The following is a 144,179-nucleotide window of genomic DNA, read 5'->3' on the forward strand; positions in this document are numbered from 1 at the left end:
GAAAGGAAAGTAACAATTTCTCAACACTTCCTAACTGGTAAGTACGGCGACACACTTTTGTATATCTGTAACTAAATTGGCCCTCTACTTGGCCTGTGAACTTGTAGCTCTTGCCAAGTGTGTCATCTGAGATGAGCACTTTAATTGTTCCAACAGGCACGTATCAATCTTACTTGGAAGAAAAAGGTGCCAGTAAAATCCCAAAGAGCATTGCTAACTGACAATTGTCCTGCAGGTTAGAGTATACACAGTGCTTTCCAATAATACATCTGTCATTTGACCTGACAACATTCGGGGAGGCGGTTTATTACGAAGTGACTGCGCTTTTGCACTCGAGGAACCACGTCCGCCCAGCGACTCGCTGGAGGACACCGGGCTGGTGGGCGCAGAGGGCTGGGCGGGAGTCGGGAGATGAGGATGTGGGGAGAGGCGAGACCCAGGCCAGGGCTTGGGGGCAGAACTCCAGGCTGGGGTAGGGGTTCAGACCCGGGGTTCAGCCTCCAGGTACGGCACTCCGCAGGAGTCAAAACTGTTCTGGACGCTTCCTTCCTCTCCCCGTCCTCCTGCAAACAATTAACCTGACACTCAAAGGGCATCTTGGCTTAAACATAACTCAAACAAGTTCACAAGTAACCGTGGGAATGCCTGGCTCCTGACTTCCGCGGAGAGCCGAGCGAGTTCTCCAGTTTGTGGTGGGGGCGGCGCACGGGGAGGGAGTGCAGGGTCAAGAGCTGCAGAGCTCACCCTCCCCTGCCAGGTAGGGCAGGTGAGTGGGCGAGGCCCGGGTCCGTGTCGCGGTGGCGCAGTGCGGCGGAGGGGTCCGCGCGGGAAGCCAGATGGCACTGGACGCTGTCTCTGCGGCCACGGCTCAGCCAGTGGAGGGCCTTGTCACTGTATCCGGTTTTATCCAAAGGGGCGGCGTGCGCGACGCAGGTCGACTTGCTGCTTAAATTCAAGGACAAGGAGGGACAGTCATTCGGTGAAAGCCCTCCCACCGCGCGAAAACGAAACTTCCAAGGATGCCAGACTTCCGTTGCGACCGCGCCGCCCCTCTCCCGGGCCTCCGGGCCCTGAACGCCGCCTCTTCCAGCGCGCAGCTGGGGCGCAGCCAAGCCCCGCCCCCAGGTGAGAGCCGCGCCCGGCTCCTCCCCGCCGCCAGGCCCCACCCGGCGCCAGGCCCCGCTCCGCTCTGTTCGGCGGCCAGGTGAGTTGTGCCAGACCAAGGCCTGCTCTGCCACCAGGCCCCGCCCCACCTCCAGGCCCTCCCCCACTCAGTCCCGCCCCACCACCAGGTGAGCAGTCTCAAGCCAAGTCCGCCGGGCCCCGCCCTCCGCCCTCTAGGCCCCGCCCACCGACTGCAGCGCCTGCGTAGTACGGCCCGTCGGGCCGGGGCCGGGCCGCTCGGCCGGTGCAGTCGGCGGGCGCAGTGCGCGTGCGCCGTGCGGCCGGGGGCGGGCGGCGGCGGCCGCGGAGCGGGGGCGGGGCGGCGCCGTCTGGCTCGGTTGGGCCGGGGCGGGAGCGCGGCGCGGGACGGCAGGGCCCGCGGGCTGCCGACGGCGGCCTAGGTGGCCGGCAGGTGAGGTCCGTGCGCCGTGGGGAAGCGGGCGCCGCAACGGGGTCGCGGGCGGGGCGCGCTGAGGGACGGTGGCGCCCGGGGAGCAGTGGGCCGAGGCGCATTGTCCGGGCGGCGGGTGGCGCCTGCACAGCGCCCCCTGCCGGCCGGGCCGCGGGCGGGGGCCTCGGGCTCTGACCGCGCGCCTTTGTTCGCCGCCCCCGCCAACATGGCCGCCGCCCCCGGCCAGGCCGGTCGGCCCGCGCGCTTTGTTCCGGAGGCCTCGGCACACAGTGGGCGGGGGGCGCGGGGCGGCGGGGGCGCTGCGGCGGGCCCTGGCGGGGGGCGGGGCGGGGTGAGTGTTGCATAACCCGGGCTGGGCGGGGAGGAAGGAATGGGACCCTCGGGTCTTGAGGGGGAGGGGTTCGAGTCCCCTGGGGCGGGGGTGGGGACTGTATCCCTGGTTGGGTGGGAGGGGATGTAAAGGGGGGAGGGGAACGGGCCCTCGGGGCGTGGGGAGGGGCTGGGGTGGAGGGTGGGAAGGCGGTGGGGGAGGGAATGGCGACTGCCCCCCGGAGCGTGAGAGAGAGAGGGGCTCTGCACCGAGACCTCAGAAAGGGGAGGGGGTTCTCCGGGTTCTGGACCCCCCTGAGGCCTGGCGCTGGTCTCCCACCCAGGGCTGTGTACCTACGACGGCGTAGCCTCCCCGGCGGCTGCCCTGGGTCCTGCAGCAGTAGGCTTCGTGGAGAAGGTGGTTTTTCGGGGCTCCCCGTAACACCCCCCTCCTAATTTCCACCGCCCCCTTGGCTGCCTGTCCGCGCGCCCTGGTCAGCTCTGCGCGGGACTGGCGGACGGCGGGGTTTCTGCACACCCACACTCACACAGTTTTCTTTTTCATCACGAGTGACCTTGAACGCATTCCGCAAGCATTTGCTCAGATTAATTGCACGGCTCGGAAACTGCGCAGTGCCTTCGGTTTGGCTCTGTTCATCTTTCCAACTGCGGATGCGTCCTCGACTCTACCGGGTTAGATTTTAGTGATGGTTTCAGCAATAAATGCCACGAAATAGGCACCCCAAATCTGTTTACGCATTTGCTTTACGGTTATTTGCTATTTATGATTTGTGGATTGAGATTCCTGGTTTTGGAGAGGGTTTTCCATGCATGTTGAAGTAGCAAATATGGATTTTGCTGTACGTTAAAAAGCAACACCAAATACATTTAAGTGTTAACGGATTACACTGTATAACGTGACTTGTGCCAGAGACGACATACCTACCAAAATGCGAATTCCTATATAACTTCTGTTGGAATTTTCTGGAAGGAGCTCCGCGGTCTGAAAGCATTGATGGAGAGTACAGTAATTGCTTTCTACACAGCTTTTGTTAGGAAGTGAAAACTAAACCTACACTTGAGGATGTATAGCAGGACAGATTGAGTTTGTGAACATTCTTAAAGGTTGTGAACTTTCAGAGGCTGTGAAATTTCGGATGGGGGTAGAGTGAGTGAAATGAGGAGGCTTCTCCCCCATCCCCCCAACCTTGGTTAATGGGCAAATACCAAAAAGTTGTAGTAGCTACTGGATTACAGAACCTTTATTATCAGACTTGATAATTAAATGTAAGAGTTGCTAAATATGTTTGTCAAAATTATGGGTAGTAGATGTGTGTTTCTTGTGAGAAATAAAATAGAATTTCTTTATTTTGACTCTTGAGTAGCAAAATGGTTACTTTATTTTTTTTAGTATTTATTTATTTGTTTATTTTGACTGTGCCGGGTCTTAGTTGCCACACACAGGATCTTTACTTGTGGCATGCGAACTCTTAGTTGCGGCATGCGTGTAGGATCTAGTTCCCCACCCAGGGATCGAACCCGAGCCCCCTGCATTGGGAATGCGGAGTCTTACCCACTGGACCACCAGAAGTCCCACAAAATGCAAAATGGTTATTTTCAAATGCCGTGAAATGGGTAAGGAAAAGAGGCCCTCAGTCATCTCTATGATTAACTTAGCATTCTTTTTGTTTTTTGTGATACGCGGGCCTCTCACTGCTGTGGCCTCTCTCGTTGTGGAGCACAGGCTCCAGCTGCGCAGGCTCAGCGGCCATGGCTCATGGGACCAGCCGCTCCGTGGCACGTGGGATCCTCCTGGCCCGGGACACGAACCCGTGTCCCCTGCATCGGCAGGCGGACTCTCAACCACTGTGCCACCAGGGAAACCCCTAGCATTCTTTTTTTTAAGGTTTTCTGTTGGCCCCAGAATTTTGATAGTACTGTTTCTGACAGTACCTTTATTTACCAATTCAGACCACAGTAACAGTATTTACTTAGTTTTGGAATATATATCTGAAGCAGTGTTTAAGGTGGTATTCTTGGTAATACTAGTGCTAAGAAATGCTACAGGAAAAACAAAACGGTTCTTGGTTACCTTAGTTTGGGAAACGTTGCTTTGTCCTTTTCCTTCTCCCCAAGGGTCACAATTCACATTATCAGGTTAAGGGCTCTGAGAAATAGTACCAGCACTGTTTTCCGTATTTGGCCCCAGATCCCTTCTTGTTTTGTTTTTCGTGTAATATCTAGTAACACTCTTGAAATCCAGGTAATGGTGAAACGTTGGTCATTGGTGTCCTTACCGGTAATGGTACCACTCCTGTAAATTGTGGACTGGGAGGTTGATGTGATTTGTGTGTGCCTGTGCATTCTATGGGAAAGAGTACCTCAGATTTGGCTCTTATCACACTGATAGTGTATAATTATGAGTTATTAATTTGAGGTCTTAACTAGAAGAAATTTAATTATGTAGTGTTCTCACTTCCCAATGACTTACCTGATTGCATACAGTTAAACTCCACTGGCTGCACTCCTTAATTGTTAGCATTTTTTCTGCCGGTATGTTGGAAACACATAAAAAGGGTACTGTTGTTCCTGAAGAATTATTGTGGATTATTTTAGAGATTAAAAATAATGCTGTTGGGTATTTCTTTTGAATTAGCTATTAGCAGGATTCTAATTTGCTGAGAAAGAACAGTTAACATATATCATGTAAATACTTTCTTATATTTATTAGATGCTTAATTGTGTTTTCTTTCTCTTTTCCTTGAATGAAAAGAAATTGGAAGCAGGGAATCAATTGTGCAAAGGATAAGAGCTCTGGAGTTGGACATGGAGATGGCCTTCAGCTCAGAAGAGTCTGGGTTGAAATCCAGCCACACTCCTTACTGGTTCAAAGCTACATACATGATTCATCACATAGCCTTTTTAAGCTTTCTTAAAAAGCTTAAACCTGTGATGAAAGCTAGATTTCATCCTATAGGATGAAACCTATCATATAAAGCTATTATGAGAATTAAATGCAATGGATTTGTAGAGTTCCCAATACAGTTCCTGAAGTTCAGCAGCTGGTGCCAGTCATTGTTGATTTCCTTCTCCATCCTGCTTTTGAACTTTGCTATAGTTATTAGCATTTTTTTTCAGCATCAGGTTGCTTAGTTGTGCTTGTCTTCAATTAAATTTTTTTATACATTTATTTATTTATTGGCTGCGTTGGGTCTTCGTTGCTGCACGCGGGCTTTCTCTGGTTGCGGCGAGGAGGGGCTACTCTTCGTTGCGGTGCACGGGCTTCTCATTGCAGTGGCTTCTTTTGTTGCGGAGCACGGGCTCTAGGTGCGCAGGCTTCAGTAGTTGTGGCTCACAGGCTCTAGAGCGCAGGTTCAGTAGATGTGGCACATGGGCGTACTTGCTCCGCGGCACATGGGATCTTCCCAGACCAGGGCTCAAACCCGTGTCCCCTGCATTGGCAGGCGGATTCTTAACCAGTGCGCCACCAGGGAAGTCCCAATTAAATTTTTAATTAAATCTCTACTGGGTGCTTATTATATGGCCTTAAAATTGCCATAAGTCGTGTATGGACATAATACATAAAGATGTGCCCTCAGAGACCTTACGGCTTGGTAGGGAAGATACCCATACATAAGATGAGGAAATTCTATGCTTTTGATATCTGGGAAGAGAAGGTGATGTTCCAGCAGGGTTAAGAATATAGATTAGGAGAGGAAAAAAGTCTAGATGAAGGGACAGCAGGAGCAGAGTCCTGAAGAGAGTGTTCGAGACCATTCTGGATTTGAATTACAACCAAAAGTTTGCCCTGTATTATCGGTTACTCCTGTGTGACTGATTCCTAGGGTCCCTGGACATCATAAGTTCTCTGTGGGTATTGATCATACCACTGCTGACACCACTTATAATTTGGCATGGCCAGTCTGTCTAGGGATGAATTTGGGGCCAGATTTTAAATAATTGTACATATCTCATCAAGGTGGTTGGTGTTTATCCTAAAGGTGAGGGGAGCCATTGAAAGGCATTAAACCGTATGAAAGGAGCATTGGAGGAAATCTGCCAGTGTAGGAGCTCTAGTTTAAAGAGTGTAACCTGTTCAAGAAGGCAGATGAAGTCATTTGAAGCAGGGGCAATTTGTCTGGAGTCCCTAGAATGTTAAGTGTGTTGACTTTTTGGGGGGTGGGTAGAGGGAGGAAGGATCCATTCATCATGGATATTGTTTTATCCAAATGTTGATAGAGTAAATGAAGAGGTTAATAAAGCATTTTCATACCATTTTAGATGTTTCTAGATTGTAGTAATAAAGCATGACAACTTTTTAAACTTAGATTATATTTGTTTGTTTATATTTGTTGTTCAGCTTGCTTATAGTTATATCCTTATAACCTAGGTTTAATTTTTGGACCTGTCTGCAAATGATCCACGTATTTATCTATAGATGATCTATATACTTACACGTATGTATGACCTGTATATCTACCTGTATATTAACTAATCATATATCTAAGTTAATATTCCTAGTGTGAGTTTTAGGTCCTGACACAGGATAAGAATGTTCTTTTTCCTATGTACAGGGTTGATTTGTTGTTGTTTCTTTTTGCTTTCTCTCTTTCAGGATCACTGTGGACCCAAGGAATTTTATGTATTTGGTGTGTTTTAAACAAGTAGTCATCATTCTTTTCCCTCAGCTTGTTCTAATTTGGGCATGGCTTGGTCCTTTCAAACTAGTACTCTTCCCTTGGATGCGACCCCATTAATCTTTGAACTGTTTCTTGCTCATGTTACAAGATGTCTTAGATTCACTTTGTGCTTTTCCTGCCCAATATCTATCAGCCAGTTGTTTTAGCTCTTTTTATCAGGCAGTGGAATTTAGATAACAAAATCTGGTGCTGTGTGTCCTTACTGCTACTGAGATGCCCTTGCTTTCATTGGATAGGCTTGGGAAATAATAAATTTTGATTTTGTGTTGATATTTCCAATTCACATTTAACTTTATAGGGTTTTTACTTTGACTTTATCCTTTCTTCTCTAATGTTAAAAATTTGCATTCTTAGCAACAGTAGTTACTTTCCTTTATCCTACAGTATAAATATAGTAGTTTGAAAACGTTAATAACAGTAGAGTGATTGTAGGTTTGTATTTTATTCTCCTTGTTTTAAAAATGTATCCATGCAAGGATGTACAGTTGACAATCTGAATTATAAAATCATTTGAAAACATTTTCCCTCTGATTTTGTAACCAATTTGATCATTAGTTTGGTTTATTTGAATGAAATCTTTAACTTTTAAGGATTTCTTTAATGTTTTAATGTATTTTTTCAGTGTGTAAAACATTTATATAGTTCCAGAATCAAAGCTGCATTACTAAGGTATGTTCACATTCTCCCTTTTCTTCCTATCCCTGCACTGTAACCCTCCTGCCCCACTTTTATTAGTTTCTGGTTTATTTTTCCACTGTTTTTGCAAATTTAATCACAAGTATGTTTTTTACCTGCCTTTCTTAAAAAGAAGTTTGTGTACACTTTTGTTTCTTCCTTTTTACTTAATACATTCTAGAGATCACTTCGTATACACTCTTTTTTATTCTTTTGTGCTTGTAGTTCATTTCCTAATTATAAACACTTGGGTTGTTTATATTCCATTGCTGTGAATAACCTTGTGGATGTATTGTTTTGTATTTGTGCAGGTATAGTTTCAAGATAGTGAGATTGTTGGGTAAAAGGTAAATGTGTTTGTAATTTGTTAGTGTCAGAAATCACCTTTTAAAAAGGCAGATCTGATTATGTCACCTTTTACGTAAAACCCTCAGTGGCTTCCCATTGCTTTAAGGACAGAACTTCAAAACGTGGCCTTAAGGGTGTGCATATTTCTTAAACTTTGGGGCCTTGACCTCACCAATACCACATCTCCCTTTGCTTTCCTTGCTCCAGCCATGCAGGTCCTTCTCACATCTCCCGTGCCCATCATCATCTCCGCCACCAGGGAGTGTGGCATTTGTTCTTTCCCTCTTCCTGGAATGCTTTTCCGTCCGGGTTTCAGTTATTCCTAGTTTCATTTAGAGCTTGTCTCAGGCATCACTTTTTTATGAAATTCGTTTTGTGCGAGTTTGCACATTTTATAATAAAGGTAGAATAGGGAACTTCGATATATCCACCACTTGCTACAGTAACTAGCAGTTTTCTTGACTTTACTGAAGTCAAGTTCTTCTATTAGGGACATTGTTGTCCTTCCTGGTGCTTATCAAAATTACAGGGTTACATTTGTTCACATGATTTAATGGATTTTTGTTTTCTCAAAAAGGCTGAGCTTCATTAAAGTAGAGATTCTTCTTGTTTTGTCCGTAATTACTTTTCTAGTCCTTAGTTCAGTACTTGGGTTGTGAGTGCTCAAATTCCCTGGGCAGTAACTAGAATTGTCCAAGGGCAGGTTGAGGCTGTGTGGTTAAATGTGTGGTCTGTTGCACAGGGGTCTGTCAGACAGTCTTATTCAGGGATCTCAGTTAACACAGTGTAGGAGCTGATGATGCAACTCGTTGATAAGACTGTTGTCTGTGTGCCTGATGCTGGAGTTTGCAGTCCATAGGACAGGCATTTGAGAAGGGAAGGTGGATGTAATGTGGGGGAGAACCCAGACTGGAAGCCACAGCAAGACAGATGGAAAGCTGTGTCAGTTCTGTTGCCTCTGACCTTGGTTGTGTGGATATCCTGAAAGAACTGGCCCTTTGTCATGGAGGTAACCACACACACTTGGCCCAGGAGGCAGAGACTCTCAGGGAGCCTGGGGGAAGGTAGAGTAGTTGTTGCAGCCTCGCATCATTGAAGCAAATGGGGAGTTCAGTGGGTGCAGACTGCAGATGTCCTACCAGATGTTTGCCCCTTCACTTGCTTCCTCCGCGTGCTGCACAGTAGTCTCTCTTCTGGCCCGCCCAATCTGGAAACAAATGGGAGTGGAAATCTTGGGGAATGCGATTTAGCCTAGCCAAGTGAAAACGTTGCAAAGCAAAACGATGAGTTCAGGGTTTTAAATTACCAGGTCAGGTTCCACATAAGGGACCTGAAAGTTTCTACAACTGCCCTAAAACTGCAAATTGAATTCCCCGTTTGTAAGTGAAAACATTGGTTGGTAAGGAATGGGATCCTGAAAATTGGATTAGCGGCATATGGTCAGATTCTGATTTAACTGGAGACCTTGAACACCTAAATTCTGCTGGGCTACCTTTCCCAGTAGAAGCAACCTTTCCATCCCTTCCCTTAACTTAATCTCCCTTTGCCTGAAAAACCTGCATTTGGCTTCCCCTAGGATCATCCCAGGAGGTCCCAAAGGGTGAGTTGCAAATTGTGACCCATGAAGAGGTAGGCCTACCCAAAAGATTGTCTAGTTTGCCATGAGCGAAATAGGAACCTGGGGAATATTTATGGGAATGGATGTTAAGGGTGTGAGTTGAAGGTGAAGGGAATGTAAAGTTGGGTTAGGCCAAATTTATTGATGTGGACCCATAAGGAGAGATTCTGGATTCAGTGTTACAGCTTGAGGGCTTAGAAAGGGCTCTGCTTGGTTGATTGCCTGAAACAAACCGAAGGGTGACCTGTACTAAGTGGAGTTGAGATGCCAGAACTACCTTGGTATACTGTAGAGGAAGGTATCCAAAGGCTTAGGGAGATTGGAGTATTGGAGTGGATTTGTCATGAAAGACTTACCCTTCCTGGGAAGGTTCACAACTCAGGCCTTATCCCACAGCCATAAGACACCTGCAAGACATCTGAACATTTGGTACGATAAGCCCCAGTATCCTTGAGAACTCTGGTCACTCTTCTCTGTAGATCAGAAATCACAGTGGGATCTGCTGGCACTGAACTGGGATCTGTAAATGCTGTGGTGACAGTTGGATCCTGGGTTGTCAGGTCTATTAAATGGTCTTTTTTATTTAGAATCAATCTCTGGGTTGTAACTACTGGTAATTTTTTGGTTACTCTGGTATTTTTGTGTAACCCTCTGAAATTTTTCCTTAAATTGACTCAGTGAAAGATAAAAGCAATTTTATGTACTTTCCGTTCATAATTACTCTTCACCACAAGCTTTAGTCCATAAAGTAGGGTTCATCTAAAATACATTAGCCTTTAAATATATAGTTTATATGACTTGTGGGACTATAATTTGGTGGACTCTTTTTGGAAGGTGGCGTCATTGAAACAATATAAAATGCCTGTACTCTGTTCGGCCTAGCAATTCCACTGCTAGGAATTTATGGTATAGATGTATTTGCACAAAGGTACAAACCTGTATGTGTAAGATTTTTCATTATAGTGGTGTTTGTGGTAGTGAAAAATGAGAAACATCTGTCTAATATTGAAGTTAACAGTAAAGTAAGTGATCTTTATGTCCATACTCTGGAATGTTCTGTCACTATTAAAAATAAGAGGGAAATAAAAATAAGAGGAAAAAATTTCCTATACTGCATGGAAAATGTAATGTTTAGTAAGAGAAGCAAGTTGTAGAACTTTGTGTGTGCATGTATGTGTTTTAAGATGTTTGTATATCTATACTTACTATGCTTTAAGAATTTGCATATGTCATTAGATTCACAGCAGTCTTTTAACAGTGGTTACCTCTGAGGGATGTGAGAATGATGAAGGAAGGGGGAGGAGGGCTCCATGTAAACAGTCTGGCTGCATACAGCTTCTTTTTTTTTTTTAGTTTATTTTTTTTGAATTTTATTTTTATATAGTAGGTTCTTATTAGTTATCTATTTTATACATATTAGTGCATATGGGTCGCTTCTTAATCTGAGTTAATAGTAAGTAGCAAATTCCCCTTTGGTTTAAGGATAGTTGACTTTTCAGAGTCTTGCCTTTTTGATTTTTCTTTTTTTCTTTTTTTTTTTTTGGTGAAATGTACTGAAAGTACAGAAGTAGTTACAGATCCATGGTTTGTGACATACCAACCGTGGAACTCTACACATTTTGTCATTAATTTCATTCACTCGGTCATGTATAGTTGTAGTTTGTTTATTAATGTAATGATTTATTCATGTATTATCCATGGTAGTAGTTCATTCTTCTGTTGATAAATATTGGGTTCCCAATTTGAGCCTGTTAAGGTCCCCCAAGGACAAGAAGACAACAAGTTGGGGTTAGATTTTGCTGTAGGAGAAATACTTGTGACAAAGCCAACAGCCCCTTGCAGGACTGATGTATGTAGAGGAGGAAGAGGTTGGAGGGAACGTTTGGTACGATAAGTCTTCGGACTTCAGTGCAGTTCTAAGAAAGTAAGGCCAGTGACATGTCCTCCAGCCAAAGTTGGGGTCAGAGGAGTTCCTTCTGCAGGAATGGACCTGCTTTAGCATCCTGCCTATGGCCAGTCATTGGCTAGAACAGCCTGTGGGAAGTTGGGCTGGGGGAATGGTAATGATGGATTCAGAACAGAGCAGCTCCCCATGTTAGGTGATCCAGCAGTCTCATTTCCATGACTGTCACGGGGCTCATGTGAGCAGACGTGCTGTGAACATTCAGGTGCATGTTTCTTGTATGCTTTTTTGTTGGGTAGACTTAGGAGTAGAATTGTTGGGTCGTATATTATGCCTATGTCTGGTATTAGTAGATAATGCCAAACTTCCAGTGTGGATATACCTATCAGTTTCTATTCCAGCTACAGCAGGGGTCCCCAACCCCCAGGCTGCGGACAGGTACCTGTCTGCGGCCTGTTAGGAACTTGGCTGCACAGCAGGAGGTGAGTGAGCGAAGCTTCATCTGCTGCTCCCCATCACTTGCATTACCGCCCGAGCCATCCCCCCGCCCCCCCGCCCCGTCCATGGAAAAATTGTCTTCCACGAAACTGGTCCCTGGTGCCAAAAAGGTTGGGGACCGCTGGTGTAGAGCAAACAGAGAGCAGAGGGTGGGGGAGAGGGCAAGGGTGGAGAAAAGAGGGGGAGGGAATGGGTGGGAGTGGGAATTTTCTTCATCTTAAGCAGCTAAGATTTCTAGGGTGGTTTGTAACCATAGCATACTCATTAACCTATCTTGTCAGATAAACTTTTTTTTTTGTTTTAAATACACTTTATTTTTAAGAGCAGCTTTAGGTTCACAGCAAAACAGTAGAAAGTACAGAGTTCCCCTGTACCCCCTGATCTCACACAAGCACAGCCTCCCCCATTAGCAGCATCCTGCACCAGATTGTACATTTGTTAGAATGGGTGAACCTACATTGACAAATCATTATCATCCAAAGTCCATAGTTCACATAGGGTTCACTCTTGGTGTTCTATATTCTGTGGGTTTTGACATTTATAATATGTATCTGACATTATAGTGTCATACAGAATAGTTTCACTGCTCTAAGAATCTTCTGTGCTGTATTTGTTTTTTTCTGATTTCTGTCTTCATTCCATTGTGGTCATAATACTATGTAATTAAAAGCTTATGAAATTTTTTGAAGCTTGGTTTATGGTCCAACATATGATCACTTTTTGTAAATGTCCTGTGTGTGCTTGGAAAGAATGTGCTTCTGTCTTTGTTAGATGCAGTGTTCTATGTTTGTTAGTTTAACTTGGTTAATTGTGTTAAATTCTTCTACATCCTTTTTTCCTTTTCGTTTGCTGGTTGTATTGGTTACCAAGAGAAATGTATTAATACTCATATTTTGCATTTGTCTGTTTCTCCTTACTTGCGATAATTTTTGCTTTATCTATTTTGTGGCTATGTTACTAGGTGCGTACAATGTTTAGCATTGTGTATTTTCTTTACCGATTGAGTCTTTTAAAATAATTGTCTTTCCTTAAGGCAAAAGTGTTATTAGAGGTAAAGGTTGATTAGCTTAATATTAATGTAGTTGCATTATCTTTTCTCTGATTAGCAGGTGCAGTGTGTATCTTTTTTTTTAACCTTGTACTTTCATTCTTTGTACTATGTTTTGGACGTTTCTGTTGTCAGCAGTATATAGGTGGGATTTTAAAAATCTAGTCAGACAATACTTCCCATAATTGGAGTGTTTAGTCTATTGATATTTAAATTTAACCCAACTGTTGACATAGTTGGGTTTGAGTATGTTGTCTTAATAAGTGCTTTCTGTTTATTGTACCTGTTTTATGTGTCTTTTACTCCTTTCTTGGCTTTCTTTGAAAGCCTTTTTTTTTTTTTTCCTCTGCTAACCTCAAGGTTACTTAAAACATGCATCTTTGACTTGTCAAAATCTAATATTTGGTTGTTTCCCCCTCTTCCTGGACACTTAAACTCCATTTATATTAGTTTCACTTACGTAGCACAGTTTGTGCTATTTTAATTCTGTGTATATTTTGTCTTAGGACACTATTAATTTGTACAGTAGTAGCCATTTAGATTTACCCTTTTCATTGCTCTTCGTTCCTTGTTATAATTCCAGTCCAATCCAATTCCAATTCCATTTTCCTTCTGCCTGAAGAACATTCTTTATTTCTCCCCTGTTGTGTGACTCCTAATAGTGAATTCTTTGAGTATGTGTTAGTCTAAAAATATCTCAAATTGATTTTCCCTTTTGAGGGATATTTTTGATTTGTATAGAGTTCTAACTTGTCAGTTTTCTTCTAAGGTGTTGAAAGAAGTTATTAGATTTTCAGCTTTCATTTTTTTTCTTAAGTAAACTGTCAGTTTAATATTTGCTGTCATGGATGGGATCTTTTTTACTTCAGGCTTTTATGGGTTTTTTTTTTTTTTTTTTTGGTCTTTGGTTTTCAACAGTTTTTATGATGTGTCTAGGTATATATTTCTTTTTATTTATATTTTGTGTTTATAGGTCTTACTGAATCTGTGGTAATGTTTTCTATTCTTTTGAGAAGTTTGCAGCCATTATCTTTTAAAGTATTTCTTCTGCCCTGTCCCCCCTACCCTCTACTCCATTTAAATGCATGTGAGGCGTTCCCAGTCTCTTACCCTTTGCATGCTTCGTCCTTGGTATTTCTTCTGATCTATCTTTGTTCACTAATTTTTTTTTTTTTTTTTTTTTTGCGGTACACGGGCCTCTCACCGCTGTGGCCTCTCCCGCCGCGGAGCACAGGCTCCGGACGCGCAGGCTCAGCTGCCATGGCTCACGGGCCCAGCCGCCCAGTGACACGCGGGATCCTCCGGGACCGGGGCACAAACCCGCGTCCCCTGCACCGGCAGGCGGACCCCCAACCACTGCGCCACCAGGGAAGCCCTTGTTCACTAATTTTTAACGAGGCCAGCCTATTGATAATCTATTCATTGAGTTTATTGTATTTTTTCACTTCTGGAAAATCTGGTTCTGTGATAGTTTTCTACCAAAGTTTTATATCTTATTTTTCTGTCTCTGAACATAATAGTCACAGCTATTTTATTTTTCATTTAATAATTTTATTTATTCCTGTAACCTTCCTGTAGCTTACTATAAAGTATGATTTTGTAACTGCAACACCTGGTAGCCCAGTGGGTCTGCTTTTTTTTGTTGTTTATCTGTCGTTTCTGCTAGTTTTTATTTTGTCTCTTTCTGGGCTAACTTGCATGGTTGCACATGTAGTAGATTACATTTTTTAAAGTGTTTGAGATAATTTGGGGTCAGGATGATATTCCTAGAGAGGATTTATGCTTGCTCTGCCAGACGTCTGAGGGAGCTGGCAGCTTGGGATCACCTCCGCTAAGTTTTAGGGTAAAGAGGAGTTGCGGCTGGACTTCTTACCATCCCCCCAGCTCCCAAGAGCAATTCAGGATTCCATGTCATAGAGACGTGGGTTCACCAGCCCCCTCCTTCCTTTGGTAGTCCCTGGGTTCTGGTCTTTGGCCCCTCACCTTGCAAAGTTATTAGCCTCTAGCTGCCCCTTAACACTTGGCAGTTACTCTCAGGGAGAAAAGTGGTTGCATATGTGGGGTTTACCTACCACTCTAGGTCCTGCCTCTGGAAGTACTGCTATCTTCAAGTTCTTTGATGCCTTCAAGCATATGGTTAGTGTATGTGTCACTGTGTGTGTTCATGTTTTTGTCACGGAAGTTTTCAGTCATATACAATCGTTCCTCGATATCTGCTGGCGATTGGTTCTAGTATCCCCAGAGGATACCAAAATCCATGGATACCAAAATCAAGTCCCTTACATAGAACGACGTAGTTTCTTGCATATAACCTGTGCACATCTTCCCATATACTTTGTCATTTCTAAATTATTTATAATATCTAATACAACATAAATATTGCATAAATGGTTGTAAATGCAATGTAAAAGCTGTGTAAATAGTTGCCAGTGCTTTCAGGAACTTTCTGGAATTTTTTTTCCCCTGAATATTTTTGATCTGAGGTAGGTTGAATCTGTTGACGTGGAACCCACAGATGTGGAGGGTGAACTGTACAATAGTCAAGAAAATAGTGTAAAAGATCCCCCTTTGTCTCTGTGACACCATTCCAGTGATCTTCCTGACCTTGATAGCTTCCTGGCTTCTGGTATGGCAAGATGTTCCAGGCTCTTCATATATTTCCTCCCGCTCACCTGGAATTAACCTTTTCTATAAGAAACCCTGCTTCCCAATAGTTTTTGTTAAGGGTGTTCTTTTAGATTTTATTTTGATATTCTAGCTTTCAGGAGAGTGGTCTAAATTACCAGTCCATCACTACCAGGATTGTCCATTCTTTACATTGATTCCTGCAGGTGGCCTTTAAAGACACATCAAAGATTCAGGGTTGCTTTTTGCCAGTGGTTTTAGGCAGGGGTTGTTGTGCCACGGACATTTTCTCAGTCTGGTGAAACCTGTGGATACCTTCTCAGAATGTTTCTGAATACAGTGAATAAAATACAAGGGAGCAAAGAAGAAATGTTATATTTAAATAGTTACTAAATATGAAAACAATGTTAATTTAGTAATATGGCTTTTTTGTTAGTATGTTAAGTGACAGATAAGACATACAGAAACAATTTCATATTTTAAGGTACTAAAGTGACAGCTCTTGATGTTTATCAAAAAGTAAATTGAGGTGGTCTTTTCTCTCCTTTCACATATTGATCAACAAATAATTGATGGTAGGGAATACAAGAGAGCATAGTAGATCTGTGTGTCACAGCACTGTAATCCTGACACACTAGCTACCCAGAGTGAGGTCAGACTTTATAGGCCGAACCACTGTCCTCCATAAAACTGCCCTCACTACAGACACCAACAATAAACTTGGTGGTCCACAGGCCACCCACGTTTCTGACCACCTGGCTACGAATTCAGGGGTCCTCGTGACCTCATGTTTGATAATTTACTAGAACAACTCACAGAACTCAGGAAAATGCTATACTTATGATACAGTTTCATTATAGCAGAAAAGGATCCAAATCCATGACCATCCAAAAGAAGCACACAGGACAAGGTCTGGAAGGGTTTGAATGGGAATCTTCTAGTTTTCTTCTGTGGAGTCAGGAGTATCACTGACCTGCACGTGGATATGTAATGGTGCATGGAGTTAGAGTATTGTTGACCAGGGAAGCTCTCTCCGGCTTCTATGTCCAGAGTGTTTATTGGGGTTTTGTTATGTGAGCATGGCTGATTGAATCATTGGCCATGAGGTTGAGCTCGGTCTTTAGCTTCCCTCCCTGAAAGTTGGGCTATCAGGGGATTCAAAGCTCCAATCCTCTAATCCCGTGGTTGGTCTTTTTGGTGTGGCCAGCCCCATCCTGAGTCATCTTGTTAGCACAAACTATCTAGGGACCCACCATAAATCACAAACACTCCTGTCATTTAGGACATTCCAACGATTTAGAAGGTACTTCCCAGGAACGGGGGGTGGGGAGGGGGCAAGTTCTAGGCAAACTCTTTGTTTTACAACAGTCACCAATTCTGTTGTCACAGTTTGATGACTAATGCCCTGATGGCTGACCTACTCCGGTCATGTCTTGTTCTGTGGCAGGCCTCATAACTTAATTTAGAAGTAGTTGATGAGGGCTTCCCTGGTGGCGCAGTGGTTAAGAATCCACCTCAGGGGACACGGGTTCAATCCCTGGTCTGGGAAGATCCCAAATACCGTGGAGCAGCTAAGCCTGTGCGCCATAACTACTGAGCCTGCGCTCTAGAGCCCACGAGCCACAACTACTGAAGCCCCCGCGCCTAGAGCCCATGCTCCACGATAAGAGAAGCCACCGCAATGAGAAACCTGCGCACCTCAAGGAAGAGTAGCCCTCGCTTGCCGCAACCAGAGAAAAGCCCGCACGCAGCCACAAAGACCCAATGCAGCCAAAAAAACAAAAAAACCCCGAAGTAATTGATGAGCTTAAAAGCTGTTTTGAGATCTGTAATAAATGCAGTGGGATGGAAAGATCTGTGATTTCTGTTGTTGAGAAAGTCAGGGATACTGGTAAAATAATGTGGTTTCATACGCTCATGATGGAAGGAAGTGCTTGCTGTATAATTCAGGTGAAAGTTAGGAAAATGAAGATAGAATTTTTCCCTCATCCAAATTCATGATACTTGTGAATTTTGTCCATCCTTAAGAGCTCCTTTGTTAGAACTTGGTGGTTGGATGTCTCGTAATTTAGGCTGTTTAATAATTTTGTTTATATTGATATGAGAATTTGTGGCCCTGAAGGCCTTCAGATATACACTTGGTATGTACTATAGCCAAACACTGGGTAATTAACAATGCTGTGTTCAAACAGCCCTTCATTTTAATCTTGAGGTTTTAGCCAAAGGGACAGCCTATGCTGGAGACCTCTAGAGCACTGTTTTTACATGCCATCCATTGAAACGTTTGTGACTGGGCTTTCTGGTAAATTCTTTTGGGTACTTAGGAAGGTTCTGAGTTGTAATACAATGTTTTTTCTTTCCAGATTTATAGAATCTAAAACTATTGACCCTTTTTCTCTCTTAACATTTTATTGTGAACATTTTCAAGCATACAGAAAAGTTGAAACGCAGTCGAACACCTGTATACTCACCATCCAGATTCAGGAATTGCAAATACTTTGCCACCTTTTTTTTATATATAATTTTTTAAAAAATTATTTTATTTATTTATTTTTGGTTGCATTAGGTCTTCGTTGCTGCGTGCGGGCTTTCTCTAGTTGTGGCGAGTGGGGGCTACTGTTGGTTGCGGTACGGGGGCTTCTCGTTGCACTGACTTCTCTTGTTGTGGAGCACAGGGTCTAGGTGTGCAGGCTTCAGTAGTTGTGGCACGTGGGCTCAGTAGTTGTGGCTCACGGGTTCCAGAGCACAGGCTCAGTAGTTGTGGCACATGGGCTTAGTTGCTCCGCAGCATGTGGGATCTTCCCAGACGAGGGCTTGACCCGTGTCCCCTGCATTGGCAGGCAGATTCTTAACCATTGCACCACCAGGGAAGCCCTACCACCTTTTCTTAATCTATTTTTAAAAATCACACCTTAGGAAATAAGCTACAGACTTTGGAGTACCTACAGTAAATCTGTGTTGTTGCCACCAATTCCAGATTTTGCTGTTCTTCTCTCTCTGCTGTTGTTTTCCCCAAACTTTTTATTTTATTTATTTATTTTTTTTGCGGTACACGGGCCTCTCACTGTTGTGGCCTCTCCCGTTGCGGAGCACAGGCTCCGGACGTGCAGGCTCAGCGGCCATGGCTCACGGGCCCAGCCGCTCCGCGGCATGTGGGATCTTCCCGGACCGGGGCACGAACCCGTGTCCCCTGCATCGGCAGGCGGACTCTCAACCACTGTGCCACCAGGGAAGCCCTCCCCAAACTTTTTTAATGAAACTTCCTATACACTGAAAAGTTAAACCTATAGCTGAGTTATACCTGTATGTTTTCCATTGAGATTCATTTGCTGACATTTTGTTATACTCAACATTTTTTGTTGTTAAGCCATTTGAAAGTTGCAGTAAATTGCAGACATCATGATACTTTTAAAAATAAGGATTTTTTTTGTAACTACAATATCATAATTAAGAAATTAAGAAAATTATTTCTTGTTTAATATTCAGGTCCTATTCAGATTTTAGCCATATGTCATTTTTCACATAAATATTTGTGATAGCATACATTCCTCCCCACACTTTGAACCCTTTGTGACGACAACTGTAAGACACTTGTTGGCAGCCCAGACTTCAGCTTAACACTTGGTGTGTTTAGCGGTTTGTACTTTTCCACTAGTGTTGAGATTTCTTTGGAACATGGCACTTTTGCTTAAGCAGTTTTAGAAATTTATTTTCTTTTTATAAATAGCACTGTTTGGTGATAGCAGCTGGCAGCAAATATTTTGATATGTAACTTTTTTTAAAAAAATATTTATTTATTTATTTATTTTGGCTGCTCCAGGTCTTAGTTGCAGCATGCATGTGGGATCTTAGTTCCCCTACCAGGGATCGAACCTGTGCCCCCTGCAGTGGAAGCACAGAGTTTTAACCACTGGACCACCAGGGAAGTCCCTGTGTTTATTTTTAAAATAAGAAATTTATCTCAGCTATGCTACTTGTAGTCTGTATGCCCACGTGCATTTTAATTTCGGTGCCGTAGGTTTTTATTATTTATTTTTTTAACATCTTTATTGGAGTATAATTGCTTCACAATGTTGTGTTAGTTTCTGCTGTATAACAAAGATGCTGTAGGGGTTTTTTAATATATGAATTTATTTATAGTTGGCTGCGTTGGGTCTTCATTGCTGCACACGGGCTTTCTCTAGTTGCAGTGAGCCGGGGCTACTGTTCATTGAGGTGCGCGGGCTTCTTGTGGTAGCTTCTCTTGTTATGGAGCACGGGCTCTAGGTGCGCAGGCTTCAGAAGTTGTGGTGTGCGGGCTCAGTAGTTGTGGCTCGCGGGCTCTAGAGTGCAGGCTCATTAGTTGTGGCTCACGGGCTTAGTTGCTCCACGGCATGTGGGATCTTCCCGGACCAGGGTTCGAACCCGTGTCCCCTTCATTGGCAGGCGGATTCTTAACCACTGCCCCACCAGGGAAGTCCCGGTGCCGTAGGGTTTTAATTTCCAAAATGGAACAAGTATAATGTGTGCCTTATGGTGGTTGTGTAGAGTCTGAGTTGATGCATATATAGCAGTGTGTGACACACAGCATGTGCTTGGGGACACTTGTTTGTGAAATTGTGAGAATCTTGTGTTCCCCTTTCAGCTGGTTACAGAAATATTTTGAGTTTCGAAACTAAATTCATGACATGTTTCAAAGATTGTTTAGCAAAATTGCATGCTTGGATAGTTAATTATATTTAATACAGATGGACTTATAGCAAAGGGAAATAAATCCAGGATCTTCTTTTCCCCAGCTTTCTTTACGAAAAATTTTAAATTGAAATAAAAGTTCAGAGAATAACATTAGTATGTTCTTTGTATAGATTCAAAAATTAATATTTTGTCATTTTCACTTTATTGTTTGTGTATGTATCACTTTCTTTCCATGAACTATTTGAAATTCACTTGCAGACATTAATTCAGCCTACCTGTAGAAATTTCAGCATGTATTTCCTAAGAATAAATATATTCTCATGTATAACTACAGTGTCATTATTGTGCTTTTAAAGGTTAATGATAATTCCATAATGTGTCATCTACTATATAGACCCTATTTAAATTTCCCCAGACTTCAATACTTCAATGTCTTCTATAGCTTTTTCCCCTCCAAACCATTCATTCAGGGTTTGCTTGCTGTCTGCTTTTAGTCTCTTTTAATCTAGAGCAGTATGTCTACCTTTTTTTCTTATGACATTGACCTTTTAAGGAGTGTATTCCATTTGTCTTGTAGAAACTTCTCACATTCTCTTGTATCACCTGTATTTCTTAAAAACTGGGAATTAGGTCTAGAGTCTCAAGTAGATTTAGATAAAGCATTTTTGTCAAGAATGTTTTATAATGATGTGATGTACCTTGCATCACATCACATCTGGAAGCCTCTAAAGTGTGGTTGGCTCACAGTTAGTGGTGTTGAATTGTTTGATCCCTCCATTGTCAAGAAGCATTTATAATCAACAGGTAATTTGGGGTGATTCTTTGGTACTGTGCAACATTATTTTTTAACAGCCTTTCACTGAATGGTGTTAGCAATCTGTTGGGTTTAGTCCTGAATACAGAGCTATCTTTTTTATTGGCTTCAATTTAAGCTCCATTTGACAACATTTTGTGTAATATTTGAAAAAAATTATGACTCCTGCTATCTTAGAAATGAGACTGTGCTGTCTCAGGATTTAAGATAAGATCAAGCAGTTGGAATAGAATTGCAACTCAAAAATGGGGAAGAACTTTTATCTGGAATTTTGTTTTCTTATATTATTCAAAAAGCTCCTATATCATTCCCTTCTGCAACTCTTTTTTTCAATCTGTGTCTTATACTTTTTAAAAAGTATTATAACAATTTCAACCTGAAAATTTTAATGAAGTGGTAAGCAGTAGAAAAATCATACCAAGATAAGCTTAAATCTGCTAGTGAGAAGGGTACATACTCTTTAGACCATCAGTAAGCTAAAATTTTCATGTTATAGAACCAAGTTGATTTATTAAGTTAAGAAACATTGATACTTGTGTAGATTAAAATATTCTTCAGTCTTTGAAGCAGCTTTGTAAAGAGTGTCAGAGAAAAGGAGCAGAGTCATGGGATGTTTTTAAAATTGGGAAATACTGCATTATTTATTGTATACCGATGAGAACAGAAATTGATAGAGAAGATAGAGATGGGATTGTTAAAACATATGAAAGGGTTGAATTTAAACACAGTTTATCTGTTATTATAGTAGCAGAGGCTACCAACCAGCTGGCGAATTTGTGGTGGGAAGATGAGTAGTTCTCTTCTGTTTGCTTCTGTCTAACTAGCAGATAGGAGGATGGGCTTGGTATTGTCAAATGCCCACTTGAGATAATGAGATTATAAATTGGGAAGTTTTTCAGCCCCATTTAATGGCTGAAATTGTGGGTGCAGTAGGAAAGGAGTTGGGTTAGGGTTTTGCCAGAAAGTGACAGGAAGAGAAAAGCAAGGGAGTCACTCTAGTGGTTGACCATCTGTGGAATCTAAGCTGAGTAATGAGGGAAGTTAGTCCCCAAGGAAGAAAAAGGTCAGGCTGTAGTTTGGAGGTAGTGGTTGCATCAAAGAATTGTTGGAGTGGAACTTCTGGTGTAGGAAAAGTGGAATGATCAGAGGTGGTTTTGAGTGTGAGATGCTTGAAACAAAGATTCCAGAGGTATTGTAGTCATTGGTGATGAGAAGGTTGAGGTTGTGGCTGTGGAGATAGTTGGTTGGAGTTGGGTAGGTAGTTTGAAATGAGGATGTCAGAGAACCAAGGGAGCACGTTGTTTAAGGATCATATGTTGCCAAGAATGTGATGGAAAACAAGTAAGATCTTCAAGAGTGTGTGCAGATGACTAGAGGATTAATAGGTGGATGACTGCAACGAAAAGGGGGGCCTGTTATTACTAGTGCTATGGCACGTGCCTCCACGTTGGGGTGTTGGGGTAGGAGAGATTGTGTAAGTAAGGTTGTTTGGGGAACACAAACAACCAGTTTGGAGAGAGCTGCTGGATGGAGGGGACCCTAGATAGACTTTTGCTACAGACAGACTGCCTTTCAGAAGGCAGCAGAAAGGTTTGGGCAGATGGGGGAAGAGGGCTGTAGGGTTCCAGTAGGGAAAGATACATCAGAGTGGGAAGAATTGAATGGGGAAGTGAGATTTCTGGTGCTGAAAGAGGTAGAATGATGCGAGGCTTACATGTCTGTTGGGTGGCCTTGGGAAAGACAAGTGTATGTCTTTGTTGTCATGACAGCCTAGACTTTGTTGTCATGACAGCCTAGACTTCATTTCCTTACCTCAGTGCGTGGGGAGGCAGGCTGGTTGTAGCTCCTAGGAAGAGCACATGAACCTTGCATGGGAAAAGTCGCCTTCAGAAAAGCTGCTGCTTCCATGTTTTTTCTATACAGGCATACCTTGTTTTATTGAAGGTTTGTGGCAACCTGGCATTCATTGGCAGATGATGGTTAGCATCTTTAGCAATAAAGTATTTCTAAATCAAGGTATGTACATAGTTTTCTTCAGGTATAATGCTATTGCAAACTTAATAGAGTACAGTATAATATGAACATAACTTTTATATGCATTGGAAACCAAAAAATTAGTGTGACTCACTTTATTGCAATATTTGCTTTATTGTGGTGGTCTGGAACTGAACCCTCAATATCTCTGAGGGATGCCTGTATAACTTATTGCCACTTGAAATACTGTCTCTTTTTCTTACTTATTTGTGTACTGTCTCTCCCCTTCTACCTAAGCTTCAAACAGTAGGCATTCTGAATATTCATTAAATGAATTATAAAAGCCATTTCTTTTTAAATTTCCCTTGAAGTTCTATATAGTTAAGCATTTTTACCAGTTGAAATGATTCCTCTCTCCCTTGTTATTTAGGCTTTTTAATTATTTTAACTATTTTGTTGAATTTTAGTCTCTAGAAAATTCATTCCCTTCAATTCTTAAACCTGTGAATGCATGGCTGTATGATGTAGACATGATGACTAACAACGAGAACTGAACGTAGTCATGTGGTTCGGTGAAATTTCTGGTGGATATTTTTGTGTTTTATGAGAATACATTTCCATATATGTTTTACTACGTGGACTGTAAACTGGACCCAAATTTCAATTAAATGATAAACTGACTTTTTTGCATGGGTATGGAAATTTCTTTGAGGCTCCTCCAGAGTTATTGGATCTTCCGCTCTGGTTTCCTGAAGCTTGGGAGCAGAAAGGGAACTGCGAAGTCTTATTGGCTGTAATCCCTTCTTTTGCCCAAGGCTGCTGGTTTACTGACCATACCTCTAGCTGTGGCTCAGACTTGAAGTAGCTTCCAGTGCTGCCTCACCCTCCAGCTGTTGTTCCACCATGCACCTGCCACACCTCTGTTGCCCACTCCAGTGCCTTGCTGGGTCTTTTTGTGTCCCATCAAGAATATGGGACCTGCCAGTCTAAATCTTTTCTGACATGCCAGTGTCTACCCTTTTCTGACTTTTGCCAGCAAAATGGATGGGCTGCCAGCAAAATGGGTTGGGATACAATGGGGGAAGCCGGAAGCCAGATGCTGTATTATGTTTAGTTGACCCGTGAGGAACTGCACTTTTCCTTGTTGAGGGGTCTAGTACCTCCTTTTCTCCTGCTTCTCTGTGTTGTCCTTGGCACTGAGGTCTGAGGAAATAAAGTTAATTACTTCCTGGCAAAGTGTATTTTAGCTGATGTTACGTTTAAAATTTGTCATGTTTGATGGCTTACTTGGAGTAGTTTGCTTTTGTGATGCTCTAGTAATGAACTATTATTTCACTGTCTTACAGAGTACTTAGGATTTCACGTATTTTTGCTGAACTTATTAAAAAAAAAGGCGCTTGGGATGATGGATTAACAAGAACATTGAAATTCTGTGAAAACTTTCAAATTGGAGCATACTGAATTTTCACCCTAGTCCAGCAGCTCTGCTGCTCACTTAAATACAGATGAATGAAGACCCCATTCGGGAAGACACCTGGCCAGCGGTCCAGAGCTGATGCAGGTAGGCAGTGCAGTTCTACACTTTAGTACAATAAATTTAAAACAGTTGTAAAAATGAGAAATGCTCTCATGTAATTCGTAGTGGTTTGCTATTCCTAAAGCTTTGTGATTTCCAGTATTTTAAACACATACACATGTGAAAGAAACAGGTTTAGGTTTTTGAAAGGTAGGGATCATATTAATTTTTTTTTCCTGTGGTCTCTTGCAGTAAGTTATAGATGTCCAGTAAATACAGCAAGTGAATTGTAAATACTTGTAGGATTATAGTAAACAAAGGATTTATCATTTGTTTTTGAAAGAAGATGTGAAAGTGAGATGACTAGCTGAGTATTAGATTTAGTGAGATTTAGGATATTTATAGGGAAAAAGGTAAGCTCAGTTTTTTGTGTATTTATTTGAAAGAACTTTACTGGAATGAAATGTATGGAAATGAATATTTAATAGAAATTAATTCTTATTTTTGTGGCACACAGCCGATACTAGAAGTTTAGACTTTGCATGATTTTTGTCCACCCTAAAAACAAAGGTTAAAAATCTTATAGGCTACAAAATAAAATAGGTAAGTAGTATTTTCTTTAAGATTTATGTTTTTCTCCATTCCAGAAATACATTTGAATATTGGAAAAAACCTGTCATAACATATTAAGGTTCTTTGATAAATGAATCAGAGAATTCTGCTAGGAAAATTACTATTAATCTTACAAGTGGTTGCTATGTGATTTAGAATTTATTATATTTATTAACTGTAGTGTTTGGAATTCCTTTGTAGAAGAGCCACAGGGATTAAGATTTTTAAGTTTCTCTTTTCTCTTTGATTTTAGTTCCTCTCGTAAAGATAATATTGATTTAACTGTTAAATATTTGTCAGTAAGATTAACTTGCAGTAGTGGTGACTGACTGAAGTATAAGTCACCTGAGAGGTTACTATTTAAATTCCAACAGGCTCATCAGCTCTGTCCTGCTCTTTTATTAGCTGTATAAACATTGGTGCATTTTGTATCTTCTTAAGCCTTGCTTTTTCTCATCTAAACAATGGGACTGTTATGGTATGTATCTATTGGGGTTATTATGAAGAATAAATGTGTTTATGTTGTCAGGTGCTTAGGTAGGTGCCTGGCACATTATAGCCGCTCTGCAAAAAGCATTTTTTTTTTTGTTGATCATACTGTTTGTAACGAAATGTTTATTCCATCTCATTAGTTGCAAAAATTGCTGTCAAGTTTTTGTTGATCAGTGAACGCCCCATGTTTCTGTCATTTGAAATAGTAATTCGTACCCTCAAGTTCTTTTTATGCACACCATTCTAAATTCAGCACTCCTATTTTCTTCACTGATTTAGTCATATTCTTAGGAGAGAGAATTGATTAAAGTGATGTGTAGTATGGTGTAAGTAATTGAAGGAGCTAAACCAAGAGATGTTACTGTTAAGGGAGAGATTGTCTAATCCTAGCCAGTTCTTTGATCTTATATTTTCTTACTCTTTGATATTTTTTAGAGCATATGGCCTAGTGCTAAAGACAAAGTAGGTACTCTGTAAATTCTAATCAGCCTATTGATGAATATTTTAACATATGAAACCCTGGGGTCATTTGTTGTTTTTCACTGTTGTGTATTATACTCTATTTTAGAGAGATACTGATCCCTTGATCAGTATTACTTATAAACTAGTCTTAATCATTTTCCCTGTTAACATAGACAAAGGCTTTGTTACTTTTAAATCCCTGTATCAGTAACAAATGTGCCCATTTACAAATAAAGAAAATTCACACACAAAGGGGGTTTCTTTTTCTCATGCAGCAAGAAGCCCAAATAGGCATTCCAGAGTTGATATGGTGGCTCAGCTATGCCCTTAGTCTGGTGCCATCTGAAAGGCTAAAGTGGGGGCCTTCAGTGGATAAGGCTCCTAGGATGTTTCTCTTCCTCTGTGGGCCATTGTGTAGCTGGAGTTACTACATGAAGGCTCCCAGAGCAAGTATCCCAAGAGAAACAGGCACAGTGGCATGGTCTCTTCTCTTGGAGCCTTGGAAGTCATACAGGTTCACTTCTGTTGCATTTTGTTCATTGAAGCAGTCTCAGAGGTCTGCCCAGGTTCAAGGGAGTGGGCATGTACTCTGCTCCATGGGAGAAGTGTCAGAGAATTGTGGTCATGTTTTAAAACCACCACAGTGGGCAACTCCTAATACCTGACAGTGCTTGACATTAGGGTGTGAGTGATCAATAAAAATTTGAAAATTGAGTTTTCTGCATTCTCTTTATGTACCTAGTTCAACATATTAGGGATTTCTTTTTTTTTAAATTAATTAATTATTTAATTTTTGCTGCGTTGGGTCTTTGTTGCTGCGCACGGGCTTTCTCTAGTTGCGGCGAGCGGGGGCTACTCTTCTTTGTGGTGTGCGGGCTTCTTATTGTGGTGGCTTCTCTTGTTGAGGAGCATGGGCTCTAGGTGCACAGGTTTCAGTAGTTGTGGCACGTGGGCTCAGTAGCTGTGGCTCATGGGCTCCTGTAGAGTGCAGGCTCAGTAGTTGTGGCACATGGGCTTAGTTGCTCTGCGGCGTGTGGGATTTTCCTGGACCAGGGCTCGAACCCATGTCCCCTGCATTGGCAGGCATATTCTTAACCACTGTGCCACCAGGGAAGTTCCAGGGATTTCTATTTTTAAAATAACTTAGGTTTATTTATATAAATATGTTGGAATTTACTTGGTTACTAAAGTGGTAGTTTATATATACCTAATGACGTTGGGCAGCAAGTCCTTTTTTACAGTAAAGCTTTTTTCATATTTTTTTTTTCCTGTAAAGTTAGCCTCCATTTTTACTAGTTTACCAAAGGTTGCAAATTTTCTCCTTTTATGACATTATACTGATAGGTACAGGGAATGGTAGTAATAGATATTCATGTGCCTAATACTCAGATTAACAACTATTTTTGCTATATTCAAATATTTTTAAAACCTTGATTTTACTTTTATCAAATCAATAAAAATTCATGGGTGAAATGTCAAGTAGTGCCGAAGACTTATATCAAAAAGTAGGCACTCCATTCATTTTGCTGTTTACCTTCAAAATTTGTAAATGAGTACACAAATTTCTCTTGATCTGAAAAATTTAGATATGTATTGAAACCTGTGGAGGATGACGGCTTTTTCACGTAACATCTTTTTTCTCCCGTTAACCTTTTTTTTTAAATAATGAAGTCAATATTTAATTTTTTTATTGAAGTAAAGTTAATTTACAATGTTGGGTTAGTTTCAGGTATACAACAAACAGATTCAGTTGTGTATGTATACATGTACATATGTATGTATTATTTTTCAGATTCTTTTCCATTATAGGCTATTAACAAGATATTGATTATATTGGGACTTCCCTGGTGGTCCAGTGGCTAAGTAAGACTCCACGCACCCAGTGCAGGAGGCCTGGGTTCGATCCCCGGTCAGGAAACTAGATCCCACATGCTGCAACTAAGAGTTTGCATGCCACAACTAAAAGATCCCGCCTGACACAACTAAGGATCCTGTGTGCTGCAACGAAGATCCCGACTGCCGCAACTAAGACCTGGCATAGACGGACAGACAGATAGACAGACAGACAGATAAATGAGATTTTTTTTAAAAAAAGATACTGAGTATCATTCTAACTGCTATACAATAGGTTCTTGTTGTTTACTTATTTTATATATAGTAGTGTGTATATGTTAAGCCCAAACTCCTGATTTATCCCCATCCCCCATTATGTCTCCTTTGGTAACCATAAGTTTGTCTTCTATGTCTGTGAGTCTATTTCTGTTTTGTAAATAAGTTCATTTGTGTCATTTTGTTAGATTCCACATATAAGTGATAGCATATGATACTTTTCTTTGCTTCAGTTAGTATGATAATCTCTAGGTCCATCCATGTAGCTGCAGATGGCATTATTTCATTTTTTTTATGGCTGAGTAATATTCCTTTGTATATACGTACCACATCTTCTTTATCCATTCATCTGTTGACAAATATTTAGGTTACTTCCAGGTCTTGGCTATTATAATTAGTGCTGCTACAAATATTGGGGTGCATGGGTTGCAGTATCATATGGTAGCTCTGTTTTTAGTTTTTTAAGGAACCTCTATACTGTTCTCCATAGTGGCTGTACCAGTTTACATTCCCACCAACAGTGTAGGGAGGGTTCCTTTTTCTCCTTTCTCCACACCGTCTCCAGCATTTATTATTTGTAGACTTTCTGATGATAGCCATTCTGACTGGTGTGAGGTGATACCTCATTGTACTTTTTGATTTGCAGTTCTCTAATTAATGCATGTTGAGCCTCTTTTAATGTGCCTGTTGCCCATCTGTATGTCATCTTTGGAGAAATGTCTGTTGAGGTCTTCTGTCCTTTTTTTTTTTAGATGTTGGGGGTAGGAGTTTATTAACTAATTTATTTATTTTTGCTGTGTTGGGTCTTCATTTCTGTGCGAGGGCTTTCTCTAGTTGTAGCAAGCAAGGACCACTCTTCATTGCAGTGCGCGGGCCTCTCTAGTACTATCGCGGCCTCTTGTTGCGGAGCACAGGCTCCAGACGCGCAGGCTCAATAGTTGTGGCTAACGGGCCTAGTTGCTCCGCGGCATGTGGGATCCTCCCAGACCAGGGCTCGAACCTGTGTCCCCTGCATTAGCAGGCAGATTCTCAACCACTGTGCCACCAGGGAAGCCCTGCCCATTTTTTGATTGGGTTGTTATTTTGATATTAAGCTGTATGAACTATTTGTATATTTTGAAAATTAATCCCTTGTCAGTAGCATCATTTGCAGCAATTTTCTCCCAGTCCGTAGATTGTCTTTTTTCATTTTGTTTATGGTTTCCTTTGCTATGCAAAAGCTTTTAAGTTTAATTAGGTCCCATTTGTTTATTTTTGCTTTTATTTCCATTACCGTAAGAGACAGATCCAAAAAAATATTGCTGTGATTTATGTCAAAGAGTGTTCTGCCTATGTTTTCCTCTAGGAGTTTTATAGTATCCAGTCTTACATTTAGGTCTTTAATCCAGTTGAGTTTATTTTTGTATATGGTGTTAGAGAATGTTCTAATTCCATTGTTTTACATTTAGCTGTCCAGTTTTCTCAGCACTACTTATTGAAGAGACTGTCTTTTTTCCACTGTATATTCTTGCCTCCTTTGTCGTAGATTAATTGACCATCAGTGCATGGGTTTATTTCTGGGCTTTTTATCATGTTCCATTGATCTCTATGTCGGTTTTTGTTTCAGTACCATACTGTTTTGATTACTGTAGCTTTGTAGTATAATCTGAAGTCAGGGAGCATGATTCCTCCAGCTCTGTTCTCCTTTCTCAAGACTGTTTGGGCTATTGGCAGTCTTCTGTGTTTCCATACAAATAAAATTTTTTGTTGCAGTTATGTGAAAAAGGCCATTGGTAATTTGATAGGCATTGCATTGAATCTGTAGATTGCCTTGGGTAGTATGGTCATTTTAACAATATTGATTCTTCCATTCCAAGAACACAGTATATCGTTTGTCTTCAGTTTCTTTCATCAGTGTCTTACAGTCTTTGGAGTACAGGTCTTTTGCCTCCTTAGGTGGGTTAATTTCTAGATACATTCTTTTTGATGCAGTGGTTAATGGGATTGTTTCCTTAATTTCTTTCTGATATTTTGTTTTTAGTGTATACAAATGCAAACGATTTCTGTATATTAATTTTGTATCCAGCAACTGTCAAATTCATTGATGAGTTCTACTAGTTTCCTGGTAGCATCTTTTAGGACTTTCTATATATAGCATCATGTCATCTGCAAACAGGGACAATTTTACTACTTCTTTAGCCTTCTAAGTTTTGGCTAAAATGGTACTTACTGTTTCTATCATGATTACTGCATAAGTACTGAACTTTTGAGCCAAGTAATGCAGTATGATTATTTTTTTTGCACATTTTTCCTGGAGTTTAGTGATTGCTTTAGTTTTTTTCTATTTGTTTAAGTTTCTTTGCAAGTTGAAGTCTCTTAAACCCTCCAACAGCTCTATAAAGCTCCTCTCAGTATAATTTCCTGCATGCCAAATCCATCTGTCCGTGTTTTTCTTAGAGGATTTTTTCCTAGTGCCTTCTGTCCTTTTCTCATCTGTTGATTATTCTCTCGACCTGCTGCAACATTGTCATCCTTGGAATTTCTTTTTCCTCTTTTGCATGTTAGATTCTCCTTTCCTCCTGGTTCCCATGCATTTTGTCTCTTAGTGTGTACTCTTGCCTGGGTAAAGCATGTACATCTTCAAAAGTTTCAAGAGTAGGCAGTGAATGAGTTGATTGTTAAAGCTGCAAGTGGAATGTATAGTGATTCATTCATATTCTTTACTTTCCACTTCTCAGATTTCCTGAAATTGTCTCTAATAAGAATTTTAAAAAATGCACATAGAAGATGGAAGTTTTTTTGGACCTTGTATCAACATTGTTGTTATTCTACTCTCATGCTTTATATTTGGCAGGGAAAAGATTCTAGGTTGGAAATAACTTTTTCTTTCAGAATTTTCCAGGCATTGCTCCATTCATTGTCTTTGAGATCCAGTGTTGCTATTTGGGGAAGCTGTATGCCATTTTCATTTCTGAACCTTTGTATGTGTCCAGTGGTTTTTTTCCCTCTTCTCTAGAAACTTATTTTTTTTTATTTTTTGTAATTTATTTATTTTTGGCTGCATTGGGTCTTTGTTGCTGCATGCGGGCTTTCTCTGGTTGCGGCGAGCAGCGGCTACTCTTCGTTGCGGTGTGTAGGCTTGTCATTGCAGTGGCTTCTCTTGTTGTGGAGCACAGGCTCTAGGTGCGTGGCCTTCACTAGTTGTGGCATGCGGGCACAGTAATTGTGGATCATAGGCTCTAGACCGCAGGCTCAGTAGTTGTGGCACATGGGCTTAGTTGCTCCACGACATGTGGGATCTTCCCAGACCAGGGCTCGAACCTGTGTCCCCTGCATTGGCAGGTGGATTCTTAACCACTGTGCCACCAGGGAAGCCCCTGTAAGTTGCATTTTTAAAAAGCCTTTCTTGAATTAGCTCTACCTCTTATGATTGTCTTAGTGTCTCTTTGCTTTTCGTCTCTATTTGTGAATGTTTTCTCTTGTGAATGTTTTCTTTAGAGATGGATTTTCAGATTTCCTGCTTGTATGATGAGAGTATTTAATACCTCTCAGATTTCCTGATTTCTCCCTTAAAGTTATAAAGTCATACTGTTTTTCTCTTTGTTGAAGTGGCACCCCCAGAGACGACTGCTGGTCATGTAAAACCAGACTAATTAAAATTGCTGATCAACAGGGAGCCTGTCACCTTGACAGCCTCCCAGGGAAATTTCACAAGAGGGAAAGGTGCTCACAGGGGAAGAATGAGTGAGTTAATAGGATTGGAGGCAATGAGTGTGGTGTGTAGGGGGATTGGTATTTTTAATCCAAATGAGTTGCTGGAACAGACATTGGTCTTTATCCTTGGAATCTGAGTCCATGCAAAGTTAAGTCAAAAGTTGATTATTTTGGAACATGTGTCTGAATGAGCTTGTTAAAACAGTTTGAGTATATATAGTTTTACTTGCCTGTCATGGTTTAGTACAGTTTAAGTAGTGGTTTGGTGAGTCATTAAACAGTTTATTTTGTAAATTAGGCTTTTTTTCTCATTTCAATCAACAAATAGATGTAGCTCCCTAATAAAGGGTCTTGTTCTGTTTTCCACTGGAAAATCTGTGATCCTCAGATGGGTGATATAACCCACCATTGACAACTAACTGACATTGGTGCCCAGTGAATATATACACACCTACCTACTCTTCTGTTATTTGCTTTTTCCACTTAACAGTATGTATAGGTGACCTCTTCTTAGCAGTATGTAGAGAAATTGCTCATGACTCTTTACAACTGAACAGTATTCCGTTGTGCAGATGTACCAAATTAGTTTGTTCAGTAGTCAGTTATTTGGACATTTAGGTTGTTTCTACTCTTCTGCTATTAGAAATAATAACTGCAATGAATAGCCTTGTCCATTTGTCTTGCCAGTGCCATTAGGATAGATTTCTAGAGGTAGAACTGAATCAGATCTTAAATGTATATGTAATTCTGTGAGATGTCACCAGATTCCCCTCAATGGGCTCTGTACCGTTTTGCATTCCTACCAGCAAGTAATATGTGTTTCTCACAGAGTCTCACCAGCGTTGTATGTTGTCAGCAGTGTAGATTTTTGTCCATCTGATGGGTGGGAATGGTATCTCTGTAGTTGTATGCGTGAGGCTGCATATCTTGTGTTACTTGTAAATGCCTCTTTGGCCTTTTTCTGTTCTTATCTCACCCATTTTTTCTTCTCTACTTTCAGAGGCTCTTTTAATGTCAGAGATATTAACTTTTGTCTGTGGTATGAGTAATTTATCTTATACTCTCTGTTGTGTGGAGTCAGCTTCTTGGAGAAAATCTTCCTTGAGTCCCTTGTCTCTTGCTCCCATCTGTATGGGTCTCTTAGCCTACTTCTCAGAAGCTGCGCTGAACTTCTAAGATGGTTTCTCAGATCCTCTGTGTTTACAGTGCTTTTCTCTCAATTTCTGGAGTATCTTCCAATAATGCTGAGAGAAGATTTGTTTAAGGTTTAAATTTTGAGCCCGTACATGACTGTAAATGCCAGTTGGTAATTTATCTGGTTACGAGTTCTGTATTCAAAATAATTTTACCTCAGTTTTGAAGGCATCACTTACCTCTTGTTGTCTAGCCCAGTGTTGATGGTCAAAGAATAAGTCTAGTACCTCTTTATTTTTTTTAAAGAATTAAAAAAAATAGACTTTTTGTAGAGCAGTTTTAAGTTATAGCAAAATTGAGCAGAGGGTACAGTGATTTCTCATATACCCCCCATCTCTCCCCAGAGTTCCCCAGTAGCAGCATCCCACACTCAATTATATATGTGTTAACAGTGAAGGTACTACATTGACACATCAGCATCATCCTAAGTCTGTAGTTTACCTTAGTGTTCACTCTTGGTGTTGTATGTTCTGTGGGTCTTGACAAATGCATAATGACACAAATCCACCATTATAGTATCATACAGAATGGGTTCACTGCCCTGAAAATCCTGTGTTCCAACTATTCATCCCTACCTCCCCCTTAACCCTTGGCAACCACTGACCTTTTATTGTCTCCATAGTTCTGCCTTTCCCAGAATATCATATAGTTGGAGTCATAAAATTCCTTCATGTCTTTTCATGGCTTGATAGCTTTTTTTTTCAGTACTGAATAATATTCTGTTGTCTGAATATAGTACCAATTATTTATCCATTCACCTACTGAAGGGCATCTTGTTGCTTGCTTCCAAGTTTTGGCAATTATGTATAAAGCTTCTATGAACATCCATGTGCAGGCTTTTATGTGGATGTAAGTTTTCACCTCCTTTGGATAAGTGCCAGGGAGGATAATTGCTGGATTATATGGTAAGAGTTTTGTGAGAAACTTCCAAATTTGGATTCCCACTGACAGTGAATGAGAATTCCAGTTGCTCCACATCCTCTCCAGCATTTGGTGTTATCAATACATATTTTGGATTTTCACCATTCTGATAGGTGTATTTAGTGGTATCTCATTGTTTTGAGTTTGTATTTCCCTGATGACTTATAATATAGACCATCTTTTTATACTTTTATTTGCCATCTCTGTATCTTTGGTGAGGTGTAAAGGTTTTTTGGTTCAATTTTTTTTTTTTTTTTTTGCGGTACGCGGGCCTCTCACTGTTGTGGCCTCTCCCGTTGCGGAGCAACAGGCTCCGGACGCGCAGGCTCAGCAGCCATGGCTCACGGGCGTAGCCGCTCCGCGGCATGTGGGATCTTCCCGGACCGGGGCACGAACCCGTGTCCCCTGCATCGGCAGGTGGACTCTCAACCACTGCGCCACCAGGGAAGCCCTTTTGGTTCAATTTTTAAAAGTTGTTTAATCAGTTTGTTTTCATTGCTGAATTTTAAAAGTTCTCTTTATGTTATGGATAACAGTACTTTATCAGATATGTCTTTCCCAAATATGTTCTTATCGTCTTGACAGTGTCTTTAACAGAGCAAAAGATTTAAATTTTAATTAAGTCCAACTTATCAATTATTTCTTTCATGGATTTTGCCTTTGGCATTGTATCTAAAAGGTTCTCAACATAACTGAGGTTATCTAGATTTTCTCCTATGTTACCTTTTAGGAGTTTTATAGTTGATAGTTTTTTGTTTTACATTTAGGCCTGTGATCTGTTTTGAGTTCATTTTTGTGGTGGATATAAGATCTGTGTCTAAATTCATTTTTCTACATGTGGATGTCCAGTTGTTCCAGCACCATTTGTTGAAAACACTGTCTTTTCTCCATTTTATTGCCTTTGCTCATTTGTCAAATGAGTTGACTGTATTTGTCAAATACAGTTGACTGTATTTATGGGTGACTATTTGTGGGCTCTTTATTCTGTTCCATTGATCTCTTTGTTCTTTCACCAATACCACACTGTCATGATTAGTGTAGTTATATAGCAAGTCTTGAAGTCAGGTAATGTCAGTCCTCCAATTTGTTTTTCTGCTTCAATATCCTGTTGGCTATTTGTGTCTTTTGCCTCTCCATATAAACTTTAGAGTCAGTTTGTTGATAACCACAAAATAACTTGCTAGGATTTTGATTGGGATTGCGTTTAATCTACATATCAAGTTGGGAAGAGCTGACATCTTGACAGTGTTGGTTTTTCCTATCCATGAACATGGAATATCTGTCCATTTATATGGTTCTTTAATTTTTTTAGTCTTTGAGACTAAAAAGTGAAGCGGTCATAAAGTGCAATTATGAAGTTTATTGTGGGGTGACTTATACACAGGCAGGATCAGCTGGACGACCATCCATAGGTGTTTGCAGCTGCACTCCATACCACCAAAAGGAGTATAGGGGGATTTAAAGGAGCCAAAGCTAAAAATGGAATCTGATTACTAAGGGAGAAGCACACCCACACAGATGGGACTGGGGTTTTTCCTCCCCCCCTCAGGGGTCTCATGTCCACTAACCATCTGCATAAGCAAAAGATACTCTCCCAGTTTTCATATCAGGTGAAGGCAAGGGTAAAAGTTGATAGGAAACTTACCTGCTTTGGGTGCATTTCTTGTGAGTAAGCTAAAGCTCAGTCATGCAGAAAGGGGAGACGGGGTGGGATGGAGATGACAAAGAAGAGTCAGTGTGGTTCAGCCACTCAGAGCCCTTGGCATGTTATTCATAGTTATTTTAAGTTCTCAGTTGGATAATTCCAGCATCACTGCCATATCTGAGTCTGATTCTGGTATTTGCTCTGTCTCTTCAAACTGTGCCTCACAGTTTTTGATGAAAGCCAGACATGATATTCTGGGTAAAAGGAGCTCTGGTAAATGAGCCTTAAGTGATATGGTGGTGTGGTGTGGGAGGGAGAGATACACTATGTAGTTCTGTGATGAGGTTTTAGTCTTCAGTGAGTCTGCCTCACCGGGCTGTGACCTTCACTTGTGCTCCTCAGTTTCCTCCCCTCTTGTGTCCTACAGGGTGGCTAGGGGGCTGAGCCTTGAAATACCTGTCACACCAGGGGACAGCTAGAGAGTTGGAGTTGGGTATTTCCCTTCCCTCTGGTCACTTAGGCCCTGATACAGTAAGGCTCCAATAAAATAGTTTCTCTCAAGGTCAGGCCTTGTTAAGAACATAATACTTTGGTGTATTTCAAAAAGGGTACTTCTCCCTTCCCTCTGCTGAAAGCATAAGGGGGTTTTTCTTTGCTCTTCACTGTGAGAACCTGATGGTGCTTCTGGAGGTAAAACTTAAAAAAATGTGGAGCCCCTTCCTTCCCATGACTAGGTCCCCTGGAGTTTTTATTTTTCAGACTTGTCCACATCAAGCCTCTAGCAGTTAGTCAATTGCCTTTCAGGTTTTCCTACCCAGGTACTGGTTCCTGCAGAGGATTCTGCTACCATGAATTGTGATTCTCTGTATCGGCTTGTCTGTGTCTCCAATTTTGGGGACAGTGATTCCTTGTAACCTCACTTCTCTCACCAATCTAAGAAGAGTTGTTGATTTTTCAGCTTGTTCAGCCCTTGTTAGGACAGAGTGATAACTTCCAAGCTCCTAACATGCCGGACTGGAAATGGAAAGTTCTCTCTCTTCATTTATTTTAATTTTCAAGAGCTCTTGTTGTCCCTTTTTATAGCCACTTGTTCCCATTTTATGACTATAGTATCTTCAGTTTTCCTGAGGATACCAGTTCTTTTATTTAATTTTCGTAGGTCTTGGAACTACAAACAGTGATGCTTATTTTTATCTTTCTCATACCACTGGGTTTTTTGTTTGTTTTTTTGTTTTGTTTGACTATTGATCATTGTCCATTCATACTTAAGAATTAAGGATTAATTACAAACGGCTTACCTTTTCTTGAGTGATCAGAAGATTGTTTTTGTCACGGTACTCATCTAAATGGGAAAGTCAGCTTTGTGGGGAGTGTGGCGATGTCTGGGGCCTGTTAAGTGTCTAGGATGCAGGGAGCCGCGTGGGTGTTAGACCGGGGGTGTACCAAATGCTAACGTCAGCTGCCCTTTCCTTGTATAGTTAGTGGTGAAGGGAAGGAGGGGATCCTGACACCAGGTACAATTCCAGTAGATCTTGATCGAATCCTGTATTTTCACGTCTACTTTTGCATTTTTTATATCGTTATACGCATCTATTGTAAGCCTAGGGATGTTCCAGGGATGCTCTGGATAGATTTGCTCTCTGTTCAGTCTGTATCTTATCTTTATGTATGAGCTGCCCACTTCATGCACTGTATATATATAAGCATGCTAGGTGAAAGTAGGGGAGAATGGCTCTCTAAGCAATCGGGGTAATGTCTCACTGTTTTTATCTATGAAGTAGAATGGACAATCTTACACAGACCAATTGACCATATATCTCCTTTTTCATTTAACTTCTTAGAATTGTAAATGTTATGTAAGTACAGAAATTTATGTCTAAAAATTGCATGTCTTAATGTAAGCCCAAGGAGAGAGAACTTTGCAGAAAACCCAGAAGCCTTCTTGCTCCACCCAGGTGGATCTTGTTACTTAGCATGAATTTTGATCAATATAGTAAGCATGCTTTTGCATCATTCCACAGATATTGATAGATTGTTTTCATTTTCATATTTTTATTCAAAATATTTGAATTTTCTTTGTGATTTTGTGTTTGAACCGTGAAGTTTTAGAAGATTGTTGTTTAATTTGCAAATACTGGGGTGTTTCCAAATACCTTGTTATTTATTTCTGACTTGATTCTGATATAGTTAGAGGACATACTTTGTATGATTTCACGTTATTTTAAGTGTATTGAGGGTTTGTATTCTGAGTAGCATATGGTGTATCTGGGTTAATGTCCCATGTGAACTTGGAAGAGATCTTTATTTTGACAGTATTGGATTGGCATTCTGTAAATGTCAACTAAGCCTAGTTGGCTGTTTGTGATGTTCAGGTCTTTTATATCCTTTCTGATATTCCTAGCCACTTGTTATATCAATTACTGAGAAGCGTTCATATTTTTAAATATAATTATGAGTATGTCACTTTTCCATGTGAATTCTGTCAGTTTTTGCTTTATATATTTCAGTGTTCTTTATTTTATTTATTTATTTTTGGCTGCGTTAGGTCTTCATTGCTGTGCGCAGGCTTTCTCTAGTTGCAGAGAGTGAGGGATACTCTTCGTTGTGGTACACGGGTTTCTCATGGTGGCTTCTCTTGTGGAGCACGGGCTCTAGGTGTACAGGCTTCAGTAGTTGCAGCACGTGGGCTCAAGAGTACAGGCTCAGTAGTTGTGGCACATGAGCTTAGTTGCTCTGCGGCATGTGGGATCTTCCCGGACCAGGGATCAAACCCGTGACCTCTGCATTGGCAGGCGGATTCTTAACCATTGCACCACCAGGAAAGTCCATATATTTCAGTATTCTATAATTAGGTTCATATACATTTAAGATTGTTATGGCTTCCCTTTTTTTGTTTTGGTTTTTTGGCCGCGCCCTCACAGCTTGTGGCGTCTTCGTTCTCCCACCAGCGGTTGAACCCAGACCCTCGGCAGTGAGATCTTGGAGTCCTAACCACTGGACCACCAGGGAACTCCCTGGTATGGCTTCTTGATTGATCCTTTCATCATTTTGGAATGTCCTTTTTGATCCCTGATAACTTTGTCCTGAAGTTACTTTGTCTGATGTTAATAATCGTCTCTTCCTTCTTTATATGGTCTCTTAATTGATTCATTTAGACTATGTTTAATGAAATTATCAATATTGTTGGGTTGGAAAGATTTTTGCTATCTATAGTATTCTGAATCCACAGGTAGGTTATTTTGTTTATCTTAGCAGCACCTTAAAGATTTATTCCACTGTTTTCTGGCTTACATTGTTTCTGACAACATATCTGGAGCTAGTATTTTCTGTTTCCCTAAATTTAAGGTGTCTTTATTCTTTGTCTGCTTAAAATATTTTATTTATCATTGGTTTTCAGAAATTTGATTAGGTTGTGCCTTGGTGTCATTTTTTCCTTTGTCTTTATCTTACTTTGGCTTCATTGAGTTTGTTGGCTCCACGGTTATATACTTACCACATCTGGAAAACTTTTTGTCATTATTTTTGTCAGACTTTTTCTTCCTTCACCCCTTGGTCCTCTCTTTCATGGAGTGCATTTCATTTATGTTGGGCTAGTTGATATTGTCCTACAAGTCACTGAGGCTGTTTGTTTCCCCCAGTTTTTTCCTTTGTGTTCCGTTTTAGATATGTTCTACTGCAATGTCTCACATTCACTGGTCTTTTTATCTGTGGGGTCTAATCTGCTATTAATCATATCCAGTGATTTTTTTTCTTTCATTTTGGATCATGTATTTATCACCAGTTTCATTTATTTATTCTCTTCTCCCCACCCCACCCCCATTTTTCTATTTTAAGTGTTTTTGTCTTCCTTTAGCTATTTGTGCATAGTTGTTAATAGTTCTTTTAACATCCTTGCCTGCTAATTACATCGTTTTGGTAATAACCCGCTTGGTTATGGGGTTACAGTCTGCCGCTTTTCCACAGGTCTAATAATTTTAGTTGGGGTGTTGGACATTTGAAGTGTGTTGTGGAGCACTGGGTTTTATTGATGTCCTTTAATGAATATTGGAGTTTGTTTTGGCAAGCAGGTGCTAGGATGGGTCTATAGCAGCTTTTATTCTTAGGGCTACTTCATCCTTCTGGTTAACGGATTATCTTTTTATGGTTTTTACTGACTGCCCTGTGTGTTCAAAGAGGTGGCTAGATGGACTTTGAAAAACCCTCATGCCTTTGCAGGTTAATATCTAGCCAGACTTAAGACCACCCCTCTCCTTCCAGATGTTTGGAGCTCCCTCTGAGATCTCTCTCCTTGCCAGCACTCAGATCCACAACTCCCAGCCACCTCTCCCTCCGCAACTCCCATCTGACTCTCAGTGTAGCAGAACCACAGTGTTCTTGGTTTTCCCTTCATGAACCGTCATCCACAAGTTGTTATGGGGATGCACTTGGTTGGTGTGGGGACCTCTGCTCCCTGGTTCCATAGTCCTCTGCTGCCTGTTGTCCTGATGTTTGGATCCAGATATGTCATATCTCTTGTCCCATTTTCTAGTTGTTTGTGGCAGGAAGACAAGTTCTGTACCTTTTAGTTCTTTATGACTAGGATTGTCATTTTTTGTTGTAGTTTTTGTCCGTGTGATTTTGGTTTTGTGTTTTATGGCTGATTTAGGGAGATAAACTGCTGTCTCTGTCATTTTATCTTCCCAGAATCCCTTATATCTCCTATTTAAAAGATAAGTAAACAAATGGTTTTGTTACATGTTGACTGTTTGTGGGTTTTTTTGGCCACGCCTTGTGGTTTGTGGGATCCTAGTTCCCCAAACAGGTATCAAACCTGGACCCTCGGCAGTGGAAACGCAGAGTCCTAACCATAAACCACCAGGGAATTCCCTTGTGGTTTATTTTAACTTCATACTTTATATAGCAGTTCTTCATAAGTTAACTTTTTCCTGAGTTTGAACTATTTTTTATTCAGTTTTCGTTGACTCATACTCACTTCTCTTTTAGGCCATGCTGGTGTATCTGCAAGCATGATGAAGAAACGGACATCCCACAAGTAAGCAATTCTGAAACTTGCCTTTTTAGATAGCAAATTGTGGCCTTTGGTTACATGAGATATGAGGTCATCTATGTGAGGCCCTCTCCCTGTATGAGCAGGTCTTGCCTCACAGCAGCCAGCATCACATATAGCCTTGCTGCATGCTGAGTAGTGGTGTGCTATCTAATCCCTGTGCATTGAGGACCTGGCTAGCACTCTGCCAGGCACACTCATTTCTTTATAAGATTTTCAAATGAATGAGGAGCTTGTAATTTAGAGAAAGCATAAGTATATTGAAAGATAATTTTAAGTGACAAATGTGTTATAAATCCTAAATTCTATAGGTACTAGAGAGTAGAAGCAACTTTTTTCCTCCCTGAAATCTTCTTTTGTGTGTAATGTAGTTATGTCCAAAAAGAAAATTGAGATACTATCTTAAATAACAATATCCACTGGTACTGTATTTTATTTAATAGATTTTACAAGTATCCACTACTGTGCAGTAGTGACGGCTACTGTACCATGGAACCCTCTCTAACAAATCAGTTATGATTGTATGAGTCTTAATCATGGATTGTTAAATATGGAAGACTCTCCTTGACCCTAGCACCTCCTAAGACTCCCCATAGCAATTATTTTCAAATTACTCATATTGAAATGCTTGCACCTCTTGGTCACCGCACTGTAGTGGTCAAAGAGTGTGAGTCCTCTGAGCTTTTGTGGAAGGTTTGGATGAATAAAGGTGCCTTAGAGTAATTGTTGGTGATTAAACTAAACATGTCTCTATTTAAATGAATACTTGTATATGTAATGTAAATATTTGTGATATTCAGTTTAAGAAATGACTTGGAAAGTAAAAATATGAAGATAAGGCAAGTCCTGAGGCTTGATAAAGCGTTTCTCAAATTTCATTTATTTGCCCATCACCTTCACATCTTCTGCCGTATCTAGTAATCTGATAATTTATGTAATATATCTCCACTAATTATCATATCATTACCATAAATGGTACACCACCTCTTGGCACAAATAGAAGGTAATGGAAAAAAACTTAAATACAGTGGGAAATGAAAGTAAATTACACATTAACTTTGCAAAACCGGAACTCTTCATCTTTTTTCCCCTAAAACACAAGGCTTAAATACCTACCTGTTCAATTTTTGAAGTTCATATGTGTACAGCTAAAAGGGTTTCTCATCCTGTATGTTGCATGATGCAGGGAACTTGATCTAGTGCTTTAATATGAGGTGTGCTTGTCTCACTTAAAGGGTAGACGTTTTGAACATATTAAAAGGGAGAAGTTGAAATGAAAGGAAAAGTTATCAGTCATTTTCCTATTTTTTCTAATCTCAGTGCAAATTTGAAGATGGGTGGGATGGGAAAAAACTGAAACAAAAGTTTCCACATTTCACAAGTGAAAGGTGTTAATAGGTGTCCTTGGAAGGGTGAGTGGGAATAATGGCTGTTGGAGAGGCTGGCCTTGGAGTGGGAAGCCCCATTGGCTTAGCTGTGGGCCTTACCAAGTTCCCTCATGTGCCTGGTGCTCTGCTTAACTCATGTAAAGTCATGGTGTTGGACTAGAACAACAAGGTTTTCAGCTTTTTATCATAGAATCCTTTCTACAGATGAAGTGTTTATAGCAAACAAATATAGGAAAGCAGAACTGGAGCCTCACTCTCCTTGCCTGCCCCCATTGTGGCTCTCCAGAAAGTAAGGCACTCGGGACTCCTCATGTGCAGCCACTGACCCGTGGTCATGCCTCCTCTCGCTTCCCGTGTTGGAACAGGGAGACTGAGCAATAATAACTCCATGTGCAGATGCCTCTGCTTGCTTGAGAGAGTCACAGGAACTCCCAGGAAACAAATGCTGGCAGAGCCACCGTCCTGAGAACGGCACCTACCGTCCCCATGGGTGCTAGGGGATTCGGGTAATCAGGTCTCCAGTGCTTGGAGCAGTACCTCTGCACCCAGAAACGTTGTGTAGCTGAGTCTTGTTCTCATTTTTTAAAGTAAATAGAAACAAACTTTTGTACTTCTTGCGGGCTAGAGTCCTTGGTGTGTTTGGGGGACAAGCTGGTGGACAAGCCTTTCCTGGCTTCCCAGGAGGTTATTTGGGAAATGTGCACTGAAGTTACATCTTGAAGGGAAGTGTAGTTGGGGACATGTACGGTGAATTTAGCTACAGTGATTCTTTGTTTTAGTTTTCAAATGTAAATCCGGCTCTTTTCTTCCTAGTTGGAATAGTGGATAGATTTACATTTCAGGGTACTGTTGGAAGGTATGACTGGGCTTTGGTGTATTTCCTACTAATGTACATTTAGAAAATGGATCAGGAGCTGTTATATGCTAAGTTGAGGATTTCCAGGGAATGTTTTCCTTTCATTTTATAAGATACCAATACTAGTCACCAACCAAAACTGTGACTGTGATCCTCCTCCTTGTGTCCCTGGTGTAGTCTCATTTAGTGTTCATGGCATCCCTGTCAGGTAGGGACCATGAATTCTTCGTGCACAGAGAGATTAAGTAACTTGTCTGAGGTCATACATACAAGAAGTGACTGAGCTAGGATTCAGAAATAGGACAGTCTGATTCTAAAGCCCATATTAACTACCACATTCTATTTCCTGAACTGTATGTTTTGTTGTCTCATATCTGAAAAATATATTATTTCTGTCCTAAACACACAGACTAGATAACAGTTGGAGCAAGCATCTAAATGATCCATGGTATTGACAATCTTAAATTGGTCAAATATGTAATACTTTTTAATCAATTTGCCAGTAACTGTTATTAACACCAGTGAAAGTGACTAGTGCTTTGGAAGACCCTTGAGGCATTTGGATGTTTGCCATGGACATCTCTGATATCCTCAGGGTGTACACTGTGTAGACAAAATAATGGAAAAACCATAGTGATTTGGATGGAAAACTTGACTTTCTCCATCTTGTTTTTATATTGCCAGTTTAAGCTGGGAATGACCGTATCAGCTGTAGAACTTTTATCAAGCAACAAGTACTAGAGAAGCAGTTTTTTCTCTCTCGACTTGCTGGTATGCATTTTGCAGAAAGATAATTATTTGCCTTAATAGTTTCTTTTGAAATCTGCTGGAACACGAAGTAAGGAAACTGCTTTTATCTCACAATACTAAATAGAATAAGGAAAGAGGTCAGTAATTAATTCATACACCAAAGTACATGGTGTGTGGCAGTCATTTACTGGTTCATAGTAGAATTGTAATGGTTGAAAATTTAACTTGAAGAAGTATGGTGCCTTTAAATATTGACTATAAAAGTAAGATATTTACTGATGAGAAACAGTAGTCAACTTAAGTCAATAAGGGAGTCTAGATAAAAGATGAAAGGTCTTAAAACAGATTTTTTTTAAATTGGGGTATAGTTGATTTATATTATGTGAGCTTTAGGTATACAACATAGTGATTCACAATTTTTAATGATTATACTCCATTTATAGTTATTATAAAATATTGGCTATATTCCCTGTGCTGTACAATATATCTTTGTAGTTTATTTATTTTATACATAGTAGTTTGTACCTCCTAATCTCCTATCCCTATTTTTCCCCTCCCACTTCCCTTTCCCTATTGGTAACCACTAGTTTGTTCTTTTCTTAATGACCAAATAATTGGAATGGTACATTGAGAACTTATTTAAAGTATTGAGCAAAGTACAGAAGTATTTTCTGCACTCTCAGTTTATCGTTTTTGGGCACATGGATGGATAGAAATTAGTGTTTTTTCTGGATCAGCTCTACTAACAAAGGTCTGGTGCCAGGAGCAGTAGCACTTGGAAGCTTGTTAGAAAGTCTTTGGTCCCTCTCCAGACCTGCGGAATGGAGCCCAGAGTCTCTGGGGCAGGGCTTGGGTATCTTTTTTCAAAAGCTCTCTAGGTGATTCAATGGATGCCAAAGTTTGAGAAGCACTGGCCTAGACCATTATCAGAGCTGATATCTTAAAGCACATTAGATAACTAAGTCAAGTTGTTTGGAAATGAGTACACAAAATTACAGCAATGAAGGATGATTGGATGCTGTGTACTTGGTCACCATTTTCTCCCATTGAAACTACAAGAAAAGCCATTTATAGCTTCTGGAGATAAGAAACAAGGAAGGTGATTATAGATGTTTAATTCTTGTTTCTCTGCTTTTATCCTTGAATTGTTTGGATCTTGACAGGATGCAGCTTTTTATTTGCCCTTGGCTATGTAATTCCATATGTCCTCAGTTGAATGAAGTGTCTTGGTATTTGTTTACAGTATTGCTGTTTATTTATTGACTACCTAGTAAATGATAGTTAAGAACATTTTAGACTTTTTTTCCAAAGAAAATACCAGAGACTAAGGCTGTTAAAAATAATGTATCCAGGGAGAACATAAAACAACATCACCATATTAAAGGAACTGTTATTTTAAATTTTAAAAGTTCATTGCTTTAAATCATTAATCTCACATCCTTATTTGTACTGCTCTTATTTATTTATTAAAAAAATTTTTTTTGTTGTTCATGCTGTGTGGCTTGTGGGATCTTAATTCTCCAACCAGGGATTGAACCCGGGCCCTCAGCAGTGGAAGCGAGGAGTCCTAACCACTGGACCACCAGGGAATTCCCTGTACTGTTCTTAGATTGAACTGTCTAGAGATGACACACGTGTGTTTGTGTTCTTTTTATATCTTCTTCCAGTAATCTGACATATTCTTATTGTTTGCTTTTATATATACTATTTCAACTCATGTAAGTAAGCTTTAATTTTTATTAAAGTTTTTTTTTTATATATATAATTAATTATTTATTTTTGGCCGCGTTGGGTCTTCGTTGCTGCGTGTGGGCTTTCTCTGAGTTGCAGCGAGTGGGGACTACTCTGTTGTGGTGTGCGGGCTTCTCATTGCGGTGGCTTCTCTTGTTGCAGAGCATGGGCTCTGGGTGCGCGGGCTTCAGTAGTCGTGGCTCACGGACTCTAGAGCACAGGCTCAGTAGTTGTGGTGCACGGGCTTAGTTGCTCCGCGGCATGTGGGATCTTTGCGGACCAGGGCTCGAACCCATGTCACCTGCATTGGCAGGTGGATTCTTAACCACTGCGTCACCAGGGAAGTCCCCCCTTAAAGTTTTTCTTACTGATTTTTGAATCTGAATTAGCAATTAGAAATTAAAGTAAAATGTTAGAGTTTGTTTAATATATAATTTTTAACTTTTCTAGTATGGAAAATTTCAAATACACACAAAAATAAAGTAGTATATAATAAATCCCGAATTCCTATCATCCAGCTTCAGCAATTATCAACATTTTGCCCAATATTAGATACTCTTAGTATATTTCTTGTAATTTAGGGAAGTTCTAAACCTTGTCTTCTAGTGGATGCTATAGTTGGAAGAGCTTAAATCAGTTTATCCAAAACTTATATATTTCTACACTCTTAATATTAAATAATATTTAATATTTTAACATATGTTTAAAAATATTTTTAAACATTCTTCTTTGTAAACTTCGGCTGCAAGGGTATTTGAACAGTTTAGGTATTCAAGGTGCAGTAATTGGAAAGCTTGACTGATGATTTTAAAAAGTAGTATATTATTCTAATTACTGTTTTTGTCTTTAGTATTCATTGAGGCATCCATTCTTTTTTTTTTTTTTTTGCCGCGCCACGCGGCATGTGAGATCCTAGTTCCCCCACCAGCGATCAAACCCGTTCCCCCTGCAGTGGAAGCACAGAGTCCCAACCACTGGACCAGCAGGGAAGTCCCATCCATTCATTCTTTTTTACCTCCTCCTTTCGATCAAATTAAGTTGTTTATTAAATAAATTGAGCAGAAATGGTATCTATATTAGATCTCCTTGAATTCTTCTTTTAGAACTAGTGAAATGATGTAAAAAAAAAAAGGCAACAGAAATAAAATTTGGAATTGATAACACTAATATGTATAAATCTGTTTTTATATATAGTTTATTGCAGAATTAGGACATCCATTGCATTAAGAGTAATTAAAAATTGTGTTTTATCTGCCTATGAAAATAAAATACTTAAGTCATAGAAAAATTTGAAAACACAGGTAAATTCAGAGGAAGACAACTTAATTATTTTTAATGCCATCATCCAGAGATTACACCTGTTAATAATTTAATGTATGTTTTAAAAAGTTTTTTTCTGCATATCTGTATGGATAATTGTGTGTCCTACTGTGTGCCCTGCCATGCACAGTACTAAGTGCTTTGGAAACATTATTTCATTTATTCCTTGCAACGACTCTGAAGGGATGTATGTACTGAGTTGAATAATGTCCTCCAAAATTCGTGTCCACCTGGAAACTGACTGTAATCTTATTTGGATATAGGGTCTTTGCAGATGTGATCAAGTTAGGATGAGGTCATACTGGATTACGGAGGTCCCCCAATTCAATGACTGGTGTCTTTATAAGAAGAAAATTTGGACACAGACTTATCGGGGAAAAGGCTATGTGAAGACAGAGATTGGAGTGATGTGTCTACAAGCCAAGGAATAAAATGTCATGTTTTTTCTGTGATTTTAATAGCTATGTAGTTATTTCATCATATAGATACACTGTTACTTATTAATTCAGTGAGCCCTATTGAACATTTTTTATTTCCAGTTTTCCCTGGTATGAACACTGCTCAGAACTTCACTGTAGTTGTAGCTTTGTGCTTGTCCACTGTTTTCTTTTGATAAATTCCTAGACCTGGAATTACTGGGACAGTGGATTGCCAGATTGTTCACTAGGAGGGTTGTATTCTGTAAGCAGTTAGAAAATAGTACTTCATTGTAATTTGCATTAAATTTGCAGTTTTTGTTATTGGTGTAGAAAGATCATCCTACCAGCAGACCAGAACACTGAGAAATCTCTGCAAGATATACAGCAGATGCGAATAGATTTATATAAAAACTCAGCTAAGCCAAGGAACTCCCAACCACTTTCAGCTGCAAAGGAAGACCTCCAAAAAGTTGAAAAAGTTAAATGTTCAAACTAGACCCCTAGAATCTGTTCAGGTCAGGGAGAGCAAAGGCTGGCTGCAGTCGTCTGAATCATTATGGGTGAGAAACCATTAAGCAGTAGATGCTCACCTTACCTCCCCTGACTTGAAGTTGCTACTCAGTCTCGGCTGCTTCACAATTCCCTGGGTCCTGGCTGCTTTATCAGAACCTGTACTTAATACTCAGACACCAGGGACCCTGACTTGGCCTGAAGAAATACATCTCAGCTACAGATACCACTTAATCTTTCCTTGCATCTGAAGTATGAACACCAAGAATCATCAGGCACCTGAGGAACACTGATAGTACCAAAGAAAGTCATACATGGAACAGGGCAGCTAACCAGGAATCTGCAAGTGTTAAGAAAGATGCCACTCAGACAGCAGCAGACTCAACAAAGACAAGGCTAAACCCAGAAGTTCATAAGGAATCAGGAAAAGTGAAAATTATCCTCAGATATCAGAAGTTGTGTTCATTAAAAAGAAAAATGATTCAAGATAAAGAAATAATCAGTTCATAGAAATTAAAAATATTATGTAAGGTATTCAATAGATAGACTGAAATTCAAGCCTGTTTTACCTAATTCAAGAGATTGACCAAGTGCTAGTGAGGGATAATTAGAAACATATGTCACAAGTCCTGGTAACATTTCAGAATCCAGTAACAAAATTCTAAAAGCAACTTGAAGAGGAAGATGGGTTACCCTCAAAGGAGCAAGGATCGGATTGGCATCTGGTATCTCTCAACTCTGGAAGGTAGAAGACAATGAAAATACCTTTTGCAATAAAGGTACTGAGGGGAAAAGGAATCTGAGCCTGCCTTGTATACCTAGGCAAGTCAAGGATGAGAACAAAATAATATTTTGAGGCTTGCAAGAATTTGGAGTTTGCATTTGTTAACCCTATCTGACTTACCAGAGGACATGTCTAGAAAGACCAAATATATTGGGTTGGCCAAAAAGTTCAGGTTTACAGGAAAACCAGAACGAACTCTCTGGCCAACCCAGTACGTGAGAAAAATATAAATGTTGCAGAAAGCAACAAAAATCCTCTTGTTTACTTCTAAATAAGGAAATGTTTTTTTTTAATTATTTTTAAGATAGTAGCAAGATAAATAACAGTTTGGAACAAAAGACTGAATTTCAGCAGTGTGGTGAAAGTGGCCAGGAAGGGGTTACTAGGTGCTAAGGTGTTTGTTTTTAAAATTCTTTCCTTCTTTTACTAAGAATTTTTTTGTTACTTTTAGTCTTGCTTGGACCGGTGAAGGAAAAGTATAGGTTTTGATTAATTGTAGATTTTAATAGAAAATTGTAAGTTTAAATAGGATTTTTTTTTTTTTTTTTTTGGCCGAGCCATGTGGCCTGTGGGAAGCTCCCCGACCAGGCATCGAACCCGCACCCTCAGCAGTGAAAGCATGGAGTCCTAACCACTGGACTGTCAGGGAATTTAAATAGGATATTTAGGAAGTTAGAAGTAATTGCTGTAAGTTCAGAAATAAGATCTATAGATTCCTGCAGCTTCCATTAGAAGCTTTATTTGGTGCAAAGAAATCTTGCTCATCCTAGCTGTATAAAGGAAGAAAGGGGTGAGGAAATGAGACAAAGCATTGCAAACAGAAACACAAAGCAAAATGTTAGAATAGACCAAGCATATTATTTACCACAACAAAAGTTAGTGATTAAGGGCTTCCCTGGTGGCGCAGTGGTTAAGAACCCACCTGCCAATGCAGGGGACATGGGTTTGAGCCCTGGTCTGGGAAGATCCCACATGCCGCGGAGCAACTAAGCCCGTGCGCCACAACTACTGAGCCTGCGTGCCACAACTACTGCAGCCCGTGAGCCTAGAGCCCATGCTCCGCAGCAAGAGAAGCCACCACAATGAGAGGCCCGCGCACCGCAACGAAGAGCAGCTCCCGCTCACCGCAAGTAGAGGAAGCCCGCTCACAACAACGAAGACCCAGTACAGCCAAAAATAAATAAATAATTTTAAAAGTTAATGATTAAAGTTCCCTTAAAGAAAGTGAGGAAATAAAATCCATGCAAAAAGGAGGAATTGTGTTTCTTCAGAATTAAAGGATATAGGAGCCACTTTGAATAGGGATGCTTGCTGGCTAGATTTGAGTCCCTTGTGTTGTTCAGAAGATGGAGGAGAGCCTTGTGTACTATACCACTGGAGGTGACCAGGATAAAAACTGCTTGTTCTGAAATGTGATTAGAAAGCATCAAGCATCTCCCTCTTCAGAAGCAATTGCGGTTCCAGAAGAATGCCACTAATGAGTATAGAAAGGATGAGTGACTGAACTAGAAAATCACTGCTCTGAGTCTTCCAGTTGCCCTTTCCTGCTATCAATGGCTAAGTTTATATTGGTTTTGTTGAGAATCATAGTAGTAGAAAATTTCATGCCTCTGAATCTAGGATGGAATCTTTTCTGTTTGTAGTCAGTGTTTTCCAGAGAAACAGCACCAATGGTGCGTGCATAGAGAGACTGGAGATCCAGGGAAGAGCTGATGTTGCCGCTTGAGTCTGAAGGTAGAATTGCCTCTTTGTGGGGGGCGAACACTCCTTCTTAATACCTTTAACTGATTGGATGGGGCCCAACTGTGTTATGGAAGGCAGTCTGTCTGTTGATTTACATTTTAGTTTCATGTAGAAAAATACCTTCATAGAAAACATCTAATGCTTGATTTAGATACCTGAATACTGTGGCCCAGCCAACCTGACACATTAAAATTAACCATCACACTGGTGAAGATGCTGAATTTGCTTATAATTTTGGTAGTAATAATGGAATGTCTGTGTGAATTACAAAATGGTGCATATGACTGAATTCTTTCTTCAGTGAGTTTTGGGAACCAACCTCTGCCTTTGCTGTGAAGAAAGCCTGATCCTGTACACAGGATGAAACACAAGGACTTTTGCCTAAAGATCAAAAGAAGATAGGTAATTGTCTACTTGAAGAAAAACATAATGCTAGCAAAGATTCTTGTATTCTAAAGGAGGAATGTAATCACCTTCACCAGCCATATCCCTACAGAGGGCCAGTTGGATGTAGTGGCACATTTTCAGGGATTATGAAAAGGTCTTGAGGTTCACTTTCTTTCGGGTTTGAGTATTAGTAGTAGTTACAAGTTACAGACTCGATAATATGTTATTAAGGTTTTTTCCTCTCCACTAAGTTTTATACTGAAGTCCTTTAAAATTAATCTTATTAATTCATTTAAGGTTATATAGATTGGTTCCTTACTATGAACAATATTGAATTTAGCTCTTGCTTTTCTCCTTTCTCTCTCCATTTAATACCAGGTACTTTGTTCCAAGTAATATTCTTTTGCTTGGTGAGCTTCTTATACTTTACGTATTCTTCTTTCATCCCCCTTTTCAGAGTAGTGTTAACTGTATTTTCAGAGCAGGTAATAGTTAAATACTACTCTATTTCTCTTGTTCCTGTGTTTGTTCTATAGTAAGAGATATTCATTGCTTACTATCAGCTCTGTGCTGAAACTCTTCTAAGTGTTCTTTCTTTTTTTCCCTCTTAATATTTATTTATTTGGCTGCAGCAGGTCTTAGTTGCGGCACGTGGGATCTTTAGGTGTGGCATGTGGGATCTAGTTCCCTGAGCAGGAATCGAACCCCGGCCTGCTGCATTGGAAGCACGGAGTTTTAGCCACTGGACCACCAGGGAAGTCCCCAGGCGTTCCTGATTATCTGAAACTCTGTCCTGTACAGTCGTCCCTTGGTGTCCGAGGGGGATTGGTTCCAGGACCCTTCACACCATACCAAAATCCATGGATGCTCAAGTCCTCTATATAAAATGGCATAGTATTTGCACATAACCCACATAAGTCCTCCCATATACTTCAGATCATCTCTAGATTACTCATAATACCTAATACAGTGTAAACACTATGTGGTTGTAAATACAATGTAAATGACAGGTAAATTGTTGCCTGCGTATGGCAATTTCAAGTTTTGCTTTTTGGAATTTTGGGATTTTTCTATCCATGTTTGGTTGAATCTGAGGATGTGGAACCCATGGATATGGATGGCCAACTGTTAACTTCTTCAGGAAGCATTTGTGAGAACAGTATTCCCCGCGTTCTTATGTGTTCACACAGTTTTATCTGTATACTTTTACTTGGAGGTCAGTATAGAATTCTTGGCTGCCTGTAAAACCCTCACCTCACATTTTCTTTCCTGAGAACCTTAAGTTTGTCACTCAGTTATCTGGTGGCACACGGTGTCACTGTGTGATTTTCTTTTCCTTACACATGTGATTATCCTTACACATGATGCAGTTCTTTTGCTTGGATGCCCTCGAGATGTTATTTTCTTTAAAGTTTGTTTGTTTCACTAGACTGTCTTAGTGTCAGTAGTTCTGGGTCAGTTTTCCCAGGGGCATGTGTGTACATTTAAGTCTTTTATTTCTGGATATTTTTCTTGAATTATTTTAGTATTCTTTCTGTTCCTCTGATTTTAGCTTTTGGGTGATTCTGTTACATGGAAGTTGGAATTTCATATCTGTTCCCATCTGTCTCTTTTTTATTATCTGTTTTCCTTAAATGCCCCATGGTGTCAATTTCTTCCATGTTCCTCTAGTTTAGCCTTCATTTCTGAAAAGTTTTCAAATTGCTGCTTGTTTGTTGACTGTGTCTGATTTTTCTCACATCTTCTCTTGTGTAGCTGTCTCTCATCTGGGCTCTTATGTTTTTGATGTAAGTTCCTCTTTCATGGCCTCTGTTATGTGCATAATGTTAGGTGGTAATTTCCATCTGCCTTGTGGGCATATTTTTGGGTTTGCCTCCGTTGCCCATTGGTGCCACCATGGTTCTCTCCCGAGACTTTTGTACATGAGAAGGGGTGAGAGTATTCCAGGACAGCTATCCTTGCTGCAGAGCTCTTCAGTATTCCCATGGCATACTCAAGTTTCTCTGTATAGTCTCCTATGTGATACCTGTTGAGGTCGGCCTCCTTTGGGCCCACCCTGTAAGCATCTGAACCTCATCTTTCCTTTACCCACGGGCCTCACCCTACTCAGGATGTTATTCTCAGTATGTGTCCTCAGTTCAGGCTCTGCCTTTCCTGGAAGGCCATTTGGCTGGGTGTTTGCAGAGACTTAAGGGCTGGGTTAGACACAGCGTTTTCTGGTCTCATGTCCTGCATATAACCTTTTGAACCCTTTTACAGTCCAACTGGAGAAGTTTTCCTTCTGAGGTGTTCCCCAAATGGTGTTCCCTATCTTGCTTAGGTAAAGGACTGTGTCAACTGATTCTAGGCCTCCTTGAGACAGCTTTAATATCTTGTTGTAACCTGTTTCTCTGTTTCACAAAACACTAAGTTTACCAAGCTGGTCTACTTAAAATATATACAACTGTAGTTTTAAATATTACAGGCTACAATAAATTACTTGTTTTTAAAAGTTTATTTGTATTTATGCCATTTGTTCACCACTTTTATTTGTGGTTTACCAGATGAGAGCTTTATGCCCACATAAGCTTTGGGTTCTTATGAGTGGGTTCTTTTCTGCTCCCTAAATTTTTTCATTCTTGGCATATAGCAGCATCCATGTGCCAGCATGGCTTTGGCCTTCAGCTTGCGTTCAAGCCAAGTCTTGTCCCTTGTCTCTGGATTTCTACATGAAATGAAGATTTTTTCCCTGATACTGAGAGCCAGGTGTATTACTTGTAAACATTGTATGTAGATTTTTCGATTGTTTGTAATTGAGAAAGAATGTAGTTTGGTGTTGCTTCAATAATTTTTAATACTACATTAAGTATTTGTTACAAATTTAAGTGTTGAAGGTTATGTTTTCTAGAGAAGTAATGATAGTATAAATGCATGGATAGAAGCCAGCCTGGACTCCAGTTTAAGAAAAAGTTAAATGTCTAGTTTATTCTTATTGTTTAAGCCAGTGAGGACAAAATTATGTGGGCATTAGAATGGGTGAAATTGAGTTTCTTTTTAATGAGAAATGGATTTCTATTTTATAAAGCCATATGCATGTGTGGTTATTTCATGTAGTCAGCCCTTGTCTTTCTTTGATTAATTTGGATAATTGTGAGTTGATTGAATTAAAGGAAACTCAGAAAGCTGAAAAACTGATACTTAATTTTAAGGCTAAGTTGCTATTGACTAGTTGTGTTTTTCTGTGTGTCCACAGTTAGGGTGCACAAGAAGCTTCTATTGCTAGAGACAGGCCCCACCTGTGAGCCACCACTGCACGGCTGTGGGACTGGGAGATGGCTGCCTGTAGCCACCTGAACCCTGAGTGTGGCAACATTAGCTAGCATAGGACCCGGATCATCTGTGATGGGAGCATGCTAGCTAGCAGTAGTTGTGTTGGTAGGAGTGCATACTTTTGAGATGATACCTTACGTGTGTATATGTGTGAATACAGAAAACATCGGAGCAGTGTGGGGCCGAGCAAACCTGTTTCCCAGCCCCGGCGGAACATCGTAGGCTGCAGGATTCAGCATGGGTGGAAAGAGGGGAATGGCCCCATCACCCAGTGGAAAGGAACCGTTCTGGACCAGGTGCCTGTAAATCCTTCTTTGTATCTTATAAAATACGATGGATTTGACTGTGTTTATGGACTAGAACTTAATAAAGATGAAAGAGTTTCTGCGCTTGAAGTCCTCCCTGATAGAGTTGGTAAGTTCTCTTTACTGTTTGTGCATTATATGCTTTAAAAATGATTATTGAAATGGATGCTTTTTGATTATTAGCATTACTGGTATTTTTTTTAATTGGAGCATAAGTACTTCTGATACACATTTAAATCAGTCACCTAAAACCACAAAAACTGCTCAGCAAATGTTCTAAAACCAAAGTTCAAGGAACTGTGAAGGATATAAAGACGTATAAAATTGTTCCCCAAGAAGTCGACAGTCTAATAATTTCTAATATGATTATTTCCCACATTTTGCTCAGTTTATCTGGACTCTGGTGAGTAAGAGTATTTCTCATTAGCTCAAATATTCAATGTGCTCATTTCATCAGATTATAATAGCTCAGAAAAATTTCATGTATTTATTTTAGGATCTTTATGTGAAGTGAATTTTTATCATTGTGTATTATTATATAAGTGATAATTGTACCTTCAGCCAAAATTTAAGCAACCAAAACATGTGAACTCTGTTACAACATTTTTGGGGTTCGTTTGTACAAGGTTTGTGGGAAATGAATGGCTTTTTTAATGTCATACAAATCAGTTTTGCCTTGCATACCTTAGGTTCCTTAAGGCATAAGGTGTCAGTTAAATAATAATGACTGGTTTTATTTTTAAGAATAAAATAAAATATGATTTTATTCTTAAGATCAACGGAATACACCCAAGTTGTTACTTTCTTCAGAGTATTTACTTTGAAATGTTTTCTTATTATTATTACAGTGATGCTGCTATTGCTTGAATCTGGTTTATGCTTTTGGAATTGTCCTTAGAAGCCTATATATGTACAAAATAGAGCCTCAGCAGATCTGCACTTGAAGGATAGAAATTTGGGATCAAATTGTCAAGGGAAGACGCTTACCTAGCCCCCCTTTCCCCCTTTGTTTTTGCCATTGTGTTCCTGGAACACATGCTTCCTCATCAAGTTAACTTTGCCAGAGCAGCAAGTTATTTTTTTAATCCTTGCTTTAGATAGCAAACACTGTCTTTATTCATCTTGTATAAATATAGTTCAGCTTTCACAGAAATCTTTCTTTAAATTTGTATTTTTAACCAAAGGTAACTAATTATGTAATAGTAAATCTTTGGCATTTTAGTCTAAGTTCAGCTGAACACATTCTTCCTTGTGAAGCACATCCTCTTTTCTCCTGATCTTGACATCAGTCCATTTTCCACATTAGAAATTAACATTGAAGAATCTTCCCTTCAGGGCTTAAAAAGTATTATCCACACCTTTATATCAATTATTTGTGCTCAGTAATTATCATACATTCTTTTTCTGACCCAGAATTTTAGTTTCTGACCCCTTCAAGGGCAAGGCTGCTAGCTTACTTGAAATTTACTGCATTCTGCCACATGACCTATGTTAGCTCTGTTGTCATCATAGGACAGAAGAAACCTTTTATCTTGATAAAAAAGTGATTTGACTAAACCAAAATATCTGAAGATATATGAGTATCTCTGGTGATGGGATTTAAGGGTTTCTTAATGTTTTTCTTTCTACTTCTGGGCCATCTCTGTTTCCAACAGTAGATATGGATTGCTTTTGTAAACAGAAAAGCAATTTAAAAAAGGAAATCCAAAGGCCTGTGTGCAAAGCAGCAATATGTTACATGCCTAATTTAATTAAGAGTTAACTATGGTATTCCCTATGATACTTTAGTCTGAAAATTTATTTGGACTTCATTTATGTTTCATGTAGGAAGAAAATGGTCTTTCCTAATTTGCTTAAGGCAGTACATTAAAGTTACAGTTTTGTTTTCCTTAAGCTAAAGGTGGAGAGAAAAGTCAGTCAGTCAACCCAAAAGCATGTGATGTCACAGAGTACCAGTTCCCAAAGTGTAGTCTGAGGACCCTTGAGGTTTCCAGAGGCCAATTCAGGAGGCTTATTAGGTCAAAATTAATTTTCATAAAAATCTTAAGATATAATTTGCCTTTTTCACTCTCATCCTTTCACAGTTATACACTGGAGTTTCCCACTATTTGGAAGATCTGCATAACTCAGTGAATACAATATTTTCTATATGAGCAATGCATGATGTTACCAAATCATATATTGGTGAAAGATCCATTCAAAGACCGACAGATTTTTTATGTTGTGGTAAAAACACAAAACATTAAATTTACTACCATAATTATTTTTAAGTATACAGTTCAGAGGCATTAAGTATATTCACATTGTTATGGAATAGGTTTCCAGAAATTTTTCATTTTGCAAGTCTGTAATTCTTTCCCCATTAAAACAACAGCTACTCTTTTCTGCCTCCCACTGGCCCCTGGCACCCACCATCCTGTTTCTATGAATTTGATTACTTTAGATACATCATAAGTAGAATCATGTAGTATTTGTCTTTTTGTGACTAGATTCTTTCCCTTAGCAGAATGTCCTCAAAATTCATCCATGTTGTAGCATGTGATAGGATTTCCTTTCTTTCTAAGGCTGAATAATATTCCATTGCATGTGTATACCACATTTTTTTCCCCATTCATCCATGATTGGACACTTGGGTTCCTTCTGCCTTTTGGCTATTGTGAATACTGCTGCTGTGAACATGGGTATACAAATATCTCTTTGAGCCCTTCTTTCAGTTCTTTTGAGTATTTAACCAGGAATTCTGAATCATATGGTAATTTTGTGTTTAATTATCTGAGGAGCCTACATACGTAATATTTTCCATAGTGTTTGTTAACATTTTACAGTCCCACCAACAGTGCCCGAGGGTTCCAATTTCTCCGCATCCTCACCAATATTTGTTATTTTCTGTTGGTTTTGATTTGCATTTCTTTGATGATTAGTGATGTTAAGAATCTTTCATATGCTTTTTGCCCGTTCGTATGTCATTTTTGCAGAAATGTCTGTTCAAGTCCTTTGCCCACTTTTTTGATCAGGTCACTTGATTTTTTTGTTTTGTTTGTTGTAGAGTTGTAGGCGTTCTTTATGTATTCTGGAGACAAATGAATTTTAATTTAATAGTGCGACAGAAGTTTATTGATAATGATTTCAGATTCTACATTGCAATTAACCTTTAAGGAAAGCTACCACTTGTTGAGTTTTGATGTGGTATCATAGAAGAATACCTAGAATTATCTGAACACTAATAAAATATTTTTTTCAACAGCATATCTTTGTGATTTTATACACCAACTAAAAGTACATACAACAGATTGAATGCTGAAACAGATATGAGATTCTAGCTGTCTTTTTTTTTTTTTTTTTTTTTTTTTTGGTGGTACGCGGGCCTCTCACTGCTGTGGCCTCTCCCGTTGTGGAGCACAGGCTCCGGATGCGCAGGCCCAGCGGCCATGGCTCTTGGGCCCAGCCGCTCCACGGCATGTGGGATCTTCCCGGACCGGGGCACGCACCCGTGTCCCCTGCATCGGCAGGCGGACTCTCAACCACTGCGGCACCAGGGAAGCCCCTAGCTGTCCATTTTTAAAGCTAGACATTTCTTACTAATTTTTTGTTAGAAAATATTTTTCATTAAAAATGTGTTTCTGTAGGTATTTTAACATATTTTTAGATATGTCATTTTTCTAAAATAGTTGGTACTGATATTTATCATCCATATAAACAAATGCTCAAAAACTTTTAAGAATGTAAAGGAGTCCTAAGATGAGAAAGTTTGATAACTTCTGGTATGAAGAAAACTAGTGGGATTTTGCTATAGTGTCATGCACAGTGGGGAATTCTCTGTTATTTTGGGTAATTATTGCATACTTAAGCAAAGAAAACTACCGTATGTGTTTACAGTGTCCTTCTGATAAAATTGGATAGCAGTATCTTTACCAAGAAATTCTAATCTTTGTTCCTTTGAACTTTGACAAAAATAGGACTCATGAGTAAGAAGTGCTAATTTTTTTTTAAAGATAATTGTCTAAAATGTGAGGAATGGATAAATCTTAAAATCAGTAGGTTCCTCCATAATTTTCCCAATATTAAAAAAGAAAATGAAACTTGTAATTTTTCACCTATGTCTTTAATGTAGAGCAGGGCTGCAGAGGGCTGTTGATACACCAGTAGGGAGGCCTGTGTTCCTAATCACACAGGCCATCTAGAACAACCTGCTTTCCTCTGAAATAATTTATACAACAAATGTTGAACCCCTGTGATCACAGTATTGGAAACAAGATGGGAAAGGCCTTTGCTTTCATCACTGTGCAGTCTAAAAGCAAGTAAACAAACATGTAAAACAAGATAACTGCAGAGAGTGGTAAATGTCTTTAAGAAATCAAGCTCGGTTAGGTGACTGATTGTTGGGGCTATTTTCACCGGGTGGTCCTGGAAAGCCTCTGGGAGGACATCTGCTCAGGAAGAGCCAGCCCTTGAGGATGTGGGGGTCGTAGTCAGCCCAAGGGTATCCCAGGAAAAGATGCCCATGCTGCTGAGGTGTAAGGCAGTCAAGCAGTATGTGACGAGCAGGAGGGCAGAGGGCTGCCAGGGGATGATGGCCAATGGGCTGTGGATCTGGAGAAGCAGTTCGTTATTCAAATTATGAAAGGAAAGTGCTGGAGTATTTTAAGCAAATGACCAACACAATCTGGTATAACGGCCACAAATATCACTCTGATTATTGTAAAAAATAGATTGTAGGGGCAAGAGTAAAAACCTATGCCTTGAATAGGTTAATACCTTGGTTTTCATAAATGGTCAATGGTTATATAAGATATTTAAAAGGCAAGGTGGGTAAAGGGTATATGGGAACAATATTATTTTTGGGACTCTTCTGTAAGTCTAATTCTATCTCATAATTTAAAATAATTATCGATTAAACAATAACAAAAAAACACTTTATACCTTGAATAAACTAAAAGTTTTAATTAGGTACAGTACCAAGAACAGATGAATTCAGAAAAAAAAGAAAAAAGCAGATTCTTTCACGTAAACCATTGTTTGCTTTTTTGTCCCCAGCAACATCTCGAATCAGTGATGCACACCTAGCCGACACAATGATTGGCAAAGCAGTGGAACACATGTTTGAGACCGAGGATGGCTCTAAAGACGAGTGGAGGGGAATGGTCTTAGCACGCGCCCCTATAATGAACACATGGTTTTACATCACCTATGAAAAAGATCCTGTCTTGTACATGTACCAGCTCTTAGATGATTATAAAGAAGGCGACCTTCGCATTATGCCCGATTCTAGTAAGTATAGATTGACAACTTTTATTTTTGATAATTCAAAAATAATTTGATAAATCAAATATCTTTAGAGCAAGATATTTGATTAACTCTTGTGCAGATACATTTAAAAATTTTAATTATTAGGGTTAAGTGATTATTCTTTTAGTCATGCACAAAGCATAGGTTGTGAAATTTTTACCCTTTTGCCAAGAATAATTTACTTTCCCTGTTCTGGACTTTGGACTTTCATATGAATGGTGTATATAATGTGGGGTCCTTTGTGACTAGCTTCTTTCACTCAGCTTATGTTTTCAAGGCTCATCCATGTTGTAGCGTGTGTCTGTATTTCATTTCTTTTAATAACCAAATACAACTCGATTGTATGGATATACTGTATTTTGTTTATTCATTCATCTGTTGATGGATATTTGGATTTTTTTGCTTCTTTTTGGTTATTATGAAGAATTGTGTACAAGTTTCTGAGTGGACATTTGTTTTCAGTTTTCTTGGGTATATGCCTTGGAATGGAATTGATGAGGCATAGTGATCACTCTGGGTTGAATCATTTAGGCAACTGCCAGACTGATTTTCAAAGTGGTTGCATCATTTTAGATTCTCACCAACAGTGTGTGAGGGTTCTGATTTCTCCACATCCTTACCAACACTTGTTACTTGACTTTTTGATTTTAGCCATCCTAGTGGTAGTGAAATGGTATCTCATTGTGGTTTTGGTTTTCATTTTTTTTTGATGACTAAAGATGTCAAGTATCTTTTCGTGTGTTATTGGCCATTTGTGTGTCTTGTTGGAGAAATATCTATTCACATCCTTTGCCTGTTTTTCAATTGCATTGTCTTTCTGTTATTGAGTCGTAACAGTCAATAGTATAGGTATAAGTCTCTTGTCAGATATGTGACTTGCAGATGCTTTCTCTTATTCTCTGAGTTGTCTTTTCAGTTTCTTAAAAGTATTCTTTGAAGTACAAAAGTTTTTAATTTTGATGAAATCCTATTTTTCTAGTTTTCCTTTTATTGCTCATGCTTTTGGTGTCATATCTAATAAGCCCTTGCCAAATCAAAGGTTATGAAGATTTGCCCCTATGTTTTCTTCTAAGAGTCTTACAGTTTTAGCTCTTACATGTAGGTCTTACTTGGATCTTTGATACATTTTGAGTCAATATTTGTTTATGATGTGTCATGTCCAACTTCTTTGTTTTGCATGTGGCAATCCAGTTGTCTGAAAACCACTTTTTGAAAAGACTGTTCTTTTTCCTACTGAATGGTTTTGGCACCCTTGGTAAAAATTACTTGACTATGGAGGTATGAAGATATTTCTGGACTTTGAGTTCTATTCCATTTGTCCATATGTCTGTAGTTATTGCCAGTGTCACACTTGATTACACTGCTTCATAATAAGTTTTAAAATCAAGAAGTGTGAATCCTCCTTTTTCAGAATTGTTTTGGCTGTTCTTTGCAATTTCGTATGAATTTTAGAATCAGCTTGTCAATTTCTGCAAAAAAGTCAGCTGGGATTCTGTTAGGTATTGTGTTGAATCTCTAGATCAGTTTGGCGGGAGCGTATTGCCATCTTAAGTTAAGCCATTGACCCATGCGCATGGGATGTTTTTTCATTTATTGAGTTTTTTCCATTTCTATCAACGTTTTCTAGTTTTCTGAGTATACGTTTTTGCACTTCTTGTAGTCCTAAGTATTTTATTCTTTTTGATGCTATTGTGAATAAAATTATTTTCTTAATTTCACTTTTGCGTAAGCCTTTTTTTTTTTTTCTTTAAACTACTCAATAGCTTTTCCTCAAACACATGAATTCTTGGCCCTAGGCAGATATGGCTGACTGACAGACACTGGATATATTAGCAATGTAACACCATCTCTGTTCCTTTTTTTTTTAAGTTCTTCCTGTGAACAAGCCACTCATTGAATCTACTCATGTGCTCATCTAGCCCTGACTTCTGCCTTCTTAATCTTTTTTTTTTTAAGTGCGTGTATATTTGTTATAAATGTGTAATGGAAAGTGTTATATAGGCGGGAATTTAAATATGAGAGCATACCATAAAAACATTTCCTCCAACCTATATGAAGTTTTAAACTTTTTTTGTAGAGAAATGTCCAAAGCAAGTACTGTTGACTTGATAATAGAAAGTATGAGGTCATTTGCAGATTAAATCATTGCCTGTACCAACCACGTCTTTATCCTCTCACTCCTCCTTTCTTTCGAGTGGTATGGAAGTTTATTTGCTGTTACTTGCTGTTGTGATGTTCTGATACAAAGAGCTCTGCAGTGGCCTCTGAGTCCTTGGCTTCTTCACTTATGGTTACTGTAAAACGTATGGCGATCATGTGTTCGTAATTTCTTTGTACACATGAGGTGCCACAAAAGTGTGGTGTGGTATGATGTTGCTGCTTGATGGAAGAGCACTGTTGAAGAAGAGTTCAGCTTAGATTTCCTCTTTACCTCCTTTTTTTAAAGAACTGATAACACTATGCTCAGGTGGTTTGTTTGTGTTGTGTGAGATCAGAATAGCAGGTTTCAGATTATGCCATTCAATGAGAGAATTTATTATAATCAAAGAGGCAAACTACTGTTAATACAGATACATGATATGATCCAAACCAGGATACATGTGAAAATAAAAAGGTGCACTGCTAACCATTGTGTCAGGACTACAGGCATAAGCACTGACTGTCTTGGGCAAACCAGGATACCTGGTTGTCCTACTTGAAGGCTCTCTGTTACTACATGGATAAGAGCTTGAGTTATTCAGGACTTGTTAGGGGTTTCTTAAAATAGAATTGTAACTGCCTAGCTCCATCCCCTGGCTACCCTTTTTTGTACTTTGTTTCTTTATTGTTGGCAGTGATGGTTTGTTCTCATTTTATGTGTATTCCTAGAATTTACAGAGTTCTTGCTAGGTCATAGGGCGGGCAGTGTTTTCCAACACTCAGATTTTCTTGGGGGTTTCTCAAAAAGTACAGGTGCCTCAGCCATCCTCTGAGATTCAGTTGTAATTGGTCTGAGGATGGAGTTCACTTAGCACCTATTTTTATAGCACAGGAAATCTCTTTTATTTTGAAACTGGGTTAAGAGGACCATGTGTGATGAAATGAAGTTGAGGGGAAAAAAGCTTTAAGGATTCACAGGATAAGACAGGAATACTTAGGCATTTAGGCACATTCTCAGTAATCCCAGTAGGTATTATCTGCTTTGAAATTATTTCAAAGGAAAACAGCCTTATTTTTAAGAAGCTATAGAACACAACATTGTAAATCAACTATACTTCAATAAAATTTTTTTAAAAAAGAAAGAAGTTGTATAATTACAGTTGATTCTTGAACAGCTTGGGGGTTGGGGAGACTGATCCTCCGCGCAGTTGAAAATCTGCATATGACTTATGGGCAGCCCTTCGTATCTGCAGTTCCTCTGCATCTGTGGATTCAACTAACTGCAGATCGTGTATTTACTATTGGAAAAAATCCCTGTATAAGTGGACCCATGCAGTTCAAACCCCTGTTGTTCAAGGGTCAACTGTATTCAGTTTTCTTCTTGACCCTTTCCTTCTTTTAGTCCATCCCTCTTTAGGTAATTATAGCTATAACTAAATATAAGCCAAAGAAATTTCTGGTTATGATTTTCAAAATCATTTACATGTCTAGCTCTTGGGGATCAGCACACTGTTTTTGTAAATAAAGTTTTATTGGCACACAACCACACCATTCATTTATATATCATCTGTGGCTGCTCTCATGTGACAACAATACAGCTGAGTAGTTGGTACAGAGACCGTATGGCTTCAGGCCTAACATATGTATTGTCTGGCCTTTGAAGGAAAAGTTTGCTGACTCTTGGTCTAGAAAATCAAGGTGAATTCAGGATATTAAAAAAAATTTTTTTTAATTATTAAAATAGATATGTGAGTTGGTGTGTATCTAAAAATTGACTCTAAATTCTCTTTTTTCCCCCTTTTAAATACAGATGATTCACCTCCAGCAGAAAGGGAACCAGGAGAAGTTGTGGACAGCCTGGTAGGCAAACAAGTGGAATATGCCAAAGAAGATGGCTCTAAAAGGACTGGCATGGTCATTCATCAAGTAGAAGCCAAACCGTCTGTCTATTTCATCAAGTTTGATGATGATTTCCATATTTATGTCTACGATTTGGTGAAAACATCCTAGATGTCATCACGAACTTTGCCAAATTTGTGGAACTCTTAAATGTATAATTTGTAGACATAAAGACTTGATTGCTTTCCAGTTTAATGAAAGCTTAAATGTCCCTGCGAACCCACAATCTCTGCCAGCAGAACTGGTTTTGTTCTGAATAGTACAGATTTATGTGAACACAAAGCATTTTGTGTAAGGAACTCCTTCCTCTTAAAAGAAGTCTGTCTGTTTGGAAGGGAGTTACAGGCAAGTCTGGTAAAAGTTAAGCTAGTATCATAGTCATTTAAAACTGTAGTAGATCTTATCCACTTTCCCCTTCACGCTTAACACTGTTATTCTGCTGCCACAATGCAAGCATAGTTTGGTATTTTTGTTATTGCCTTTTTTTGAGATATATATGTATCTATATCTACCTATCTATCTATATCTGTGTGTATACATATATAATGTATATATACATACACATAGATCTGTGTGCACGCGCGCGCGCACACACACACACACACACACACACACACACACACTTCGTGGGCAGTCCTTTCTTTGTGGGTTGGAGTGGGGGTTACATAATTTTCTCCAGTTTAACAGGAGTGCTGACCCAAGCCATTTGTATTTAGTGTATTCATTGTATTACTGCTGTTTATTTAAAATTAAATTTGGGCACAGGAAGCACATCGGGACATTCAGCTTATTTTGAAAGTCAAGTTCAGAGTACCATTTCAGTCTGGAGGCTTTAAACTGTAAATTCAAATATGAATCACCTGTGAACATTTAATGACCCACATTACAATTTTACAAAACAGTTAGAAATCTGGGTAAAAGGCTGCCTTTAATTCTAAGCTTTGTATATTATTTGTTTACATTTTTTATCATAAATACTTCTTTTTAAGCAAAGCCCAGGTACTTGGTCCACATAGTGTAATGCCAGGTGTATTTTGGATGGCACATTTGGTCCATTATTTGTACAAATTAGTAATCTGGAATTTTAGTACACGGCTTTAAAAGGCAACAGTATATCAGCGGTTTATGTGTATTTGGTAAGTTCCTGGAAGAACGTAGTGCTTTTATATTAGAAATGTAAGTTTAAGAATGACATTGTTGCCTTTTAACAAGTTCTCTGGGATACCTTTATTTTTATTACTGTTATTACTGATATATGATTATGGTCAGAAGGCTTTTCCCCCTTGGCTTTTCCCCTCGAAGAATGTCTAGACAAATAACAGCTTAAATTCCTGACACCTCTTGTGGTGCTGTATGTTCTTACTCATGGTATGCTGTTGATGTGGATTCATTCCATTTGGTGGATCCTGCCACATCAGGGTCAGTCACCTGCACTGGCTTGTGGGTGTGACTGATAGCAGCCCTTAGCCATTGAATCCTTTCCTGCAAGGTGGTTTTAACTAAAATAGAACTGCAAAAGTGGTTCATTTAGCAGCAGAACATCAGTCTATCACTTTGTTTTGGATGATCCCTGGCAGTTTGAAAGCTAGGAGAAAGATGATATGTGAAACCAGTCTTGTGGAGATTGAAAATCTTACCTCTGATTTGGGCAGAAAGCTTAAATGCATATGAATCTCAGTCAAACACCAGGTCTGTGTGACGTCTGTCATGGCTGTTCTTGATGTTAAGAGATTCTGTAGTTTCAAGGCCGCGCTCTGCATGGTTTGTGTGATGCCCATTTTTGCCTTCAGGAAGGCTGTGCCTTGTTGTGCTGGTGGGTGGTAACCTCGCACACCATGTAAATACAGCACCCCAGTTCTCTCCAGCGTGCCCAGTGCCTCACTGAGGGCAGCCAGGGGTGAGCTTCTCCATGCAGTGGGTACCCAGGTCTTAGATGTTCCTCCTGTGCTTGAAACAAGTGTCATGCTACAGATCTGTCATCTGTTCTCCTGGAGGCTCTTGTAAGAGTTCCTGCATGTGAATCTCAAGGTTGAGCCCAGCTCCCTGTGCCCAAGTGGACACATGTGGCCCAGAGAGTGTGTTGTCCAGCGTGCACTGCATGAACAGGACACAGTGACTTCAGACTGAAAAACAAAGTCCTTTGGAGGTATCCTGAGGGTTGGGTCAGTTGAGTTGAAACATTTCTGGCATTACTTAATGACTTGCATTGTGGTTTTTCTGCAAGTACCTTTAGCAACTTTTAATACCACGTGATCTCTCTAGATGAATGTGACGTGATTTATTATCATCATTATTTTAATCATTGTTCCATTTATTGCCTTTAGGGTTGAAGGAAGGGGAAGGGGTCTTTTTTTTGTTGTTTTTTCCTTTTTTTTTCCCATTCTTTTTTCTTTTGGTGGCTTAAACCACACTTCCTGATGCCATGACTAACTCTGCTCCCCAGCCGAGTATTTCAGGCTTCGTCTAGGCTCATGTTTCAGATCTGCATGCATTGCTTGCATTTTCCTGGTATCGGAATGTTGGTTCCTTGTTCTAGGAATACAACATTAATTTCCAAAATTATCATGGGACTTGTGACAACACAAGACATGAATCTCTGTATAAAATGTATTGGCCTTTCTCATTGACCTGCTATAGTATTATTGTGTCGTGTGTGTGTGCGTGCGTGATGTCTGGCTGCCATGTAAAGCTTCAAAGGAAAACCTTAAAAGCAGACCATCCTTTTTTGCATGCTCTATTCTAAGTAGAATGTTCAATGTAACTAACTAAAATTGCATGTTAAATATATTTAGGTTTTTTGTTTTCTATCTTTGTTTTTATTTGGTTTCAGTTTCTGTATATTTGCTTAACTGTGCTGTTTCAGTGGTTGTAGGATGAAGATGCACTGGTGAAGCAAATGTAGTGCCAACAGAAGGTGATTTTCCAGTTGTGTATGTCATGCAGCATTTGAAGGGACTGTGCATTCTTAAAACAATCACAGTTGCTTCTAAACCAGATTTCATTTCTATTATTGTTTTACGTGCCAAACCCTGAAGTGCATTGGGCTTGAATCTCTGAACGCTGTGGACCCATTAGAAGACTGTTTTGATTGTCACAAATTGTAGTGCCTGAAGACATTCTTGAAGCTGATTGTCTTAAAAAAAAAAAAAAAAAGACAGTTCTCCAAAGACAAAACAGGAATTATTGTAACAGAAAATAATTATGGTCAAAATGTCTGTGGTTCCTTGGAAATGCTGCGCTTTTTGTATTTTCCATCATTAGTGCAGTTCGAACGAATGTGTATAGTTCAGAGGTCTTCGTGTTCGCATTTTAATATTAGGTAAATGACCTCATCTTTCAAGCTTGAATTCATTTTTAATTTTATTTTATACAATGTGTAGACAGTTCCCTGTTCTCTGCATTTAGAAGTATAAACAATATAAATCTGTTCATTCTGTAAGTAATTTTTATAATTATGATGTAACTCTATCCTATCCTTAAAACATTTAAAATAAACCCTTTATGTGCAACTTTTGACTGTAAATTTTGTGCTTATGAGCAAACTGTGATGTGTTAAACGTGCTTCTGAAAAAGTTTTTGAAGTTTTACTTGAAGATTTTAAGAGACCTTTTTTCCCTCTTTTCACCAAATGTAAATGTCAGATATATATAGGAACAGAAAGAAATAGAATTTTTATTTGAATGATAAGTAATAGTACCTGTAAAGAAAGGGAGCAATAATCAGTAGCCCCAATATATTATATAGTCCAAAATATGAAAGTTTGTGATTAGCAATTAATGAGAAATTTCAATTTATCATAAAATTTTAAACTTAAAAGAATTGTTTTAAATAGAATTAAATAATGTGTGTTTTATACTTTCACATCTTTTCTTGCTATAATTATATATTGCTTTTATTAATACTTAAATACCAACTAGTGAAATTCTGCAGTGAAAAAATCTCCTTTTTTTTTTTTCCAGTAGTAAGGACAAAGACATGTAGGTAATACTGGAACTATATGTACTCTATATTTTATCTTCCTGGATAATTTTATCAGTGAGAGTGAAAAGTAGAGTTTATGGTATGCCTGCCCTTAATTAGATTCATTTTTTATGTTTCCCTGTTTGGCCCAAGGATCCGTGATTAAAGCTAGGACGGGACAGGTCACTTTTGTTGCGGCCAGAGTGGCTGGGGAGGCTTGGCATGGCAGCTGCAATGACTACTGCTGAGGCCCTGGCCAAGGGGATTCAGGACCACCTCTCAGACTCTGGTGGGAGGAGTCGCAGACAGGTGTTGGGAGAAGATGAACCTGGAAGCACACGTGTTCACCCTGGGCGAGATCTTACAGTCTTCTTCCTGAAGGTAAATCACTCGTTGCAGTATCGAAGGTACAGCTCAGGAAATATTTTCCCCCAAAATAACAAAGCAAGCTTAGTCGAAAGGTTGGCGGTTGCTGACTGCTGTTTGTAAACTGAAGAACTAGGTCTAGAGCAGTCGCCACTATTGGAGAATTGCAGGGATGGGCTTGCTTTCCATTGTTTCTTCACTTGGTACAGTCACAGCTCTGTGATAATAAAGCATTTGATACTAATAAAGCACTAGCAAAAGTGCTTAGTAAGTACCTTGCCAAACACCTTCTGTTTTTTTGTTTTTTGACCATGCCATGTGGCATGCGGGATCTTAGTTCCCCAACCAGGGATCGAACCCATGCCCCCTGCAGTGGAAGCGCAGAGTCTTAACTACTGAACTGCCAGGGAAGTCCCTTCATTTAATTCTTAATACTGTGAGGAAGGCATGACGTTTTTCCATGTTGTGCTGTTGTAAAAGGAGTGAGGGTTGAGTACCTTGTCCAGGATTACAGAGGCCATCAGGACTCAGACCTTCAATGCCTGTGCCCAGGCTCCAAGCTGCTGTGTTCACGCCTCAGAATTAAATTACTAAAGTGGGGTGATTTGATTTGAATAGTCTATGGTCCAGTAATTTCTATGGATAATTTTTTGTAACCTTATTTTGTACATTGATAGCAAAAAGTATTTTATTTCCAAGTTGCATAATAAAAGGTTTTATATTAAGTCACTAGAATGTAGAAATCTGTCTCTTTATAGTGAGAATTGTAACCCAAAGTTATAATAAATATAGCTAATAAAAGGTATAAAAATAAGTATCTTTTATTTGGAGAGAAATTATACTGGAAATATTTAAATAATTTCCATCACAAGAATGTAGATACTATTTTATATTTCAGACACTTTAAACATGTCATTAAGTTAATATTCTTATAAAACCTAGACTTCTTATGCTCCTTCCTAGTTTTCACAGTAATTGTCTTATGTCATTAATATACGTGTGTGTGTGTGTGTGTGTGTGTGTTTAAGTTTTTAGGCTGCTGAATTTCGGAAAATTAGGTGAGTCTGTAAACTGTTTCTCCAGACATTCTAGGATAGTCTCTGCCCCTGTATGGGCCCTAAAATTCGTAGGTTTTGGTAACTCAGTGGCAGATGGTCTTCGGGTACTGCCTTGGCACATCATTTTGCCTAAAAATGACATTGCATTCTTTCTGCTTAATTTTTATGTGAGGGCACTGGACCAGGTAGTGCATTGACCCCTGTCACCTCTCGCAATGGTGACACAGAGGCGTGGGCCCTTTCCATGCATTTCTTTTTTACGTTGGCTATTAACAGTAGGTGAGTAGGCTGCCATGTGTACTGTGGGCGTGTTCCTGCTTCCGCTTTATCTCCATCCTCTTTCATTACTTTCAACTTATGCTTTGAAAATTCATGCTCTGGGGGAACATTAGAGCTTGAAGTACCATGTGAACTACCTAAAAATCCTTTTCATAGGATTGGCACATTACACGTAACTTTAAATTCTGTGTCTTCTTGTTGGAACCAAAGCAGATTATGATGTGAAAGGGACAGAAGGAAGACCAAGACCTTTTAAAAACCTTGACATTGATATGAACAGTTAACAACTGAAGATTGAAATTCAGCATTCTGAATTGTCTTCTGATACAGATTGTGAAAGTTGCTTTAAAGCTTTTGCCTTAGATTTGTCTCCTAAAGGATTTGTAAGAAATCTGAACACGACTTCTTGTGCACTGTGCATTCCCACTAGAAAAACGAGAGGAGAGTAGTCCCTGGTGACTGTGGCTTTTTTCCCAAGAGTTGTACTTTGTGTGGACTGTGTTTACTCTGTGTGTGTGTGTGTGTGTGTGTGTGTGTGTGTGTGTGTGTGCATGTCTGTTATTTACGGGGGACCTGATTTGAGCAAAGTGTTGCTTCGAGTTGCCCTGTAATACCGTGGCCAAGTAGTTTTAACCACTGCATTTGTCTTAATTTATCCCAAATCTGATTTGTCACAGGAGAAGGACAAGATTGTGGTCATTTTCAGAGCAGTCCAGCCAGCAGAAGAGAGCAGTATGTTAAGGACTGAAAAACATGTCTGAAGGGATGGAGTCCGCAGTCTGCATTGTCCTACAACTAGAATTACTGCCTCTGAGCAGTTTGTGGGGGAGAGATCACACAGAGCACAGGAAACTAACACCTGTTACCAGCCGTCTCCTTAATTCACATGCATTTGTAAGACAAACAAGTAAACGAAAACAAATGTCTCAGCCGTTGTCACTGGCCCTTTTTTAAAATTTGGTAGTTATGTTTTTTAAAAAGGGTCATGCTCTGATCAAATTACATGTGGTAGACCACTGAAGGATTGTTTTCTGATACTGCTTTACATATTATATGTGTCCGTCAGCTCAGGCTGCCGTAACAAACACCACAGACTGTGGGGCTTAAACAATAGACATTTATTCTTGCTCAGGTCTAGAAGGTGAAACTCCATGGTTAAGGTGTCAGCAGGATGGTTTCTCCTGAGGCCTTTCTCCTTGGCTTGCAGACAGCTGTCCTACCTCCAACTTCACATGGTGTTCCCTCTGTGTGTGTCTGCCGTGATCTCTTCTTGTAAGAACATCAGTTACACTGGATTAGGGCCCGCTATAACCACCTCATTTAACCTTAACCGCTTCTTTAAAGGCCATATCTCCAAATACAGTCACATTCTGAGTTGCCAGGGGTTAGGATACCAACAGGTGAATTTTGGGGTAATGCAATTTAATCCACAGCACCGTGTTAAAATTTAGTTGGGCTTTCTTACTGTTAAGCTTACAATGGAAAAGAAATCTTATTGGCAGAGCATTATTTTTGATAGACTAATTATTTTAAAAACAATACTAATTTTCTATTTTTATTTAAAAGGGATGGATAAATTTAGTGTACTAAAGAGAGCATTGAAAGAAGAGCCAAATCTCTGAGTTCTGGTTGCCCACTTCCTATCAGTATGATCTCAGGCAAATTGTTTAGCCTTTCTAACTTCTTTTCCTCATCTGTATTTGGGGAGAATCCTGCCCTACTCACTCAAAAGATGAGTGGATCCAGTGATGCTGGATGTTCGCGTGATGCAGACCTGAGCCTGATGCAGAGGGAGCGAGTCACCTTCGTGCTGGGATTTCATTGGGTGTCAGGGCCTTACACAGACAGCAGCTCTGTCATTTCAGGCCTTGCCATGATTTGCTTTGATTTTATGATCTTTGAGATCTTTTAGTTTGATACAGTTTCACTTATATAATGTCAATCGGGAAGATTTCCATTTTTATATTTTTTCAGAACAGTAGCATCTCCCAGCATATGTAAAAATTGTTGTAAAAAGCACCGTTGAAAGGTCAGTGGGATGTTCCACATTTTCCATTTTATTGTGACTAAGAAGGAGACTATGAAGATAACCTTCATGAATAAAGGTCTGCATCTGTGTTTTGCTAATGTTCTCACATTGTCGTAGGGGTCATGAACACTGAACTGCCTCCTTAGTGCTTTCGTAAAACATGGTGCTAGAGTTGGCAGTGTCAGCCAGTGGCCTGATTTGGAGTAATTTAAATAGTCTACTTTCAGAATGTTTTGCTGCCTAAGAGGGAAGTCGTATCTTTAAAACAGTACAGTTATGCCCAATGAAACGTAGCCGTTGTGTGTAATAGGAGAGTAATGACCACTGTCCTCACTCCCACCCCAAGTGAGGCCTTGATGCACTGTGTCTTTAATCACCAATGTTGCTTTTTCTCTAATATAATCTGAAATCAGTCCCTCTTTGGAAAAGTTTTAAAAGTTGATTATGGTTTGAGGGGGCGGGGTTGTTTGCAGGTATTAATTTCACCTTAGTATTTGATGTCCCATCTTTAATTAATTTCTGGTATGACTATTTAACATTGGTCCCACACTCAGGTAAAGCCAGCTGCTTTATTTAAACTGCAACCGAATTTCATTTTATTTTCATGTGTGCTCAAAAGAAATAACCATCAAATTGTCCGAGAATGGTAGCTGGCAGCTGGCACGTAACGGTGCCATTGCTTGTGTTCTTCAGTGGGGCGCCTGGGAAAGTGTCGAGGGTGTGGACACCAAGAGCAGGATTTTGTCCTGCTGAGAAAGTGAAGATAGCAGGCTGCCTTCCTCTAAAGGAGGTGAGGGTTTAATTAAACTTCTTAAGAATGGAATTACAAATGTTGCTATGTTGCAAGTCTTTATTATAACCTGTAAACAAGTCAATTCTAACCTAATTCAGCTTTAATACTCTTCAGATAGTAGCAAAAATGTACATTTGCCTCTAGGATATTTTGTAAATGTGAATACTATACAAATAATTTCATAAGCTACCTAAAATCTTTTATGGAACAAAATAGGTATACATAGTTATTTTGCCCTTGAAAATTCTCCATCCTTAATAGTGAAGTTTTAAGAGTCCTGTGGAAGATTGCTGTTTCTTTCCAGATAATGTAAATTGATATGGTATACTGCCACCTCAGAGAGGCACCTCACTGAAATGGCTCCTAAAACTTGTGGTCACTGTTGTGTGGTTAAATTTCACCAGTACGTGAGTTATATGGTGGTTACGACTTGGGATTTTGGGGGGCACTATCCGGTGCAGCAGCTGGACTTTGCAGGATAAATTCACAAGGCCTGGTAGAATTAGCCCTGGGCAGGTATTTGGAGTCTGGTCTCTGTTCTCTATTTTAAAACATCTCTGTGCTCAGTTTCTTTCTTTGCATGATTATTTTTTTTAACATCTCTGAACTTCTAACTTGTTTATCCAGAATAATATTATTATCTCCTGTTTTTTAAAAGCACTTAGGAAAGAGTAACTTGTTTTTGCAAAAATGCCTCAGAATAAGTGACAGTCTATACTACATTTAAACTAGCAACGTAATTCATATAGCAATAAGCTCGTGTCTGTTCTACGTATTACTACATCGAAGTCTTCCCACTGCTCATCTGGTTTAGTGAGGTGCCTTATACCAACAATTACTTTGGCTGATGAACATGAAGCTGATGAAGGTGTTTATTCCTAACTGGTGTTCTGCCTGCTACACTGTGCTCCATGGAGGAGCTTACAACTGCCATTTAAGCATTTTAGTTGTCTGTGACACCAAAGAGTGGTGTGGTGTAGCTTTTAGAAAGAGAAAACAAAGTAAAATGTAAATTGTAGCATATTCTCAGTTTACAGTCAAAATCCTCCCAGCCGACCATTGGCCAACAGACCGTTAATACGCTGGAATCCACCAGGGCTGTTTCTGCCCAGCCTCCTCCAGTGAGGGGCTTTCTGTGAGACAGCAGGACAAACTTGTGTTCCACGTTCCAGCAGGATCCATTTGGCTGTGGTCAGGACTTGCCTGGTTGTGTTGTCATACCTGCTGCTTCTCAGGGTTTACGTGCACCTTATAGTTTATCATGAAGTGCAAGGTTAAGTTTCAAATTGTGTACCATTAATATCAGAAAAATCCAAAACCTTTTCTGCAGTTTCTGTGTCTTCATAATTTAAAATATTCTAAAATTGTTGTAATTTGTTTCCTGTTTAAAAACAGTTCTACTTACAATTTCAAGCTGAAACGGGTGAAGGCATGATTTTTGGCTAGACACCCATCTTTTTTTTTTTTAAGACACCCATCTTAACGGTTGCTCTGTATTCTTATCTCTACCTTCTTTGGAGAAAAGACCAACTTTACCAGCTTCACTTTTCTGATGTGATATTGTAGGATTTACTGGATTTCAAGACATTTTAAGTATTTTGAGGAAAGACACTATTAAGATGGGACTTTTGTATACCAAGGTATTTTAATGTTTTCCTTATACTGAGCATCCTAGGTTTAACTTAATAGTTTATATGCTCATTCAGCACTGAACTGAAGGTAAATTAGAAGTTTTTCAAAATTTATTTGAAGCCATTGTTCTAAGCTGACTGTTAATTTTTCCAAGAAAATTAAGTTCCTTTTATAGCTAACCATATTACCAAAATTCCTTTGTACTTAAGTAAATTGTCATACCTTTATTAAGCATCTTATTTCAGGATCATGTTAATATAATTTTCTGTTGATTTATTTACTTTTTATGATCTTTAAAGACAAGATTTTAAGACTCTTATGTCATGAATTTTTTCAGATGGTAAAGTCATACCTAGTTCCCTGGGTACTGTCCAGAGTATCGTTTTGAAAAAGTTCTGGTTTGAGTGACTTTGAGCAGAAAATCCCCCCAAAAGGGAAGTATATGAAAGTACATTATTGCAGAAAGGAGTAAGCTAATTCATACAGTGCCTAGGATACCTTTAAGCATTAGAAGAGACACTCTGAGCAGATTCATCTCAGGTTCACCTGAGTCTGTCTTTCAGTGGCTCTCCACTTCAGGCTGTCTGCCAGCTCCTGAGTGCCTGCAGAGTGCCTGTGAAGCTGAGGGCTTGGGCGGAGGCCCACGCTAGAGTCAGGAGGCATCTCCACTGTTCTGGCCTCCACCAGGGCCTCTTTGACTGCCTGCTGCACAGGATGTTCATAACATCGTGATTGGTGTCACAGACCAGTTGAGTTTTGGGGTTGTCACCCGTCACCCCTCATGGCATCCGTAAAGTCCAGGGAGCAGCCTGGGCCTGAGGGCCAGTGGCAAGTGTAGTCCCTGGTAAAGTGATTGTATCCAGTCTGCCGAACACTGAGGTGACACTCAAACCTCAGAGGTCAGGATGTCCACCTGCCCCCAAGGACCCTGCTGCCCAACCCCTACCCCCCCACCCCTACCCCCTGGCTGCTTCCTGGAAGGAAGAGCAGTGAGAGAACTGCTCTCTTTGCACAAAGATCTGTTGCGTAACTACTGTCTCAGTTACACTCCTATTGTGGATGGTCAGGAGGTCCCAGGAAAATGTTCACAGACAGAAGTGTCAAATCTGTATCCCAAGTGACCATGCTGGATTTACAGCCTCAGGAGTTGGTCCTACATGACTGTCAATGAAGAGTGTGTTTGATGGTGGGGTTTGCTGTGGCAGCTAAGAGCACTTCATTTTTCAACATGGGAATTCTTTCTCTGAGTGGTTCCTGGGAAGGCCACTGAGGGTCTAATTTCTCCCTTTCACTTTAGCACCACACATTGGTGACCAGGATTGCAGAGAAAAGGGCAGCTGCCTAGCTCCAGGTTTCCTGTTGGAGCTGGTGGCTAAGCAGGTACCGTGTACTGTAATGAAATGTTGGCTGACGTGACCATTTTCTCTTAACACATTAGTCCCCATTCTTTTCATGCTTTTATTTTCCTTGCCTTATCAACAGTTAACACACTTTTAATGGTCTGTCATGAGCCTAAATAAGCCTTTATAGAAGATTCATTTACTTATATTAAGGTTATGTATTTAAAAGGTGAGGTTCTGTAGCTTTTTTCCTCACTGTCTGACATTGTGCTTGTAACTCACCATTAAGTTATTATTCTGGAGTAGAAAGGGGTTAAAGAGCTAAGAAATAGGAATCGATTACATGTTAATTTTGGTAATCATCAGAAATGGGTGGTCTTTAAGAGTGGTCAGTAAGACTGAGAAATTGTTTCTGCTAACCCATCTTAGGCTAGTGTCTTTGAGTGCAGCATGAGAGTCAGCTACATGATCATCTGTGTGAGGGTTATTAGAAATACAGATTCCTAGGCTTCACACAAACTAAAGTTGACACTCAGGAAACTGCAATCTTAGAAGAACTCCTTCCCTACCCCTAATTTTGTGCATACTCAAGTTTGAGACCTACCATCTTGGATCTTAGGGAGTATTTAAAAATCATGGAGTTTTTGTTATTTTAATATTTCCAAGGCTGTATCTCAGGGATGGTTAGAAAATGCTTTCATGTTTCTAATGATTTTGACTTAAATCTTCCTGTTTTAAGCCTTCAGATTAATTTTTATGTCAATATACAAGTCTTAAAAGACTTTGGAACTGGGGAAATGATTAAAGTTGTTGTGTTTGGAGTTCTGTGAATGTGCTTATGAGATTGTTCAGATATCAGCACATGGCATTCCTGTGTTTGCCCATTCATGAGCCAGGCTGTGTTAGTTCTACCTCGGACCTCAGCCAGGTGACCCCTGTCTGCTGTTGCCCATTTAGGTATGACTTTCTGATGGAAAACAACCCTCAGGCTTCAGTATTCAAATGATGTTGAGAGCTTCGTCAGAAACAGAACTCAAGTCATTTTAGACTACTTCTATTCCTGAAAGGATACTCAGTAATAGTTTTAAAACAAAACAGAAAACTTGCAGGACACGGAAGTACCTTGTGCCAAAATGATTTTCACCTGCAGGATGCTCTCTCATGCTCTCACACATTGATTTAACTTTGGAAAATGAATTGATGTCATTTTATAACTTTGAAAGGTGCTTATTAATTAAAAGAAACTATTGTAGGAACAAAAGAATAGTATTTTATCACAATTCATTTGCCATGTACACTTGGAATTTCTCTAAATAACCACTTAGCTGTGTGTTTCACAGAATTCTTATTTGTCTTTAAGAGGATGGAACTCAGTCTTCAAACCGTCTGAATGATGACATGGGTGTGTGTGTAGGCAGTGGCTTAATACCAAATGCATCCATGTTTATTTTCCACATAGCTCACATTGGCCTGATTACTGGACTGTATGCATAGATAGATCTTAATATGCTCAGTGTTACTTCTTAGAATCTGAAGTACAGAGCTTGAATTAGTTAACTAACAACCTTTTATATTAAATTCGTTGTTATCTTCCTGGAAGTTGGACTTTTGCAAAAACGATAGTAAGTGGATGATTAAAGAGGTGTTTGTAAAAAAAAAAAAATTTGGATATCACTTCCTAATAAGTGTTAATCACAACATAATATCAAAATATATGGGATGCAGCTAAACAGTGCTCAGAGGGAAATTTATAGCTGTGAATACTTATATTAAAAAGATCTCAAATCAAAGTCTAAGCTTCCACCTTAAAAGAACTAGAAAAAGAAGAGCAAGAATAAATCCAAAGCAAACAGAAGGAAAGAAATAATAAAGATTAGTATGGAAATCAGTGAAATAGAAAACAAAAATAGTACAGAAAAATCAATGAAAGCAATTGTTGGGTCTTTGAAAAGATCAAGTTTGGCATAGCTTTAGCTACACTGACCAAGGAAGAAAGAGAAGACACAAATTACCAACATCAAGAATCAAAGAGGTCACATAACTACCAATTTTATAGAAATTAAAAGAACGGTAAGGAAATGCTGTGAACAACTTTATGTCAACACATGGACAACTCAAGTGAAATGGACAAATCTTAAGACACAAATCAACACTTTGTCAAGAAGAAATAGAAAATTTCATTAGATCTATAACAAGTGGAGAGATTAGGCTGGAAACTAGACTTCTCTCATGAAAATAAACCCCAGGGCCAGATAGCTTCACTGGTGAATGCAATCAAACATATAAAGAAGAAATAATGCCAATCTTTCAGAGACTCAGAAAATGGAAGAGGAGGGAATACTTACTTGTTCTATGTTATGAGCCCCCTATTATCCTGATACAAAAGCCAGACAAAAGCATCACAAACATTACTACAGACCAGTATCCCTTATGAATATAGATACAAAAATCTTCAACAAATCCAATGACATTTAGAAAGGCTTAGGTTCATGGCCAGGTGAGATTTAATACCAGAAAGCCAATGAATGTATTCCACCATATTAACAGATGGAAGGACAAAAGACACGAGTCATTTCAAAAGGCAGAGGGAAAGCCTTTTGACAAAGTGTGACACCTTTCATGATAAAAACTCTCTTTGTCAAAGATTTCTTGTATACAACACCAAAAGCACAATCTAAAAGGTAAAATTGATGTTAGGCTCCATCAAAATTAAAAACTTGTGTGTTACAAGCCACTGTTAAGGAAATGAGAATGCAAGCCAGACTGGAAAGAAACATTTATAAATCATATTGATAAAAGATTGGTGTTCAGAGTATACAAAGAGCTCTTTAACAAGAAGACAATCCAAGTAATAGTGCAAAGGATTTGAATAGATATCTCTCCAAGGAAGATCCACAAGTGGCCAATAAATACAAAAAGATGTTCAACATCCTTAGTCATTAGGGAAGTGCAAATTAAAACTGAGATGCCACTTCCCATGCAGAATAACTGTACCAAATAACAGTACCAAAATAGCTGTAACCCAAAGGATAGGCAATGACAAATATTGGTAAAGATGTGGAGAAATTGGTGCAGCCCCTTTGGATAACAGTTTAGCAGTTTCTTAAAAAGTTAAATACAAATTTACCATAAGACCCTAGGTACCTAGGAAAATACACATGAAAATCGAGAAAATATGTCTACAGAAAACTTGTAAACTAATGTTTATAGAAACATTGTTCATAATAGCCCCCAAATGGAAATACACCAAATTATCATCAACCAGTGAGTGGATAAACACACTGGTAGATCCATACAATGGAACACTACTCAGATAGGAAAAGGAATGAACTGGTACAAGCTACAATATCAGAAACATAAAATGGAGGAAGACAGATGGAAAATACCACATATTCTGTGATTCCATTTATGTGAAATTTCCTAAAAAGTAAAAACTACAGAAAGTAGATTATTGGTTGGTTGCTGGAGGCTGCAGTTGGGAATGGAGACCACCTGCCAGTGGATACTAGGAGTCGTTTTGCGTTGAGGGAACTGTTACTGATGATTGTATAACCATTTACTAAATTTACTAAAAAATTATTCACTTAAAATAGTTGATTTTATGATACATATGTGAATTATATCTCAAATAAAGCATTTAGAAGACTCCTGAGATGATATCTGAATTCTAAAAAGAAGGAAAGGTGGGAGGGACAGTTTGTGATTCTGAGTTTGGGCTGCCTGCCTGGGAATTTGTTTTTCTGACAACCTCATGGGTGATGCTTTGGTATCCAGTCTGAGGACACGGGGCTAGACCAAAGGAGGGTGTTCTAGTTTGTGACTTGCATTTGGACGAGGTAGATTGCCGAGGGGGTTGGGGGTTGTGAGCTCCATGAGCGTCATGCGCCTTTGTCCTCTGGGTCAAGTGCTGGGAAACAGCATCAGAGCTGAAGTCACGAAAAACTAAAGTTTTCTCTATTTAGGAAAATAACTGGTGGGAACCATAACGTCATCATCACAAGTGAATCATCTTGCTAAAAGGCTGAGAGGAGGGCAAGAAAACTAGAGAAAAAGCTACAAGTATTAATACTTATGGAGCTGGGCAGCTTACGGCCCAGGCTGAGAAGCCCTTTGGGCGAATGCCCACATGTGGCCCATGGGCCCCCACGGGGCAGCAGTGGTTGGTGGTGAGTCGGTGCTGTGAGGCCTGCAGGTTTACCAAAAGCTACAGGAAGCACCTTGACGCCAGGGGGCCCCTTCTGATGCTGACAGTCTGATTCTTCCGGAGACCGAGAGCAGGCTCAATCTGGAAGAGGGAGCAGGCCCATGAGAAAGGCAGAACCAGAAGAGGCGGCTAGAAGGGAGTGTGAAAAGCCAAAAACTAAAACCAAAAAGTTAAGAATACCGAAAGCAAAAGCAGCTGAGAATGAGACCTTATACACTTTATTTTCACTCCCAGTGACCCGTTACTGGAAATATTCTGCTTTAGGCTAGTTTGGGAATTAAACACATCTTACATGCTGTGGGGCTGAGCCTGCCCTCAGAAAGCGAAGGCAAGTGGAGAGGTGGACCTAGGTCACTCAGGCTGGGTCGAGAACGCCGCCTTGTCACCCTTCGAGTCTCACCACTACATCCGTCCATCAGAGCTCAGCCCGCTGCAGTGAGGAACCTTCCAGAGTCTACCTTGGGGTGGAATGCAGACTTGTGTTTATGCACGCCTGTGTGCTTTGGGATGTGCTTTGGGATGCTGCATTTGTTGGCTGGAGCAGGTGTGAGAGCACACAGGTGGTAGTGCGAGGGACAGGAGAATGTTAGTCTCATGTACATTTGTGGTCCTAGGGGGTTTTGTGAAAGTAGTTTTTTATTTTTTATTTTTTTTTGGCTGTGTTGGGTCTTCGTTGCTGCACGCAGCAAGTGGGGGCTACTCTTCGTTGCGGTCTGCGGGCTTCTCATTGTGGTGGCTTCTCTTGTTGTGGAGCACAGGCTCTAGACGCGCAGGCTTCAGGAGTTGTGGCACATGGGCTCCAGTAGTTGTGGCTCGCAGGCTCTAGAGCACAGGCTCAGTAGTTGTGGCGCAGGGGCTTAGTTGCTCCGTGGCATGTAAGATCTTCCCGGACCACAGCTCGAACCCGTGTCCCCTGCATTGGCAGGTGGATTCTCAACCACTGCACCACCTGGCAAGCCCTGAAAGCAGTTTTTGAGGAAAAATTAGCTATGGAGGCAATCCTACAAGTCAGCCCAGCACCAGGGCAAATTCATGTGGGAAAATGTTTCATCAAAGTCCGGCAAGAGGCTGGTGGGCAGACGGCATGCCTTCCCCCACCAGAACATGTGTGTGGCTCAGTGCATTTCTTCATTGCTGCCTCCTACCCTTGCGCAGGTGGACACACTGACGAGAGAAGGGAGCAAACAGGATGTCTAACCCTTTCCTGCCTAAGGTACCTGGACTTTGAGGGAGAACAAATAAAACACTTCAGAGGGGGGAGATTATTCAAGGACCAGAGTATCAAGCTGGGAGTTCCTGCTGGAAGCTATTTGGGATAAGAATCTGTGAGGATTTCACAAGTCTCTCCTATTCGAGTTCTTGGCTAGAGAGATTGCCTTGCTTTTTTTGCATTTTTGTTGCCTAACCACTTCTGCATGTGCTACTTTATGAGTTTCTCCACGTCAGATTCCAGTTCCAGTTGCTGTCATTGCAAAGGGATTCCCACTTCGCAGTCATAACTGGGAACACTTCGCTATTCCCCTTGGGCATTTTGCATGTACTTTGCAAGCTGCCCCGGCTCTCCTGGTGTTTCCTTGGCCTGGATGTTGTACTCACAAGTTAGTGGTCAGCCAGTGCCAGCCCCAGCCTTGACCCTGAGAGCAGTGACTGCCAGTGCCCCATCTCCTCGCAGGCTTGGATGTGCTTGCTCCTTCAAGATCCAGGCAGGAAGGACAGTTGGGTCCAGATGCAAAAGGAAGAGAGGTACCTTCCAGTCTCCAAGAGGACTCGCTCTCCGTTCTTACATGGCCACATTTATACAGGAGAGCAACTCAAGGTTATGTCGACTACACTTGGCCATGAGAGCTGTTTCCCCCGGTGTGCGCCATGTATTCGAGAATCTGTAGTGTTAAACTGAAGCCCTAAAAAGAATGCCTGCACTATAATGAAGATGAATGTTCGTGCTTAGGACTGGTTACTTTCTTTGCACAGCATAAGAACATAAGATTTTGAGGCAAACAGGCGACATCCACCTCTGTGTTCGTGGTAGCCGTGGCTTTGACCTTGGCCTGTGCTTTTCTTTACGCCCCATGTCTCAGTAGCCTTGGGGTGGTAGCCATTTCAAAACTGCTTTGATTTATTTCACGTCCGTGTAGATGTATTGGTCTCTCTTAATATCGGCGATATTCTTGTCTAAATTATGTACAAAAGAATAAAGCCAAATATCTGTCCTAGGTAATAGTGTCATTATTTTGGAAAAATTGATCACAACAACAATGAATTAATGGTTAAATGAATAAATCACTGCCTCCATCCCTCTCGTCCTCTAGGGCCCACAGCCATGATGGATTGCAAAGCCTCCTCCAGAAGTGCATCCCCTGCTCCCAGTGACTTTGTGATAATTTGAGATGGTCTTTTAAAATTCACATTTGATAGTTGATCCTAAAGAAGTCTTTAGAAATACAGTTGCTTGGTGGTTGCTACTAAGAAATGAGTTTTACCAGTTTATCTTTGAATGAAAGTCTCTCAAGAATAAAAGTTTGTTTGGACTTGTGGATGGGGGACCTAGAAAGAGAAGTTTGCAACCTGTGGCTTGGAGAAGACTCTGGTGGAGAGATGTCATGGACCCTCAGTTATCACTTACCCCCTCGTCTGCTGATGGCTACCAACACAATGGTGAGCGATTAACCCTTTCCAAGTGAGTAACAAGCCAATGCAGACCTTACCAGGGTAAATCAGCTCTGGCTTTGGATTTCGGGAGAATACCTTGGAAGAAGCCAAGGCAGAGAAATCCTGTGCAGGACAGGAACGTTGCAAGCATTTCAGAGTTAGATTTCCTCAGTCCTTTAACAGTAGAGATATCTTATTAACATCTGACAAAGTAAGGACTCCAGGGAGAACCACGTGTGCCTGCATTAAGGCACTTGGCAGAAGCTCGAGCCCATTGCTACAGGTTGTGTCTCTACAAAATTCCTATGTTAAATCTTGAGGCCCAGTGTGATGGTATTAGGAAGTGGGACCTTTGGGAGGTGACTAGATCATGAAGGTGGAGCCCCCTGTTGGGATTAGTGCCCTTACAAAAGAAACCCTAGAGACCTCCCTTGCCCCTTCCTCCATATGATAGCAGACAGCAGTAAGTCATCCATCTATGAACCAGGAAGCAGGTCCTCACCCACCTTCTGGTGCCTTGATCTTGGACTTAAAGCCTCCAGAACTGTGAGCAGATTTCTTGTTTGTAAGCCACCCAGCAGCCTGAGTGGACTAAGACATAGCAGTAACTCAGATTTGTCAGGCAACAGAACACTATGTGTGTACGTGCTGGGAACTTGGTTGTTCTGTGTGTGTGTTTCATATATAAGATATAAAATCCTTGCAATAACTTCTTCTGATGGTTAGGCATTATTTTCACTCCCATTTTACAGATGGGTCCACTTGAGTGTCTTGTAGTAACGATCAGACCTGTGCTATGGAAAGCTGAGCTTGCACTGAACATCCAAGACAAGGCTGTCCAGTAGAACCTTGGGGGATGTTCTGTCTGTGCTGCCCAATACGGTAGCCACACGTGGCTTCTGAGCACCCAAAATGTGGTTCGTGGGGCTGAGGAACTAAATTTTTAATTTTATTTCATTGTAATATAGATAGCTGCGTGTGGCCTGTATCTGCTGTCGTGGACAGTGCAGATGAGGCGCTAGCATAACCTAACACGGATGGTTGTCCATCTCAGTCCTGTAAACTGTACAGGTAAGTACTATGTGTTCGTTGGTACATAAAATAAATTCCATGCCTTAAAAAGGTGGGCATCTGCCTCCTTTGCGTTTCTCCCCATAAGTTCAGTGTGACTTTTGGGGGGGCTTCAGTTCAGATGTGAAGGGCCCTCGACCAGTGAACTGTGAGAGCCTCAGTTTCTGCCATTGGGCCAGCAGGAACCCTGTGCAGAGACTGAAATAGGTGGGTGGTCACATCTTACAGATGACGGGCAGACCTCGAGGTCAAGGGTCTCTCCAGTTGTGGACACCTGCCTATTGGAGGGCAATGCAGAGGGGGTGGTTCCTGTCCTTCCACGAACTCACACCTGCCAACGTGATCATGACCTGACCATGTCAGTCAGCATCCATGCAGCTGATCTCAATTCATTCAGACCACTGACTGTTTCTCAATATATACAGATTTACAAAATAGGCTCTCAAAAGTCAGGCTGAAAAATCCCGATCTTTCTCAGGAGAGAGGACTGTGTATTTTACCCACAGGTTTTACAGAGAGTCTTGATGTATGTTGGAATCAATCTTATTCTTCCCTCTCTCAGCTGGTCCCAGAGATTGAGAACAGGGTCCTGTGTGTGCTCACAAGTGTGTAAGTATGCACACAAGGGTGCATGTGTGTCTCTGCATGTTCAGGTGGGTATGCGAGCATGTGTTTAAATGTGCATGTGTGTGTGTACACATCCACGTGTAAAGTGTATGCATGTGCAGCACGTGAACACATGGGTGGTGTTAGCATATGCATGTGCGGGTGAGTGTGCATGTGTGCAGGCAGTGGAGTCCTGTCTCTGGGGACTGAGGGTGAGCACACAGATGGGAGGAAGAGTAGACCAGCTGTGAAGGCCAGTGAAGAGAGGTGACGGCCGCAGGCTTATACGCTGATGAAAACTAGGCACCCAGAAAACAGAATGTTCCTGACTAAAGGCCTCTGTTTAAGCAGAACAGCTGCCCAGGGCGTTGCTCTAAGATTTGTCAGTTGGTTGGGAACTATTAGGTTGAGAGCACGATTCTCCTGGAGTGTGAATGCAGATTCTGATTCAGCGGGTGTGGGGTGAAGACTGAGAATCTACATTTCTAACCGGCTCCAGGGACAGCTGCTGCCCTCGGAGTAGCCTGAGGTGTAGAGGACAGGGCTCCACAGAGAAATCTGGAGACCCTGGGCTGCCCGAGCAGTCCCAGACCGTGGGAGAGGTAGCCTAGGCAAGGTGAATAAGATTCATACAGGCCCCCCGTGATTTGTGAGACAGGATGGCAAGGTGTGTGGAGCCTCTGCTCTGCTCTGAGAGTCAAAGGCTAGTGAGCTTGTGACATGGTGACACCCCTCATGCTGGTTGGATAAACTGTAGTAGTCACCAAGATGGGCGCTTTACCATCCATGAGAGGGTCTGAGCAGTTACAACTTTGGAGAAACAGGTCACCAGGCCTGGAGGGGGTAAGAAACCTCCACAAATGAGGGAATGAGTCTGCCTTGATGAGGGAAGAATCAGAGACTGAAAACGGAAAGGGCTTTGGAAAGCCTGGTTTGCCCTGAATGTGTTATCTGGACAGCCCCCCAGGCCAATCTTGGTGTTCCCAAGGGAGGCCCCAGGAAAGAGGGGATGCAAGCCACTGGGAATGCAGTGGCATGACTTTCTATCCTTTGGGCTTCATCCTAAGTGCTCAGTTCCCATCTTGCCCTGCTGGTTGGAGCCTGTAACACCACACTTTGAGGTCGATTACAGATATCTGAGCCTCAGCCCCTCCCTGGCCAGCTGTCTTTAGAGATTGTTTCTGGATTGTGGGTCACTTGGTTCGATCAAATGATGGTAAGTAGATCACTATGTCTAATTTGCTCTAACAAATTAAGTCACTCTATTGCTAATAGGAGCTCAGGAGTATCAATTTATATTAAAATGATAATGAGAAACACAGTAGCTTCTTATTTTCCAGGTACTTTTCTAGAGACTTTACATATATTATCTCATTAAAACCTCCCAATAGACATTACCATCTCCATTTTATAGATGTGGAAACTCAGGCTGATAGATGATAAATAACTTGCCCAAGGTCATACAGGTAGGAAGAGGTTGGATCTGCTTCACATATCCGCTACGTACATAGCTCTCAGGCCACAGCATGAAGGGCACTTGGACATGCTTGTGATTATGCATCAGGATTGTGTGTTCTTAAAGGGACGTTTGAATTTGGGTATGATAGTAAGAGGGGAAACCTATTTACTCAAGAATAATATAGTCACACTCATTCCACACCCACTAAGGTGGCTCTAGTCAAAAAGACAAGTGTTGGTGAGGATGTGGAAAAACTGGAACCATCATTTACTGCTGGTGGGAATGCAAATGGTGCAGCTGCTTTGGGAAACAGTCTGGCAGTTCCTCAAAATGGTAAACAGAGTTACCACATGAACCAGCATTTCCATTCCTAGGTTTAAACCCAAGAGAAATGAAAACATGTGTCCACACAATAGTTTGTATACAAATGTTCATAGCTGCAATATTCACAATAGCCAAAAAAAAAAAAAAACCTCAAGTGTCTTATAAACTGATGACGAGATAAGCAAAATATAGTCTACCCATACAGAGGAATATTATTCAGCCACAAAAGGAATGAAATACTGGTACGTGCTACAAGCTGGATGAACCTTGAAAACATTATACTGAATGAAAGAAGCCGGACACAAAGGCCACGTCGTAAGTTTTCATTTCTATGAAATGTCCAGAATAGGCAAATCTGTAGAGACAGGAAGCAGATCAGAGGTTGCCAGGGGCTGTGTGGGAATGGGGAGTGACTGTTCAGTGGGTCTTGGGGATCTGTTTTTGGACTATGAAAATGTTGTGGAACTAGATAGTGGTGATGATTGCACAACCTTGTAAATATATTTTTAAAACCCCACTGAAATAAAAGTTCACTTTTAAAGGGTGAATTTACAGTTTGTGACTTATATCTCAATTTTTTAAATGTCTATGATTGAACCTGGAGAAGACAGAGGCTGCAGCCCTGGTCACCACGTGGAGCCTACTGGCCCAAGTGCTGGGGACGTGGACAACACACAGGCTGTCAGGAGGCACCATGCTCTGCTTCAGATCAATGTGTCTTCTCGCCTGGGACCTCCGGGGACCAACCTGGCCTCTGGTTCATTGACCTGTTATAGTGAGCTGATTGCTTACCAGAGGAGTCTTTGGGCATCTTACCAATAAAGGGAAAGAGTTTTTTAGGATTTGTAAAGGATGGAGTTTAGGTGAAATTGGAATGAAGCTATGGGTTGATAGGCTTACCCTGCAGAGCTGTGTAGACCTCCTTGGGAACTGCAAGAACGTGTGTCCAGAGACCCCTTGTCTGAAGCTGTGCACCTGGGTTGTACATCTGGGCTTCATCCCTGAGTCAGAGACCCAAGTCCCTTGGGGATCATGGGCTGCTTCATTCTCACAGCTTTCATTCCAAATGGCAAGTGTCTGACAGTCTAGGATTTTAGAGACTCAAGCTTCTCAGTGGGAACAGCAGCAATCCTTCACAGAAGGCATTGTCGTGACAGGGCACAGCTGTCCTGTGAGAAGTGCTTTTCTTATGAATTCTGCAGCTGGTCTTCTGGGGCTGCCCTTTCAGCCCAGTGAGTGGCAGGGTGGGTTTTTACTTTTACATGGAAGGTTCATGCCAGTTACCCAGGGCCCAAATCTGAACAGGAGAGCCACAGCCCCTTCCTCACAAAGCACGCAGCCCACAGGGTAGGATAGACTCAAACTACTAGTAACACTAACTATCTCCTGCCACACTATGTGGTTATATATACTATAAAAGATATACCACACATACAACTATGCTAATTGTTTACACAGTGTGAAATGTGCTCAGCGTGAGTTAACCTGGCCTGACGGGGTCCAGGGGTTGAAGGTGGACTTGCTGGGACAGGGCATTTAAGCAGAGCCCTGAAGGGGAAGGAGGATTAGTGAAACAGCATGTGCAAAGGCCCTGGGGTGAGAAAGCACACGGCTTATTATGTTAGAGAAACTGCAGGGTGGGCAGTGAGGCTGGCAAAGAATGCGAGATGGGATAGACGGGCAGGGTGAAGTTTGGTCTCAACAACCATCTCAGGCAGTATAATTGATGGTCACTATCAATGTACTCAGGCCACGCCAGAGAGGGGCCAGCGAGAGCTACACCTGCTTTTGTCCTGTATCCTCTCCCTAACACACACATGCACACACTTTGTATTTCTCTGTTTTAATTCTCTTACAGACTTCTTTGTGAGGTCAGCACTTACTGATAAAAGCTTCCCAACTTCCTCAAGCCACGTATTAATGATCTGTCAGAGAGCCCTCCATGCATTCTGTTACTTTATTCAAGGGTGTCACAAGGATTTCCATTTGTAGTTACATACGAGGTCTACGGGGCTCCCCATTGGCTTCTTCTGAAAACAGTGGTCCCGGCTCACAGAGCATTGCCTGTGGACCAAACCTCTGCAGGGAGGAAGGCAGGGGGAGGGGTGCACGAGACCTGTGTTTTAGTGGACGCTCTGTAGGCAAAATGACCACATAAGAATATTTGTTCTGTTCTGGCAAAACAAGTGGTGAACAGTGTGGGGGTGCAGGGAAGGTAGCTCGGGGCCCTGTGTGTAGTATGTGTGTGTGGTATGTGTGTAGTGTGTGGTGTGTGTGGTGTGTGTGTGTGTGTGGTGTGTGTGTGTGTGGTGAGTGTGGTGTGCGTTTGTGTGTGGTGTGTGTGGTGTGTGTGGTGTGTGTGTGGTGTGTGTGGTGTGTGTGGTATGTGTGTGGTGTGGTGTGTGTGTGGTGTGTGTGTGGTGTGTGCGGTGTGTGTGTGTGGTGTGTGTGTGGTGTGTGTGTGGTGAGTGTGTTGTGTGTGGTGTGTGTGTGGGTGTGTGCGGTGTGTGTGTGTGGTGTGTGTGTGGTGTGTGTGTGGTGTGTGTGTGGTGAGTGTGGTGTGTGTGGGGTGTGTGTGTGTTGTGTGGTGTGTGGTGTGTGTGTGGTGTGTGTGGTATGTGTGTGGTGTGTGTGTGGTGTGTGTGTGGTGTGTGTGCGGTGTGTGTGTGGTGTGTGTGGTGTGTGTGTGGTGAGTGTGTTGTGTGTGGTGTGTGTGTGGGTGTGTGCGGTGTGTGTGTGTGGTGTGTGTGTGGTGTGTGTGTGGTGAGTGTGGTGTGTGTGGGGTGTGTGTGTGGTGTGTGTGGTGTGTGGTATGTGTGTGTGTGGTGTGTGTGTGTGTGGTGTGGTGTGTGTGGTGTGTGTGGTGTGTGTGTGGTGTGTGTGTGGTGTGTGTGCGGTGTGTGTGTGGTGTGTGTGTGGTGTGTGTGTGGTGAGTGTGGTGTGTGTGGGGTGTGTGGTATGTGTGTGTGTGTCTGTAACAGTGGCGGGGGTTACAGGGAAATGACAACCAGAGACTGCCAGCCATTCACCACGTGCTCTTAGAGGCTTGAAGGCCCCTTTAGCTGGGAAGTCTGTGGAGAGAGCAGACACAGGTGCCTTGAGCCAACAGTTACTGTAATGTACATGAGGAACTCTAGATCTCTCATTGGAAACTAATCTCTTAGCAAGTAATCGTTTGAACAGTCAGCTCTTCATGTCCTAACAGAGGACTCATCTCTGCCTTCATGCCCTGTTGCTCAGGGCGTGGTAGTCAGGCTTCAGATCTACACCTTTAAAATGGGCTGATTACCCCAGTAGGGGCCTCTTTAAAGGGCTGTCACAGGGAGTGGGTGTGACCCCCACCAGAGTGAACCAGGAAGGGGTGAAGGCTCTGCAGGTCTGACTAGACCACCTGTTGAATCATGATTCTGAACTGCCTCTTCTCCCTGTGATTTCATCACATACAGTAGGAAAAAAATCTGCCAAAATACTTTATACAAGATAGAAATTTTAGACAAAACACCACATAGGTTGTTTTCTGCAACAGTGATAGAAAACATTGACTCAAACGAGAATGGATTACCTCCCATAACTGAAGGTTCTTAGAAGGGGAGGGGTGATGAGGTGTAGTACTCCAGGGCCGCCTCTGCCTTCCTCCATGATTGACTCTAGCTATAGTCTGATAGCACAATGGGTGCTGCAATCCCAGGCATCATGTCCTCTCCTGGTCCTGTCCCAAGAACTCAAGCCTTTCTGAGAGACAGTAGGACCCTGAGTAAGAGGATGAGGACATAGGAGGGAAAGTCCACACAGACAGGCACTCTCCCTAGGGACCCGCCTTGCCTGCTGGGAGGTCTGATGGGACAGATAGAGGGGCTGGAGGGGTCTGAACTTTGCTCTCAAAGAGTGCACATGTGCCAGCTTGCTAGCAATCAGGGTGGAGAGAGACAGGCCGCCAACTTGCCGCACTTCCCAGCCTGAAATGCATGCCCGGTAGGACTGCTAGTACCAGCAGCAGCTAGGCACTGAATCTCAGGTGGATGGGCCCTGGGAGAAAACTTGGTTTAACTGTGCAGAGACAGCCTGGAGGGCTTGGGGTGTGGTAATGGTCCAAACCTCAGAGCCCATTGCCAGTGTATGAATGGTGGGTGTGGTCCTTCATTGGAGCCCATTGTCAGCATGTGCACAGTGGGACACAGGTCCAGCAGTGGCGTGCACACAGGGTGGTACCACAGAAACACACGTCTTGGGCGGACAGCCTCTGAGGAGGAATATGCAGCAGTTCCTTTCCTGGCAGGAGTGCTCCGGTCCTGCCCACCCCACACTATGGCTTGGAGCCAGAGCTGGGATGAACAGGTCCTGGGAGAGAGCAGCCACAGAGGCAGCCCAGGTCCCAGGCGGCAGCACAACCACCTCAATTCCTGCAGCTACAGAACTCTGGACCCCAGCACCAGCCTAGCACTAGGTCTAGGATAAACACAATGGAGAAACGGATGTGACCTTGGGCTGCTTCTGGGCAGAACCATGGACTTCTGCACAGGTGGTGAATAGGTTCGCTGTGACCACAGGGACCTCACTTACTTCAGCACTCACCTCCTTTGGGACAAAGAATGCAGTCAAGGGCAACGTAGCCAAATTGAACCCAATCCTCAGGGCTTCTACTCCAGTAACTGGGGAGCGGAACCCGCCCCCAACAGGACTGTGATAGCCATGGAGCAAAGAGGAGACCCTGCCAAACATCCAGTGCTGGCTCTGGACACCACAACACCAATTACACCCACTATCAAGGGGATAATGGCCAGCACACACTGAGAAAAGATGTGGCTGGCATCCATACCAAAAATATTGGACTCACACAGTCTACACAGGGCTGCTCCCACACAAAAACACCCCTTCAAGACCACAGTCGATAACTGTTTCTCCTAAAGTCATAGAGGCAGAGAAAGTTAAGTAAAATGAAAAAGCAGAAGCACCACTCCCAATTAAAGGAACAAGAGAAATCCCATGAAAGGACAAATAATGAAACAGACCTCACCAGTCTACTAGACACTGAGTTCAAAAAGGAGGTAGCACAAATGCTAAAGGAAACAAGAAAGATTATCGATAGAAATGCAGATCACTGTAACAAGGAACTAGAAACTATAAAGCGGAACCAATCAAAATTATACAGCTCAATTGCTGAGATAAAAACCGATCTAGAAGCAGTGAATAGCAAACTAAATAACACAGATGAACAGATAAGTGATCTGGAAGATAGAATAATGGAAATCGCCTAATCAGAACAGCACACAGAAAGACAAATGAAAAACAAATGAAAGCAACAGGTGAGATCTATGGGATAATGTAAAGCATGCAAACCTACACATAATAGGAGTTCCAGAAGGAGAAGAGAGAGAGAAGGGGATCAAAAATGTATTTGAAGAAATTATGGCTGAAAACTTCCCAAACTTGAAAAAGGAAACAAATATCCAGGTACGGGAAACACAGAGGGTCCCAAACAAGATGAACCCAAACAGACCCACACCAAGACATAAATATTATAAGTAAAATGGCAAAAGTTAAAAATAAAGAGAGGATTCTAAAGGCAAGAGAAAAACAAAGAGTCAGTTACAAGGGAACCCCAATAAGGCTGTCAGCTGATTTCTCTGCAGAAATTTTGCAGGCTAGAAGTGAGTGACATGATTTATTCAAAGCCCTGAAACAGAAAAACCTGGAACCAAGGATACTCTACCCAGGAAGATTATCATTTAGAATAGAAAGAGAGATAAAGAATTTCTCAGACAAGCAAAAACTAAAATAATACAACAATACTAAACCTACCCTAAAAGAAATATTGAAATATCTTCTCTAAATAGAAAAGAAGCAAGAATCTATAGGAAAGGGAAAATCACAATAGGAAAGACAAATACATAAAAGGATGGAAGATCACTTAAATAGGCCAGTAAATAGATTCAAAAACAAATAAAAAATTTTTGTAAAGGCAATTCTAACTACAATTAACAGCAAAAGGATGAACATGAAGATGTAAAATAGGGCATCAAAATCACAAAAATGTGAGGGCGGGGAATAAAAAATGTAGCTCTTTTAGAATGTGTTTGAACTTGTATTATCAGTCTAAAGCAAGTAGATATAGTTAAGGGTCAACATACTTGAAAACCATGGTAACCACAAATCAAAACATGCAATAGATTCACAAAAACCAAAAAGAAACTCAAGCATAATAAAAAAGAAAACCATATCAAACCACAAAAGGAAAAACAAAAAATAAGTTTTGTAGAAGAACTACAAAATCAACTGGAAAACAAGGTTTAACATGACAATAAGTATATAACTATCAATAATTACGTTACATCTATTGAGATGATCATATGATTTTTCTCCTTCAATTTGTTAATATGGTGTATCACATTGATAGATTTGCGTATATTGAAGAATCCTTGCATTCCTGGAATAAACCCCACTTGATCATGGTGTATGATCCTTTTAATGTGCTGTTGGATTCTGTTTGCTAGTATTTTGTTGAGGATTTTTGCATCTATGTTCATCAGTGATATTGGCCTAGAGTTTTCTTTCTTTGTGACATCGTTGTCTGGTTTTGGTATCAAGGTGATGGTGGCCTCGTAGAATGAATTTGGGAGTGTTCCTCCCTTGCTATATTTTGGAAGAGTTTGAGAAGGATATGTGTTAGCTCTTCTCTAAATGTTTGACAGAATTCGCCTGTGAAGCCATCTGGTCCTGGGCTTTTGTTTGTTGGAAGTTTTTTTTTTTAACAACTTTATTGGGGTATAATTGCTTTACAGTGGTGTGTTAGTTTCTGCTTTATAACAAAGTGAATCAGTTATACATATACATATGTTCCCATATCTCTTCCCTCTTGCGTCTCCCTCCCTCCCACCCTCCCCATCCCACCCCTCCAGGCGGTCACAAAGCACCGAGCTGATCTCCCTGTGCTATGCGAGTGCTTCCCACTAGCTATCTACCTTACGTTTGTTAGTGTATATATGTCCATGCCTCTCTCTCACTTTGTCACAGCTCACCCTTTCCCCTCCCCATATCCTCAGATCTGTTCTCCAGTAGGTCTGTGTCTTTATTCCTGTCTTACCCATAGGTTCTTCATGACATTTTTTTTCTTAAATTCCATATATATGTGTTAGCATATGGTATTTGTCTTTCTCTTTCTGACTTACTTCACTCTGTATGACAGACTCTAGATCTATCCACCTTATTACAAATAGCTCAATTTCGTTTCTTTTTAAGGCTGAGTAATATTCCATTGTATATATGTGCCACATCTTCTTTATCCATTCATCTGATGATGGGCACTTAGGTTGTTTCCATCTCTGGGCTATTGTAAATAGAGCTGCAATGAACATTTTGGTACATGACTCTTTTTGAATTTTGGTTTTCTCAGGGTATATGCCCAGTAGTGGGATTGCTGGGTCATATGGTAGTTCTATTTGTAGTTTTTTAAGGAACCTCCATACTGTTCTCCATAGTGGCTGTACCAATTCACATTCCCACCAGCAGTGCAAGAGTGTTCCCTTTTCTCCACACCCTCTCCAGCATTTATTGTTTCTAGATTTTTTGATGATGGCCATTCTGACTGGTGTGAGATGATATCTCATTGTAGTTTTGATTTGCATTTCTCTAATGATTAATGATGTTGAGCATTCTTTCATGTGTTTGTTGGCAGTCTGTATATCTTCTTTGGAGAAATGTCTCTTTAGGTCTTCTGCCCATATTTAGATTGGGTTGTTTGTTTTTTTGTTATTGAGCTGCATGAGCTGCTTGTAAATTTTGGAAATTAATCCTTTGTAAGTTGCTTCATTTGCAAATATTTTCTCCCATTCTAAGGGTTGTCTTTTGGTCTTCTTTATGGTTTCCTTTGCTGTGCAAAAGCTTTGAAGTTTCATTAGGTCCCATTTATTTTTGTTTTTATTTCCATTACTCTAGGAGGTGGGTCAAAAAGGATCTTGCTGTGATTTATGTCATAGAGTGTTCTGCCTATGTTTTTCTCTAAGAGTTCGATAGTTTCTGGTCTTACATTTAGGCCTTTAATCCATGTTGAGCTCATTTTTGTGTATGGTGTTAGGGAGTGATCCAATCTCATACTTTTACATATACCTGTCCAGTTTTCCCAGCATCACTTATTGAAGAGGTTGTCCTTTCTCCACTGTACATTCCTGCCTACTTTATCAAAGATAAGGTGACCATATGTGCATGGGTTTATCTCTGGTCTTTCTATCCTGTTCCATTGATCTATCTTTCTGTTTTTGTGCCAGTACCATAGTGTCTTGATTACTGTAGCTTTGTAGTATAGTCTGAAGTCAGGGAGCCTTATTCCTCCAGCTTCGTTTTTCATTCTCAAGATTGCTTTGGGTATTCGGGGTCCTTTGTATTTCCATACAAATTGTGAAATTTTTTGTTCTAGTTCTGTGAAAAATGCCATTGGTAATTTGATAGGGATTGCATTGAATCTGTAGATTGCTTTGGGTAGTAGAGTCGTTTTCACAATGTTGAATCTTCCAATCCAAGAACATGGTATATCTCTCCACCTATTTGTATCATCTTTAATTTCTTTCATCAGGGTCTTATAATTTTCTGCATACAGGTCTTTTGTCTCCTTAGGTAGGTTTATTCCTAGATATTTTATTCTTTTTGTTGCAATGGTAAATGGGAGTGTTTTCTTGATTTCACTTTCAGATTTTTCATCATTAGTGTATAGGAATGCAAGAGATTTCTGTGCATTAATTTTGTATCCTGCACCTTTAACAAATTCATTGATTATCTCTAGTAGTTTTCAGGTAGCATCTTTAGGGTTCTCTATGTATAGTATCATGTCATCTGCAAACAGTGACAGCTTTACTTCTTCTTTTCCAATTTGGATTCCTTTTATTTCCTTTTCTTCTCTGATTGCTGTGGCTAAAGCTTCGAAAACTACGTTGAATAAGAGTGGTGAGAGTGGGCAACCTTGTCTTGTTCCTGATCTTAGTGGAAAAGCTTTCAGTTTTTCACCATTGAGGATGATGTTGGCTGTGGGCTTGTCATATATGGCCTGTATTATGTTGAGGAAAGTTCCCTCTATGCCTACTTTCTGCAGGGTTTTTATCATAAATGGGTGTTGAATTTTGTCAAAAGCTTTCTCTGCATCTATTGAGATGATCATATGGTTTTTCTCCTTCAATTTGTTAATATGGTTTATCACATTGATAGATTTGCGTATATTGAAGAATCCTTGCATTCCTGGAATAAACCCCACTTGATCATGGTGTATGATCCTTTTAATGTGCTGTTGGATTCTGTTTGCTAGTATTTTGTTGAGGATTTTTGCATCTATGTTCATCAGTGATATTGGCCTGTAGTTTTCTTTCTTTGGGAGTGTCTTCTTGATTTCACTTTCAGATTTTTCATCATTAGTGTATAGGAATGCCAGAGATTTCTGTGCATTAATTTTGTATCCTGCTACTTTACCAAATTCATTGATTAGCTCTAGTAGTTTTCTCGTAGCAGCTTTAGGATTTTCTATGTATAGTATCATGTCATCTGCAAACAGTGACAGCTTTACTTCTTCTTTTCTGATTTTGATCCCTTTTATTTCCTTTCTTCTCTGATTGCTGTGGCTAAAACTTCCAAATCTATGTTGAATAAGAGTGGTGAGAGTGGGCAACCTTGTCTTCTTCCTGATCTTAGTGAAAATGCTTTCAGTTTTTCACCATTGAGGATGATGTTGGCTGTGGGTTTGTCATATATGGCCTTTATTATGTTGAGGTAAGTTTCCTCTATGCCTACTTTCTGCAGGGTTTTTATCATAAATGAGTGTTGAATTTTGTTGAAAGCTTTCTCTGTATCTATTGAGATGATCATATGGTTTTTCTCCTTCAATTTGTTAATATGGTGTATCACGTTGATTGATTTGAATTCATTGAATAATCCTTGCATTCCTGGAATAAACCCCACTTGATCATGGTGTATGATCCTTCCAATGTGCTGTTGGATTCTGTTTGCTAGTATTTTGTTGTGGATTATTGCATCTATGTTCATCAGTGATGTTGGCCTTTAGTTTTCTTTCTTTGTGACATCCTTGTCTGGCTTTGGTATCAAGGTGATGGTGGCCTCATGGAAGGAATTTGGGAGTGTTCCTCCCTCTGCTATATTTTGGAAGAGTTTGCAAAGGATAGGTGTTAGCTCTTCTCTACATGTTTGATAGAATTCACCTGTGAAGCCACCTGGTTCTGAGCTTTTGTTTGTTGGAAGATTTTTAATCACAGTTTCAATTTCAGTGCTTGTGATTGATCTGTTCATATTTTCTCTTTCTTCCTGGTTCAGTCTTCCCAGGTTGTGCCTTTTTAAGAATTTGTCCATTTTATTGGCACAGAGTTACTTGTAGTAATCTCTCATGATCTTTTGTATTTCTGCAGTGTCAGTTGTTACTTCTCCTTTTTCATTTCTAATTCTATTGATTTGAGTCTTCTCCCTTTTTTTCTTGATGAGTGTGGCTAATGGTTTATCAATTTTGTTTATCTTCTCAAAGAACCAGCTTTTAGTTTTATTGATCTTTGCTATTGTTTCCTTCATTTCTTTTTCATTTATTTCTGATCTGATCTTTATGATTTCTTTCCTTCTGCTAACTTTGGGTTTTTTTTGTTCTTTCTCTAATTGCTTTAGGTGCAAATTTAGGTTGTTTATTCGAGATGTTTCCTGCTTCTTAAGGTGGGCTTGTATTGCTATAAACTTCCCTCTTAGAACTGCTTTTGCTGCATCCCATAGGTTTTGGGTCGTTGTGTCTCCATTGTCATTTGTTTCTAGGTATTTTTTAATTTCCTCTCTGATTTCTTCAGTGATCACTTCGTTATTAAGTAGTGTATTGTTTAGCCTCCATGTGTTTGTATTTTTTACAGATCTTTTCCTGTAATTGATATCTAGTCTCATAGCGTTGTGGTCAGAAAAGACACTTGATATAATTTCAATTTTCTCTAAATTTACCAAGGCTTGATTTGTGACCCAAGATATGATCTATCCTGGAGAATGTTCCATGAGCACTTGAGAAAAATGTGTATTCTGTTGTTTTTGGATGGAGTGTCCTATAAATATCAATTAAGTCCATCCTGTTTAATGTATCATTTAAAGCTTCTGTTTCCTTATTTATTTTCAATTTGGATGATCTGTCCATTGGTGAAAGTGGGGTGTTAAAGCCCCCTACTATGAATGTGTTACTGTCAATTTCCCCTTTTATGGCTGTTAGTATTTGCCTTATGTACTGAGGTGCTCCTATGTTTGGTGCATAAATATTTACAATTGTTATATCTTCTTCTTGGATCGATCCCTTGATCATTATGGAGTGTCCTTCTTTGTCTCTTGTAATAGTCTTTATTTTAAAGTCTATTTTGTCTGATATGAGAATTGCTACTCCAGCTTTCTTTTGGTTTCCATTTGCATGGGATATCTTTTTCCATCTGCTTACTTTCAGTCTGTATGTGTCTCTAGGTCTGAAGTGGGTCTCTTGTAGACAGCATATATATGGGTCTTGTTTTTGTATCCATTCAGCCAATCTGTGTCTTTTGGCCGGAGGATTTAGTCCATTTACATTTAAGGTAATTATCGATATGTATGTTCCTGTTCCCATTTTCTAAATTGTTTTGGGTTCGTTATTATAGGTCTTTTCCTTCTCTTGTGTTTCTTGCCTAGAGAAGTTCCTTTAGCATTTGTTGTAAAGCTGGTTTGGTGGTGCTGAACTCTCTCAGCTTTTGCTTGTCTGTAAATGTTTTAATCTCTCCATCAAATCTGAATGAGATCCTTGCTGGGTAGAGTAATCTTTGTTGCAGGTTTTTCTCCTTCATCACTTTCAGTATGTCCTGCCACTCCCTTCTGGCTTGCAGAGTTTCTGCTGAAAGATAAGCTGTTAACCTTATGGGGATTCCCTTGTGTGTTATTTGTTGTTTTTCCTTTGCTGCTTTTAATATGCTTTCTTTGTATTTAATTTTTGACAGTTTGATTAATATGTGTCTTGGCGTATTTCTCCTTGTATTTATCCTGTATGGGACTCTCTGTGCTTCCTGGACTTGATTAACTATTTCCTTTTCCATATTAGGGAAGTTTTCAACTATAATCTCTTCAAATATTTTCTCAGTCCCTTTCTTTTTCTCTTCTTCTTCTGGAACCCCTATAATTCGAATGTTGGTGCATTTAATGTTGTCCCAGAGGTCTCTGAGACTGTCCTCAGTTCTTTTCATTCTTTTTTCTTTATTCTTCTCTGCAGTAGTTATTTCCACTATTTTATCTTCCAGGTCACTTATCCGTTCTTCTGCTTCAGTTATTCTGCTATTGATCCCATCTGGAGTCTTTTTCATTTCATTTATTGTGTTGTTCATCACTGTTTGTTTCATCTTTAGTTCTTCTAGGTCCTTGTTAAATGTTCCTTGCATTTTGTCCATTCTATTTCTAAGATTTTGGATCAACTTTACTATCATTATTCTGAATTCTTTTTCAGGTAGACTGCCTATTTCCTCTTCATTTGTTAGGTCTGGTGCGTTTTTATCTTGCGCCTTCATCTGCTGCGTGTTTTTCTGTCTTCTCATTTTGCTTATCTTACTGTGTTTGGGGTCTCCTTTTTGCAGGCTGCAGGTTTGTAGTTCCCGTTGTTTTTGATGTCTGTTCCCAGTGGCTAAGGTTGGTTCAGTGGGTTGTGTAGGCTTCCTGGTGGAGGGGACTAGTGCCTGTGTTCTGCTGGATGAGGCTGGATCTTGTCTCTCTAGTGGGCAGGTCCACGTCTGGTGGTGTGTTTTGGGGTGTCTGTGGACTTATTATGATTTTAGGCAGCCTCTCTGCTAATGGGTGGGGTTGTGTTCCTGTCTTGCTAGTTGTTTGGCATAGGTTGTCCAGCACTGTACCTTGCTGGTCGTTGAGTGAAGCTGAGTGCTGGTGTTGAGATGGAGATCTCTGGGAGATTTTTGCCATTTGATATTATGTGGAGCTGGCAGGTCTCTTGTTGACCATTGTCCTGAAGTTGGCTGTCCCACGTCAGTGGCACAGCACTGACTCCTGGCTGCAGCACCAAGAGCCTTTCATCCACACGGCTCAGAATACAAGGGAGAAAAAGTAGAGAGAAGGAATTAGTAGAAGTAGGAAGAAAGAAAGAACGAAAGAACGAAAGAAAGAAAGAAAGAAAGAAGGAAAGTAGGAAAGAAGGAAAGAAAGGAGGGAGGGAGGGAGGCAGGGAGGGAGGGAGGAAGGAAGGAAGGAGGGAAGGAAGGAAGAAAGAAAGAAAGAAGATACAGTAAAATAAAATAAAGTAAAATATAATAATGTTATTAAATTAAAAAATAATTAGAGAAAAAAGGGACGGATTGAACCTTAGGACAAATGGTGGAAGCAAAGCTATACAGACAAAATCTTACACAGAAGCATACACATACACCCTCACAAAAAGAGGTAAAGTGGAAAAAATCATAAATCTTGCTCTCAAAGTCCATCTCTTCCGTTTGGGATGATTCGTTGTCTAAAGGAGGGAAGGAAGGAAAGAAAGAAAGAAAGAAAAAGAAAGAAAGAAAGAAAGAAAGAAAGAGAGGAAGGAAGGAAGGAAGAAAGAAAGAAAGGAAGAAAGAAAAGTATAATAAAGTTATTAAAATTAATTATTAAGAAAAATATTTAAAAAAAAACAAAAAAACAAAACAAAAAAACTGGACGGATAGAACCGTAGGACAAATGGTGGAAGCAAAGCTATACAGACAAAATCTCACACAGAAGCATACACATACACACTCACAAAAAGAGGAAAAGGGGAAAAAATCATAAATCTTGCTCTCGAAGTCCACCTCCTCAATATGGGATGACTCGTTTTCTATTCATGTATTCCACAGATGCAGGGTACATCAAGTTGATTGTGGAGCTTTAATCCGCTGCTTCTGAGGCTGTTGGGAGAGATTTCCCTTTCTCTTCTTTGTTCTCACAGCTCCCAGGGGCTCAGCTTTGATTTGGCCCCACCTCTGAGTGTAAGTCGCTGGAGGGGGTCTGTTTTTTGCTCAGACAGGACAGGGTTAAAGGAGCCGCTGATTCGGAGCCTCTGGCTCACTCAGGCCGGGGGGAGGGAGGTGCGCGGAGTGCGGGGCGAGCCTGCCGCGGCAGAGGCCAACGTGACGTTGCACCAGCCTGAGGCCCGCCGTGCATTCTCCCGGGGAAGTTGTCCCTGGATCCCGGGAAGCCGGCAGTGGCGGGCTGCACAGGCTCTCCGGAAGGGGGGTGTGGATAGTGACCTGTGCTCGCACACAGGCCCCTTGTTGGTGGCAGCAGCAGCCTTAGTGTCCCCCGCCCGTCTCTGGAGTCCGCGCTTTTCACCACGGCTCGCACCCGTCTCTGGGGTTCACTTTTTTAGCCGCGGCTCAAGCCCGTCTCTGGAGCTCGTTTAAGCAGCGCTCTTAATCCCCTCTCCTCGCGCACCAGGAAACAAAGAGGGAAGAAAAAGTCTCTTGCCTCTTCGGCAGCTCCAGACCTTTTCCCGGACTCCCTCCGGGCTATCTGTGGTGCACTAACCCCTTCAGGCTGTGTTCACTCAGCCAACCCCAGTCCTCTCCCTGCGCTCCGACCAAAGCCCGAGCCTCAGCTCGCAGCCCCCCCACCGCCCTGGCGGGCGAGCAGACAAGCCTCTTGGGTTGGTGAGTGCCAGTCGGCACCAATCCTCTGTGCGGGAATCTCCCCGCTTTGCCCTCCGCACCCCTGTTGCTGTGCTCTCCTCTGCGGCTCCGGCTCCGAAGCTCCCCTCTCCGCCTCCCGCAGTCTCCGCCTGCGAAGGGGCTTCCTAGTGTGTGGAAACCTTTTTTCCCTCACAGCTCCCTCCCACTGGTGCAGGTCCCGTCCCTATTCTTTTGTCTCTGTTTTTTCTTTTTTTCTTTTGCCATACCCAGGTACGTGGGGAGTTTCTTGCCTTTTGGGAGGTCTGAGGTCTTCTTCCAGCATTCAGTAGGTGTTCTGTAGGAGTTGCTCCACGTGTAGATGTATTTCTGGTGTATCTGTGGGGAGGAAGGTGATCTCCGTGTCTTACTCTTCCGCCATCTTCCCCTCTGCCAATCTGTTGGAAGATTTTTAATCACAGTTTCAATTTCAGTGCTTGTGATTGATCTGTTCATATTTTCTATTTCTTCCTGATTCAGTCTTGCCAGGTTGTGCATTTCTAAGAATTTGTCCATTTCTTCCAGATTGTCCATTTTATTGGCATAGAGTTGCTTGTAGTAATCTCTCACGATCTTTTGTATTTCTGCAGTGTCAGTTGTTACTTCTTTTTCATTTCTAATTCTATTGATTTGAGTCTTCTCCTTTTTTTCTTGATGAGTCTGGCTAATGGTTTATCAATTTTGTTTATCTTCTTGAAGAACCAGCTTTTAGTTTTATTGATCTTTGCTATTGTTTCCTTCATTTCTTTTTCATTTATTTCTGATCTGATTTTTATGATTTCTTTCCTTCTGCTAACTTTGGGGTTTTTTTGTTCTTCTTTCTCTAATTGCTTTAGGTGCAAGTTTAGGTTGTTTATTCAAGATGTTTCCTGTTTCTTAAAGTAGGATTGTATTGCTATAAACTTCCCTCTTAGAACTGCTTTTGCTGCATCCCATAGGTTTTGGGTCGTCGTGTCTCCATTATCATTTGTTTCTAGGTATTTTTTGATTTCCTATTTGATTTCTTCAGTGATCACTTCGTTATTAAGTAGTGTATCGTTTAGCCTCCATGTGTTTGTATTTTTTACAGATCTTTTCCTGTAATTGATATCTAGTCTCATAGTGATGTGGTTGGAAAAGACACTTGATATAATTTCAATTTTCTTAAATTTACCAAGGCTTGATTTGTGACCCAAGATATGATCTATCCTGGAGAATGTTCCATGAGCACTTGAGAAAAATGTGTATTCTGTTGTTTTTGGAAGGAGTTTCCTTATTTATTTTCATTTTGGATGATCTGTCCATTGGTGAAAGTGGGGTGTTAAAGCCCCCTACTGTGAATGTGTTACTGTCGATTTCCCCTTTTATGGCTGTTAGTATTTGCCTTATGTATTGAGGTGCTCCTATGTTGGGTGCATAAATATTTACAATTGTTATATCTTCTTCTTGGATCGATCCCTTAATCATTATGGAGTGTCCTTCTTTGTCTCTTGTAATAGTCTTTATTTTAAAGTCTATTTTGTCTGATATGAGAACTGCTACTCCAGCTTTCTTTTGGTTTCCATTTGCATGGGATATCTTTTTCCATCTGCTTACTTTCAGTCTGTATGTGTCTCTAGGTCTGAGGTTGGTCTCTTGTAGACAGCATATATATGGGTCTTGTTTTTGTATCTGTTCAGCCAATCTGTGTCTTTTGGTGGGAGCACCATTGTAAAGCAATTATACTCCAATAAAGATGTAAAAAAAACAAAAACAAAAACGCAGTTTATTCTACCAGCTTTTTATTTCTAATGATGCTGAAGCTCAGTTGCCCTTCCTTGATGATTCATTGTGTATACTGAAATAAACCTTGTTTTTACTTAAAAAAAAAATTACTTTAAATGTCAATGGACTAAATGCCCTAATAAAAAAACAGAATGGCAGACTGGATTAAAGAAAACAAAAACCTACAATATGTTGCCTACAAGAGACTCACTTCAGGGTGAAAGACATGCACAGATTGAAAGGCGATGGAAAAAGATATTCCATGCAAATAGAAATGACAAGAAACCTGGGGTAGCAATACTCATATCAGACAAAATAGACTTTAAAACAAAGTCCATAAAGACAAAGAAGGACATTATATAATGATAAAGGGATCAATATAAGAAGAGGATATTATACTCATTAACATATATGCACCCAATACTGGAGCACCTAAATAAATGAAATGAATACTAACAGATATAAAGGGAGAAACTGACAGGAATACCATAATAGTAGGAGACTTTAACACCCCACTGACATCAATGAACAGATTTTCCAAACAGAAGATAAGGCAACAGAGATCCTAAATGACAAAATAGACCAATTGGACTTCAGCCTCAACAATTTAATAGGATAGAAATTATTTCAAGCATCTTTTTTTCCCTGTACCTGCATCGTGCATCGTCCTGTTTTTCATGCCCTCCTCTCTCAGCTGCTAATTAGGGGTGATGTCATCTCCGAGCTGCTCTCCAGCAACCTTGTTGACTGTGTTTGGATATGACTTTGAAATAGGCAGGGTTGTAAAGGTGGCTCAGCTAGAGAAATTTCCCCACGGAGGCCATGGCCCCCAGCAGGGGCAGCCGTCTTTGCAGCATTCACTGTCTAACCATGACACTGTCTTAAGCCAGCACTTGTAGCAAGTGCAAGGCTCATCATGCCAGTAAACCAAAAGGCAGATGCATGTGATTTCTCTTTTTTGAAAAAAAGGAGCGTAGTTTACAAGAGCTGTAATTTGGGATAAAAATGTGTCAGATAGTATTCCTGCATCAACAACATATGGGCAGCTTAAGCCCCTTATCAATTAAGAACAGCTGGTCAAGTGTCTTCCAGAAAAACTTACCTTGAGGCTTAGAAGATGAAGAAAATGAGGCGTCTCCTAACTTTGGGTCCTGGACCCAGCTGGTGGGAGCCCTGGCAGAGACCCAGGTCGGGCCTGGAGACAGCCTACAGGCAACTATTGTCAGAGTATGGTTACTGCACTAGGTTAGTAACTCTCATTCCTGCACGAGTTAAAGGCAGCAAGTTGGGAAACTCATATTTTTAGTTGTGTAGCCATTGCCCTACCAATGTCCATTATTCTAAAGCTGGTCTGAGGCCATCCCGCTGCCTCCAAGAGCCATTGGACTCCTTTTTCTCACCAGACCCCGAGATCCACCCTCTGCAAATGTATCAGGATGGCGCTGGCTGCATGGCTGCACTGAGCCCCCAAATCATGTTTGTTCTAACAGTGGATGGCATCCTCCCTTCTCAGTGTGGCCAGTGGGAAGAAGGACAAGCACGCTGGAGGGCCCAGGGGGCATAGAAGGAGCACCCCCTCCCCTTGCAAGCAGTCCCTGAGCCAGCGGGACACCAGGACACTTCTGTCTCCTTCCTGGAAAGGGAGAGAGGCCTGGTGGGCATCCCTGGGCTGCCACGAAGCTGTGTTGTGGCCTCTGTGGGGGTGTTTATCTTAAGCTGCACATTTGTCTTGTGTGGTTTTCCAAATCCCTTTTCTTCTTTACAGTAAAAGCTTAAAGAAACACATGGATGAGATAAGAAAAAATCCATGGAGGGGCCAGAAAGAATACCAGAAGCTATCGGTAGCTGCCAGACGCTGTTGTCCTTACATGTCAGAGGTTGGGCTGAGAAGATTTTACAAAAAACATTTGCCTTTGTCTTTGACTTTGTTAGTTAAGACTTGAAGACAATTTTCCTTAATGGTGGATGTCACTGGCTTCTGGGTATGACTGCTTAGTGTTGGATGTTGATAAAAAGATGAGCAGGGGGCTTCCCTGGTGGCACAGTGGTTGAGAGTCCGCCTGCCGATGCAGGGGACACGGGTTTGTGCCCCGGTCCGGGAAGATCCCACATGCCTCGGAGCGGCTGGGCCCGTGTGCCATGGCCGCTGAGCCTGCGCGTCTGGAGCCTGTGCTCCGCAACGGGAGAGGCCACAACAGTGAGAGGCCCGCGTACAGCAAAAAAAAAAAAAAAAAAAGATAAGCAGGACTAAGAGTTTTATGGTTTTCTCATTCAAATGCTAGCTCCTTGAGGCCTCCGAGTTTGGACGGACACAGAGCCTCGTCAACAGGTGGATGTGAGGACTGAGTGAGAGCAAACATTGTAGTTGTTGTATTCAAGCTTCCTGTTCTCACTCACCCTAGTCAGGCCAACTGCTCTCCCAATGTCTGTCTGAAAGAGCCCTCAGCAGAGACCTGAGAGGTTGGTGAAGTGGGGATTCTTAGTGAACGCTAAAAGTGAGAGCTGGATATACATCTCTCCACCCCTGCCCAAACTGAGTATAGTTGATTTACAATGTTTCAAGTGTACAGCAAAAATGATTCAGTTATATATATATATATATATATTCGTTTTCAGATTCTTCTCCTTTGTAGGTTATTACAAGATATTGAATATAGTTCCCTGTGCCATACAGTAGGTCCTTGTTGTTTACCTATTTTATATACAGTAGTGTGTATCTGCCGGCTCTTTATTAAGTCACCAGCAAGCTCACAGACCAGTCATCTCCCTCCCTCCTTGCTCCAGAAGGGATTTAAACCAACTAATAGAAATAGACAAGTTAAAAAAAGATAACATGAAATCGGAAAGCGAAAATGTGAGTGGAGAAACCCAACTGGGTGCATTGGCTTATCCAAGCCTGAGTCCCCAGGGGAAGAGGCCCTCACTGTTGGGGGTTCCCTGAGGCTGTGGGGAGACTTCTGGTTCATTGGGTTCCCCTCTGTGCTGTGAATCAGTGTGAGGACCCTCAGTTCTGCTTGGCCACTGAGCATGAGGCACCCATGCTCCTGGGGCGTCACAGCTTTTCTTCCTGTTTTTTCTCTTTATTGAGCCATCTCCAAATCCTATTTAGATTACAGTTATCTTGAAATAGAAAGACCAAGAATCACCGAGCACATTGGAAGTGAGGCCCACGTGGGCCTTCATGTCCACATTGGAGTGGACATGAAGGCCCACGTGGGAGCAGCGGGGAGGCACAAGTGCTGCTAGCAGGTGGGTGCTAAGGTCAGGCCCATGGGGCCTGGGAAATGGTGTCAGGAGCCCAGAAAGTCCAGCCTCAGTGTAATGATATCTGAAGCAATTAAGAAGTGGTTTTAAAGCAATCAATATCGTCTATACCAGTTGTATTTTGTAACTTAACATAATTCTATAAAATACAGTTCACAATTCCTAGACAACCACACAGACATTAAAGGTTTGTGTACAGGTGGAAATAGCAGAAACACGTGGATCTCTTTACAGATGAAGGGGAAAGTCATCACAGCAGAAAAATGTGTCCTTGGAACAAGAGAGTATAGTTAAACTAAGTCTTCTTTCTATTTCTTCAATTTGATTAGAATTGCTTACTTCATCAAGATTTGCCCTGGATCATCAAAAATCTGTATTCTTTAGCTTCTCTGATTAGCAGAAGAGAAGGTATTTCCAACACTTACAAACATGAATGCTTCTGTGGTACATAACAGATACCTCCTGCCAGCAGTGACCTTGAACAAGAGCAGTGTTCTCAGACTTCTGTTCTTAGGATCCTTTATACTCTTATAAACTATTGAGGATGACAAAGATCTTTCATTCATGTGGGTTGGAAGTATTACTATTTATTAGAAATTTAAAATAATAACTTAAATTTTTTTACGTATTAATTCAATTAAAATAACACTAATAAACCCATTACATGTTAACTCACATCTTTTTACAAAAATGATGTTTTACCAGTAATTATTTTGTTTGGAGAAGAGCATCACTGTGTGTCTTTCTGTAAATCTCTTTAATGTCTGGCTTAATAAAAAATAGCTGGATTCTGATATCTACTTTGACATTCAATCTGCTGTGATAGGTTGTTTTGGTTGAAGTATATGAAGAAAATACAACCTCATGTAGATCTGTAGTTTGAAAAGGGAAGAGAATTTTTAGAGCCTTCAGATAGTTGCGGATATTCTTCTTTGATACTACACCAACACTTGATAAGTGGTAGCTTCTTAAAGGTTAGCTGCAATGTGCAATATGAAGTCTTATCAATGGAGTTTTTATCCTCTGTTACACTACAGTCAATTAGAGCATCTTGTACTTTGAACAGATCTGTGCATGGAAAATCTGTGCATGGATTTATATGACTATGCATTGACCACTGGAAAATATTGGTTCACTGAGTTAAGCAGAACTTCCAAATTTTGACCTAGTTATTATACAACATGAAACAAATCACATTTGTTAATATTACCACCAAGCTCTCAAGTGTTTTAATGACTGAAAACCTGTTGAGCTCATGGCTCTGAGTATAAGCTTTTCAAAATTTTAATTTTTGCTTGAAAGATTGAATGTTATCACAGGCAACAAGTAATGTTTTTCTTGAATCGATAGGCTCCATTTATTCATTTCTGAGAAAATGTCTGCCAAATGCTCAGGTCTAAATATTCAGTTCATCTGCCAATTGTTCTTTCCGGAAGAAATGATGTTCCATGAAAAAATGGCTAGTTTGGCTTGCTAGCCAAACAATCGCACAGTGTTTTTCCTGAAAAAACCATAGTATTTTGGTATGCAGCAGAAGTGCTTTATGCAAACTTCCCATTTTGTCGTACAGAATGCAAAAGACTTGTACTCAGAGTTTGAGATTTAATAAATTAATAACTCTTACAGCATCATCATGAATATTCTTAAGTGAAACACTTTTTTTTAAACTGTGTGAATGCATGTAAGTGAGGAATATGGTTACTACTAAGTACAATTTGGTGCCACTGGCTTGATTTAGGTTGTACCAGCGATTTTACCCACTGTTGCTTTTGTACCATTTGGGCAAATGTCAATATAGTGAAGGCAAATACCATTTTAGTGTTATTGTGAAAACGGTTTCCACCCTGCAAGCCATCTGAAAGGGTCTTGGGTCACACAGTGTTCTGGAGAACGTATGTTGAAAACTGCTGAGATAGGGGTTTATTTTTCTTATAAGCTGTCTGCAAGCCTTCTGGAGGTAGGTAAGCACCAGACAGGGGGTTCTTCTTATTCCTTTTGTATCACAGAGAGGAAGATTCCAGGAAGAGCCTTAAGTGCCACTGGCCAGGACTGCAGGAGGCTCAGAAAGGAAGCGTTCGGGTTGTCATGCTTCTGTGGGGGGTGGCAGCAGAAAGAATGGGGTTAGCGATGGGAAGCCTCAGTGCCTGAACAAGTAAAGTACTTTTGGGCTTCACTGTTTCTCGTTTTAATAAAATAAAAGTCCACATTTCTGATTTCACACTTTCTTGTTTCAAAGAGAGGAACTACATATATTATTTTGTTTCTACAATACTTTATGGGACTTTTTGGAGGATTTAATAAGTTAACATAAAATAGGTAATGCCTGTCAACATTAAATAGGTAACACAGTGCCTGGCATACAGCACTGAATAAAACACCATCATCATTAAGCATCCCGGGCATCCAGTGCCCTGCGTGAGCTGGCACAATCCACCTTCCATCATCCTCTCCATCCAACCTCCTGACAAATGTCCACTGAAGCCAAATTGAGATGCTTGCTATTCCCTCTCCCCAACCTGCTTGGGCCCACCATCTACCACCTCTTTCTTGGGCCCATCCTCCTACAGAGTCTTCCAATCCTCCTCCTTGAAGTAACTGTTCTTCCTCTAGACTTGTGATATGGGCTGAATTATGTCCCCCCAACAAAGATATGTTGATGTCCTAATTCTCAGAACCTCAGAATGTGACCTTATTTGGAAGTAGGGTCATTGCAGATATGATTAGTTAAGTTAAATGAAGACGTACTGCAGTAGGATGGGCTCATGATCCAATGTGACTGGTGTCACAAAACGGCCATGTGAAGATGGAGGGCTGGATAGATGCGTCTACAAGCCAAGGGGCACCAAAGATTGCTGTAAACTACTGAAAGCTAGGAAGAGGCATGCAAGTATTCCACTACGGTTTCAGAGGGTAAGGGTTTCTCTTGGATCCCAGCTCCATGCTCTTTACGTTTTGAACTCTCTGACTTTACTGTGCATACCTGTATTTTGTTTGTTGAAGCTTCTTGGTAAGTCACCCTTTTGTCTGTAAGGGTAGAAACCTGTGATTCCCTGGGTTTTAGGGAGCAGTAGGATTACAGGGCTCCCTGTAGATTATTTGTTTTAGGGAATCCAAAGGCAAAGATGGGTTCTACCTGGTCTAAAACTCTTGCTCCACTGTCCTCAAAAATTCCTATTTCCTATATGTATACCCACTATGGACCAGGAACTTGTGCCTTTTTGGAAAATGAGTGAACTTTTGGATAATTTGGAATTGTAATGGCCACTTTAGGGAAACTTCAACTTAGACAAGTCTACCTGAAAAGAGGATCTCAAACTTCTCAGAGACAATAGAATGCATTCTTTGATTGGTATGCAGAAGTTTCTAAAACACAAAATGATTCCAAAACTAACTTTTCTAAAAGAATCCTTACAGCATGCAAACAACAATCTTTAGCAAAAAACTTTGGTCATCTGAGCAGGTAACCTTAGCTTAGTCCAGCAGCCAGGAACACAATTTGGATCCAGCTCTTCTTTTGGGTTTTGTATTATTGTACCTGTGACATGGCTAAAATTTTTACTTTTTATTAATATTTATTTTGGCTATGCTGGGTCTTAGCTGCGGCACGCAGGATCTTCGTTGCGGCATGCTTGCAGGATCTAGTTCCCTGACCAGGGATCGACCTGGGCCCCCTGCATTGGGAGCAGGGAGTATTACCCACTAGACAACCAGGGAAGTCCCTAAAATTTTTAAATGAAAGCTAAAAGGTCTCGGTTTGTGTCTGTCAATATGTTTACCTATGTAAGTATCTATATTATGTATATGTGATAATTTTAAAAGCGTTCTGTTTAATTGGCTAAAAGAAGACTAAGTGCTTGTATAAAGTATTCGTAAAAAACAGAAATATAGAATCTAACTCAAATATTTTTTAAGTTCACATGATCTGGGATAATCTTGGATAAATAAAAACTAGTTTAAGTTTGTTAGTTTAATAAAACAGTCATGTTTTCAGAATTGTCAGCATTAAGTATAGCATAAACATACAACTTTTTCTTCCTGGGTTTACTAGTCAAATTACCTCATGCTATCTCTATATTACAAAATTGTCAGCCAGAAAAATAACTTAAGATGATGGTTAGCTGTTTGATGTCTAATCTAAGCATAACTGTTAAGAAAAAGTTTATACTAAGTTTAACTAAATAATGGATATACTTTGAATATCTAGGTCATATCCAAATAAGATAGTATACTGAGATATTGATCACTAAACATAAAGATAAGTTTATCTACTTTTGGCTTTTTAATTTTTATAGAGAGACAATGGATATCTGGGTCTGTTAATAAATATGTCATTTGCCGCATTAAAAAAAGTATGCTATGAAAAACATGTTTCTAAAAACTATAAATTATTTATGTACAGTTGGCACCATGTATCCTTGGGTTCTGCATCCATGGATTCAACTAACTGTGGATTGAAAATATTCAGAAAAAAATTCCAGAAAGTTCCAAAAAGCAAAACTTGATTTTACCACATGTTGGCAACAATTTACATGGCATTTACATTGTATTAGGTATCATAGGTAGTCTAGAGATGATTTAAGGTATACAGGAGAATGTGTGTAGGTTACATGCAAATATACATCATTTTATATAAGGGACTTGAGCATCTGCTGATTTTGGTATCCACGGGGGTCCTGGAACCAATCCCCCGAAGACATGGAGGAATGATTGTATTTATATATTTGCTAATTTACTACAGAATGTTAATATGTGATAAACAGTTCACAACTGCCTGCTTCCTAGTTTTCACTGGGAAGTAAAGATTAGTAATAGTTAAACTTAACAAAGGGAAACAACTCTGCATACAACATATGGGAAGAAAATGGGATATATTTTTATATGAAGAGTATACAAGGAATATAAGATTTTAAGGGAAAAGAGAGCAATGTTGTCTAAAAAAAAATGACTGGTTGTTCCAGAATAAGAAAAGAAAAAAAAAATAAGACAAAACCTAAATGGATATAGAACATTTCAGGAGGTTTATGGAAAATAAATTTTATGTGTGAGGACAAATCTGGCTAAAATTGAATAGATATATTATAAGGTTTTTTAAAAATAACCTTTAATAAATAGTGTACTTATGTAAAACTAAAACAATGTTCTTTCATCTGCTAAAAGGACAAAGTTTTATTAGACTCTTAGTCTGCTCTTGGTAAGACTCTGAAAGGTTTTTCTTTACTTTTCAAGTAGTCTGCCTAGAAAACAAAGATTCTGTTGTTTATGAAAATAATTTCCTGTGCTTCATGTTGTCTTTATCAAGTCTGATTACTTAAGAAAACTGAGTCTTCTCTGTTAAAAAAGCTAGGGTATTTTACAACTACAGTTGACCTTTGAACGACATGGATTTGAACTGCATGGGTCCTCTTATACTCACATTTTTTTCAGTAGATAGGTACTACACGATTCCAGGTTGGTTGGATCCAAGGATACAGAACCTCAGATTTAGAGGGCCAACTGTAAAGTTACATGTGGATTTTTCACTGCATGGAGGGTTGTGTTTCTATGTTGTTCAAGGGTCAGTTGTATATAACTTTCTGTATTTGCCTTTGAAATCTTTTGTCACCTTGGTTGAATGAATAAGTGTTGTTTCACAGTGACCTGTGATCCTATTTGATCAAGTGTCTTAAACATTTTGACCTTTTTTTTTAAAGTTATTTTATTTTATTTTTAAAATTTATTTACTTATTTATTTATTTTTATTTTTGGCTGCATTGGGTCTTCGTTGCTGTGCACAGGCTTTCTCTAGTTGTGGCGAGAGGGAGCTGCTCTTCGTTGCGGTGCTTGGGCTTCTCATTGTGGCGGCTTCTCTTGTTGCAGAGCACAGGCTCTAGGCACTCGGGCTTCAGTAGTTGTGGCACGTGGGCTCAGTAGTTGTGGCATGCAGGCTCAGTAGTTGTGGCTCACGGGCTCTAGAATGCAGGCTCAGTAGTTGTGGCGCACAGGCTTAGTTGCTCCGCGGCATGTGGGATCCTCGCAGACCAGGGCTTGAACCCGTGTCCCCTGCATTGGCAGGTGGATTCTTAACCACTGTGCCACCAGGGAAGTCCCATTTTGACATTTTTGACACACTTCCCAAAATCAAATTCTGACTGAAGTCTTTTTGACCTCAAACTAACTTAGGAATTTTCCAGAGGGTGCCTGGAAGACTTCAAAAGAGTTGCTCTCTCTCCTTATAACAGAGAAATGTTAATTTATTAGGCTTATTTGATATGTTAAGTTACATGGGAAACATAAATAAAAACTAATGTTTAACTTTCTTATATTTATTTACATGGTTGTATATTATTAATATAAGTAATTCAGAAATTATATGAAATTCCTAAAAATCTATGTCCTGCTGTAATGTTATCAGTCATAATTTCCGTTATTATTTTATAGTATTATACATCACAAAAATAACAATTTGTGGGCTTCCCTGGTGGCGCAGTGGTTGAGGGTCCGCCTGCTGATGCAGGGGACACGGGTTCGTGCCCTGGTCCGGGAGGATCCCACAGGCCGCGGAGCGGCTGGGCCCGTGAGCCATGGCCACTGGCCCTGCGCGTCCAGAGCCTGTGCTCCACGACGGGAGAGGCCACGGCAGTGAGAGGCCCGTGTACCGCAAAAAAAAAACCAAAAAACAATTTGCCTCTCAATTGCATCAATTTTTTGGTGAATTTTAACCATGGCTGTTTTTAAGTCTTTCGTCACTCACAGTTGTTTTTTATTCTCTATTCTTCTCTGAATGCACTTACAGTCAACTATAGGCAAAAATGCTTCATCTTCAAAGAGATTCATGGAAAGGACCCTGACAAGTACTCTAACGACTGGACCACCAGGGAATCCACCCCCGTCTTGTTTTTGGCAACGCTGGGTGGCTTTCAGAATCTTAATTCCTCGACCAGGGATTGAACCCCGGGCCCAGGCAGTGAAAGCGCCGAGTCCTAAACAAGTACTCTAAAGTATACGTTTCTGATAACTTTAAGATCGTAACACTGAACTGGGTAAGACTTTATAAAACTCTAATGAAAACTGGTTGATTGATGAAGCTGCTAACCCAAGATGAAGCAAAACAAGAATTAACAGGAGACTGAATGAACTCATGAAGATGATTATCACTTTTATGATTTAATTTAAACGTTGCTGGTTCTTTCATGTTTTTTTTTTCCAGATTTAAAGGACCTCTTCTCCTGTCTCTTAAGCTACCTATAACTTACAGCGATTTAATAAAGTGTACTTTTGTAAACAAAGTTGAAACATTTATCTTTTTCTCCCTATCTGATCCCTCCAGAATTCAGAAGCTCTTGTTAAATATTCTCATTTTTCATGGCAACACAAGTATTTATATAAACAATAAAAATCTGTTCTCCTTGTAATAGGACACAATTAGACAAGTCCTTGACTTAGCTTCTTAACCTAAAGAGACTTTAAAGGTCTAATATGAGATTCCTTTGTGGACTTAAAAAATTATTCACAACCAAAAAATTATTCACAACCTAAAAGTTGAGTTATGTTTTATTTGGCAGAAATGTTTAGCACTTAAGCCCAGGGGGCAGTCTCTCAAGTAACCCTGAGAGCACTGCTCCGAGGAGTAAGGGTGGGAGCCAGGTTATTTAGAAGTTTTGCAACAAAGGGCAGGTCGTGGGGAACATCAAAAGATTATTGTAAATTAAAGAAAACCACATATCCTAAGTTAAGGAATTTAGCGCTTTTCTATGTATGGGAAGATGCAAGAATCTGGGCTCACTGAAATCATTCCTTTGATATTCACCTCAGCTATCTGGGGCCAGTATCCTGTGTTTTCATATCCTGAGTTTCCTCAGGGTTCCCGTTGGAGGGCTGCAATTGCTGATGACCGTGACATCCTTTGTTTACTGATATGGCAGGAAATATTCCATTTCTTCCCTTATTACCAGACAGTTTTAAAGAACTTTTTAAGGTTGACTCTATGGAGCCAATAAAGCCCTTTGGATATTATGAAAGCTGTAGCCCCGAAATGTCATATTTAAAACTATGCATATAATTACTATTCTTACTACATTTATGTTAATAATCCAACTTTAATAAGACTAGACTTATTTATTTTATAAATTAGTTTCACTGTAATTATCTTCGATTAAAATGGGATGCCTATAAAAAATTTTCAGTAGAAAACTATAGTATACCCATTATTCTAGTCCAGTTAATTGTCTTTGAGGTTTTGTTTTCTACTGTCAATGAAAAAATTAGTCAATCTAAGAAAAAAAATGGAAAATATTATTTGAGCCAAATTGAGGATTATAACCCAGGAACAGCCTCTCAGAAAGCTTAACTTAACTTAGCACAACTCCAAAGTTTCAGGTTACCAAAATCTGCAGATACTATTTTAGATGGACATTCCCAAAACATAATTATTCCTAAAGAGTTTGCCAAAAAGCTCTTCTCATTTACCTCTATTTTATTTACTTAAAAGTTTCATCATATCAAGTTATTTTCCTTGCTGACAAACTTTATAACAGGAATAATAAGATCTTATTTGATTTCTAATAAACCTAAGTATAATAAAAGTATTATGCTTAATGTTGATGGCTCTAAAGACATGTCTGCATTAACTAAAACAACAATCTTAAACTAACTTTAATACCAGATATTAATTCAATGCTGAATATTTCCCAGATTATATGAACCTGAAATTCATTCTGGACAGTTTCCTTTATATTTCTGAGTACTTACATAAATGAAACAGGAGGGAAGGAGGCAGGGCACAACATTTGAAAGAATGACATAGCCAGAGGATATGACATAAACTGATTAGAACCAAATGGGTCCAAGATGGCAGACAAGTTGACTTCCACTAGACCTTGAGCCTCAGGATACCCTCACAAGCTAAATGACACACCCACAGGCACCATGACATTTCCAAGACCTACCATAAGGATCAAAAAGTGGGCGGTGGCCCAATTCCTGGAAATCCCTGCTCCTTCCTAAAGTAGCTGGCATACTCCTGCCACTCATTAGCCTATGAAATTACCCACTCGTATAAAAACTGACAACCCCATACCCTGGTGCCTTTCTCACCTTCTGAGATGACCCACACTCTGTCTGTGGAGTGTGTTTCTCTCTAGATAAATCCACTTCTTACCTATCACTTTGTCTCTCACTGAATTCTTTCTGTGATGAGACATCAAGAACCTGAGCTTCATTAAGTCCTGAAACCAGGTGTGTGAACTCAGTTGGAAGACTGGGTTTTGGCCGGGTTCCAGTCCTGGCACGTGGGTTCAAGTCCCAATCTGAGGTGCACGGTTTCATAAGTGCACCTTAAGCCAATTAACTAGAGCTCTTTTACAAATTAATTTTGGCAATACCACACATTTACAACACACATATATAGATACATACAAACACACAAATGCAGAGACCCCATAGTTCCCATTCCAAAATTTCAGCTATGAATCAGTTAAAATAATTTTAACATAATACCCATCAGTTACAAAAGAGGTTGGATTCAAATTGTGTTTCTGGCAAATGGAACAAATCAAGGTTATCTGATTAGGTGGCTAAATCCTTTTTTTTTTTTAATTTATTTTTGGCTGTGTTGGGTCCCCGCTGCTGCATGCGGGCTCCCTCCAGTTTCAGCGAGCGGGGGCTACACCTCGTTGCGGTGCACGGGCTTCTCACTGTGGTGGCCTCTCCCATTGCGGAGCACTGGCTCTAAGCGTGTGGGCTTCAGTAGTTGTGGGTTGCGGGCTCTAGAGAGCAGGCTCAGTAGTTGTGGCGCACAGGCTTAGTTGCTCTGCAGCATGTGGGATCCTCCTGGACCAAGGCTAGAATCCGTGTCCCCTGCATTGGCGGGCAGACTCCTAACCACTGCACCACCAGGGAAGTCCACCCTTTTTACTAATATTTATAAAGACACTTAAGATTTCTATTTGTCCTTGACAAGTCAAGTTCTAAATTATCTACCCTCCCTTTGGTTTTACCTTCCTGAAATTGCACTTTTAAAAAGATGGTAGAGGGAAGGGGAAGGGTAAGCTGGGATGAAGTGAGAGAGTGGCATGGACTTATATATAATACCAAATGTAAAATAGATAGCTAGTGGGAAGCAGCTGCATAGCACAGGGAGATCAGCTCGGGGCTTTGTGACCACCTAGAGAGGTGGGATAGGGAGGGTGGGAGGGAGATGCAAGAGGGAGGAGATATGGGGATATATGTATATGTATAGCTGATTCACTTTGTTATAAAGTAGAAACTAACACACCATTGTAGAGCAATTATACTCCAATAAAGATGTTAAAAAATAATAAAATAAAATAAAAAGATGTTAGAGATAAGAATACCTGGAGAAGACCAGGTACAACATTTGCATCTCAAAGGCATAGGAGAAGAGAGGCAAGTTCCTCCTAGGAGGAATTTGTTCCCTTAAGGCCACAAAATTTTTCTCAAGACTTACAAGCCTTTTAAGATAAATAGGTGAGGTTTGGAGATTGGCAAAAGGGTTGGTGGGCTTTGGATTGTTTCTGGAGTCACATCGCTGGTCCTTTAAAAACTAAATTGTAAAACAAGGATGGTTGTTTTTAATTCCTCAAAGAATTGGGTGGCCATCTCAATGATATCAAAGGACTGGCACACCCATTCACCTATGTTGGAATGTTTTACTTTCTTTCATTTAGCTTAGGGGAGCAGCCTCCCCCCCACACCCAAAGAAAAAGAAAAAAATTCCTATTAACGCTCTGAATATCAGCTTTGGTCGGTTTAGTCAGACTGGTGGCCTCCTCCCATCTTGGTAACCCATTTAGAAGCACTTTTGAGGATCCTTCCTGGGTTCAAGAGATTCTTTTAACTATGGCCCTCAGTTGGGCCTTTGAGCTGAAGAGGCTTGCCTACCGCCTCAGGTGGTCCCATTTCTAAAGGTAACCACTTAATAGTGTCTTTAGAGTGGAAAGGCAATTCAAACAGGATTACTAGAATAAGTACTCAAATAAATGAGGGTAAAGGGGAGCAGTAGTTGAAGTTTTAGGTACCTTTTAAATCATTAACCTTTAGTTAGCCTCCTACAACAAATCTTTCAATGAGGCTATTTTGGAATTTTGAAGGCTTTTGGGACTTCTGCATACTAATTATTGAATAAAATAGGTAAAATAGTTTGAAATAAGATCTCTATAAAATTTTAAGAGTTTATAAGACTTTCCAATTCAAAGGATCCAAGGAACTAGCTCTACAACTATTTTTCCCTGCTAACCTAATTTTAGAAAAGAGAAAAACTTACTGCTATTGTTTCCAGTAGACCCTACAGACAGAGATCCAGAAGACTGCCAGGTTTAACTGTGCAAAAAATGTTTTGGAGTGCCAAAAGAACCCAATTTTAGCCATTTCAGGGCCTGATTTCCTTTAATTCCTAATCAAGTACTTGCAAGCATACATAAACCCAGCTGGTATTCCCATAGGTGGCTGTCTGCCTGGGAGCTGTTTGGCCTTCGAGGTAAAATTTCCCATTATTAACTTGGTAGGCTAATTCAGATATGAGATATGATCTGAACAACTTTCTGAGGACAGTGTGGTGAATCAAATGTGTGCTGCTTCTGAGTCTAGCTCCCCTTGGGTCAATTCAACTCTCTTATAGGTCTCGGTTTCCCCCTGCGACAGTCTAAAACTGCCGAAGTGCTAATGTTAGGGGAAACAATGACTGAAACAGCCCATCCTGGCCAGGCAAAGACAGTAACAATTTGCATGAGTTATTTTACGACAGGTGATCCTGGTAAGGAACACAGAACTAACAAGCCACCACCAACTGGAAGAATATGGGAAAGGTCGAAAGGAGAGAGGAGACACCAGTCCACATGTCCTACCAACCTCCCAGAATCCTCCTCGCTGTAATCCACCTTGGCTAAGCGGTTGCACGCGCCACAAGAAAGGACCCTGAGTCAGAATGATTGGCCAGAGACAACCCGGAAACTAACCCAATTACCATAAACCCTGAGACTGCGAGCCACGTGGCAGAGCAGTCCTCCTGGGTTCCCTTACGCTTATGCTCTCCACCCAAGTGCCTCTTCCCAATGAAGTCTCTTGCTTTGTCAGCATGTGTGTCTCCTTGGACAATTCATTTCCAAGTGTCAGACAAGAGCCCAGTCTCGGGCCCTGGAAAGTTTCCGCCTTCCTGCAACACTAAGTTATCGGCCTCTGTCTCAGCCCTCATGCCCTCCTTCTGCTCCCCCCAGCCCCCCACAATGGTTGTAGTAGTCAGTCTCCTTGTTCTTTGGAGTTGAATAATTCAGTCTCTCATTTAACTAGCAAAAGTTTTATTCAGACCATATATCAACTTGTTTAAAACAAATTTAACAGAACCCCAGCCATTTATGTTTCCCTGGATGTCCTGCTCAGATGCCTTTAGATCCCTGCCTGGGAAATGCACTGGTGCCCATTATGACTTCAGGTCTTAAGTAAAACAGCTGTAATAAAATTTCCAGGACCGTCAATCAAACAATGAGATCCAATAACAGGAGAACTCATCAGAACACCTGAGAAGTACTGAGAAGCCAGTGCTGTTAGGGGAAACACTGACTGAAACTGCCCACTCTGGCTAGGCAAGCTAGTAACCACCAACATGAGTTACCTTACAACAGGAGGTCCTGGTAAGGAACTCGGAACTAACAAGCTACCACCAACCAGAAGAAGGGAAAGGTCAAAAGCAGAGAGGAGACGCCAGTCCACATGTCCTACCACAAAATTTTATTTGAGCCAAATTGAGCATTATAACCTGGGAACAACCTCCCAGAAAGCTTTGAGAACTGTTCGACCTACCTGTTAGAGGTCAAAGCATAGTTATTTAAGTTTTTGAGACAGAGGGCTGTATGTTAAATGACATATTATTGACAGTTTATGCAATCCAGATCTATGTGTAATGGGTCATCAGGGCCCCTTACAGGATTAAGAAGGAAGATTATTTCCTAAGGAGTTCTCATTAATGCAGACACACAGTACACAATAAACGGGAGGGAGGAGCCCAAATGGGCAAAGAAAAATTTTATGTTTAAATTTTTGCTCATCTTGCTATAGAATATGAATTTTATTTCATCACTACTTATAGAACTCAGAGAACTCACCACAACAGATTATATGTGGACAACGTTCATGCCTGTTGCTGTATAGAACCTCTGAGGACATGATCAAAGAAAGATTGTCAAACTGCAAACCAGGAAAATCCATCAGATTGAAACTGCCCGCCTCATTCCATCATCTAAAGATGCTTCAGACTCAAATCTAGAAAATTTCTCAGCTGGCTTCTCTCCAAAATTGGAAACAAATTATAATTTGCTTGAACTATTAACTTTTATTTTTCCTTTGTTTCCATAGAAATGCCTCATTAAATTACCTGTTTGCCCACATCATATAGAGGCCTAATTTAGATGGAAGCTCACCTAACTCTGCCTCCTGAAATAACACATCCTCATGTTCATCCTGTCCTAAGTAATCATGAGGATATGTGTTTGCTAATACATCATGTTGTGTCTATGTAAATTACTAAAAAAAATAATGTAGATTGACTTAGAATAGTAAAACCTGAATTTGATTATAACCTATCTAAGTTATTCAGTTGGTTAAGTCTTGGCTTCCGGGAATCTCTGCTCAGGGGAATTTTTCAATCCTTGGTTATCATTCTCCTTATAGGCATCATATTAACCTCTCTAGTGTGTTGTATTCCCTTAAGCGTTTTAAATACCTTTCGGCAGCCGCTCACACATCGAATGATATCTGTCAGGATTAGACAACTTGAAGAACTCAATGATCTGACATCCCATGTCTATGATGACAGTGCAACTGCTGGTAACAGTGACTACATGACACTCTGTCCTGACAACTCAACTAGCAGAAACATTGAATATGTGATTCTTCAGCCTGGCTACATCAACAGTGGGAACCCAGAGTAATACTATACTAGTTGGTCACACTCTCAGTCTGCTGAGAGAATGATTAAACCTTTGGCAGTTGGTTGGTGATTGATCCAACTTCCAGTCCTTCTCTCTTCCCTGGAGATCAGGGGGTGGGATTGAAAGTTCTAACCCTCTAAGCACCTGGTTAGTTCCTCTGGTAACCAGCCCCCACCTGTTAGGTGTATTCCAAAGGTCACCTCATTAACATAAAAAAGATACCTTTATTGCTCTCATCACTTAGGAAATCCCAAGAGTTTTAGGATCTCTGTGCCAGGAATGGCAGACAAACACCAAATAAATATTTTTTATTATAAATCACAACACCACACAAGGTCATAAGGGTGGGGCCTTAAGCCAATAGGACCATGGCCTTATAAGACAAGGAAGATCTCTCTCTCTGTCTCTCTGCCATGGTGGACACAGTGAAAAGGTGGTCTAAAAGCCAGGAAGGGAGCTAGCACCAGAACCTTGAACTTGGACTTCCAGCCTCCAGAACTGTAGGAAAGTAACTTTCTGTTGCTTGAGCCACCCAGCTTGTGATTCTTTGTTACGGCAGCCCAAGCTGAGTGAGACATGCTGCCATCTTCTCTCACGCGTGCACTTTTCTGTTCCAAGCCATCTGGTGGAGCAATCCAACTGCTTCTAGAATTATCTAAAAGCATCACTGGTAAGAAGCTGGTGGGACCAAGGAGCACTTCCTCAGTCCAACACTAGGCCTGTTTTGACTGCTAAATGTTAAGTCCTCTCTGAGAAGCCAGCGCCCACTGAGGATGACTTGCCCATGGCCCCACGGCTCATCACTGACAAACCCAGGCTTCTGTTTGTCACTTCAATGTCCCTTCCCTGCAATGGGCCAACCTCTTTTTTGAAAACGAGTCATGAAAACCTCATGATACCAATCCCTAATAACACATATTTAAATACAGGAAATAAATAACATAAGCATGAATATTTAAAGCCAGGGAATTTAAAATGTAATATTTGCACACTGAGATATCTAATTTGTTTGCTATGCTGATCAGAGCAGAAACTATTTCCATAGTTCTATTTGTATATTCATAACTGTTAGTAGACAGAAATGAATCATTGTTTATACATTTTGTCAGTGAAAAGAAAAAGTCAACTTTATGTCAAGTAGCCTAAGGTCCCATGTTTTGCACATGCTCCTCTTTTGGCGTGGAGAAGCAATCCAGTGTGTCAACAAAAGGCAGGACTGAGCAGAGGTGCACTGATGGGAACTTCTCAAATATTCCTGCTTAGAAAAGGAATTTCCGTAATGAGAAATAGTCTCATTCAGAAGTGGGGGGAGCATGCATGCTGAACACAGAAATGTAGAGTCATGATTTTACTGTAGAGTTTCTCCCCAGAGAGAATTTGAAGACCCCATGTACCCAGCCAACCAGTAGTTAGCTCTGGAAACGTTCTGCCTTTCAGTCGATATCATGGTTATAAGCAAACCGAGATGTCACAGCCGTTGATAACTTCCAAAAGAAATAGAGCCAGACACTAGTTAAAGGCAACTAAGATTTTATTCAATACTACTGCAATAGGGGAAAGAGTTAAACTCAATTCCAAAGGCAAGGACAAGTGGGGATTTATGGCCAAGAAAGGGGGGTTGAGGCATCATCGAATGGAAAATTACTGAGAGGAGACATCAAGGGTGAGGTATTCTTGCTAAACCTACTTAGGAGTCTTGCTGAAGGCAGGCTAGAGTGGTCAGTTCACGGGTGAGGGATGACTTAGCAGGATTCTTTGCTAAGACTGCTGAGGCAGGCTGAGGATGGGCCCCAAGTGAAACCACAGAACACGTCTCAGGGCTTGGTGGAGCTCAGTTTATGTGTTAGCATGGAAAGAATTCACTGAGAGGCAAAGTGATAGATAAGTGATTTATTTGTATAGGACACTTGTGAAGGATACAAGCGGGCAGGCAAGAGGGCTCTGCCCGGAGAACTTAGCGGGCTATATTTTTATAATCAAAGGAAAAGTAGGGAGGGGGAGAAGACCACGTTATTCCTCTTTCTTGAGTATACCTCAAACTTCCATAATCAGCTCCTCCTCTACATTGGGCGGGGTAGTTTTTTGGTCTCTACATAGTCAAACCAGGACTGTCACGGTGCTATTCGAATCAGCAGAAGGGTGGTAACATATGCTAAAATATGGTAAATCATCTCAGGTTTCAGTATAATGAGGGTCTTCTACTTTGGTATGTCACCTTTCCCCTACATTTTAGTGCACACAGAGGAGCATGTCCTAGGGGTCTTAATTTACTAACCTCAACCAGCAGGATGCAGGCCTCATTGACTTGATGTATAGTTTTGTTGTTAGTTTCATTATTAAGCAAGCCTGCTTTGTTTCACGATTTTCTGATTGCTTTCTTGAGTGATCATTAATTTACAATGTTCTCCCAAAGCCCCCTAAATTTCCCTCTCTATCTATAATCCCTCAGTGGGATTTTTAAACTAGCTATTTGATTATCCTACTCTATCCTTATCAGAAGGATGAGGCCTGGTAGAGAAGAGGGTTCAGAGGAGCCTGTCTAAAGATCGGTCAAGGAGTGTCTTTAACAGAACCGAAGCTATCAGACAGGAGAAAATGCAGAAAAGATTGCCCTTAAATTCAGGTGGGAAATGGATGATAGGGTAGAGTATGTAAGTAGCAAACTATTTTTATAGTGGCAGGGGTCAGGGAGATGGGGCTGGGGAGGGAGGGCAGGTGTGAGGAAGCTCTCATGGGGCTGCTCTCAAGCATCAGCAGTAAGAATGCTGCCTGGCTCCGTGGAGACTATCCAGGACACATAAGACTGATTAGCAGATGCTAGCAATCCAGGCACTCTTTGATGCCCTGGAAGGAAGTTGGCTATGAACTGATGTAGCACAGCCCAGCTGGGGTTAGGAGTCACCTAATCTAGTTTCCAGGACTCCATTTGTGGTTGCTCCTGTGCTCAGTGGAGGAACATGTGTAGGAGACTTGGTTCCAGAAGAGGCAAGGAGAGGGTCCTGGGCTTCCTTTCATGGCACCTGCAGCCCCCTTCCACCTTAAAGACCAGCCAGTGGGATGGGGTCAGTAGCGAATGACACAAGATCGTGCTTCAGGAAGGGTCCTGGGAAGTCCCTTCCTAGACTGGTTGAGAACACCCATTAGACGCAGAACTGGAGGATGAGCTGAGCTGTGCCTGTGTCCCTCATGAGGAAGGCTCTTGAGAGCAGGGTCCCCTGCTTACACACGCGCGCGCGCGCACACACACACACACACACACACACTCAGAGCAGCCACAGGAGGAGGGTCCCTAGGTGAGGAGGGGTGCTGGTGCACTGTTCTCCCCAGGATCCTCTTTCCTGGAGGGCTGTCCCCACTTCACCATGGTACCTGAGTGGGCTGTTCTCTCAGACAGGGACATCCACCCCTCCCCCAGCACTCTGAGGGCACACAGTATTTATACGAATAATTGGGAATTTCTTGGTGGGCGGTGGCACCGTTACTAAAATGAATGTTCTCTACTTACCTCACTGTGGTGATAAAAGAAGAAACGCCAAACATCACGAAATAGTTTTCATGATATTTAGAGTTTAGCTACATTCATCTTAGTTCTGAGTTTTAAGAAAAGTCAGGCACCTCTATATGCAAGATTTATAGTTCTCCTAGTTCCTCTCAAAAAAAAATTTGTTTTTCCTCCGATGCGCCTGTAAATTCCCCTGAGTCTTCCAAGAGGACAGTGAATCAAGGCTTTGGCAGCGCGCTTCATGGAACAGCATCAGTCCTCCGACAGAATTTCCCTTAACCCTGGCTAGTAGCGAACAGTGTCTGCGCATTTTCGTCCCATTTCACTGGGAAGCGGGGTTGGGGGAGGGTGGCGCAGAGAACCGGGAACAGCGAGCGGCTGGGAGGGAGCTCGCGTCTCTTCTGCCCGCGACCCCTCCTTCACCGTCGCTCATTCATTTCGCGCCGCTTCCCTTCCCTTCTCTCTCCATCGCACGCACTCTATTTTCTTCATTCACCTTTGCTTTTCTCTTGTCCCCACGGGAATATAAACTCCGCGAGGCAGGGCGCGGGCCGGGACTCAGGGCGAGAGGAGCGCGGTCGGCGTCCAAGGGCAGGGTGGGATCCTGTCCTTACTCGCATATCTGATGTTTTGTTCACCACTAACTTTTTTTTTTTTGCATTAATTTTGAAAACTTAAAATGTTGCATCAGAATACTATTTATCTTGGTCACTGAGTTTTTTGGCGCTAACTCCCTTGAATTCTCCCTTGAATTCACTCGCCCCGCGCGAGTGCCTCACCCATTCCGCGCAGGGAGTTGAAACTTTTTTGCTCGCTGTTGAATCCCAGTGCCGGGCACAGTAATACTCTGGTTCTCGGAATAAAACATTCTTTAAGAACCGCCTCCAGTTTCTTGCAGGGACCCTCGCGGTCCGAGCGCAGTACTTCGGGGCAAACCCCAGGAAAGAACAGGGTGTCCCCAACGCCGGGTCCCTACCCACTAAATGTGGAACCGCTCTTACCCTCCCGCGCGGGTCGCCGGGACCCCTGGGGCAGGCGGGGAGCAACCGATCGCGGGGTGGGGCGAGCGCCAGCGGGACCTGGGGCGAGGGTGCGACAGGCGGGGCTCAGGGGAGGAGCAGAGGGGGAGGGCATGGGAGAGGGGGGAGAAGAGTGCGTCGCCGGGAGCGCGGAGAAGGCTTGCCGCGCACGACCGAGAGCTGCGCAGGTGGGTGGGAGGTGAAGGGGGCTGCAGAGGAGGGCTTTGGGGCGGGACGCGGGGGCAGGAGGGTCGGGGGCAGGGCCCCTCGGCTCCCTGGAGGCGGGTGCTGTGTGTGCCGCTGCTGCAGCCGCTGCGTCTGGGGTCGCGGCTGTCTGTGAGTGTACACCCCTCTCCCCAGTACGGACGCTGTTACTCCTGCCGGAGGCCGAGGCTCAGGCCCGTGCCGAGGTCCGGGTGCCCGGCTGTGCGAAGGGACCTAGCCGGTCCCTTCGGCTGGCTGCAGGTGGACGGTGACCGCAGGTGACCGTCCGCCTGCAGGTGATCAGCCACCTGCGCTCACTGCAGCCCCTCCTCCGCCTCGTTTTCCCGCAGGTGTCCGTGCGCTCCGACTCACCTCCCCGCGTCTCCCGGCTGGTGTCCTCCCGCCGCAGCTGTCCAGGCTCCCGGCCATGGTGAACGTGCTAGGCGGGCGGAGCCTGGTGACCTAAGACGGCACGTGGGTGGAGGCCGAGGCGGCGCTGCAGAACAAGGTGGTGGCTCTGTACTTCTCCACGGGCCGGTGCGCGCCCAGCCGCGATTTCACGCCGCTGATCTGCGACTTCGACGCGGAGCTAGTGGACCAGGCGCGGCCCTCCGGGCCCTTCGAGGTGGTCTTCGTGTCCGCCGACGGCAGCGCTCAGGAGATGCTGGACTTCATGCGGGAGCTGCACGGCGCCTGGCTGGCGCTGCCCTTCCACGACCCCTACCGGCAGTGAGTGGGGACGGATTGGGGGTTCTGGGAGCTGTTAGGCGCACCCCCCAACCCCCATCCCAATCCCTCATCCCTGTGCTTCTCCCAGCTACCGGGAGCTCTTTGATAACCCCATCCCCACGCCAACCCGTTCGAGCCTCTCTCAGCTACATCGTAGTCTCTGCTTCGGCTTCCCAGGGAGGCTCTAGCGGTTGGCTGACAGGGAGCATCTGCATCACCATGGGCGCTTGGTGAGCCTGGGCAGTGGCCTCTAGCCTCTGACTCAGTGGGTCTGAGGCTCCGGGAATCTGAATTTATAAGGAGTTCTGGTGATGCTGATGCTGCTGTCCAGGAAGCCTGCTCTGGTAAATCACAGCCCCGGGGGTGCCCCATCCTACAGCACAGGAAGATACCGCCCCTTATCTGGAGAGCGGAAGAGGGAGACCCAGAAAGGCCACTCAGGTCAGAACTGGAGACCATGGGTTGACTGCTGTGGGCCAGTAGTACGGGACTGGAGGCCGTACTACTTGAGGCTGAGGACTCAAGGGCTGGAGGAACTTAGTGCCAGGCCACGTTGCAGTTTCATTTTTACTGGCAGTGACTGAAATTTCATTAAGACGTCTCCTGCTCCTATAACTGTAGAAAGAAGCAGGTTCCTGGACTCTTGAGGAGACGTGTCAGAGGTGACAAAAATCCTTGCTCTCTGAAGGGATCTTGCCCCACCCTTGCTTTAGACAAGATGTAACATGGCAGGAAACCTCAGCTCCGCTGGATTTCAGAGTTTGTGAGCAAACTGGAAATTGACCCTAGTGCTCTATTGGGTGTGGTCAATGAGCTCCATGGAGAGGAGGAGGGAGAAGCGGGGGAGGTGGTAGGACCTGGGAAGGGGAGGAGGAAAAGGAAGGATGTGGGGGCTTCCCTGGTGGCGCAGTGGTTAAGAATCCACCTGCCAATGCAGGGGACGTGGGTTCGAGTCCTGGTCCGGGAAGATCCCACATGCCACGGAGTATCTAAGCCCGTGTGCCACAGCTACTGAGCCCATGTACCACAATTACTGAAGCCCACACGCCTAGAGCCCGTGCTCTGCAACAGGACAAGCCACCACAATGAGAAGCCTGCAACACAACAAAGAGTAGTTTCCACTCGCCACAACTAGAGAAAGCTCACATGCAGCAATGAAGACCCAGCAGCCAAAAATAAATAAATTAAATTAAAAAAAAAAAAAGAGGGGCTTCCCTGGTGGCGCAGTGGGTGACAGTCTGCCTGCTGATGCAGGGGACACGGGTTCGTGCCCCGGTCCGGGAAGATCCCACATGTCGCAGAGCGGCTGGGCCCGTGAGCCATGGCCGCTGAGCCTGCGCGTCTGGAGCCTGTGCTCTGCAGCAGGAGAGGCCACAACAGTGAGCGGCCTGCATACCACACACACACACAAAAAAAGGAAGGATGAGGGAGGGACGGAGGGAGGGGGAGGGGGAGGAGGGGGAGAGGGGAGGGGAGGGGGGAGGGGGGAGAGGGGGAAAGGGGGAGGGGAGAGGGGGAGGGGGAGAGGGGGAGGGGGAGGGGAGGGGGAGGACTTTGTGGAGGATTTGCAGAGAGGAATGGAGCACAGGCACCAATTGTCTGGCATGTTGGGGGTCTCCTCTGGTGTAAGAGTCCACATGTAGGTTTATTGCTCTTCACAAAGTACATTACACCACCGTCCCTTAACAAATATGGAGGTGAATTTCTGGGTTTTGTTTCATAGCAGCATGTGTTGCATTTCTCTGGGGATTAATATTCAGTTGTGGCATTTCCTCCCCCCCCCACCAAATTAATTATTCTGAGATGGTTTTCCTTCTGGACAATTAAAAATGGAAGCTAACTTTGGAAAGTTCCCTGGAGGAGTCATTTCCCCCCAGCACATGCTTTTGGTGATGCCGAGGAAGAAGTGAGGCCCAGGCCCTCGACGGTGGGGGCGGGGGTGCCTGCTTCCTGAGGCCTCACTCACAGCAGGATTAGGAAAGTCTTCGATGATAAATCCAAATGCCCGTGATTTACTGGCGGAAGGATTCATATACCTTCACATCTAGTGGTGCTAAGTTTTTGATTTGCTTAGCGTTCAAGTTATACACAGCTTTTGAAAGAACATACTTAGTTTTGAAGCTGACAGAGTGACAGTGTTAGTAATAAGCTCAGGCCCTGGGCAGAGCCCAGCTGTGGGACCTATTCGTGGGGTGACAGTAGGTAAGGTATTCAATCTCTGAATATAATGATACCTCACAGGACGGATGAGGACTGCGCTGATGCATGAATTCAGAGCGTTGTCAGCTGGTTGTGTACCAGGACTTTGTGTCTGTTGCCCATTTCACAGTTTTGAGGAACAGGGACTGGTACTCCTGGCTCTGGAACCTGTCCTTTTGGCTACGGCTTCCTCTCCCAGGGGACACTGAGCCTCAGCACAACCTTGCTAGGAGTGGGGTGCGGGGGGTTGCCGTGCTCCTTCCGCTTCCCAGAGGGAAGCCTTATCTGGTCAAGGCCCATTCAGTCCACTACAGGTGCTGAGCTGTTCAGGGCACAGGCAGCTGCACTCCGCCAGCTCAGGCTGGCCAGCCTGAACTTGGAGGAATCTGGAGCGGGGGGGTTCTTTGGGGGGAAGTTAGCTCCTTTGCCTCCCCCTTTCCAGACTGAACTTTGTTAATCCTGTCATTGCAATTTATAAGTTAGGAAATGCAGTATTCTGTGGGAAATTCTTGGAGCTAGGCCCTAAATTCTGTTCATCCTAGCTTGCATTTTGGAATCAGATCATGAGCAAAAATGGAAATAACTGCCACCAAGGAGAACTAAAGAATGCAGGAAGCCTCCAGGAGGCCTTTTCGGAAGTTCTTAATTTGTGCAGAGCACGGCATCTGCTTGGTACTGTGAGAAGATGGGTCCAGAACCGTCATCACCAACCAGTCATGGTGAGGGACCCCAGGCTGTCTTCCCTCAGAGGCCAAAGCACGTCATCTGCTGTCCACTGGATTTCTGCTGACCAGCCTGAGGCTCAGGAGGAGATAGATCACCACAGAACCCACACACACCCCCTCCCGCCTGGGTTACCCCAGGCGTGGCTGGAGGTGCCGCTGCAGATGCACCTGCAGGAAGAGAATGCCTAGAGCCACTCACCTGTCCTCAAGGTCGCGTGGATCTTGGCTGTCCAGTGCAGCCGGCATACAAGACCCGGCCTAGAGAGGCAGATGTTTACTGACGTCCCTACAGCTAGGGGCAGCGCGGGCCAAGGGCGGGCTCTCAGGGCCCGCCCAGATGCCTGTGTGCAGGTAGGCAAGAGGCCTGAGAGGGGAGACAGCATCGAAGACCAGGTTCTGTCCTGCCTTCCTTCCCTTTGTTATGGGCCCAAGAGCCAAGTAACAGCTTCTGACTTTGCCAGCAGGAATTTCTATCACTTGCAGCCTGGCATGTGAGACCCACTCAGTCCGTGTCTCGCACATTCCCCTCCAGCATTTGACCCACGATCACCTTTCCACCTGTGTTCTGCCAGACTGGAAAACTGATGTTCCAGAGCACTCCACACACTTTTCCACCTCCACAGGTCACACACATGCTGTATCCTCCAACCCTGGAGCCTCTGCTTCTCTGCCTAGTAGCTCCTCCTTTGTGCCCCTGGGGACACGGGGAACATGTCTGGCCCCAGAGTCCTGTGCCCTCCATAGCTCGAGCCAGTGCCACCCCTGTGCTAAGGGTATGTGTCCGGGGGGGTGGGGGTGGGGGCGTGTCTCTGTAGTCTCTAATGTTAGACCAGACATTGTTCAGTGCTTGGCGCCTGCAGGGCACTTGTTTGATGGATGCTCGGAGCAAGTAGAGAGATATGTTCTGTAATGGTCTGCCGGTGGCTGAGATGGAAAGAGACTGGAGACAGAAGTTGCCATGGCAACCCAGAAGCAGTTGTGCCAGGGATAAGGATGTTCTGCTTTAGGTGGAGGGAGGGAGCCAATGCTGCAACTGCACACAGAGCGAGGAGGAAATGAGCTCTCAGATTTCCCCGAAATGGTTAAAATTCTCAGAGTTATCACTTCATTCTGCCCAGCAACAAGGCTCTTTCCTTTCTGAGGCTTGGTCTATTCTCTCTGGACACAGTGCCCAGAGGAGATGGAGATGACTTCGGGGGCGGAGGGTTGTTATGTGTCTTTCCCACATGGTTCCAAGGTTACAGCTCTCCCCAAGCAGAGGCTGCCAGGGTGGGGATTTGAGGACCCACACTGGGTGACTCTTTGAAAAGAAGCTGGAGCAATGAACTGTCTTCAAACCTCCTTCTCGCTTCTCAAAGCCCCACCTGGTTCCTGATATCCCCGTGTCGTCCCTTTTTCCTTCCAATCTTGGTAGAGCTTTGCTCTGTTTTTTAGTCTAAGAATCAGGTTTGGTTTGTTGCTCACCCCATGTTGATTCATTTCCTTGTCCAGTGATTTCTGTCCTCAATCTTCTTTTGCCTTCTTTCTACTTTCCTTGTAATTGCTTCATCATTGTTTTTCTAGCTTCTTGAATGAAATGCAGAACTCATCTATATAGAGGCCTTTTAGTTTTGGATAAGAGTGTGTAAGACATAACTCTCTGTGTCTAATTGTATCTATAGCTTGGGACCCATAGTATATGGGTATTATGATTTCATATATAATATATGATATATATGATATGATAAATAACTATATATATAAATAACCATATAATATATGGTTATTTAGTTTTTTACTGATTCCAAAAATTATTGCTTATTGGTTTCCAATTCCATTATGTCATTAAGTGGTCTGTGTATCACCGATTATTTGAAATATATTAAGATCCCTTTATGACCGAGAACAGGACTGGTTTTGTCACCATTTCATAGATGTTTGAAAACAAGGCATATTTTCTCTCCATTGGGTGTAGGTACTGTGTTTTTTTTCCTGCTTGAATTAAGATTTGTCTTGGCCTTGGATACTGGAAAGCAGCAGGAAGGGCCTGATGGAGGCGTCACAGGGGAGATTTAGTAACAGGAGGGTCTCAAGTGCATTTTTCCTTCCACTCAGTTTTACAGCCCTGAGGGCGACAGATGAGGGAAATCAGACTACAGTTAATGTGAGGCCCTGGCAAGCTGGCTGTGGTAACAGGACAGGGATTTTCACCAAGCTGTCCTGTCTTGAGGGTACTAATCCCTGTGAAGGTTATGGGGAGACTTGCAAAACTAAGAAGGCAGAAGCTCCTTTCTTTAAATGAATACAAATAATTTTGTGAAATGGTCACTCAAGGGGTTACATGCGACAGTAAAATGTTTCACCCATAATGTTAATCAGTGTGTCCTTGAATCTGTAAGGCAAAAAGTCTAGTAAGCCTTTGTAGAACTCATGGAATTTTAACTTTTGCTATTATACGTACCTGATGTATTTAAACCTCCTGAGATGTAGGAGGGATACAAATTTATTGGGTTATTTGTGGGTTTAAAATTGCACTGTGCAATTTGGCAGCCACTAGCCACATGTGGCTACTTAAATTTAAAACTGACTAAAACGGAATTCCCTGGAAGTCCAGCGGTTATGACTCAGTGCTTTCACTTCCGTGGCCCGGGGTTCAATCCCTGGTCAGGAAACTAAGATCCCACAAGCTGCTTAGGGCAGCCAATAAATAAATAAATAAATAAAATTAACTAAAACCCAAAATTCAGTTCCTCAGGCTCACCAACCAGATTCCAAGTGCTCCGTAGTCACATGTGGCTGTGGCTGTGACATTGGGCAGCACAGATGCAGAACAGTCCCATCACTGCTGACATTCTTCTGCAACAGCACTGTCTTGGACCCAGCTAGCAGCAAGAAGAAAAGAGCCCAAAGGAATCCTCAGCCCAGTGGGAGGGCTCACCGGGCAGGCTGGATTCTAAGGCTTTGCAGGCTCAGCTGGCACTGGGGAGGCGCTGGTCCCTGCAGACGTGCAGCGGCCTGTCCTGTCCCACGCTGACCCTCGGTCGCCCTCTTCTCTCCCACAGTGAGCTGAGGACCAGGTACCACATCATGGCCATCCCCAGGCTTGTGATCGTGAAACCGCGGGGACGTCATCACTGACAAAGGGCGGAAGCAGATCCGGGAGTGGGGGCTGGCCTGCTTCCAGAACTGGGTGGAGGCAGCTGACATCTTCCAGAATTTCTCCGGTTGAGCTGGGGGGATCTCCGGGGACCTGGGCAGGTGTGTGTCACTCCTGGTGCTGCAGCGTGAACATGACAGAGAAGAGGAGCATCCTGTTTCCTTTCTCGACGCTGGTGGTTTCTTTCAGGCAGAAGCACTCAGCTGTGATGGAAAGAAAATATTGCTCAGGGAATGCTCTCCCTGTAGCCTTGTTTGTAGTTATTTTTATTATTCTTATCATAGCTTTCTTCACATGAGCTTAAGTGTGTTCACATTGAGCTATTGGAAATCTATGCAAAACATGTATTTATACAGGCTCTTCAGGTGAAATAGCATATTTATTGATACATTTTCTGGAGATGCCTTTATTTTAATGATATGCTTTCACAAGTATATTTATTACTACAGTTTGCAGAATCTATTTGCTTTAATAAACAAACCTATCTCCACCTGGAGCCCTCTAATTTCCTTCTTTTCCTGGCAAACCAAGTGCCCTTAGGAGGAAAGTGAAGCACTCGAGAAATACCATTCTCAAACACTTTGTTCAGTTTTTCAAAGGGGATAGTTTTAATTTTTTTATTATTTTATTTTATTTTTTAACATCTTTATTAGAGTATAATTGCTTTACAATGGTGCGTTAGTTTCTGCTTTATAACAGTGAATCAGTTATACATATGTTCCCATATCTCTTCCCTCTTGCTTCTCCCTCCCTCATACCCTCCATATCCCACCCCTCTAGATGGTCACAAAGCACTGAGCTGATCTCCCTGTGCTATGCGGCTGCTCCCCACTAGCTATCTATTTTACGTTTGGTAGTGTATATATGTCCATGCCACTCTCTCACTTTGCCCCAGCTTACCCTTCCCCCTCCTCGTATCCTCAAGTCCATTCTCTGGTAGGTCTGCATCTTTATTCCCGTCTTGCCCCTAGGTTCTTCTGACCATTTGTTTTTTTTTAGATTCCATATATGTGTGTTAGCATATGGTATTTGTTTTTCTCTTTCTGACTTACTTCACTCTGTATAACAATCTCTAGGTCCATCCACCTCACTACAAATAACTCAGTTTCATTCCTTTTTATGGCTGAGTAATATTCCATTGTACATATATAAAGAAGATATATGAATATCTTCTTTATCCATTCATCTCTTGATGGACACTTAGGTTACTTCCATGTCCTGGCTATTGTAAATAGAGCTGCAATGAACATTTTGGTACATGACTCTTGATAGTTTTTAATTATGAGTCTTCTTGGGACTTTTTTCTTCTTTTTGTTTTCTTTTCTTACACTTGCTTTTAATAGCATCACAGTATCTTAGAAAGAAAAGAAAATTTCAAGGCTGCATAGTCACATCTTCAAGATCAAACCTCCACATCTTCTAAAAGATGCTGATTGATCCAGGTAAATGAAAGTTCACACATAAACTTTTTTCTTTTTAATTTTTATTGAAATGTAGTTGATTTACAATGTTGTGTTAGTTTCAGGTGTACAACAAAGCGATTCAGTTATACATATATATTCAATATATAACTATACATATTCCTTTTTTTAACATTCTCTTCCATTATAGGTTATTACAAGATATTGAGTAGAGTTCCCTGTGCTGTACAGTAGGTCCTTGTTGGTTATCTATTTTATATATAGTAGTGTATATCTTTGCTGATAGCAAGAGGGCTGTGTGCGGTGCCAGTTACGAGCTCCTGAGCCTCTCCTCTTGCTGGCCGGCCTGCTGGAGACGGCCAGCTGCATTCTGATCCACACAATTGGAATCGTGAAATACCAGGCAGCCACCTTTAGCCTGGTACCCATTTACTGACCCACTTGGCCTGCTGGGTCCCTCAGCTGGGAAATTGGAGCAAAGCTGTCCCTTGTAGGACGCAGGAATCCCCGTGTTTCCCTAACGAGGCCCTCTGTGGGACAGTGCTGGGCAAAAAGTGAAGAAGGCCTCTGGTTGCTCTGCTAAACCCAGAACATGAGAGCTGAGTCCTTGAGGGTGAGACCACATTGTTGGCTTAATTAGAGCAGGGCTGGGGACTCCATGGCGCAGTCACTTTGATCTCCCTCCAACCCCCCATCAGTCAAGTTCTCTCCACTGAGACTGAGACCCAGCGTCATTGGGGTCCGTGGGTTGACTAAGGACATATTTGATGGAGCTAACCTGGTCATTATTTGCCCCAGAAATAAAGTGTAAAAATGCAGTTTTCTTCCCAAAACAAGAGATGGTATATTTACTTAATTATGGTATTTTCCCCAGCATCATAGTGTTAGCTACCCTCTTCATCACATCACATCATTACCATTGCTTTTCTGTGATGAAAACATTTAAGATCTGATTATGGTATTTTTAATCACACATTCTTAGGGGTGGGTGGGCATCTCTTGCAGGTGTAAAGTCCACAAACCATGTGTGCACGTGTGTGTGTTAACCACAACCAGACTTCTTAAAAAGTAGAGATATGTCCCTCCTGGTAAACATGCCCATTAGCTGCCATGAGGGAGCCCAAGCAGCATGCTGACCCCGGGGGCTGGAGCAGCGTGCTGCTGTGGGCTTGGGAGCTGCACAGGGTTGCATGTGTGGTCATTTGGCACCTGAAGGGAGAGAGGGGTCCCAGACAGAGGCTACCCCACAGCTGCACCAACCCTGTGGGGCACATGCCTCCTCCCCGAGGGTGTGGTTCAGGCTGGGAGTGTAATGTGTCCTTTACGGTATTATTGTTACCAGAAGAATATTATTATTATTATTTTTACTATTATAATATCCCTAACAGTTAATTTTTCTCCAGGCAGAGTATATCCAGCTTTCTATCAGAGAACTATGGAGCTGTTTGCTATTTCTACAAGTGCCTTTGGCCACTGTATTACAATAGCAAAACATGCTCACTGTGGAAAAAACAGGGGAATATCCTGTCATCCAGAGGTAAAGCCACTGTTGATGCTGTGCTACGTGTATATGTCCCACTAAAGTCACCCACCAGTACTTTCCCTGTGAGTACTCATTGATTCCTATCTTTATCCTACAACCTGGAGACCCTTGTATTGTCCTGGACCACCAGCAGCACTATGGTTGTTGACAACAATAAGTGTGGGTTGGGGAGAATGAGAAATGCAGCATCCTGGCTGTTGTGGTCAGCTCTGGCTGCCACAACAAAATACACTGACAGTTATTTCTCATAGTTCTGGAAGCTGATGTCCGAGCCCAAGGTGCTGTGTGGTTGGTTGCTGGTGGGGGCTGTCTTCCTGCTTCCAGACAGCTGGCTTCTCACTATGTCCTCCCGTGGAGAGAGAGCTCTGAGGTCTCTTTTTATAAAGGCACTAATCCCATTGGGGGGGCCCACCTGGGGGGCCCACCCTCATGACCTTGTCTAACCCTAATCACCTCCCAAAGGCCCACCTCAAAGTATCATCACATTGGAGGTTAGGGGTTTAACATGTGAATTTTAGGGGCACACTCAGGCCACAGCTGTGGCCCCACCCTAGCCCTGCATTCCATCAGGATTCCCGGGTGTCCATGTGTGCACTGATTTTAGAGAAGCATTGCTATAAAAGGTGTCTGTGTACTAAATTTGTTGAAATCATTACACTGAGCCCATAATTGTAGCATCTTTTCTCATGCCCAGGCTGCCTGATAAGTAGGCAGTATTCGCTGCAGGCTGAGGATGTCCAGCCACTCACTTCTGTGCAAGAACCACGTGCAAACCCCGGGAGGTCTCTCCTTAGCAATTTCACTTGAGAAAACATGTTGCTGATTGTGTGCTTGTGCAGGGCAGCCACTGAGAGAACACGCACACACACACACCACACACAAACACCACACCACATGTACACCACACACACATTACACACCATGCACAACACCACACGTGTTTTGAGTCTTTCCCTCCTTTCCTTTCTCTCCTTTAATAGTATTTTGTTCTACTTCCATGAAAGCAGTATATTCTTGTCTTTTAAGTGGGACACTGATGGGGTTGGGGGAACTAAGTGGAACGCCAGTGGGCTTGGTAACTTTGAGTTCCCCTTTAGAGTGATCTTGCTGGGCCATTTTGTTGGTGAGACTTTCCTCCTGGGCTGGTCACATAGGTCAGGAAACATCCTCCCATCCCCTGTTGGCAGGCAGAGGACTGGCTGCCAGGACTCTGGGGGCTGGCGGGGAGCACATATTTTCACCTGATTTCCCTGAGTTCACTTTGGCACCACTCCTTCAGCTGTGTCTCTCCCACCAAGAGGACCCACTGGTCACCTCTGGGAGAGGAGGTGGGTCACCCAGGGCAACGGGGTGGGGAGGGAATCTAGGGTCTGATGACTTCATGAACAGACTGCACGGCCCTCATAGGTGCCATGTGTCTACCTCACGGGGCGTCTGGAGCTGCTGGGTCCCAGGCCTTTAGGACTTCTGGCTGTAAACCGGTTGATTCCCACTTCCCCAGTGCTGGCCAGGATCCTCCGGGTGTGTGGGCCTGTAAGGGCAGCCACCACTGCCTCCTCTCACTTTTAGAGCTTCCAAACATTTCTTATTGTTCCCTCTTTTGTTTTCCCATAATTAAAAAAAACCTTTTGCTATCATTTTAATGGCTCTGTCAGGGAGTGAAATTGCATGCAGATGTTCAAACCGCTTGTTTGCCTGAGAGTTCATTTTAAGTTTGCAATGCCACAAGGACGGTTCCTTTGAAAAATTTTATTTGATTTAGTGAACTGACAAAATGATGTGTACATCTAGCTTTCTGCTTTAAATGTGAATTTCTAATCTTGACAATGTCTCTGCAGTTGTCATTGCACGTTCAGTGTTATTTCTACAATATTTCTCTGCCTTTGTCGTTGGAGTATGAGAATGAGAACACTTGCGCCTGGTTGGACTCTGCCACTTTACACCATGGATAGGGAGCAGTGGTAAATGTGCCCTTGATTAGGATCTAAAAGGATGATTTTAATCTGGGTGGAGCTAGTTGTGAATCTTAGGCCTGAAATCCTGGACAGTAGCTTTCTACTCCACGTGAAAGCCACCTGTAATCCAGTATTCCATGGGCACAGTCTCTCCTTCAAAGAACAATTACTCGTAGGCAATAGTAATTGAAAAGGAATTCCATTTGTTACTTGCATCATTGAAAAATAATTAAGGAGATCCATTCTCCAGCCCCAAACTACACATCGAAAACTCACCTTGCCTCTGCTTCCCAAAGCTCCCTCCAGAATCTCCTGTCGACTCCCACACACCGGGCTCCCCACACCCCTTCTCCTTCTCTCTCAGTTCCTCCTCTCATAGAGTGTTTTAGTGACTCTGGTTCAATTTGCATCACTTTCCTTGTTCTCCTGTTGCTGCCTTCTCCTCACTGGGGACCTGGGCTGACCCGGAGGGCTCTTAGTGGCTGCGGGAAGCGGCGAGTCTACAGGATAAAGAAACCATTCTCTCTCTGGCTGTGGAGTAACAGTGAGAAGGCTGGCTAGGGACATGGCAGACCATGTCTCCCTCATACGTTATAGAAAATGCGTCTCTTATTACTCCAGGTAAATATAAATCCCTGGATTAAGGCCTTATGATTTGGGGGTTAGCATTCTCAGTGATAGGGCATAAGGTAAATCATTTTTCTTATGTCCTTTTACTTTCTTGCTTTCCTTTTCTGAAACAGAAAAAGTCATTATCTTTAGTCTCTTTCCCTTATGTATGTATCATGATGATTTTATTTGTTACAAATAATCATCTTCAGTTTGGGGGAAAATACATTGTTTTAATACAAGGTTTTGGATATTAACTAATACATTCATGCATCCATTCATTAGACAAGTATCTGGTGCTCGTCAAGCATCTAGGCTGGCAGACATTAAACATTTCATAAAATGGTTTGCGACAGAGTGTGGACCTCAGGCAGGGTTTAGGTTCACAGATGAGAGAGGAGGGTGGAGTTGGCGGAACCTGCAAGGGCAGCTGCCCACCTGACAACATGGCCCTATGATCGGGATCTCAGTACCCTTTTTCCAGAGAGCAGGTCTGAGGCCATTCCCAGGGTGTAATTACTTCTTTACATGGATGGCGGCCATCTGCTGTGAGTTGGATGGGAGAATCTCTCTCTGCATTGAAGGAAGTCATCCAGCAGCATTTCTGTCCTTAGGGCCCTGGAGGTGATGACATATAGCGGCGCTCACTGAAGGATAGAGGATGCGCCCAGGACCGTGCCCTGCGTGTCTCTCTTTCCCTCCAGGGGCAGGTTTGCTCCATGACATTTTCTCCCAAACAGATTCACCAAGCATCCTTTGTAAGGCCAGCATCATGCCCCACATGGTGCTCATTGAGCAGGTTTTCCTGGGAGGATCAACATAACCAATTGGCTGAAATGAAGGCTCAGGTTGACAGGACAAAGGGGATGCGCTGGGGATTTTCTGGGTCCACAGAGCAGATTTTGTGGGAAAAAGGTTTGTGAGGCTTTGGGATTGCAGGAGAAGAGAGGCAACATTTGTAATTGTGGCAGATATCTTTTAAAGTTGCGCTTTTGTACACCTCAGCCGACAAGGCCCTTCTTTCCTCCTCCGGGTCCCAGTTTCAAGAGAGACCCAAGAAACCACGGACTTGAGTGGCTCCCCTTCCAGGGGGGCGTCAGAGCTTCTGTGGTGGGGTTCCCGGCCCTTCAGCCAGCTGTGCCAGGATTTCTGGGGTGCTTACACTGTGAGGATGTTCTTAAGGTACAGTTGATTAAATAGACACTCACATACACAAACGAACCACTTTTGCTGTCTGAGTTCATCCCAATTTGCCGAATTGGTGGGTTAGGAATGGTTTTCCTCCTTCCCTATGTCCAGGTGGGGAGGCGCCCACCAACAGCCTGAGACAGGCAGGAGTAACCCAGCCCCAGAGCATCTGCCTTGTCCCCAGACAGACCCCGACTGGCTGCGCAGTTACAGATGTGCTTCCAAGCCCCAACCACCCGGAGCAAATGAGACGGAAACCAACAAACGAAGAACTCAACAGTATCCCTCCCCACTCAAGAACCTTTGAGCCAGGGGAAGAAAATTACACAAGGAGTCAGTTCACCACCTCATTTTATTTTATTGATATGATAACCCCCTGGAGCAAAGGTCTCTCCTTCACATTTCAGGAACTGCCCTACAGCTGTTGGTTCACCCTTGCTTCATTTAGCAAACGTCATTTGAGGACTTGTTTAAGGGGCAGATGATTGTGCCTCCTTCTCCCTGCCAGGGCTTCCCAGGACCTAGGTCCAAAGGGGAGGAGACAAGCCCTCTGTTCCCAAGTGTCAGGTCACATCATACTCACAGGGCTCCCTGTCCCCATTTTCAACCTCTTGGCACCTGTATCAGTCAGCTTGGGCTGCATAACAAAGCACCACACACAGAGGGGCTTAAGCAATAGACATTTATTTCTCACAGTTCTGGAGGCTGGAAGTCCAAGATCAAGATGTGACCAGGGTTGTTTCTCCTGAGGCCTCTCTCCTTGGCTTGTAGGCAGCCACCTGCTGCCTGTGTCCTCAGGTGGTCTTCCCTCTGTGTGTCTGTGTCCCAATCTCTTCTTCTTATAGGGACACCAGTCATATTGGATTAGGACCCACCCTAACTACCTCGTTTTAACCTAATCGCCTCTATAAAGACCCTATCTCCAAATACAGTCACATTCTGCAGTACTGAGGGTAATTCCATATATGGATTTGGGGGGGGGATACAATTCAGCTCATAACAGCACCCAACACTCAATCTCCTGAAACTACTCTGCACTGAGCAGAGACATCTGCTTCTAACTAATGCACTCTGAATTTCTCAGTAAACTCAGACAACCCAGAAACAACAGAGGAGGAGGAGAAGGAGTGGGTGACAGCCTTCAGGGACCTCTTTCCCTTCAGGTCCACCTGCTCTCCTGTGCTGCCCACCCAAGGTGGCCTCTGGGGTGTGGGACAAGGAGCTGGAGGCCTCTGCTTGGGGCCGGGAATGTGGACTTTGCGGCCTGCCGGCAGCATGGCAAGTGGGTAGACACCACGAGGAGCAATAGCAGCTCTCTGGAGACTGGAGGCTAATTATGGCTAACGCAAGATGTCCCACTCTCCTGAGACCCCAGAGAGACGGCTGCCACAGGGGCTCCTCTGAGACTCAGTGCTTCGGCACCTAGCAGGCTGGTCCTCCACGACCAGCCAACTTACACTGCTTGTCCTCCACAACAACAGCAACGACACGACAGTAACTGCAAAGGGCGCTCTCTTTCCCAAGTACATTCACTCATGTGCTCTCATCCCCCTCAGTGCCCGCAGCTGCTCCTGACCCCAGCTCTACGGCAGAATCTACATTCCATGCTCTGCACTTCCCGCCAGGTGTAACCTCATCCAACTCGCCCAGTCCAGTTACAGTTATTTATTTTTATTTATTTATTTTTGGCTGCGTTGGGTCATCATTGCTGCGCGCGGGCTTCCTCTAGTTGTGGTGAGCGGGAGCTACTCTTTGTTGTGGTGCACGGGCTTCTCATTGCGGTGGCTTCTCTTGTTGCGGAGCATGGGCTCTAGGCACACGGACTTCAGTAGTTGTGGCACGCCGGCTCAGTAGTTGTGGCTCGCAGGCTCTAGAGTGCAGGCCCAGTAGTTGTGGTGCATGGGCTTAGTTGCTCTGCAGCATGTGGGATCTTCCCAGACCAGGGCTCGAACCCGTGTCCCCTGCATTGGCAGGCGGATTCTTAACCACTGCGCCACCAGGGAAGTCTGCCCGGTCCATTTAAACTCAAACTTCAGGGCAACAGTGATGATGTGAGTCCTTCTACCCTGAAATGGCAAAATAAATGGAGTAAGTAGAAAGGTTGTGCATCCTCCCCACAGGGAGCCTCCCAGACGGCTCACTTCCTCTTGGGGCTGCTCTCCTGGGCAGGTTCACTCCCCACGTCCAGCAAAGCCAAGTCCTGAGATTGCAGGCAGGAGAGAGTGAGGAGTCTGACACCTTTCAGGGTGACCCAGCAAAGCCAGTGAGCCCTCCCAGAGTGGCGCAGCCCCTTCCCCTTTCTGCAGGCTCTTAGAGGGAGGTGGGGGCACATGCGTAAGGACCATCGTTCCCAGAGGAAGGTGGAGCTGGCAGAAATCCTGAGCAGAAAGGGGGCCTGCAGTTTCCTCAGGAATCACTGCACAGTCTCCCTTTCTTTCAGCATCAGGAAATCTGAGCACAGATCTTCACATGGTAGTGTGAATTCTGGCTTCAATGCAGATGTTAAGAAAAGGCCTGTCACCTTGGACACAATAGCAGCTCTATCTGCCTGCTCTGGCCTCGCTGTCCCTCCACCCCATCTTCCCTGTGGAGATGAATCTTCCCTACTCTCATCCACATTCCACTTGCCATGGGCTCCTGCCTTCGCAAGGGGCTGGTGACCAGGGTGTAGGCTGAAAAGACCCAGAGGCTCTTGGGTGTGGCAACCTTGATCACTGCAGAGCCCTCGGGGGTGCAGGAGCAGGGCTGGGCGTGGAGGGTAAGTATGGGGATGAAAGCATGAGATTTCCTTCCTATGTTAACAAATCTCAAGCTGGCTCAAGAACTGCTTAGACAAAACCCCCAAAGCGCAGGTGATAAATAGAGCTCTTATGACTCTAGTTTACATAAAAATGGAATATTTCTGTGACAGAACTAATGGACAATTGATTAAGAGAGAAGACGTTTGCAGTGGCTGAAAGCAGAGGATCTCAGGAAAACTTGAGATTCCTCCCCGCTCTCTGTGAAGTTCCTGCAAGTGACAAGAAAGGACAGTGGGGAATGTGCAAAAGGCATGAACGGACGTGTTACAGAAGAGGGGGCCAAGAGGCTCACAGGCCCCTCAGGAGATGCTAACCCCCTCAGTCACTGGATATGAGTTGCAAGAGCCCAGCTGGGCATGGTGGGCTGTGTGTCCACCCCCAGGAGAGTGAAGAGGTGCAATGTGGCAGATGGCGCCAGGGCAGGACACGCAGTAGCTAGAGGCCTCAGATTAGAGTTTCAAATAATGTAACGTGGAAACCACGCTCCACGTGGCAAAAAGAGAAAAGTATTCAGGATGCCTTGATTCTGCAGATCTTGGAAGACTGAAGAGCAAAAACAGGCTGTAGAAGACTGCCAGCAATGCCTGGGATTGTTGCTGCAGGTCACCTGGCCCTGGAATCAGCATCTTGTGCAGGCGGCTGGCCTTGACCTGAGAGACAGATGGTCATTTTCCAACATGTTTGCACCAGTGACCTGAGTACAAGCAGCATGGATGGTTATTAAGAGTGGCATCCTGAGTAAAGAAAGCAAAACACAGAGTGAGCTATGAAATGGGTATGAAATATTGTCATTTATGTCATTGAAAATATGCATACACATGAGAAAACCCTACACACGGCCCAAGAACACATGCAAACCAAAGTATGCACAAGACCTACAGCATGAGTTCCTGATGCTGGAGGAGGGCTGTGGAGATACAAAAGGGACATAGACATGGGAACAAATAAAAATAAGAGTTGAGCCTCATGTTGGCCAATGATGACACTGCTCATGGACCTCTGCCCAAAGGATAAAAAATGAAACTCACAAATCCAAGATTTGATACCAACACCCACCAGGAAGACTCAGTTACAAAGATGGAAAATTTCAAGTGCAGAGAGCACCACTGTGGGAGCGTGGATTAATGCAGTCATGGTGGAAACTCGTTTGACTGATTTTGCTAAAGCTGAAATTTTGCATACCCTATAACTCGGGGATTCCAAGGTCTATCCCAACAGATCATATGTCACCAGAAAACACAAATGAGGATGTGCATAGCAGTGCTATTGGTAACAGCCCTGAACTGGAAGTAGCTCATGGCCCATCAGTGGCAGAATCAGTAAATCATTTGCAATATATTTACAAAGTAAGGACCTGCAGCAGCACACAATGATATTGATGAATTTCAACAATTAGCATGGGGTGAAATGAATCAGACACAGAGAGTCCAAGAGGGACGTTTTCATTGAGCTAGTGCTGAAACAGGTGAAATTGATCTGTGCAGTTAGAAATCAGGATGGCCATTGCCCTGGGGGAGGGGTTGGAAATGAAACAAGCCACAAGGGTGCCCCGGGTGTGCTGGTGACACAGGTGTGGGCACTTTGTGAGAATACCTCGAGCTGTTCATTTCTGTTAACTTTCAATAAAAAGAAAAAAAAAAAAGAGAGAGAGAAAAAGAGAAAGAAAAAAAAGAAAAGCAGTTTAAATTGTAGTAGGGATCTCAGGTGGCCTCCACCTGCAGTGGCTTGAAGCAGGATTTTGGTTCCCAGCCAGAGATTGAAGTCAGGCCGTGGCAGTGAGAGTGCTAAATCCTAGCCACCAGACCAGTGGCCAGTGACAAGGCCTTGGCCTGTATGGCTTTGCAGAAAATGAATTTCCACAAAGAAATGGAAAGTAGTGAAACAAGTGCAGTGTTTATTAAGAGGAAAAGGATTACGTGTGGATAGACACATGGGCGGACTCAGAGAGTCGTGCCCCCGTGGTAGTTTGAATCACTTATTTGGGGCATTTCTTCCAGGTTTCCTTTGGCCAACCATCTTGCTTTGCCTGGTTCTTAGTCCATATTCGGTTTATCTCAGGGTCCTTCCATGTGTGTGCGCGCATCTCTTAGCCAAGATGGATTCTAGTGAAGAGGCCTATGGGTACATTGACATCACCTACTGTGGGGTGGCACCCCCTCCCTTTTTGACCTTCCAGGAGCCTTTCTGTGCATGTGTAGTCGGGAAGGTCTCCTTGACTTCGAGAATGAGGAATAGTGGTCTTTTATCTCTTATCTAGGCAGGGCTCAGCTTCTCTTCCCTCCTGCTATTTTGGAGTTTCTGTCTACAGGCTATCTATCTCCTGCCTCAGTAGGGCAAATAATAAGAGATCACACAGAAAATTTTGCTTATTGACACAATATTAAAATACACTCAGACTGAGGGTTTCCCACATGTGGGGCTGGGGTCAGAATACAGAGATGGGTGACCTGTTGCCTGCTTGCGGCCCTGTACACCAATGCACACTGAAAAAAGAAATTTTCACATACTGAGGTATGGGGAAGTCATTCTGGCTTATACATGAGTTAACTTGAATTTTATGCTAACTAAAACAGCCTGTTTGTGGCCTGTCAAACATATATTGTACATCTCATCTGCTTTAATTATTAAAGAAAAGAGCATCTCTGTCTCTTGACCAAAAGTAAAGACTGTCCATGTTAAAAATAAAGATTAAATGCCTCCCTTCCTGTGATGCCAGTGTGTCCACATTTAATTTATACGTGTGATGAGAACTGACACTGCTCCATTATTGAGCTGCTATCCAGCTATGACATCTGTTCGGCCTTTTATTCGTTTGTTTTCTGTCTCTTGCTGGAGTCTTCCTGCACAGCCCTGCATCTGTCTTGTTTCTTTTCACATGTGTTTGTTGGCTGTTGCCTTTGTAAAGAGAGATCTCTTCCTTTTTTTTTCTCCCTCAACCTGGTTTTTATCTATACATAGAAAAGAAGCTCCTCTAGCATGTGAATTTGTCACCAGCCACCTTATGGCTTTTATTATGGTTGCTAAGTTGTGTCTGGATTTCCGGAGCACATGGTGGCATCAGTTTCCAATATGATGGCTTTGTCTTCTTCTTCACAATTTTCAGCTCTTGTGTTCCTCTCTCACCTTAAATCAACATTTAATAAAAGCGGATACATAATGAGAATGTTTCTGGTATTTCACTATCAAGATTGGTACTTATTTTTGGTTTAAGATTCTTTTTTATCATAATAAGAAAATATCCACTTATTATTAAGTGTTTTAAAAATTTAATCAGGAATGGATGCTGAATTTTCTAAAATGCCATTTTAGCTTCTCTGCAGATAATTATGTGGTTTTCTTCTTTGACTTACTAATGTGGTGAACTGTGTGAATTGATGTCCTAATTTGAATTATCCTTGCATTCCTGAGGGGTAAATCCTACTTGGCCATGGCTTCTTATTATTTTAATGAGCATTCAAATTAAATGTGTTAATATTTTATTGAGGCTATTTGCAGAGATATTCATATATAAGATTGCTCATTTTGTGCCCCTGGATCTTGCCATGCACAGCGACGTGCCACCTGCATCTGCAGACTCTGCAGGATGCAGACTTCAGTGCCCATCCAGGGTGTCATCCACTCTTCAGTGCAGTATGTACGGGACAGCTTTTCATAGGGGGTGACTAGGTTTTGCTTGTTTTGTACTTTTCAAGGTGTGCTTTTCTTTTGGCGAATAGAGAGTATGGTGCTGGGGTTAAATCCTTTATTTAGATAAAACCTCTTAGGTGCCTTGCTCACCTTGTCAGGCCTCAACTTCCTCATTTGTAAAGTGGAGATATTATCACACCTCTTTCGTAAGGCTGTTGGGGATTAAATGGATTAACAATACACACAAACTTCTAAAAACAGCATCTGGTACATAGTAAACATTATGTAAGTGTTGGCTATTATTATGATCAATACTATTATTCATTTGTTAGCTCCAGAGAATGCCAAGTTTAACTAGAGGAACCCAGTGCTGGCTCAATGTCTTTAAATGCTGAGAGCTTTGGAACTGGAAGTGTGTGGGGAAGGGCCTCCAGTATAGACTTGCACTGAGGCCTGCAGGTGGGAGAATCATAGAGGCCGCTGAGCTAGCCAGCAGACTTGGAACCAGTGTTTTCTTGCTGGTTGAAACCCTCTTTCTGTCCTCCCACCGTTTGAGGCTGTCGGCTGCCTCAGTAGCCTGGGTGCAAGTGCGGGAGAGTGGGACCTGCCACACGAAGTGGAGGTTGCCATGGCAGAGCTGTTGTTTCCAAGCCAGGGTCGAATTAACTCAGCAGCTAACTGCCAGATCAGCAGGTTTAGTCCTGTCCTGTCCTGTAATATTCATAAAGGGCTTTGTCCCATCTGGTGGTGCCGCCGAGTCTAGCCTTGAGCATGTGGGAACATCCCACCAAAAAAACTGCTGTCTGGCAAACCACAGAGCTGCAGGCCATAGATTCCTGCAGAATTGAACAGCACCCACACACGTCTCCACGGAGACCTCAGCCAGATCATGTCTAGTCACAGA

General features: G+C 41.9%; 2 protein-coding genes and 1 long non-coding RNA gene across 4 annotated transcripts; all 3 read left to right on the plus strand.

Annotated features, from left to right (window-relative positions):
* The first annotated feature begins 1,446 nt into the window (after window positions 1-1,446).
* Window positions 1,447-66,788, plus strand: SPIN1 (spindlin 1). Of its 2 annotated transcripts, XM_067744997.1 has the most exons (6): window positions 1,447-1,576; window positions 24,109-24,323; window positions 40,390-40,438; window positions 53,811-54,064; window positions 58,990-59,223; window positions 63,191-66,788. In XM_067744997.1, the coding sequence occupies exons 2-6, from the start codon at window positions 24,272-24,274 to the stop codon at window positions 63,388-63,390; spliced, it is 789 nt and encodes a 262-aa protein (XP_067601098.1). In that variant the 5' UTR covers window positions 1,447-1,576; window positions 24,109-24,271; the 3' UTR covers window positions 63,391-66,788. The 2 variants fall into 2 exon arrangements, with proteins under 2 accessions (XP_067601098.1, XP_067601099.1); XM_067744998.1 differs by lacking the exon at window positions 24,109-24,323 and having other exon boundaries at window positions 1,479-1,576.
* A 14,405-nt stretch (window positions 66,789-81,193) lies between these two features.
* LOC137227116 (uncharacterized) lies at window positions 81,194-83,443 on the plus strand. Its single transcript, XR_010944704.1, has 3 exons — window positions 81,194-81,595; window positions 82,558-82,660; window positions 83,223-83,443. It is a non-coding gene; the product is annotated as an uncharacterized lncRNA (long non-coding RNA).
* Window positions 83,444-123,265: 39,822 nt separating this feature from the next.
* NXNL2 (nucleoredoxin like 2) lies at window positions 123,266-130,570 on the plus strand. Its single transcript, XM_067742452.1, is given in 4 exon segments — window positions 123,266-123,326; window positions 123,693-124,071; window positions 130,037-130,090; window positions 130,092-130,570. Coding segments are annotated over 3 exon segments (468 nt in total). The 5' UTR covers window positions 123,266-123,326; window positions 123,693-123,769; the 3' UTR covers window positions 130,204-130,570.
* Window positions 130,571-144,179: the final 13,609 nt, after the last annotated feature.

Source organism: Pseudorca crassidens, chromosome 7, assembly GCF_039906515.1.
Source record: "Pseudorca crassidens isolate mPseCra1 chromosome 7, mPseCra1.hap1, whole genome shotgun sequence".
NCBI lineage: Eukaryota > Metazoa > Chordata > Mammalia > Artiodactyla > Delphinidae > Pseudorca > Pseudorca crassidens.

Bases quoted from the DNA above. Each gene is read 5' to 3' on its own strand.
- SPIN1 (XM_067744997.1), top strand. From the start codon at position 24,272: ATGAAGACCCCATTCGGGAAGACACCTGGCCAGCGGTCCAGAGCTGAT. The intron at 40,439-53,810 runs GTAAGCAATTCT...GTGTGAATACAG, and splicing joins AAGAAACGGACATCCCACAA to AAAACATCGGAGCAGTGTGG. The intron at 54,065-58,989 runs GTAAGTTCTCTT...TTTTGTCCCCAG, and splicing joins AGTCCTCCCTGATAGAGTTG to CAACATCTCGAATCAGTGAT.